Consider the following 144,179-nt stretch of genomic DNA (forward strand, 5'->3'; position numbering starts at 1 on the left):
CCTGCTGCCCTCAATAAATACGACGATACTCCCTCAGCTGCTGCCCCTCCATCTCTGCTGGTCTCCGGCCTGTTCTCCTTCTCTCTCTGTCTCTCTCTCTTGCTCCCTTATTTTCCTGAATTTATCCCCCATGTCCTCAGCACATCTTGGATTCCCTTTCAGCTCTTCGTCTTTATTCTTTGGCCTTCATTTTCAGTGCTTTTCATTCTACTCGAATGGATGCCAGCTTGATCCTGTTGATCCCATTCCAGTTGAACCCAGTGGTCAGTGGGTTCGGCTTCTTTCTTTCTAGACTCTTCATTTTCACTGTGGCTGAATGTTACCAGATTTATTTACTGTGAGCTAAAAGCCACTTGAAGAACTCACCACCACCATGGGAGGAGACAGTTTTTACCGGCCTGGCACGTTCTGGAATCCTTTCTCCAGCCGTCCTCAGCCCAGTGCTCCCGGGGGCCAGGCCAGCAAGCAGGGCTCCTTCTCCTTCCTGGGGATCTTCAAGACCATCACTCCAGGCCTCTCTGCCTTTTGACACATTTGGGGAAGGGTAAACTTCTGAGACGAGCCTCAGGTGTGTCCTTTATCCTCCTGGAAGCAGGTCTGTGTACAGAGTCCAGACTCCCTGTATGTGCTGCCCTCACCCAGGGTCACCTGTGACCTGGCCACGTAAATCAGCTTGGTTTTGCCTGCAGATATAACCCACGCCCTCCGGCCTCTTCTCTCTCAGTAAGTGAAAAAGATATTGTTGTTTTCAGCTTTATTCACTGTTTTCTTTCTCCAGCTTCGTTAGAACCCAAAGAAGAAAAAGAGAGATCCTATTTATTGAGGGCCCCTCAAAGACTCCCATGGTGTTGCAGTGGCTAAGGAGAAGTGCTAAGGAATGGAGGGGACTGTGGCAAACGAGAGACAGTGTACCGTCCAGAGAGGAGAGTGCCAGCTCAGCTCTAACTCCCTGCTGCCTTCTGGGCTTTCAGGCTCATTTTAGCCAGATACTTGCAAAAATTTCAAAGAAAGCCAGAGACCTTGATTTTTACCTGAAATTTCCTCTTTTTTTTATAATTTAATTTTTAAATCAAAAACATTTTTTTTTTTGGCCACATGTGGGATTTTAGTTCCCTGAGCAGGGATCAAACCCATGTCTCCTGCATTGGCAGCTCAGAGACTTAACCACTGGACTGCCAGGGAAGTCTCTATCTCCCCACTTCAAAATGTTGACAACAAAATTAAAATTAAATCCATGAGAGCCAAGTTGGTGTGGAACGAACAAAACCTATCTGTAAGTCAAGGCTGTCCAAAGGCTGTCAGTCATGGACAGCTGCCCAAATCCTGTCCTGGATCCTCAGCATCGCATCCTCCCTGCTCACACTTGCACGTAATTCCAATTCCATCATCCCATCTGGCAAACTTCCTTACAGCCCATCAGCAAAACTTGAACTCCAAAGGCCATGTGACACCTGAAGAGGGGCATTGCTGTAAGTGAATGACTTCTTTTGGAATGGCAAGCTAATCATTTTCATCTGATAACATTTGATTCTCCTTTTGATCTGACTTACTTAAAATGTATCCACTTTTATACTAGTTACACATCAAGTAACATGCCCAGTATGAAAAGCAAATGGCTCCACCCCTTTTCTTGGAATCAGGTTGATAAAACACTGCTAACTCTTCAGCACATTATCTCGAAGGTGCCTAATAAGTGGAATTTGAACTTAAAAACTCTTGCAGTGAGGTGGGCAATAGTTTAGTGTGATGGTTCTGAATCATCACATTGACTCAGCAAATATTTACTTGGTGTATGCATGTGTGTGTGTGCTCAGTCATGTCCGACTCTTTGCGACCCCATGGACTGTAGCCCACTGGGCTCCTCTGTCCATGGGATTTCCCAAGCAAGAATACTGGAGTGGGTTGCCATTTCCTTCTCCAGGTGATCTTCCTGACCCAGGGATTGAACCTGAGTCTCTTGCATCTCCTGCCTCAGCAGGTGGATTCATTACCACTGCACCACCTGGGAAGCTGTGTTTACTCAGCAGTTCTCTAAAAACCACGGCTGTGATGGCAAAACCCACCAGAACACAAGCCTGGAAACTTCTCCTGAAGCTGCCTCTTGTGCTATTGAACAAAAACGTCAGGCTCAGCTGCAGCTGCTATGCAGCTATGAACCAGGGTGACCTCACCGGCAACATGAAACGTCCGAATGCGGCTACTGATGTTGCCCATCCCCTTGGGGCAGAGCTCCTGGCAGTCCTCCTTTTCTCTCTCGGTGAGGTCCTCTGGAAACTTTGACATTCAGAAGCTACAGGATAACCTCAGAAAGATGGTAATGAACACGGTCATGCCAGGGCTCTGAATGTGGTTAACTTTCTGTGGCACCAACGTGAGCTTTGTTCCTTAGGCTTCTCGAATATCCTCGAGACTGTCTCTCTCTGGCTGTGTTCACGTCATCCAGGGCAGTCAGCCTCACCCCGGAGCCACCCAGGGCTCTGTGACTCAGCCAGAGGCGCTGGGTGGCGGTGCCCCAGAACCACCTCTCCTGCGGGGTGAAAGCTGGGGAGTCGGGTCCTTCAGTGGTTCAGTGCCAGGTCTGACTGCTCTTCAGGCTCATCTCCTGGTGCCCACCTCGGGCTCATCTCCTGCCGCCCCCTCCTCAAGTTCATCTCCTGGTGCCCCCTCAGACTCATCTACTGCCCCCCCTCGGGCGCATCTCCTGTTGCCCCTCCTCAAGTTCATCTCCTGGTGCCCCCTCAGACTCATCTACTGCCCTCCTCGGGCTCATCTCCTGCCGCCCCTCCTCAAGTTCATCTCCTGGTGCCCCCTCAGACTCATCTACTGCCCGTCTCGGGCTCATCTCCTGCCGCCCCTCCTCAAGTTCATCTCCTGGCGCCCCCTCAGACTCATCTACTGCCCCCCTCGGGCGCATCTCCTGCCACCCCACTTTGGCTCACAGCTGGTCTTCCTTCCCTCTGGGGGCTTTTGTATCTTCTACTCCCTTGCTTGGAAAGCCTCCCAGCCTCTTTAAGTAGTGGTTTCTTTTTAATCTTTAAAAATTTCCATTTAAATATCACCCCCTTAGAGTTCTCTCCTTCCAGTGAGTTCCCTTACATATTAGTGAAGATGGGCCAGGCATTCGTGAATAAGCTCCAAATCTCTGTGGCTTAATAAGATGATTTATTTCGCGTTCCTGTCACAATCCAGCAGCTCAGGGCTCCAGCTCCTCGTCTGTCTGCCTCCGAGGGCATGAGGATGGGCGAGAAAAGGCTCTTCAGGCAGGGATGCTACGGCCCTCACCCTCATGGCCAGACCCAGCACTCGGCCCCACCTTACCTGAAAGGGGGCTGGGAAAGCAGTCTTCCTTTATAGGCATTATTTCAGTTAAACCCCACAGTAGGCCTCTGAGGTAAATGGGAATAGCTTGCTCATTTTCCAGGTACGACACTGAGGCTGAGAGAGGCTACATGACCCGTCACCCATGACCCAAGGCCATGCAGCTAAATGGTGGAGCCGGGATTCGAACCCAGGGCATCAACCTCCTGAGTCCGCTCAGAACCCAAACTCTGTATTGCCTATGTTGCTTCCCTGTTAAAGATAACATGAAAATTGATAACCTATAAATTATATATTTGTATTTGATGTTAGAAACCCAGAGTTTTACAAGAATTCTTGCTACTTCTTCCCTGAATAAACAGTAGTTTAGATAATAAAGACAGTTTTACCATGAAGGACAAGGAACAGTTTGGATAAATGGTTCTCAAAGTGAGACCTGCAGGGTCTGGGCAACCTGGAGACCTTTCAAGGGGACCCACAACATCAAAACTATTTTCACAATAAGACTGAGATGTTATTCACTTTTTTCACTCTCATTCTCTCATGAATAGATTATGGGGCTTTCCAGAGGCTCCCTACGTATGATAATATCATTGCTGTAACAGTGACATATAATGGTGATGTGGCTGTAACTTTAAAATGAATTAACAAATAGTTTGTTTTACTTTCTTAAAAATGTATCCTTTCTAATATAATATTAATAGATCTAACCCACACAAAGGGCTTTCCCAGTGGCTCAGACAGTAAAAAATATGCCAGGCCTGCAATGCAGGAAACCTACGTTCAATCTCTGGGTAAGGAAGATCCCCTGGAGAAGGGAATGGCTACCCACTCCAGTATTCTTGCCTGGAGAATCCCATGGATAGAGGAGCCTGGTGGGCTACAGTCCATGGGGTTGCATAGAGTCGGACATGACTGAATAACTAACATTTTCACTTTCAACCCACACACAAGTTCTTTGACGGGGGGGTCTTCAATAATTTCAGAAAGTGTAAAGGATCTTGAGACCAAAAAGTTTGAGAACTGCTGCTGGGTTAGAAGTTCAGGACAATGTGTTTTCTAATCACAGCTTAAATGCTAGCGTACAGCAATTAAGAGTCTCAGTTTGAAAAATACCTTTTAAAAATGCCCACATTTTGGGGGTTCCCTGGTGGTCCAGTGCTTAAGACTCTGTGCTTCCACTGCAGAAGTCTTGGGTTCAATCCCTGGTTGGGGAACTAAGAGCCTGCATGCTGCAAGGCATGGCCAAAAGGGGGAAAAACAATGCCCACACATCTCAATTTCTGTATCTTTAAAAAGAGGTTATGGTACAACTATAATATATTACCGGAGAAGGCAATGGCACCCCACTCCAGTACTCTTGCCTGGGAAATCCCATGGACGGAGGAGCCTGGTAGGCTGCAGTCCATGGGGTCACTAAGAGTCAGACATGACTAAGCGACTTCACTTTCACTTTTCACTTTCATGCACTGGAGAAGGAAATGGCAACCCACTCCAGTATTCTTGCCTGGAGAATCCCAGGGACGAGGGAGCCTGGTGGGCTGCCGTCTATGGGGTCGCACAGAGTCAGACACGACTGAAGTGACTTAGCAGCAGTAGCAGCAGCATAATATATTACAGGCTTTCCTGGTGGCTCAGATGGTTAAGAATTCACCTAAAATGTGGCAGACATGGGTTCGATCCCTGGGCTGGCAAGATCCCCTGGAGGAGAGCATGGCAACCCACTGCAGTATTTTTGCCTGGAGAATTCCATGGACTGTATATTCACGGGGTTGCAAAGAGTTGGGCATGACTGAGTGACTAAGCACAGCACATAATATATTACAACCATAATTCAGTACAAATAATCTGTATTACAACATTGAATAAAAGAGTAACTTAAAACATTAATCACAGTAGCTTGGATTAGAATTGAGCATTCTAAAAACTAAGAGAGGAATATTACTATATAATAATAAATTCAAAGAAACTTCCCATATTTTCTATACCTTTTTCTCTCAAGTCCATTCCTTTCAAGATTAGTGGGGAAATGTGGCCAATTTGCTCTTACCATAATATTCAATCAGTGAGGCTTCTACTTTCCAGAGATTGATAGTCTAATCAATTTACCTTGGCCCATATTAATGAACAGTCACTACAGGTAAAATTCATAGTAGCAAAACCCATTTTACCTATGTACTGTGTAAACAGAGAGCTCTTGAACTTGGCGGATGGGTTGTTAGGTTGTCCCATGCTGCTGTCATTACGGGAAAGTCCAGTTTAAATAAAATCAAGTAAGCACTGTCTTCCAGTTCACTGCAGTGGCTATACAATGTCACAATGGCTCAATTTTATAATCTGATTTACCTTCCCATAGAGGGTAGGCCATGTGAGTGGAATGTTCACTGCAATGGAATATGGTGTCTGAATTACTTGATATTTATAATCCCTGCTACTTAATAGAAGGTGAACTGTATGAGCATGGAGGAGCCCATTTACAAAACAACAGCTAAGAACTGCACAAGTGCAAATAATGCCTGATTTAAGGTGCAATAACAATTCCTTTAAGATGTTCTAGCTTTTTGAAAAATTAAGATTCTAAATGACAAATTAAAAAGGAGTAAATTAGAATACATGGTTAAATACTACTATTAGGTCAGGGGTTATACATGGTAATTGACATGTTTATCATGCCATGTTTAGCATGTTAAATTGACATGCTCACCACCTCCCAACAGTTCAGTGACATAGGCATTACTATTTTTGTTGTTATTCAGTCGCCAAGTCATGTCCAACTCTTTGCGATCCCATGGACTACAGCACCCCAGACCTGTCCCTCACTATCTCCTGGAGTTTGCTCAAGTTCATGTCCATTGAGTCTGCCATCCAACCATCTCATTACTATTAACCTATTTCTGAAAAAGGGAAGAAGTTTATCTCTTTAGGATTTAAACTCAGATGTTATGATTCAGTGGGCCAAGCTCTCAACCACTGTCCATACTGGTGTCTACTATAAAATTGTGAATTTTAAGCAAATTTGGAGTTTTTTAAAAAGCTATTTTTCATTAAAATTTTGTTCTCACTTGTCCTAGCTGCTTTGTTGTGGATTGAGTTGTGTCCCCATAAAAGAGATGTTAAGCTCAAGCATCTGGCACCTGAGAATGTGACCTTATTTGGAAAGAGGGTCTTTGCTAAGATGTCATTTAGAAGACATGTTACATTAGAATGGGCCCTAAGTCCAATGACTGGTGTCCTTATAAAGAGTGGGAAATCTGGACATACAGGGAGAAGACTCCCATGTGAAGACGGAGGCAGAAATGGGGTTGTGTTGTCACAGACCAGGGAACACTGAGGGCCACCAGAAACCACATGAGGCAGGGAAGGAGTCTTCCCTGGAACCTTTGGAGGGGGTATAGCCCTGCCTGCCTACACCTTGATCTCGGACTCCCAGCCTCCAGCTCTGTGAGGAATTATCAACACATCTCTGTTTTTATAAGCTACCCAGTTTTGTGCTTTGTTATGGCTGCTTCAGGAAATGGATACACTGACTTCATGGGCTGGAGCCTCAGCTGAAATCACGCTCCTGAGAGCGAGGCCTTGACTACTGATGCACTGCTGTACCAGGCACAGAGTAGATGCCCCTGGAGATAATGTCAGCGAGTGAACGGATGATCTGAACAAATTAAGCTAGTAATTCGGTCTGGATTCTGAGACTGTTTTGAAGGTCTAGTTTTGTAGTGAGATCACTAAGAATCTCAAAAAAGTAAACAAGATACTATCCTAAATATCTTTTGGAACAAAGGAGGATAAAAAAAAAACTTAGGTTTTTTAATTTGATGCAATGAATTGATAGGCGATAGGGAGCTACTGAAATGCATGGCTAGAAAGATGGTGTGCAGGCAGAATGGGCTCTTTAGAAGTGGGCTTTGAGAAAGGGACCAGAAGAGTGAAAGTATTAGTTGCTCAGTTATGTCCAACTCTTTGCGACTCCATAGACTGTAGTCCACCAGACTCCTCTGTCCATGGAAATTCCCAGGCAAGAATGCTGGGGCTTCCCTGGTAGTTGCAATGCGGGAGACCTGGGTTCTATCCCTAGGTTGGGCAAATTCCCTTGAGAAGGGAATAACAATCCACTCCAGGACTCTTGCCTGGAGAATCCCATGGACAGAGGAGCCTGGCAGGCTACAGTCCATGGGGTCACAAAGAGTGGAACATGACGGAGCAACTACCACCTCACTTTGAGAACGGGAGGGTGGCAGAGTGACGACCTGGCGGGACACTGACCCATGGGATGCGAGCAGATCAGCCAGCCAGGAGACCACTCTCGAGCAGCCCGCTCTGGCCCCTCACTCTCAGCAGCTTAGGGTCAGCCAAGGCTCCAGCCCATGAAGTCTGTGTAACCATTTCCTAGAGCTGCCATAACAAAGTACACCAACTGGGTGGCTTATAAAAAACTGAAATGTGGTATAGACAATCTATTTTATTTTACAAAGCAGAACTAGAGACACAGAGGTAGAGAACAGACATATGGATACAAAGGAAAGGAGGGCTAAACGGGGGTGGGATGAACTGGGAGATTGGGGTTGACACATACATACTTGCAGCCAACGTTGGAATGTTTCAACCACCAGCAGGGCTTCCCAGAGTGTTCTGATGTTGGTGGCGGACAGGAGACCAGGAGGCCAGTCTACAGACAAAGGGGTTTGTCTCAGAGAAGGGAAGTGTTTAGGAAGAAACAATAAGAGCCTGCTACACATCTAGTTCAGACAAATAAACCGAAGGATGGCAAATCATATAAAGACTTCACGGTGTCCTCAGGTCAGAGGCAGACCCCACACAAGCAGCCTGGGTAGAGGGGGATGTCAGGATGAGACAGGGGAGACAGAAACCACAGGTTTCTTCCCTGGATGTGCACCACCAGGGCCAGTGCCTTGAACACATCTCGGTCACCAAAGCCACTTGGGATCACGTGAGCACCGACATGTGAAGACTGAAGCACGTGGGCACTGAACGGCGGGAAGGTTACAGATCCTGTGAACTAGGGAACAGCTGGGGAAGCAGATACGGGTAATGAAATAAGTAACAGCAGATGTTTAGTAAACACTTCCTGTGTGCAAGGTACTGGTCAGAGCACTGAGCGTGTGGTCATCACCTTCCTCTTCCCATTAAGAGGGGAAGGGTCATGATAAGACGTCCCTTTTGCAGATAAGGAAAATTCACAAAATGCAAATTCACGAGTCAAGGTCCTACAGTTAGGAAAGGACGTGGCCAGCCGTAAGAAAACGGCCTGTTTTCTTAATTTTTCACTCTAAAGATACTCAATACCATGCATTAAGTGTTTAGCGAGCTCTTCCATACAGTATCCCTCTTGGTGCCTGCAGCAATCCTGTGAGGTGGGTATTATCATCAACCCCATTTCATGGGGTTATTGTTATTATTGTTATTATAGGCTCTTATTGTGATTTCTCATGAAATCACCCTCATTTCAGATGAGGAAACTGAAGCTCAAGGCATGGTAGTAACTTGCCCAAGGTCGTGAGATTCGGGACCAGTGGCAGTGGGGCTCGAGTCCACATGCTGCGGTCCCAGCCCCCCACTCTCCACTGCCCGGCCGAGCTGCTGAGCAGAGAGCACTGCTTGTGTGGAAGTGGTGATGTTGAAAACACTGAACCCTGAAATTGCAGTAAAGAGGCTAAGTAGGCAAGAGCGTAGGGAGAAAGGCCAGCATCCTGAGAAGCTGCAGCAGCCTGGAGGACCCTGGTGGCAGAAGGGTGACACCAGAGACTGGTGCCCTGAGGTCCTAGAGGAAAGAACCTCTTTACGTCCAATGCCCAGAGAAGGCTGGAGCCAGGACAGAGCCAAGGCCTGGCGCTGGACAGAGGCGCTCTGAGAGAACAGAATGCCGAGAACAGTAGGCAGGTTATAGGCAGAGGCAAGCCTGCAGCACTCTTAAAATCCTGAATTTTTAGATAACAGGGGACTCTTAGACTTGTTTGAAGGCAAAAAGGAGCAGCCATTGGTGGAAAAAGTTGGGGAGCAATCCTTCCCAGTTCTGGAGAGGAGACAGAAGTCCTAGGGCTATGTGGGGTGGGGGTGGGGGTGGGGCCTTCTCATCCTAGAGTGGACAAGAAAGATGCAACCAGAGATCACACTTCTGTTTCGCCAACATATTTATTAAGGTGGGAGGGGAGGCTTCCCAGGTGGTGCTAGTGGTAAAGAAACTGCATGCCAATGCAGGAGATGTAAGAGACATGGGTTCAATCCCTGGGTCGGGAAAACCCTTGGAGAAGGGCATGGCAACCCACTCCAGTGTTCTTGCCTGAAGAATCCCATGGACAGAGGAGCCTGGAGGACTACAGTCCATAGGGTCACAAAGAGCTGGACACGACTGAAACAACTTAGCATGCAAGTGTGGACTCCAGTTATCTGCTGACAGTGAGTGTAGAGAGGAGACTTTTTGTCTTTCAAACACAAGTCCATCTATTGGGATCATATTTGTTGTTTGGCAAATACAGTAGCAAGTTATTATACATGTCAAAGTTGCTCAGTAGTGTCTGACTCGTTGTGACGCCACGGACTATGCAGTCTATGGAATTCTCCAGGCCGGAATGCCAGAGTGGGTAGCCATTCCCTTCTCCAACCCAGGGATCGAACCCAGGTCTCCCGCATTGCAGGTGGTTTCTTTACCAGCTGAGCCATAAGGGAAGCCCTCTGATATATGATTATAGAATGTTCATTTTCTGTTTACGTTACTTCCTAAAAAAACACATTAGAAATTACATTTCAGAAAATCGGTTTGCTATTTTCTGAAAGTAAGCCTGAGCTTCACTACCAGGTCACACTGGCGTCCTGTAGACCCTGGGAGCCCAGGTGCAGCAGAACCTGGAGGGCGATCTGGAGGCCTGCTTCTCCACATACAGCACACTGGGTGGCCCTGATGGGCATGGCTTTTTCTCCTTTGTTCAGGGAACCAGCCCAGGCTGAAAGTGTCAGGATTGTTTTTCTTCTGCGGGGGACACAAAAGGGAAAAAGCAGCTCAAACTCATTTAAGCTAATTAGGGAATTTAACGGCTCAAATACCCAGACATTTCTGGCCCACTGGATCCAGGTGGTCCCTCGGCCCCGCGGGAGGCACTTCTCCTTCCACTGGCGCCTGTGAGAGCTCCAGTCTCTCCTGGTTCAGCCCTCTTGGGACCAGATGACTAACAGGACTCGGATTTCTTGTCTTCCTCAAACTTCTGGTTCTCCAAGAGTCTCAGCAAGTCTCAGGATTGGCCACAGGAAAGCCCAGCTTTGGTCACATGCCTACTTCTCACCCACCAGGTGGAACGAAATACTCTTTGGCCAGGCTGGGGCCATGTGCCTGGTCCTGGAGTCAAGGCTGAGGTCAGTCCCACCCCAAACATAGCAGAGTAAGAGCAAATGCGACATGAAGTTCACTGTTTGCTGGGCATGGTTTTAAGTACTTTGGACAACTCATTTTAACCTCACCTTGCATGCTAAATAGTTTCAGTCATGTCCAACTCTTTGCGACACTGTGGACCGTAGCCCACCGGCTCCTCTGTCCATGGGGATCTTCCAGGCAAGAATACAGAGTGGGTTGCTGTGCCCTTCTCCAGGGGATCTTGCCAACCTAGGGACTGAATCTGTATCTTTTATGTCTCCTGCATTGGCAGGCAGGTTCTTTACCACTAGCACCACCTGGGAAGACCCTGTTTACTAATTTAATCAGCACATTATCCCCTCTTTATAGCTGGGGAAATTGAGGCACAGGTGAATGCATCTTAGCTAAGGTCTCACAACTAATTGAAACTAAGTTGCAGAGCTGGGATATGACCCAGATTCTCGGCCCCGGGCTCTTGACCATTAGCAAAAGGGGACTGCTACCAACAAAACAAGAAATAAATATTGAATTAATAAAGATAATAACAAGAGATGTTCAGTAGCCACCATGAATTCTCGATCTACAGAGGAATTATCTGCCCAGACTGAGTTGGGTATCCACCTTGGTCCAGGGCAGGATCACACGGTACCAGGGTGGCTGCCTCTGCGGTGACCTTGTACATGGACCAGTTCCAGAAAACAGGAGGGATAAAAGAATAAGCTCCCTCCTACCATTATTCTCTAATGAGGAGTCATAAGATTGGGGAAAGACAGTTTTAGTCACAGGAATAAAAATAAAAAGCTATAAATTAAAAGGTCCTGGGTATACTTTTTTATATTCTACCTTACCCTGAAGTCTACTCTCCACAACGGATGAGTGGGTATGAGGGTTCAATACACTAAAGGTACATGGGGAACCTTGGACCTGGAAGAGATGTCTCAGCATGGTCCCTTTTGTTTGGGTCCAGGAGATGACCAGGGAATGAAGCCCAGCCACATTGCTATAAGCAAAAAGCACAAAGATTTAGAGATTGTTATATGATGAATGAGCTGCACTTTGGAATTATAAATAATCCAGAAAGTGAATCTACCTTTTTGCACATCTCCCACAAGACTGTCCCAAGTAGGAAAATGGTCTTCAAGCCTTAGAATCACCGTTGGATAAAGGCAGTCGGTAGTCTCAGCTGATGCTGACGCTGACATGGGAGAGTAGGAGGTATGTGAGTGCTCAGTCGTGTCCAGCTCTTTGGGACCCCATGGACTGTAGCCCACCAGGCTCCTCTGTCCATGGGATTTCCCAGGCAAGAACACTGGCGTGGGTTGCCATTTCTTCCTCCAGGAGGTTGAACCCGGGTCTCCCGCATGGGCAGGCAGGTTCTTTACTATTGTGCCACCTGGGAAGCCCCATGCAGAGCTCCCAAAAAGGATCACCTTTGCTGAAACTGAGCCACCCACACTATAAACTTCTCCCTGTTCTGAAATTTCCATCTTTTTCACACTTGTGTTCTGGCAGCTTCGGCTGCATTATACTGTAATAACAACACCCAGTCTCAATGGTGAGCTCAATAAAGGTTTATTTCTCACTCGTGGTTCACGTATTACACAGGTTGGCTCCACCGGGGGATGGGGTTAGGAAGCGCCCCCATCTGAGGTCTGCAGGTCTTTAGGAAAGGGAAAAGGAGCAGGGCTCCAGATGGGGCGGTCCCTAACCCCATCCCCAGGTGGAGCAAAGGCAATACAAGGGAGGAAAAAAACTGTCTTTTCAACAAATGGTGCTGGAATAACTAGACATCCACATGGAAAAAATAATTCTAGATACAGTCTTACACCTTTCACAAGAATTAACTTGATATGGATCACAGACTTAAGTTAAAATGCAAAACTATAAAACTCCTAGAAGATAAAATAGGAGAAAGCCTAGGCGACCTTGAGCATAGTGATGATGTTTTAGGTATAATACCAAAGGCACGATCCATGAAAGAAATAACTGATAAGCCTAACTTGCATTAAAACAAAACATTTCTGTTCTGCAAACGAAACTCAAGAGAATAAAAAGCCAAGCCACAGACTGGAAGAATATTTTCAAAAGACACATCTAATAAAGGAGTATTATCCAAAATATACAAAGAACTCTTAAAATCTAACTATAAGAAAACAATCAGATTTTAAAAAGGTCCAAACAACAGGTTTGTGAAAAGGTGCTCAGCATCATTAATCACCACAGAAATACAAATCAAAGCCACAATCAGCTATTTGTTGAATGCCTATTATCAAAAAGGTAAGAGATAACAAGTGTTGGTGAGAATGTGGGGAGAAGAAACCCTTGTGCACTGTGGGTGGGAATGTAAATCGCTACACTCACTATGGAAAACAGTATGGAGGTTCCTCAAAAAATTAAAAGTAGAACAGAATTACCCTAAAATCCACCTATAGGCTTCCCAGGTGGTGCTAGTGGTAAAGAACCTGCCTGCCAATGCAGGAGACATAAGAGATGCAGGTTTGATCCCTGGATCGGGAAGATCTCCTGGAGGAGGGCATGGCAAGCCACTCCAGTATTCTTGCCTGAGAAATTCCATGGACAGAGGAGCCTGGAGGGCTACAGTCCATGGGGTCACAAAGAATCAGACATGACTGGAACGACTTAAGATAGCAGATCTTAAAAGTTCTCACCACAAGGAAAAAAATTGTAACTATGTGGGATTATGGATATTAACTAAACTTACTGTAATAATCATTTCGCAATATTTACATATATCGTGTTATTATGTTGTATACCGTAAACTAGTACGAAGTTATGTCAATTATATCACAATAAAACTGGAGGAAAAAAAGATGCTCCATGTCACATGTAATTAGGGAATTGCATGTTAAAACAGCACTGAGAGGCCACTACAAGCCCATTAGAATGGCCGACATCCAAACACTGACAGCCCCAAACGCTGGTCAGGGTGTGAAGCAACAGGAACTCTCATTCATTTCTGGTGGGATTGCAAAATCGTACAGTCACTTTGGAAAGCAGTTTGGCAGTTTCTTATAAAACAAAACACACTCTTACCATGTGACTCAGCAGTGATGCTCCTTGGTCTCTACCCAAAGGAGGTGGAAACTTATGACCATAGAGAAGCCTGTCCAAGAATGTTTATAGCAGCTTTATTCATGACTGCCAAAACCTGGAAGCAACCAGGCTGTCTCCTAGTCAGTAAATGGACAAACTGTACTACATCCATACAGGGAATGTGCGTCATCCAGCACTTAGAAGAAATAAACTACCAAACAATGAAAAGACATGAAGGAACCTGAAATGCACACTAAGCAAAAGGCTACATACTGTGCGATTCTAACTATACGACGTCCTGGAAAATGCAAAACTTTTTGGAGTTTTTTTTAAAAAATGGAGAGTTTAAAAAAAAAAACCAGTGGTTGCCAAAGGTTATGGATGGATATGTAGAAGACAGAGGATTTTTAGGAAGTGCAACTACTCTATGTGATACTATAACGGTGGGTACATATCTTCACTTGTCCAAATTCATAAAATGCACAACACCAACATGCTATGGAGATCAGTGGAGAAATAACTCCAGAAAGAATGAAGGGATGGAGCCAAAGCAAAAACAACACCCAGTTGTGGATGTGCCTGGTGATGGAAGCAAAGTCTGATGCTGTAAAGAGAAATATTGCACAGGATTCTGAATGCTAGGTCCATGAATCAAGGCAAATTGGAAGTGGTCAAACTGGAGATGGTAAGAGTGAACGTTGACATTTTAGGAATCAGTGAACTAAAAGGGACTGGAATGGGTGAATTTAACCCAGATGACCATTATATCTACTACTGTGGGCAAGAATCCCTTAGAAGAAATGGAGGAGCCATCATGGTCAACAAAAGAGTCTGAAATGCAGTACTTGGATGCAATCTCAAAAACAAAAGAATAAAAAAACAAAAACAAAAACAGAATAATCTCTATTCATTTCCAGGGCAAACCATTCAATATCATGGTAATCCAAGTCTAGGCCCCGATTAGTAATGCTGAAGAAGCTGAAGTTGAACGGTTCTATGAAGACCTATAAGACCTTTTAGAACTAACAGCCAAAAAAGATGTCCTTTTCATTATAGGGGACTGGAATGCAAAAGTAGGAAGTCAAGAAACACCTGGAGTAACAGGCAAATTTGGCCTTGGAGTACAGAATGAAGCAGGGCAAAGGCTAATACAGTTTTGCCAAGAGAACGCACTGGTCATAGCAAACACCCTCTTCCAACAACACAAGAGAAGACTCTGCACATGGACATCACAAGATGGTCAACACCGAAATCAGACTGATTATATTCTTTGCAGCCAAAGATGGAGAAGCTCTATACAGTCAGCAAAAATAAGACCGGGAACTGACTGTGTCTCAGATCATGAACTCCTTATTGCCAAATTCAGACTTAAACTGAAGAAAGTAGGGAAAACCACTAGACCATTCAGGTATGACCTAAATCAAATCCCTTATGATTATACAGCGGAAGTGAGAAATAGATTTAAGGGACTAGATCTGATAGAGTGCCTGATGAACTATGGATGGAAGTTCATGACATTGTACAGGAGACAGGGATCAAGACCATCCCCAAGAAAAAGAAATGCAAAAAAGCAAAATGGCTGTCTGAGGAGGCCTTACAAGTAGCTGTGAAATGAAGAGAAGTGGAAAGCAAAGTAGAAAAGGCAAGATATACCCATTTGAATGCAGAGTTCTAAAGAATAGCAAGGAGAGATAAGAAGGCCTTCCTCAGTGATCAGTGCAAAGAAATAGAAGAAAACAATAGAAGGGAAAGACTAGAGATCTCTTCAAGAAAATTAGAGCTACCAAAGGAACATTTAATACAAAGATAGGCTTAATAAAGGACAGAAATGGTATGGACCTAACAGAAGCAGAAGATATTAAGAAGAGGTGGCAAGAATACACAGAAGAACTATATAGAAAAGATCTTCATGACCCAGATAATCATGATGGTGTGATCACTCACCTAGAGCCAGACATCCTGGAATGTGAAGTCAAGTGGGCCTTAGGAAGCATCATTACAAACAAAGCTAGTGGAGGTGATGGAATTCTAGCTGAGTTATTTCAAATCCTAAAAGATGATGCTGTGAAAGTGATGCACTCAATATGCCAGCAAATTTGGAAAACCCAGTCATAGGACTGGAAAATGTCAGTTTTCATTCTAATCCCAAAGAAAGGCAATGCCAAAGAATGCTCAAACTACCACACAATTGCACCCATCTCACACGCTAGTAAAGTAATGCTCAAAATTCTCCAAGCCAGGCTTCAACAATATGTGAACCGTGACTTACCAGATGTTCAAGCTGGTTTTAGAAAAGGCAGAGGGATCAGAGATCAAATTGCCAACATCTGCTGGATCATTGAAAAAGCAAGAGAGTTCCAGAAAAACATCTATTTCTGCTTTACTGACTATGCCAAAGCCTTGACTGTGTGAATCACAATGAACTGTGGAAAATTCTGAAAGAGATGGGAATACCCGACCACCTGACTTGCCTCTTGAGAAATCTGTATGCAGGTTAGGAAGCAACAGTTAGAACTGGACATGGAACAACACACTGGTTCCAGATAGGGAAAGGAGTACATCAAGGCTGTATATTGTCACCCTGATTATTTAACTTATATGCAGAGTACATCATGAGAAATGCTGGGCTGGATGAAGCACAAGCTGGAATCAAGATTGTCAGGAGAAATATCAATAACCTCAGATATGCAGATGACACCACCCTTATGGCAGAAAGTGAAGAAGAACTAGAGTCTCTTGATGAAAGTGAAAGAGGAGAGTGGAAAAAGTTGGTTTAAAGCTCAACATTCAGAAAACAAAGATCATGGCATCTGGGCCCATCACTTCATGGCAAATAGATGGGGAAACAGTGGCAGACTTTTATTTTTTGGGCTCCGAAATCACTGCAGATGGTGACTGCAGCCATGAAATTAAAAGACGCTTACTCCTTGGAAGGAAAGTGATGACCAACTTAGACAGCATATTGAAAAGTAGAGACATAACTTTGCCAACAAAGGTCCATCTACTTAAGGCTATTGTTTTTCCAGTAGTCAGGTATGCATGTGAGAGTTGGACTATAAAGAAAGCTGAGCGCAGAAGAATTGATGCTTTTGAGCTGTGGTGTTGGAGAAGACTCTTGAGAGTCCCTTGGACTGCAAGGAGATCTAACTAGTCCATCCTAAAGGAGATCAGTCCTGGGTGTTCATTGGAAGGACTGATGCTGAAGCTGAAACTCCAATGCTTTGGCCACCTCATGCGAAGAGTTGACTCATTGGAAAAGACCCTGATGCTGGGAGGGATTGGGGGCAGGAGGAGAAGAGGACAACAGAAGATGAGATGGTTGGATGGCATCACCAAACGAATGGACATGAGTTTGAGTAAACTCCAGGAGTTGGTGATGGACAGGGAGGCCTGGCATGTTGCAGTCCATGGGGTCACAAAGAGTCAGACACGACTGAGCAACAGAACTGAACTGAACTGACAACACCAACGGTGAAGTCTAATGTGTAAACTCTGGGGTGATAATGTGTTAGGGTAGGTTCATCAGTTGTAATGTACCATTCTGGTGGGAGATGATAAATGGGGGAGGCTACTACAGGGCAGGGAGTGTTTGGGGGCAGGGAGTGTTTGGGGAATCCTTGCACTTTCTTGCCAGTTTTGACATAAAACAGCCAGTTTATGCCACTAACATAAAAAAGTTAGTGATGAATAACTGAGCAAAGCAAAGAAAAGAAAGAAAAAAAGAAAAGATTTTCACTGGTGACCTTCAAAGTTCTTCCAGTCACTTTTGCAGCCCAGGGTCCCAGCTTTCTACGGAAATCTGGACAGAGAGCAGAGCACGCCCCCTGCGGGATGCGAGAGGAATAGGAAGCGGGGACGCGGGGGTGGGGGTGGCTGCCGGAATTCCAGGCTGCCTGCTGGAATCACCCGGGAAGCTCCGAAAAATAGGATTGCTCTGGCCTCACCGCTTACCGGCTGAGACTCTGCAGTGGCAGCGTCCAGCCCTGCAGTGTTGAAAAGCGCTCCAGTTTATTCCAAAGTGCAGGCGGAGCTGAAACTCACTGCGAGAGAGCGGCGGTGGGTGGGTTGCGGAGTCTGGGGGTCAAGATCCAAGAGGAAAAAGAAACCTTCCAGGGAGAAGGAGGGTAGCCCTCATCTCGCCATTTTCGCCCCGCTCCCTCCAAGCCCCAGCGCAGTCACATTCCTGGATGCTCACTCCAACCGTGTCCCTCCCAGGGGCCTGCGGCCAGATGCCACACTCTGAGTAGCTTTCACCTCAAGAACGGGGGCCCCCAGGGCAGATGCGCTGACCTTTTGGCCGGGGGAGGAAGGAGACAGGATCCCGGCTGACCGCGCGTCCCGCCGCTAGCAACAACACCGGCCGGGGAGCCACGTGCAGGTCGCGTTTCCCGCTCCGCAGCCACGGAGCGCGCGAATTCACTAATTCGGACTTCACCTTGGTGAGACGGAGGTGAGACGGTGAGGACGGATGGGTGACCACGTATTCTTAGGTGCGAATTTTCTCCTACACCCGCTAACTGATCACCCTTAATACTAAAAACCAGCAAGCGCACAAATTTTAAAACCACTCACACACAAAAGCGCGAGCGCCAGAACTATCAGATAGACTGGCAGGTGGACCCACCGCCTGTCCAGCGACAGGCGGGTTGGCCTCGCGGTCCCCGGCCGCGGTGGCACCCACGCCCTCCGCGCCTCCGCATCTCCAGCGGTGTATATCCAGTAGTGTAGGAGTGTTAGTCACTTAGTCGTGTCCGACTCTCTGTGACCCCATGAACTGTAGCCCGCCCATGGAATTCTCCAGGCAAGAATCCTGGAGTGGGTTGCCATTTCCTTCTCCCATCCTGATGGCAGTGGACACTGGAAACGTTTAGGCATAAACTGAAGTTTTGGCTAGCATAGCTCATCAGTAGAGTGAGACCACCTGTTTGCTGGCTTTCAGCACCGCCCTCAGTGTGGCGATCTGCTCCCGTTTGGTGCTCAGTAGGGACCTGAGTTCGAGGATCTCTTCCATCAGGTCTTCCTTGTCTTTATCGATTATGGGGGCCAGCTCCTGTGCTGCAGCTCTTTGAAGAGACAGTTGCAAGGACCGGTCCACGGCTTTCTGCAGATGTTTGATTTGGTCCCGGATTATGGCATTAAGGTTGTAGATATTCACTGGCTCTTTGCGAATGTCACTTGTATCTAATACTGGAGATGATGGTGGGGCAGTAATAACAGAGGGTTTCGTAAATATCCAGAGGGTATCGTAAAGCGGGAAAATCATACTGTTAATGCCCAGTTTAACTTCAGGGTCGACTCCGCCCAGTTTAAGTTCAGGATCGAGTCTGCGGTGGTCGCTATAGAACGCACCGCTTTAGACAGCGTGGATCCCCCACGAACTCCACTCTCGGCGGCCAGAGAAACTGACTTGGGGGCGCCGATATCTTGCGGACTCACGCAGCGGGAACCCCGCCCCGCCATCTCCGCTCTGGGTCCCCACACTGCACCCGCCGCTCCGCGTCGCTGGCGCAAGTGGATCGCTTGTTCTGGGAAGGCGGGGGACCGGAAACGGGTGTCCCAGCGCCGGCCGCCCGCCCCCGCCCGGCCCGGCCCGGCGGTCTACCGGCTCTCTGCCCCTTTAAAGCCGGTCATTTCCGCCGCCGACCTCGGGGGCGGGGAAAGCGGCGCGCGCGCCACGCGAGGCCGTCTCTGGAGCCGTAAGTACAGGCAAGGCCGTGCCGCGGGCCCCAGTGTGGGGCCCGCCGGGCGCCGGGGCTGCTGGCCGCGCCCTCGGCGGGGAGGTTCCGGGCTCCCGGGGCGGGGTGAGGCCAGGCCGAGCCGGCGGCCCCTCTCCAGGCTCCCGCCCCTACCCCGCCGCTTCCCGTAGCCCCGGGGCCCGCGGTAATGACGTGTGTCCCTGTCCGCCGCCCCTCTTTGGGGTTGGGGGGCGGGCGACTCCGGGGCGGGCGCCCAGCCGCGGCGGGGGGCCGACTCCATGCCGGACCCAGGGTCCTGCTCCCCGCGAGTGATTCAGAATCCCCGAGTGTCTTTCACTTTCCGTCTGCAGGAAATGGATCTGCGTAGACCGTGTATATCCAGCTGGTATCATAAAGCAGGATAATCACAACGTTAACCCCAGGCTGAAGTTAAGTTTCGAGTCCGTGGTGGTCGCCACTGAACGCTCCGAGGGAGAGGGAGCGAGGGGAGACCGACACAAAACAATAGTGCCCCGCCGACCGCGGCGGGTTGCAAGCCGCAGTCCACGCGGGCCCAGGCTTTTAGAAAGCGCCACTTTCTCAGCGCCCTGAGCTGCCACCTCCACTTCGCTCACTCTTAGCGCGCTGCGAATTCACTGAGTGTATAGGGCATCCAGCACCTTTGGCATGAATTCAGAGCGAAATCTCACTTCCCAGGAGGGCCGTGCAAAAGGGATTAGAGACTTCCCCCCAACTCTTCCTTCTTTTGAACTTGTAACAACTGGCTTTGAGCTTTTGGAGCTACTAAAGAGGTCATGCATTTTCTAGCTAGAGCCTCACTCAGGATTCTTTTGCCCCACAGCTTGGAGGGAGCAGAGAGCTGGGCGGGGGCGAGATGGCCCTGGTGCCCTATGTGGAGACCGCGGAGATGGGACTGCAGAGATTCCACAAGCCTCTGGCCACCTTCTCCTTTGCAAACCACACGATCCAGATCCGGCAGGACTGGAAGCAACTGGGAGTCGCAGCGGTGGTTTGGGACGCGGTAAGTGAGCCCCGGAGGCCTCTGAAAATATCAGCAATTGATGATAAAGACTGCTCTTATTTTTGAAAAGTAACAGCTTTATTGGCTTGTAATTCATATACTGTACCTTTCACTTAAGGTTGTTTTTTTTTAAAGTAAATTCACAGTGGTGCAAGTACCACTACGCTCAGTTTTAAAACATTGCATCACCACACCCCATCCCCAGAAAACTTCTACCCATTAGAATCATTTTCCTGCCCCCCCGCCCCCTCAAATAGATTGCATTTTAAGGGTGAGTAAAGAAAGCTGAGAGAAATTGAATGACTTGCCACCTGAGCCCCTAGCTGCTTTGGACACTTGTTTTTAAGTTTAACATTGCACAAAGAAAATGTCACTGACAAAGCCCCAAATGAAGATCATGTGTTTTCTTTTAAGTTTTCCATAGTTGTCATGATCAAAAAACGATATTGTAATTGCTGCTTTTTCCTCTCCCCAGCCCTGTTCTTTCAGCTGCTTGTGGCAGACTTGCCCTCAGTCTCTAGCCACATCTGGGATTCAGTGGGAACTCAGGATTCAGTGAATACTGGATAAATGATTGGCATAGATACAGTTTTACAATCTTAACATTGTATTAGGGGTGTCAGAAACATTCAGGGATACAAAATATTGATATATCTGTAACCCAGTAGTACTGCTTCTAGGAATGTAGTCCAAGGTAACTACAAGAAAAGTTTTCTCAGAAAGAGTAATAAAGATACAGAATAGTGAGGAATGGGTGAATCTCCTTCATTCTCACCAAGAAGAGGAATTGCTCCGTATACTAATAGTATGTGGCCATGTCCCCTTTGGTTGTGGCCTTGCTGATCTGAACTCGGTTTAGGAACTGGACATTCCTTAAGCCAGATCACAGAGACTGTTCACGTCAGCTCTGCCAGAATGGTTTGTAAACCTCGAGTGTCAGAGTGCTGTGACGGAGAAGTTAACCTTCCCAGGTTCAGCAGGACCTGGTCTCAGGTGGACAGAATGACTGACGGCTGCTTGTCCCCCTGAGGGCCTCTGGAGGGGCTGGGGGCAGCTGGGCGGTGAGACTCAGTATCCAGGCTTGCTTTAGGGGACCCTGCTGGCAGCAGCTGAGCTCCCTGGGTGCCCTTAACCTGGGAGTTGAGCGGAGGGGGTGCGTGGTAACTTCCAAAAGCACAGAGTCTGCTGGAAATCCTCCAGCGCTTGTTGACCTTAACTATCACACTGTGTTTTGACTCAGGCTGTCGTTCTTGCCACGTATCTGGAGATGGGCACTGTGGAGCTCCGGGGCTGCTCTGCTGTGGAGCTGGGTGCTGGCACAGGGCTGGTGGGCATAGTGGCTGCCCTGCTGGGTGAGTGAGACGCAGGGCTCCCTCCGTGGGAGTGGAGGGGTCGCCTTTCCATGACACAGACCCATTGTCAGCTTCCTCCCTACTGGGTTACTGTCCTTCTCCTTGTACTTGTTAGGAGTCATGGGCCACAGCTGCTATGCTCACAACTTCGGGAAGGCTCATTCCTTCTCTCTCTCTCATTCCGTCATTTGTATTCTCATTGGAGACTGCTTTGCCCCCTTCAATTCTGTGATGATCTTAAGGAGACTGAGTTCAAAGAGAGTTATCTTATTCATGGATGGAGGTTTTTTTCTTTCTTTTTTTTTTTTTTTTTTTTTTACAGTTTTAGGTACCGACCTCCTGCATTGCAGAGGATGCAGGTTTGATCTCCGGGTTGGGAAGTTCCCCTGGAGAAGGAAATGGCAACCCACTCCAGTATTCTTGCCTGGGAAATCCCATGGACAGAGGAGCCTGGTGGGCTACAGTCCATGGGGTCTCAAGCGCTGGACATGACTTAGCAACTAAACCACTCTCCCTGTCTCTGTGTTCGGATTTACCCCAAGGAAGTAAAGAGAGCGGAAAATCTTTTACCTTTGTTGCTGAGGAATCTTTGGTGGTTTGTTCCTTTTAGGAAGGGCTGGGCACCCTGCAGTTTGAACTGACATCTATTAAACAGTATGTAGTTCTGACTTGATGTCAAAGTTTGTGTGGTTTTTTTTTGCATACAGACATTAATTTAGGCCTAGAGCATTTTTAAGCTTCATTTCTATTTCATAATTCATTGACTCTTTGTTGACAAAGGGTTGACTGCTGACAAATTTTTTGGTTCTTTTCTACAACTTCTGGCTTGTGCAGTTCAAACTATTCGATGATTGGGTAGAACTGCCTCTAAGATACCATATATACTATTTCTCACTTCAGTATTGTCAGCTGGGACTCTCAGGGCTAGAGGCCCACTAGGCGCTGACCTCTTTTTTTTTTTCAGTTTAATTTTACTGAAGTATAGTTGATTCCCAGTGTCATGCCAACTTCTGTACAGCAAAGCGACCCAGACATGTATACACATTTTCCACTATGCTCTGTCACAGCATACTGAATATAGCTCCCTGTGCTACACCGTGGACTTTGCTGCCATCCATCCCACATACAGCAGTTTGCACCTGCTGATCCCAAACTTCCAATACTCCCTCCTGCCCACTCCCTCACCAGCCCCCAGCTGCAAGTAAGCACTCCACCGCTTCTGACTTCTTTTAACTTTTACTAGCTATGTTACTGGAGAAGGCAGTGGCACCCCACTCCAGTACTCTTGCCTGGAAAATCCCATGGACGGAGGAGCCTGGTAGGCTGCAGTCCATGGGGTCTCTTAAGAGTCCACGACTCAGCGACCGACTCAGATACGACTGAGCGACTTCACTTTCACTTTTCACTTTCATGCATTGGAGAAGGAAGTGGCAACCCACTCCAGTGTTCTTGCCTGGAGAATCCCAGGGACGGGGGAGCCTGGTGGGCTGCCGTCTATGGGGTCGCACAGAGTCGGACACGACTGAAGTGACTTAGCAGCAGCAGCAGCAGCAGCTGTGTTACCTTAGGCAAGTTGCTGAATCTCTAAACCTCTGTTTCCCGATAGAATGGGGATAATGACCGTATTCACTGCCCAGAGAGGATCAAATGAGATCGTGCATAGACATCTATAGGTCATTGACTGGCACAGAGTAAATGCTCAGAATGTGTTCATAGCCCCTCTGCATGTTGTTTCCGATCTGGAAGTCTGAGTTTGTGGGCTTGGCAAAGCCAGGATAAGGTTCTTCAAAGACCATCCCAGAGCCAGGGACTAGTTAGTTGTTGCCACGAAGGATGGGGCCTCTGGGAGGGACCAGAACACAGGATGGCAGACGGTGTGCCCGTGGTTGCCCCGGAAGTACCTGCTGCCTCATTTCTGCAGTGCCCCAGGGCTCGGTGTCCGCTCTGCCCCCCAGCCCTGTCACGTCTGACTCTAGGCTGTGGTTCGGTGTGTCTGTCTCTCCTGGCAGGCTGAGGCTCCTGGGGAAGGGGACAGTGTCTGTGTGTCCCTGGCACTAATATGCAGCTGGCACACAGCAGGTGCCCAGATAGCTTTGGAATGAAAGATGAACTCGAAAATCAGGAAAATTCCTGTTTGTTATAAAAATGATACTACTCTATTACAAAAATAGCCCTAGAAGCAGTCCAAAAAAAAAAAAAAAAATGGAAAAACCCACCAAAGATTCTGGTTGTTAACGACTTTACAACATCATTACCATTAGCATTTTGGTGTGTTTCCTTCTTTTCCTTTTCTCCATCCACATTTTTAAGAATTTATTTTTAATTGAAGAGTAATTACTTCATCATGTGTTGTTTTCTGGCATACAACAATGTGAATTAGCCATAAATATACATATGTCCCTCCTCCGTGAACCTCTCTCCCACCACCCACCCCATCCCACCCTCTAGGCTGAAACACGGCACTGGGTTGAGCTCCCTGTGTTTTGCAGTAGCTCCCCACTGGCTATCTGTGTCACGTATGGTAATGTATACGTTTCAGGACCGGTCTCTACGTATCCCGCCCTGTCCTTCCCCAGCTGTGACCACAAGTCTGTTCTGTGTGTCTGCGTCTCTATTCCTGCCCTGCAAATAGGTTCATCAGTACCACTTTTCTAGATTCCACTGATTTGTTAATATACCATATTTGTTTTTCTCTTTCTGACTGACTGCACTCATAAAACAGGCTCTAGATTCATCCACCTTACTAGAACTGACTGAGATCCACTCCTTTTTGTGGCCAAGTAATATTCCACTGTATTTATGTACCACGACTTCTTTACCCACTCGTCTGTGGACAGATATCTCGGTTGCTTCTGTGTCCGAGCTGTTGTAAACGGTGCCGCTGTGACCACTGGGGGCCATGTGGCTTTTTCAGTCATGGTTTCCTCAGGGTATATGCCCAGTAGTGGGGTCGCTGGGTCATATGGTCGTTTCAGTACTAGTTTTTTAAAGGAATCTCCATCCATATTTTAATCATAGTTAGAATCGTGATTCCATACATGTGCCTATGCATTTGGTTATTCCCCCACCTAAGTTACCTTCTCATTGAGGACTTCCCTTTCAAACCAACTCTCTTACTTCCTGATGTCTTGTATCTCTCTTTCCTGCTTTATTTTTTTCCTTAGTGCATACCTTCGACTAACATACTAGATATCCTACTTTTAAAAACACCCCTTGCTGCCTGTTTCCTCCCTTAAATGTAGATTCTGTGAAGGTAGGGGTCTTTGTCCCATGGCTGATGGCAGCCACTTGGATATTTATGGAATTGGTGGATGTTTTGGGGAATGGTCAGCTGACAGTATGATTCTGCTGAAACTTGGGGCACACTTGGCAGGTCAGAAGTAGCCTCAGAAACCTCTGAGGCAGGCGTTCGAGGAGGTCTCCGTCTAAGAGCTGTTAATGTGAACACTGAGCTGACATGGAAAACCACACCACTCCAGTGCTGACCACAGAGTGCTCTGTAGACTGGTGGGAAGTCCAGGGGGGAAGTCCTGGGTCAAAGTAGGAAGAGGCTTGTTACCCGGAGAGATGGAAAGTATCCCTGAATTCTACTCACCAGGCAGCATTCTGACTAGCAACAGTGATAGGTGCATGCATCTGTCAGCTTGCACATTTTCACAGTATCACACTCAGGACTGAGTCACATGTCCAACTGAATTATATACTGTTACATGTCAAGATAAGAAACCTTCAGTATAAACTGTACTGAAATGGTGCTGCCAACAGCTGTTCTGGGATCCTCTGGGGGATTGCCCATGAAGATTGCAGACTGAAGGATGCAGATGAGAAATAATTTATGAAAGAATGAAATGTACTGTTTATGTTTTAGAATTTACAGGGTTAAAACCAAGCAGGATTGTGTACCATAGTGTTAATGCAAGGTAGATGGGGTGTTTCAGGGCTGACCTTATGTAGTTGCTTCACCTGAAGGGTAACTACCATTTCGGACTTCTCTCCGCCATACTGGTTCAAAAAGTTCAATCTCTTAGTTCATTGTAATCAACCCATAAGAAACAGATGAATACAATACTGCCTCCTTCATTTTACACATTGCTTGTAGAAACTTAGCACATAGAGAACATTATCTCACCTACAGGACTGTTAATACAATCTTGTGATTTTTAACTTTACCATTTTTCCATAATTATATATAAATTGCATGATTACATATAGATTGGCTGCTTCCTGACAGCATAAGTAGAGATAGATTGAAATTTCTTAGTAGCCAGTTAATGTTTTTTCTATGCTTCTTTTTAAAGCTCTAGCCCCAGAAAGGAGCCTTTCTATGTTTAAAAGTATCTTGCTGTCTTCATTTATCATTTGTGCCCAGATTTTTCATCTTTGGCTTTCATTTTGCCCTGAAGCCTACGGACTTGAAGATGGTAACCTAATGAATGAAGTATAATGGTAGACACCTGTGGAGGGTGGGCCACTTCTGCCTGCAGAATTCAGAAGCATAGGCTAGCTTGGGGACTTAGTATTTAATAGGCATAACTTCTGCAAACAGTAAGAAGTCATAGAGGCAAACCGAAGGTTTACATTTACCTGCAGGCAGTAGAGGAGGAGCTTCTGGCCATTGTTCTGACGTGTCAGGTGAAATGTGTAGAGAGGCTCCCCCTGCTGTTTAACTTGACCCCTCTCCTTATTAACTGTACTGATGTGCGCATTACTTTTTGTCCTACATTCTAGGTGCTCACGTGACTATCACGGATCGAAAAGTAGCATTAGAGTTTCTTAAATCAAACGTTCAAGCCAATTTACCACCCCATATCCAGCCCAAAGCTGTTGTTAAGGAGCTGACTTGGGGACAAAATTTGGGGAGTTTTTCACCTGGAGAATTTGACCTGATACTTGGAGCTGATATCATATATTTAGAAGAAACATTCGCAGATCTTCTTCAAACATTGGAGCATCTCTGTAGCAACCACTCAATGGTTCTTTTAGCTTGCCGAATTCGCTATGAACGGGATTACAACTTCTTAGCAATGCTGGAGAGGCAATTTACTGTGAGCAAGGTTCACTATGATTCTGAAAAAGACGTACATATTTACAAAGCACAGAGGAGATGCTTGAGAGAGGACTTGTAATTGGTTCTAATTTATAAGAATGTCGTCACTGAGTGTATCAATTAAGGTCTTACATGGGGAATATAATCATATGTAATAAAGTAGCCCGCTGTACAAGGTTAACCAAAGGTTCTTGAAAGACAAAGCAAATGTACAGTTTTAAAACAAAGCAGCACTTTGTCCCATTGCTGTGACTTCTTTAGTTATATTTTACTAACTCTGAAATTCAATTAACATTAAAGGAAAGTGTGAGATTTTGGTTTTTGTTGTTTCTGTATCCCATATGCTCCCTCTCAATAAACAATTTGCATTGATGCTGTGATGAAGGGTTGGTATAAAGAACTTGTTTTGGTGAGGCTAGGTCATGCAAATCATTTAAAACACATTGTAAGACATATGTTTATCCCAGTTTTCTAATTTTCTGAGTATAAGACAAGAAGTTTAATGTACATTCCCTGAGCCATTAATACTATTGAACTCTTTTGTCTGATGTATTTAGGCCTTAAGTACTTTTGGTTACTAGAGATTAGGATGTGAGTTTTCTGAGGTCTCATATGCGTTTTTGGTGTAATTTCAGATTTAGGTATATAAACAAAAGAGTAAATAAAAATAAAAATTTAGTTATTTTTTGGTAAGCTCCTAAAATGGGGAATAGGTTATCTTCAAATCAAACGCTGTAGTATCTCCCTTCAGCTTCCCCCTTTCTCGAATGTTTTTGTATTTCTCGAGTGTTGTTTTGTAGCCTTTCCCTGCCTCCTCATGATGCACAGGATGACAGTAAAAGAAAAAGTTTTAGCTCTTTCCATGGGAGGTTAACTCCCCAAGTCTCAGTTCCTTCCACATTGCACTTGTAATTGTTTATTCAATGTTTATGTGCCCCAGAAGATTGTACAGTTCCTGGGGGCCAGGAATGCCTCTGCCTCTTTCATTATGGTCTCCCCAGTATCTAGTATATCATAGCCAAGTATTTTTTGAATGAAAAAGATACATTACAGTTAGAGGGTATTGATCTTTGATTGATTGCTACATTGTTTTATGATTACCTTTGATAGACTTTATGAAGTCACACACATACCCTGCCCTTTTGCTTTTTCCCCCACAGTGTAAAAGCTTAAACAACAGCTTAAACATTTAGACCACAAGAATATTATAATCTCAGTATGATGTTTCCTACTAGAGAGAGATTTCTTTGTAAAACATTAGAAACAAGACCTCCTCCCTCTTAACCTTTTAATGACTATTTTGGATGTGTCATATTTTAAATAGAGGTTTAGATAGAGGTTTTACTTTAATAAAGGTGAATTTAAAGTTCTGAGCATTGTCATGTACCAGTTCAACACAATTCTGATAAATGCACATGAAATGGAAATATCCACAGATAACCGAATCCATGAAATGCCAGTACTGTACCACGGGTCTGGAACATCTTTAAAAACAAGTAAAATAAAAGCCCTGCAATATTAACAACACTATAATGAAAGGGCAATCCCATCTAGGTATCTTACTAGGAATGAATATATTAACTGGAGTTCAGCTCCTTTGCTTGAACACCCCTGACTTTGGAGAGAGCTATGAGAATGTCTGTGGGTGTGGATGGGGTGGGGTGGGGGCAGAGCATGCTTGGATGCACTACCAAGTGAAGTGAGCTGTGATTGGGTTCTTTTACATTTCTGTAAAACATTAAGAATCAGAAAAGGTGGAAGGTAATTTTTTCCGCGTGTCCTACAAATAGAAGAAAAGGTGAGAAAAATTCACCAGGAATAGCTTGGTTGTCTAAGTGAAAATCAAGTGGTTTTTTTTTTTTTGGCTTTGGGTTCAAAATGTCACAGGTCCAGTTCCCCAGGGAAATAGACTCAGGGTTGAAGGTTAAGGTTCAGAAAGTTTAAATGAGAATGTTTTCAAGAACAACACCTGAGGGAGTAAAAGTAGCAGGATTGGGAAAGAGGGAGAAATTGGGTTGGGATGCAGGTGGGAAAGCCCTCAGCAGAATTCAGAGCTGGGGTGGCCAGAAAATGGGTGTTGAGGCAAGGGGTGGGACTTACATCCTTGTGTAGCTAGCCATTGGATCCAAGGAGCTTAACCTTGGGGTGGAGACAATTCCTGAGAGACTCAGCGGAGCGCCATCAGCCACTGACATTACCAGAAACTGGGAAATGAGTGCTTCAGGGGTGTGTATAGAGGGAGGGGGTGTAAGAATATGGCCCACTATCAATGTCAACAAAGTTGTGATTTTTTTATTTCTGAGAAAAGGATTAATTTATCCCATAAATATGCATTTTAAGTGTGCTTATTTTGTCCTCAAGGATAGAAATCTAGTCTCCTCTAGACCTACTGTACTAAGCCTTGATTCTCATATTGCTCAGTTTCTTAACTGTTACGTGGTTAACAGCCAGTGGGTATCAGTAACTTTTTTTTCTCAGTTAAAATCAATTGCCAAGTGCTGAGTTAAAATATACATTAGGTTTTTAGAACTAAAACTCTATTAAGTACACTTGTTTTCTAAGATCCCTCTTAAGGGTATCTTGCTTTAGTTCATGACAGAACCATTTGAAGCCATGGTTTCTAAGAGTACATTTATTCTTCGTACTCAAGGATCAGAATTAAAATTGATCAGAAAACTTTATCTAAATGAGATGAACACTAGATTGAAAACTGAGGGCAGAGTAACATTGTCTGAAATGTTTCATCATCTTTCCAAGTACAGTTTATGCCCCAGCAAGGCAAGGACTGTACCTCATATTTTATATTTCAAGTGTTAACAGTGTTCTCTTCATAAAAGTTCGATAAATATATACTCATGAAAAATACATATTCCTTTACATATCAGTTACCTTATTAAATTGCCTATTCTCAGGGATATCAAAATGTAAAGCATATTCTCAGTAACAAAATTTTATGAACATACAAAAGATTCAGTTCCAACATCATTTGTTTAATCTATGCTTTTAGTTTATGGTGGTTGATGGAAGCATTTTCAGTCATTTTTAAAATCAAGAAACAAAAATAACCATTTAGGATACTGTTCTTAAAATTCAAGCCCTTTAATTTTTTAAATTTCTTACTTGTCTGACTGCACTGTGTAGCTTGTGGGATCTTAGTTCCCTGACCAGGGATTGAACCCACACCTTTGACAATGAATGGGCAGAATCTTAACTACTGGACTTGCCAGGAAATTTAAACAATTTATTAATAATTCTTTTAAACATCACTTTTAATGCACTACTATTGGTAAGAGTCCCTTGGACTGCAAGGAGATTCAACCAGTCCATCCTAAAGGAAATCAGTCCTGAATAATTCATTGGAAGGACTGATGCTAAAGCTGAAACTCCCAACGCTTTGGCCACCTGATGTGAAGAACTGACTCATTGGAAGACTCTGATGCTGGGAAAGATTGAAGGCAGGAGGAGAAAGGGATGACAGAGGATGCCGTGGTTGGATGGCATCACTGACTCAATGGACATGAGTTTGAGTAAACTCCGGGAGTTGGGCATGGACAGGGAGGCCTGGCGTGCTGCAGTCCATGGGGTCGCAGAGTCAGACGCAACTGTGACTGAACTGGTAAGAGGTCCTAGATATAGTTGGTGAAATAGACATGTGATTTAGTGTGAGAAAAAGTCACGTTACGGCTCCCACAACCTCTGCTGAGACAGAAGCAGCATTTTCAAGTGCTTTACAAGAATAGGTGAGATGCCATAGTGAGTGTATTTCCGTGTTGTTGGAAACTGGAGACTTGGGTTCTCTCACCATTGACATGAGTTGCCAGGAAAAGCAGGGCAGTCCTCAGGGCTCTTTTTGTCACTTCAAAAATTGAGGACTTGTTAGCTCAGAAGTTTCTGCTTTAAAATCACGTTATGCTTTTCTTCCTACAACCAGAGAAGGGTTAAAATTTAACACTTAAAAAAGATGGCATCACCAGATGCTCCCTAGCTGAGAACAGCTGTTGCTCAGGAAGATCAGAAGGGAAAACAGTATAACAGAAATGAGAAGAGGAAGGACTGCAAACCTTAGGCTAGTCTGCTACTTCTCATTTTTCTTTGAATATTTATGAAAAGAGAGACTGTGAAGTTTGACATAAAAAATACTAATGAATATGACATTTAAAAATTAACTTAGCAGTCTTAATACTGCTTAGCAAACCACCTCCAAATATGAAGAAAACTATACTTAATAAGTTTCCACTTGTCGGTATCTATCCTAGAGATACACTAACTTGTATATACATCTATACTAACTTGTGTATATCTTAACAGTCAGCAGTTTCAAACTAAATGTCCAAAATGAGAGTACTAGTTAAATAAACTGCTATATCTATACAGTGGGATACTTCACACCTGTTAGACTGAGGTAGACAGACATATAATGAAATACAACTATTGCCGAGACACATTCAGAGGAATAAAGCACCATTTATATAAAAAAGGGACAAGGAGAGAAAAGACATTTACATTTGTGTGTACATTTAGTGACAGACTGTCACTAAAGGGATATACAAACTCACCCATTTGTACTGTTCTTTTCCAAATATACATATTTACATATTACTTTAAAAAACTAAGTTAAAAAATTAGAATGAGGACTTCATCAAGAAAATGAGAAGAAAACTTACAGGATATGAGAAAATATTTGCAAAATCCTATTATTTGATAAGGATGTAGTATCCAGAATATATAAAGAACTCAAAACTCAAGAAAAAAAAAGGTGAGCAATGAAGTTGGACACTTCTCCAAAGATATACAAGTGGCCAACAAACACATGAAAAGATGTTCAATATCATTAATCACTAAGGAATTACAAGTCAAAACCCCAGTAAGATACCACTTCCCCATCCATGAGAATGGCTTTACTATTTTTTCTTTTTTCAAAATGTAAACAAGTGTTGGCCAGGATGTAGAGAAAGTGGAACACTTCTGCATCACTGGTGGGAATGGAAAATAATGCAGCCACTGAGGCAGTTCCTCAAAATTTAACTCATAGAATTATCATATGACCCAGCAATTCCACTCCTAGATGTATATACCCCCCCCCAAAAGTTGAAAACAAGCACTCAAACACAAAACTTGCACATGAATGTTCATAGAAGCATTATTTACAATGGCTCCAAAGTGGAAACAAAGGTACAATGGATGAACAAACTGTGGCATATACATACATTGGAATATTACTTGTCCATAAAAAGAAATGAAGTACTGATAAATGCTACAATGTGGAGGAACCTCAAAAACAGTATGCTAACTGAAAGAAGCCAGACACAAAATGTCACATATTGTATGATAATGTGAAATAACCAGAACAGGTAAATCTACAGAAAGATTGGTGGTTGCCAGAGGGCTGAAGGGAGGGGAAAATTGAGTGACTCTTATTTAATGAGTACAGCGTTTCTCTGGAGTGATAAAAATGTTTTGCAACTAGATATAGGTGGTGGTAATACATTATGAATGCACACTTCAAAATGATATTTTGTTACATGAATTTGCACCTCAAACAAGAACACATATCACATTCAAACTCAAATTACTTTCTCTCTTCACTCGTTAGGTCCTCACTAGCATTCTAAGCCCTAGTATAGTCAATGTGCTTAAGTTGTGGAGAAATTAAAATGAAGAGGAAGGACAACCCTGATTAGGGCAGCTTAGTGGATAATAGTATCACCTTCAAGATGGAGAACCAGCTTAGGAGAGAGTAGATTTAGAGAAATTAAAAGTTCAGTTTGGACCTCTATTTTACAGTCGGAGTACAGATGACAATTCTGAGTCTAGAGTTCAGGACTCAAACTGTATAAACGTATTAGAATTGTTTCCTTGGTTGTGTGTCTTAGTTTCTTGAAGACAGGAACTTTTCACTGCCCCAAATTGTGTTCTCAAGTACGTGTTTGTGAAATGAGCAAGTGACAGCAAAGTTGTGGATGGAGAGGACAGGCACTCTGCTTTTACTGGAGGTCCAAGCACCTAAACTCAGCTTATAAGGAGGGTCACCATCAGTCCCAATTTGCTCAGCATAGTCCTGGTTTACACCTCACCTGTTCCCTCTCAAAAATGTCTGTCTTTACAATACATTATGTGGTCACTCTTTGTAGAAGAAAAAAGGAATAAAATTCATGTATTTCTTTCAATACAATGGCAGATATAACAGGCTTAAACATGGCAATTTTTAAAAGTCCTTTAGACTGCAACTGCTAATTTTCAGAAATTGAATCAATAGTATAGGAGAGAATCTTTTATTCTTGTGCTTTAAGCAAAGAGCAGATTAACCACATCTCCTCCCCTTTCCTTCCATTTTACGTGATCACAGAACTTTAGAATTACAAGGAGACCCAAGAAGTCATCTATTCTTATCCTTCCAATGCAAACATGCATTTTGTGACAATAAATACAGCTGGCCACATGTCTCCCATTAGTTGTCTCACCAGGGCAGTAACATGTCTAAATCCTCAAAAAGGCACTGTTGATTAATCTTACTGAAAAAAAATCTTGTGCTAAAAACCAGGAATACAGTAAAATTAAGTAAAGATATGTTAAGTTTGAGTTAGTTTTCTGCTGCTGTGCAACATAAGCTTGTGATATATTCTAGCATTAACTTTTGCCATTTAACAAAATAAACCAAGTCCACAAAATATTGCTTCACACACCTAGGAAAAACCACAATGTAGATGATCCCATCCCAAAAAAGAGACTTAAGGAGTTTTTAAAAGCATGTTTATGTGACAGCACATAAATGTTTGTGTAAAAAGGGCATTATGACAGTTGATACCACAAAGATTACAGTAAGAAAAAGCACTTTATGACAATATTTCACAAATTCACAAGGATTACTTTAATATACAAAGCAATTGCTACCATTCTGAACACAAAGCGGCTAATATGTACATAGTGTTAATAAAATGCATTATAACAGTACATTTTTTTCTCTTTACACAAAGCACAAAAAGATTTAGGTAAAAAAAAAAAAATTAAAACAGGGATGCTTCTAGAATGTAGGGAGTTTTATTAGAAATGCATTTTCCTCACTATATTTACTTATTTAGTATTCAACTCCAATAGGAACATCAGAGTTAAAAGTCAATACCCTGTTTTGTGCTGACAGTTTTTGGGGGAGGTATTCTTGACCCCAGTCCTCAAGGAAAAACAAAACAACAAAACCAAAAACCCAACACTTTTCTCCCTAGAAACTTCCCTGATTATTTTGTTTCTGAAGTTTCAAGTGATACAGCTAGGTTAGAAATAATTCCTTTTTTGGGTGGGGATGACAACTGACATGACAAACCAGTTGGGGACTTTACATGGAAAACTGCGAACTAGCACTCTTCTCTGCCATCCTAATCTATACTCAATGAATTATTCCCCAATTTTAATATAAATAATTTTATTACATACACAAATTGGAGTGGCACCTGGATAAAAATACAATGTCTATAAAGCATATACCAATTCAATTTTAAAAACCTAAGAAAATAAAACCTCCCAAACACAATGACAGATCGTTTCACTTGGCCAGCTGACTAAGGTCATCATCTGCAGGGATTTTCTTCCTTCCCTACCAATTTTTGAACTATGTTAGATTTACTCTCATATCTGAGATGCTCCTCAGACACCAGCTTAGAAATGCCATACTTCTGTAGGCAAGTATTAAATAATGCCTGTATAAAGCAGGTAAAATTTGCATTTCCTATGGTTTGACCCTTTCAAAAGACATTTACTGAAGAATATTCATTTTCCTTTTACTTGCTGGTGAGAATAACTCAAAATGTGTCATGTTTTACCCAACTAGGACCTGTATGCACAGTACCAGAATGCAGACAGGTCAATATTTTCTCTCTGTGCTAAACAACTCAGCCTGTTTATAGTATCAAATTGCTTCACAGGCTTTGTTCTTTTTTTTTTTTTTTCTATTTTTATTTTTTTAAAAAATAAATTTCAAGCTAAAACACCTGAAATATAATCCCTCCATTCAAACGTTATCTGGTCCCTCTTAAAGTTTGTCTGCCCCCTGAGGACACATACAAAGGCTTAAGCTACATTCACTCATCAATAAGAACTTATCATCAGCAGATGAGACAGATGGAACTGCAGCACCCTGTTTGATTGATTTGAAATTCTTCCATACTGACTCAGCTCCATGATATGTTCGACCCCTCAGGGATTAGCGCCTCTCTCAGCCGTTGATTCTAGACAGTCAAGGAAACCAGTTCCTAGTACATACAGTGACTGTGCAGTCAACTTAAAAAAAGTCAACACATCAACATTAGAAGTATTCAAGATGTATGTAGGCCATCCAACAAAAAGTCCTAGTTGTGCTTTGTACAACTGAGCGAACAAATTTATCCCACAATTCTTCACCTACAGGCTTACTATAAGCACACATCACTTTTCCTCTCATCTGAAACCAGTCAAATTTAGACAGTTACTTTTTATGTTAACGAAAACAATTTAAAGTGAAAAAATTAATCAAATTATTACATGTGTTCTCCATGACAACAATAATTAATTACCTTGAAGTCTTTCACTGTTCTGCACAAATTCAAGGATATCTTAGGATCCTATACATAGTATTAATGTTGGGGTAAGGACAGAATCTCATTTAAAATTGGAAATAAATATTTATTCACTTGAGTTGTATTTCCTTCTATCTTTATTCATGATGAAAGAGAATTAGGGTTTGAACCCATTTTTAAATTAATTGAACTAGTCTAATTTCCTTATTTTTCTCTTTTTACAGCTATTTATAAGGCTAGCCTTTAGGTGTTAAATAAAATATTTTAATCAATGAAAAGCTTCCATAAAAAAGACACATGATTTGAAGAGAGGAGAAAGACGTAAAAAGTCAGATGACAATTAATTGATGAGGGAATTTCTCAAGTTTGCTAATACCCCAAACAGGGTCATTTTAAAAGTGCAAGTTACACCAAACATTTACAAAGAATATAATGTAAATATAATCCAAATAAATATACAACTTTTGTATTAAGTCAATGGGAAACAATATACCAACAGTTTTCAGGGTTACAAAGGCAACAAAGCCTCTTGAAAAAAAATGAAATGGTGTGTAACAAGTGTCTTTGGAACCTACTTTAATTCAAAATTTTAACTTCAAGATGTCAGTCTTATTTAATCCTGAAAAATGAAGCAGCCAACCTTCTGATCTTCAAAATAAAGAGACCAATTTATGCTGACAGCTAACTATAGCTGATCACAGAATTAAAAATATTGGAAATGAAAATAAGAAATCTTGATTGAAGTCACTTAAAGTAAGTAAAAGCATCCTGGTTTAAACAAACTTGTATCTTCCTAAGCCTTTGTATGATTCCACATGTCACCCTAAATGGTCAAAAGGATCAGGGATTAGGCCTGAGAGACAGAGATGAACTTCAGCCAGATGACTTCTGATCGGACAGCCTGCCTGACTGGTGTTGTGCTTTCGGGTACTAGCACTGCTGCTTGACTTACCATCTAAGTATATTTTCTGACAAAAATCCCTGCTCAAATGAAAACACCAAAAATTTTCCCCCAGGATGATTTCTGAAAAAATCAGTGGTACCTTTTAGAAGCTATCTTCAAAATGTTCTTACCACTGTTATAGCTGCCAGAGACAAAGCATAAAAACCAAACACTTTTGGGGGTGGTGGTGGTTGTGGTGGTGGTTCAAGTGACTAGTAACATGTTTAAAAGTATCAAGTCAAAGAAAATTAACAATTAAAAAAAAAAAAAGAAAATCAGCAGATAAAAAAATCCGTCATGAGTGCTGGAGTAATGCAGTCCAAGAAATTACCAAAAGGGATGCAATAGATCACGCAAAAATGTAAAATTTCATCTGACCTCAATATACTATAATACTCAGCATTCCTGACTTAAGAGCTCTCAGAGCCTCAGATATATACTGTATGTATATATATATGTACACATATATTATACAAATGCCATCCCCCCAAGAATATCTAAATGAATAGAGCACCTATGACAATATTATGGTTGCCAATATGGTACTTGAATTTGAAAAAGAATGAACTTAAAAATTACATCTGGTATCAATTCTTTTTAATAATGTGAACACATTGGATCTAGCCCTTTCTAAACCACTTTTCCGTTAAACACTATCAAAGCCTAAAAACTCAGAAGAGCAATATATCAAAAATAAACCCCTCCCACTTCATTTTTATTAGAGTTAATCTGTCCTATAGATAAAAGTGCCACATGGCCCTATATTTGCAAAGTGAGCAATACCAAACTTGCTATTTTCTAGGCAAATCAGTAGCATATGTACAGATTCCTATGATGACATTTTTATTCCCTTTTGGCCAATATGAAGAGAAAAAACATTTATAATGTGGCCACATATATTCTTGGCTGTAAGATTTTTAAAAATTATGTTGTTAACAAAGATTCTCAAAGTTGCATGCTTAAAAACAAACACATTTTCCCAATTCTCTTAAAAAAAAAAAAAAGTCTTCACAAAAGATGCTTAATTTCTATCTGTATAAACGAAAATCTTCAAGTCTCTCCAAGGTCTAAACAGATTTAGCAACAGAATATATACTTCTTACCTCATCATTAACTGACTTCAAACCAGAGCAGTCATCCTCAAAAGTAATTTATAAATCCAACCAGCTAATATGGATGTGATTGCCTTGATTTATCAGGGACTAAGAGACCACCAACTTTCTAATTAAACAGAAAGCCTTATTTCTGAAAACATTTGCTAAATATTAAGCAGTGTTCATTTCTAAAGCTTATGACTTAAAATGTTCAGTTTTGACATTCTGACTCATTTAAGAATTCTGGTTTGTGAACAGATTTTTGATTTTGCTTGGTTTCTATCAAACCAGTTTTCGAAAATGGTATATCTAAGTTGGCATACAAATAATTTTGATGCTATAACTTTCACCGTTAGCTCAGCAGGATAAACAACAAAATTTACAGTCGTTTGAAAGCCTTCTTGAGAATCTGGTGAACTGTCCAAAGATAAAGACTACATCACTCAATTCTTAGAATGATGCTGCTTCATAAACTCTGTGCATCCTTAAAAAAAGACAATGCTTTGTTACAAACAAAAAATACCATTTACAAATATTAATTAAAAGTCTTACTTTTCAAAATGGACTCAATAATTAATATCCACATCTGCATATTTTGTTAACACATTAACAAACTTTTAAAAACCCATAACTAAATATAAAACATTAAATCTTAGACTCTCTTAAAAAAAAAAACACCTTCTCAAATGAGAAATTATAATCTAACATGTCGATTTCAAATTTTTCAAATCTATTCCGTCTTATTTTTTTTTAAAAGGGTAGCTTTTAAATTTATCGACTTAGTGAATAAAATGAGTATTAATAATTAAGTCATATTGGAAACAATGTGTGATACATACAAATACAGACGGTTCTAGTCAGGAGTTAAGACAGGTAGGTCCTTTACAGAATAACAAAGGATATACAATATACTGGAAAGCTAAGCATCCCTATCCCTTTTGGAAGAAAACAACAAACAAGGTCTTGCAAGAATGACAAGTCAAATATTGTAGTATAGCAATCATTCAAATAAGTCTGAAAAAATTATTTTCCTTGTGTATATCTAATATTGTACTTTTAAACTATATCTTTGTAACTTCTTTCATTAAAAAATTCACTCAACTGTTAAAGTATGTTAATATGGAAACAATTTAAAATCAGTATTTTTCTACAACACGTAACATTTTATAAACAAATATATCACTTTACTTCAACATCTTGAAGGCTTTCCTGTTGGTGGTATAAGTGCAAAGGGGAGCAGTTTAATTAGAAAAACCCTTTTAAGTAAATGTGTGACAATATAAATATGTTTGAAGGTGATGACAAAAACATCTATTTAAAAACCTTGTTATATAACTCAAGGAACTGGTTTACTAATGAGCATCTTTGTACTAAAAATTTAGTACTACACTGAAGCTTTGTAATTTTACTTACTTTGATTTAATTTAAAATCAAATACCATGCTTTTTCATTCAGTTGGTTACTTCTTTTAATGTATTCATAAATGCTGAACACACACAGAACTGAATTAAGAAGCAACAACTGCCCTATCGAAGAGCTATGGTTAATACAGAGTATTTTTAAGAACCAAGGACAAGTGTTCAGTATTGAAGAGAATGTACATAGAAAGACTCTGAATTCATTCTTAATTTCTTCAACACCATCCTAAAATTCTTTTCTCAGCGCATATTATCTCTTTCACAATTTTACATGATTCACAATGGAAATGGGAAAACATGTCAATTTGGCAATCAACACTTCTTCATTGCACCTTACTTACTTTAAGCATGCGGCCCAAACATTACGTCAACTCAAGAAGCTGGGGTAATTCTGTCCCTAAGGCAATCAAGGAGCTCAGCACAAACCTTGAAATCATTTAAAAAAAGATTTTCTTTTCCTCATTTCCCCCATCAATTTACAAGTAAACAAATTATTACTTCTTGAAGAGGGCAGGGGATAAAAAGCAGAAGTCTCTTCATGATTCCTGGTGCTGAAAATTTCTTGAGGGGAGAAGTGGAGGCAGGTGTTGGAGCATTCACAGTTTAATGCAAAAGCACAAATGAATGAAATTCTGTAGTTGCTTTCAGGCAGTTTTGCGCATAGAAAAAAAGAAATGTTTAGAAAATAAAATGTTTATTTTGTCTTTCTGGTTGTGGCCAAGCCAGTCCTTTTCCCACCATAATAGGTGAAAATTTAAATCCCAAATTAATCTGATTTGTGGCAGTAAAGGTCCTTAAGTGCTTTTAGCTCCTCAATCAGTGTCTTGTTTTGATTTTCAAGCACTGCCACTCTGTTTTCTAGACATTTCACATATTCTTTCTTCTTTCTACGACACTCTCGTGCTGCTTCCCTATAAGCAAAAGACAGGAAAAATTATGCAACATTTCTGCATTCTTTATTTTGTGTTAGATAGAATACATTAAAAAAAGAGATCTGTTTCAAAGCAATAAACGTTTTAACATATTATAGATTAGGCACTTGAAAAAAATAAAGAGAATGACTTGGAAATTGCCTAATGTAAACTTTTCAACATACCATAGAAAACTGATTAAAAAAAAAAAAGAACTGTTCTGAAGCACGAATTTTAATTGATGGGGCAGAAGGGTAGCAAGTGTTCTCACATGAAAATAAAAATTACTGTATTTTGGAGTAGAATACAAAATTCAAATGAGCTTTAAATAAAAAACTTAAAGAACTCTTCAGCTTGGGGAGTGCCTCTTAAGGTGTCTCAAAAATTTCTATCTGAGTATTTTTAAGAACAGAAGAGAATGAAAAGATTCTCCCAATGGACTGGATGGGCAAAAGGGCAGATACACAAAGCAATGGAGTAAGCCAGACACCCCAGAAACAAGCCTATACAAATATGGTCAATTACATTTTGACAAAAGTACAAGGGCAATTCCACAAAGAAAGAATAATCTTTTTTAACAAACGGTGCTAGAATAAACAGTTGATACATAAAGATGAACATGAACACACTTCACACCTTATAAAAATTAATTCAAAAGGGATCAGAGACCTAAATGTAAAATATAGTTATAACACTTGATACAGAGCACTTGGAGCTTTCATACATTGCTGGTAGAAAGGCAAATGGTATAGCCACTCTGAAGAATAGTTTGGCAGTTTCTTATAAAATTAAATATATACTTACCATTCCATCCATCCAGGCCACTCCTAGATATTTCCTCAAGTGAACTGAAAGTTCATATAAAAACCTGTATCTAACTGTTCATTGTAACTTTATTCATAATCCTTTAAAACTAGAAATGAACATAAACTTTAAGGTGAATGGATAAACCACATCCATAGAATACCAAGGATAAAACGAACTGCCTGATTCATACACCACTAACAATGAATCTTGAATGTGTTGTGCTAAGTGAGAGAAATCAGATCCAAAAGGTTACATTTATAGGAGATTGTGGAAAACACAGAAGATGGAAAACAGTTCAGTGGTTTCCAGGAGCTGGGGAAAGGGGTAGAGGCTGACCACCAAGAGTTATCACCAGGAATTCTTTTTAGAATGGTATAAATGTACTGTATGGCACTGTGGTGGCAGACATGTCTGTCAGACGCCATAGAACCATACAGCACAAACAGTAAAGTAATGACAATTTAAAAACAGAAAACAAGACATCAGGTAATCCCAGAATTGAATGAACATGTTGACAAATCTAACTTTACTGTAAATGTATGACATAACCTCACTGAGGGCCTCCCAGGTGGCTCAGGGGTAAAGAACCTGTGAAGCAAGAGATGCAGGTTTGATCCCTAAGTCGGGAAGATCCTCTGGAAGAGGAAATGGCAACCCACTCCAGTATTCTTGCCTGGGAAATACCATGGACAAAGGATCCTGGTGGGCTACATACAGTCCGTCGGGTCGCAAAGAGTCGGACAGAATTTAGCAATTAAACCACCACCACCACCCACCTCACTGAAAGGAGTGGAGAAAAAAGAAGCACAGCTAAGTAACTCTGAAAACAGTACCTTCACTAGTACTTTAAGGTTATAAGCAAAAAAAAAAAAAGAATTGTACATAAATGTTGTATTGTAAATTTGTTTCTGACAGGGGTATAAGTTAGCAATTATAAAACTATTTTATATGATACTAGCATTTAAGAAATACATAAATAAACCATCTTTATTGGGAAGCCAAGTTTCTGTCAGAGAACGAAATTACAAATAAGCAAAGGGGGAAGGGAAGGCTAAAATAAGCCCTGTGGTTACAGATTAGTCAGTGGGGTGAGTAAAACATACTTATTTTAGTAATTACTATAATATATAATAATACATACAACTATAGATGTGTGCATACATGAGCTCGTGTGTATACACACACACACATGTATTTATTAGCTCTGTCCTTTAAGAGGGCCTGTGAAACCTCAATAGCAAAGAGCACTTTGAAAAATTTATAAAAAGAGAAAAATAACTGTAATGGAGGGTCAGTTGGACAGCACTTTAACCAAGTGGTCAAAGTAAACCATTTTTCAATGAAAGAAACTAGGGCTCACTGAAGAAACGGCTGATTTCAAAGCTAAGGCAGAGAAAACCGTAACATGAGAAGTTGAACCTGGATAATGTAGTGTCAGAAAATAAAGATGTGCTTCAAGAAAATTAAGATGCCATCTAAAGGACACAGGGACCAACTTATAAGAACTCCTAATGGCCAAAGCTGGAATAATCTTAACAATATCGTAATTAAGTAATACTGAATTTCAGCCCAAAGAATAAGGTAACTATCTGTAAATTCATACTGATATAAATAATAAATACATGGGGAAGGGACAGATTTTCCTTAAAGAATTCCAGTTAATAATTGCAGAAGGGATGGGGAAACAAAATCCTCATTAGAATATCATAGTAATAGTCACCGCAGGAAAGACCCCCCTGTGAATACTAAAATTAGTGGGGAATAGCTGAAAGAGAAATAAGATATTTGCAGTCTCCAAGTATCTTTGTGAAATTACACCAATTACTGTGTTAGTTTTCACCTAAAACCACAAATTCTTTGATACTCTTGGTTCCAGGAGGTGGCATTTAGTAATCCTCCATTTCAGTGTGGGCTGAATGTAGTAACTTCCTTGTAAGGAATAGGGTGTGAAGAGAAAAACAGATGGAGTGGAGCAGCTGGACAGCGCTTTAACCACGTGATCAAAGTGAACACCGTCAGGAATGAATCATGCTAGTAAGTGCTTCCTGACAAGTGACAAGAAGGGGCAGACTACACCTCTGTGGGATTCTTCCCCCAAATTCATTACCTTCACCTGATCATAAGAAAACATCACACGGGTCCAAAGTGAGGGATATTCTGAAAGAAACTTAATTATTACTCTTCAAAAGTGGCAAGGCCACAAAAGACAAAGAAAAAAACTGTCACAGACTGGAGGAGATGAGGAGCCACAGTGAGTAAATGCAATGTAGTAACCCGGACTGGATTTTGGCAGAGAAAAGTGGAGTAACTGAGGAAATCCAAATAAAATGGATAGTTCAGTTAGCGGTATTATACCATGATAAAAAAGAAAGAAAGTGAAGTCACTCAGTCATGTCTGACTCTTTGCGACCCCATGGACTGTAGCTCGCCAGGCTCCTCTGTCCATGGGATTTTCCGGGCAAGAGTACTGGAGTGGGTTGCCATTTCCTTCTCCAGGAGGTCTTCCCGACCCAAGGATTGAATCCTGGTCTCCCGCATTGTAGGCAGACACTTTATAGTCTTAGCCACCAGGGAAGTCCAAAAATACTATGTTAATTACTATCCATAATATATAACAGAATGTTAATTTCTTTAGTTTTAAGAAACACAGACTGGTTATAGAATACGCTAAAATTGTAAGAAGGCTGAGAAGGTTGATAGAATATCTAGAACTCTGTACTAAAATGTTTTTAACTGTTCCCATAAGCTAAAATTATTTCAAAATAAAAAGTTAAAAACTATACTAAAAATATGTTATTTACCATTGCACATATATACTAGGGGAAAAAATTATACTCCAGAATGTTAACATTTTGGGTGGCACATTAGTGGTGAGTAAATATTTTAGCTTATGTTTTCTAATATGCTTATAATGAGCATGTTTATCTTTTGTAATAAAAATGGATTATATATATATATATACACACACACACACACATATATATATATTGGTAACCTGCTCTTTTCCACTATGAGCATCTTCCCATCTCAGTAAAAACAAATCTTCATTATTAATGGTTGGTTTTATATAGTTGAATGAAAAAGTGAAAGTCACTCAGTCGTGTCTGACTCTTTGCAACCCCATGGTCTGCAGCCTGCCAGGCTGCTCTGTCCATGGAATTCTCCAGGCAAGAATACTGGAGTGAGTAGCTGTTCCCTTCTCCAGGGGATCTTCCAAACCCAGTGACTGAACCCAGGACTCCGGCACTGTGGATGGATTCTTTACAGTCTGAGCCACCTGGGAAAGCCCAAGAATACAGGAGTGGGTAGTCTATCCCTTCTCCAGGGGATTTTCCTGACCCAGAAATTGAACCAGGGCCTCCTGCTTTGCAGGCAGACTCTTTACCAGATGAGCTACCACGGAAGCTGAATGGATGTACCTTCAGTGACATAGCATACACTATACTTGGTTTGAATTTCTAATTTTTTTTTAACCCTATTTCTAATTCATTGTCTTTAAATCTACCTATTACATACCCTTAACTTATCAATCTCCTGACTTTATATGTTAAAAGGTTTCTAGTTTGTTTGCTTTGCTATTTTATCTTTTCCTTGGCTAATCATAGGTGTTGTCATACCTACTTAACCTTTTTCTTTATGACTTCTACTTTTAGGAAACCTGTTCAATTCTTCCTGCATTCTAAAATTACAAGATGGGTTGCATTGCTTCCATACTTTTTCACTCCCCCCTCCCTGTGGGAAGAGCATACATCCCCACCTCACTGATGCTGGGCTTGTCCTCACCTGCTTCCTCGCCAGTGGTACTCGAGTGGACGTGATGTCCACAATCAAGCAGATGCTTCAAAAAGCTCTGCCCCTTTTCCTTTGCTACAAGGACAGGCCTCAAAGAGATGCTCCTCCTTCGGCTGGGAGCATGTGAAGGAAAGCCATAGCATATGACTTGCAGCTGCCAAAATGTAAGTAAGTGAGGAAGAGATTTTTGTTTCTTAGACACTGATTTTTTGTTACTGTAGCAACACAGTTAATGTAACCATCTATACTTTTAGAACATTTACCACTTTATCTTTGAGTATATGGCAATTTGAATGTTACACAATTTGAGGAATCACAACTTTTCCTTATCCAAGTTTAGAGGACAGCCTTTGTGTGAGGTGCATAAGGGGCATCTATTCCTAGTGAGTATGTTCAGGAGAAGACTGATTCTCTAACTTTTCCACCTAAGTAACCATAATACCAGAGAAAACTAAGGATGGGGGCACAATCCAAAGCAACTACTGTTGGTATGAATTTAGTTTTACCTTTAGTTTTGAATCTTTAGTTTTACCTTTAAAATGTTTGTTTCTGTCAAATTTTTGAGCAAAATAAATATTCAAGGAAAGCTCCCATGTTTGCTGCGTGGCCCTACACACCTCCAGCACGCTGCCACCACGTGTTCCAGTTTGAGTGGCAGAGCAGGCGATGACAACTGCATGCTGGAACCTGAGAAGGAGCATGTGCACATGCTTTGGTGCCAGATCCAGGCTCATATCCCGGTTCTACCCATTTCTTAAAAAAGGTGTGACCTCTGGCAAAATATTTACCTGCTTACTGTAAAGTGGAGATAAGCTTCTTTCTTACTGTGGGCAGAACTAATGAAATATATAAAGAAACAAAGTACTGTGTCTAACATATACTGGTACCTAAATAAATAATATCTCAGGGAAGAGGTCAAAACCAGTATGTAATTAAGCTGTATCAACATTAAGGTGATGCCTGAAATACAGGTAGGCATGAAAAGTTTCAAGGGAAAATTTGAAAAGTAGGCAGAAAACCAGGTGAATAAGCCAAAGAAGAGTTTAGAGAAATGAGCAGTTAGAAGTGTCAAATACTCCCATAAAGGTAAAATGAAATGAAAAGAGAATACTAGATGTGCCAAATGGAAGGGTATCTACGTTTTTGTAGACATTAGAGTGGTATGGTGGGCACAGAAGGCAAATTCTAGTGGATGAAAGTTGAAAAAGTAGAAGCAGCAGGAATCTGGAAATAAAGGGAAAAGGGAGCTATAGCAGTCAATGGGAAGTTTCCTTAGAGTGAAATTAAATCCAAGCCAAAGTATTTTATTAACGAGCTCACAGTAAGTTAGGTAGCTTCCCTGAGTATCTCAGGCGAGCAGAGGCTGTTAGGGGCTCTAGCTCTGTGTGCCCTGTCCCTAGCCTGGGGGTGTGTGTGTGTGTGAAATCATAAATCAAATGAATAGAGAAAAAGGAAAATTTGGTATGCCAGTCAAATTAATTTGCTTTTATAAATGGGCAGCTCGCTCTCTGTACACCAGAGCAGACAAGAAGCCATAGTGCTGCCTCCTTACCTAGTTCTTAAGTGTTTCTGTTCTACAGAGCCAGACTACAGAGACACAATCTGAAGTCCTTCTGATGTTTTCATAATCAAGAGATTTATTTTTTACCTGACCACTGTGTCTGTTGAGAACTGGTTTCTTTAGTAAGTACTGTTATCTTAAAATTTTTAACCTAGCCTTTACTTGAGACTTCTAAGCAGACTTGCTTCTAATTTTAAAAAGGGTCAAACATTTCCTTACAAACATTTACAACTCAAAAAGTTTAAACAGAGTTTATATTTTTAAATACATTTAAATATGGACACAGCTTTTATGTTTCTGCTTATTATTCTAACTTAAATACTTACAGAAAATCACAGATTGATGGAGAACAAATAAGCTACCCAGCTTGTTTCCAACTCTTTTCCTAATAACCTGGGAAAAAGCTGTGCCATTTCTCATAGTCTAGATGTAATTTACTAACATTCAGTAATAGCTAAGAATATTTTAGGAATGAAAGAGGCTGATCTGAGTTGAAAAATGAAATTGCAGAAAAACAGATGTTTCAATAAAGGACTGCAGTTACAAAGTGCTTTCAAAGGAATTCTCTTATTTGACCCACAGAACAACCCTCTGGGTGGGTAGTGGGATCCTATTTTACAACAGATCCTTTGTAAAAACACCAGAAAACTCAGGTTTAGGAGGTTATGTTCTAAAGTCACAGCAAAAGGAGTAGATCCAAGATTTGAATCTAGACCCTCTAAATTCAACTTTCATGTTTCCTTCACTTCATCACAGCATGTGAAGAATCTTGGGGTGAAAGGCAGAGGAATATTTTCAATGTTTCAAACTTTTAATATCTTTATTTTCTTTTTCTTTGGTTTGTCTTAGGTAACTTCCATATCTTAAGGTAAATATTTAAATCCTAAGCTAAATACATAAAAATACTACAGTAAATACAAGTAAATAAATTTTTTTACCTGCTTTTGTTTTTTAATGACAAAGCTATTTATAGCTATGAATTTACTTTATGAAAATAACTTTCCCATGTTTAATAAATTTCTGACCTCTAGCATGTTCACTGTTGAAGACTAGCTCGATTTTAAGATTTTTGTCAATAATAAGATATTTTCAGAATTAATCTTTTTTGAAAAATCTTTATTTAGGTGTTTAATATGCGTTAAAACTTGGACTGGTCGTCATACATTTATCTTATTACAAATACATTTAATGTAAATAAAGCTTACCATTTATACACACACACACAACTGTTGATTTTCTTAATGATACTACTCGTGACAAGAAACAATTTTTAAATAACTGAGTCAGCTGGCTGAAGCAATAGTGAAAATATAGCAAAGTTGTGCCTTATCTCTCTCATGGAGAAACTGCATGAAAGAAAACTACTCATCATCAAAGACTGACCATTAGCCATCTCATTAAGTGCAGCTTATTAAATAGAGAAGTTTTAGCAGGATCCATCAATTTTACCAGAGAAAAAAATCCCAATGCAAAGATCCTATTGACATACATCTGGCAGAATCTGAAGTTATACTTGACCTACAACAATCTAAGTAAATGTACCTGTTCTTCATGAGGCGAACCTCTCTCTTCCGTGCCGCTTCTTCAGCAGGCTGTGTAGGAAGTGCTGGGGAAGACGCCATGACGACTCCAGGGGCAATGGTGCTCGTGGGCGCTGTGCGAATCTGGTATGTCTGTACATCTCCAGAGGCAGCTGAAGAGAGAAAGAGTGAGCATGCTGTGAGACACTGAAGTACTGTGACTTGGTACAACTATGGGTTAATCATCAATCTGAACATACATTTTGAATTAAAAGGAAAAAAAGCAACAGATGATTCTGACTAAAATGTTGAGAATCGGCAGCACTCTTTGGGTCATTCACTACTCAGAAGTAATTTCCAATTTAGTGTATTTATTAGTATAGGCACTTGGATGAAAAAGGATCTTCATGACTTATGTCTGCTGGATCTTACATTTATCTTTCATTGGAACGTAGTTCTGTTCTGTTCTTAACGTGTTTACCAGCCTTAAATCTAAAAGGTAAGTAGGGCACAGCTTGGATGATCTTCCTAGACAGAGTATAGTCCTCATGTCTTCCTTTGATATTGGTAAATTCATATTAAAAAATTTCAAGTAGACTCTTGCCACGACATAAAAACGACCATGACTTTTCATAAAACAGCAAAACGTAAGAGAAAATAAAGCATTATGGTCAACTATAAATTCCTAATTGTAATAAAACTGAAAGGATGAAAAAGTGTATCACTTGATACCAATTATATTACCTGTAAACATTGTTTTAATGTAAATGGTAATGGCTAAATAAATTGAAGTTTTATTTTTATAATTAAATGATCCATCATTTGTGAAATAAAAAAGTCTCTTTCTAAAAACAACTTAATAATAAATATGCCCTCCTAGGAATAAGAAACCTAACATTATCTGAGAGAATTTGTAACTCTTTAAAAATCATCCATATTTGTTATTAATATCAATTAAAATGTGTAGTTTGAGTGGAAAAGATGTATATACTAAATGTGTTACCATCTTCAAACTGACGTTCAGAATTCAAATTCACTGACATCCTGCTTTACAATTTTTGAGTACCTGCGTGTAAAGTGAAAAGGTGTTTTACTCCCATTAATAAGCAAAATATTCTCTTCTTCAAATATTATTTGTTTAGTAACAAAATATTCTGTAAGTACATTAGGGCCCTTTAAATAAATTGATTCTTTAGCTGGTTTTAGAATCATAGAAAATTAATCATCCATGGTGAAGGGGCATATCTGTCATTACCTAATAGAGACAAAACATACTATTAATGAAAATATTTTTAGAAACAGATTCATTATTTCTTTAATATGCAAATTTTAAATCTGGCATAAATCATTCTTAAAATATGCAATGAATTCAAAGAAAAATGATCCACTATTCATAAATATTTCTGAAGCAAATAGGAAGAAAACAACAAGAAAATAAAACAAAAAAGAAAAAATTTTTGTAATTTTTGAATTTTTGTAATTCACCATGGATTTAACTACTCTTGCTCATAGAGCAGTGGACTTGCACACTGGCAAAAGATTTTTCAGAACATAAAGCTTTCCTTTGAAATAAAACATGATGACCATAGAAATGAACATATAAACTACTTCTGACTAAAAGCAGAGAAACAGAATTTGAACCTCCAAAGATTCTTATCAGTGATTTAGTACAACTTTTCATTTGACACATTGGGAAAAAAAAAAGGTTAGGGGAGGCTGGCTCTTGCTCAAGGTCACAAAGCAAATCTATATACTTAGATTTAGAAACAAGCTTTTTAAACTCCCAATTTTATTGTCTTTCCCTCTAGCCTACCCCATTTCTCCTACATCCAAATGTTAAAGGTGTTAAATATAGAAGTTATATTTTTAAAACTGAAAGTAGTTGTTTTTATGCCATGACATTTTGGTCCAGTTGGAGTAACGGAAGAAGAGTTTATGAAGAATATTATCTATGATGCAGAAAATAAGCTATATTTTAACAGTGCTTTGCAATACCATACTTACTTTTTTCTGTGTCTATACAATTCTAACCTTTTAAAGAGTTTACCACACCTGTGAGCTCTGAATTCTCTTACCCTGAACGACGACTTGGTTGCTGGGCACCAGGATCTGCTGCCCATCCGTGGTCTGCGCGTACTGCAGGATGGTGGTGCCCGGCTGGGTGGCAGCCGCGTTGGTCATGGTTAGTGTCTGCAGGCCCTGCACCCCGTCAGTGCCATTGTTGGCCAGCTGTATTGCTCCTCCCTGGGTAATGGCAACTAAAATCCAACAGATTTTATTGTTACAAGTCTAATCAATGCCATATAAGACATACACACACTAAATTCAAAGAATAATTTGCAAGACATATCTAGGAGAAATTATTACAGCAGATAACATCACCAAGAAAGATTCTGTATAGTCAAGTAACTTTCTGCTCAGGAAAACTTATATCCAATTTCTAGAATACAAGTATACTCTATGAACCACATTATAATTTATAATAATGTCAGTTAACAATTAAAAAAATAGAACGAGAAAATGCTAAATTCCATCTGAAGTTACTTGGTTGAGAAGAGGCACCACTCTGTGACCCACTTCCTTTATTCTGGTGTTAACTGTGTACTATATTTCTTCTCTACATTCATGTACTTATTAGCGCAGACATGGGTATGTAATAGGCACCCAATAAATGATTATTTTAATGCATAATTAATAAAGCAGTTCAGTAGTGCATTCTGTTGTCTTACTCAGTTAGCAGTACATAAAGTATAACAGAAATCCACTCAATGAGACAACTGAAATGTCCTATGGAACTTAATTATCACAGACCTCTCACAGAGTTTAAAACTGGAGCCCAAGATGATCATTTAGAAAAAAGTATCTTACTGCTATTTCTAAGTTACATATTCAAGCCTTCTCATGTAGAATCCATTGATTATTCACATGTGTCATTCATCTGCTCCAAAGGAAATAAATTTTGGCTCATACAAGACATTTCACTTCATTAAAAAAAACTGAATTAACCTTTGGTACATGGAAAAAGTCAGTAAGACACTTTTCCCTGTTAAGAGTTCAAGTATTCCAGAAAGAGAAGGACTAAAAAAATCACAATGTTACATATAAAACTGCATAATGGATTTTAACAGCCAACATGTCTGACTTGAGCATGTTACTGTGTGTCTCTTAGAAGGAAATTACTGATAGTTTGCGATCAACTGTCAGCTAGCTCTGCATGACTAATATCCTGAGTCATCTGTGTATTAAAAATTATATTTACTGTTTAATCAAGAAATAATAACTGTTAATGGCTACGATTTAGTTTAGTAAATAATACCAGTGAAAATTCAGATACTGGCATATACAATCCATCCACTTTAGCTAATTCCATAAATTTTACTTATCTTAGACAAGTGGGAAAAAAGAAATATGTAAAAAGTATTCTGAGATTAACACTGCTGGATAACTTGAAAGAATCAGAAGGTTAACAGAATCAAACCACAATTTCTCAATTAGAGTTAATGAGCAAATTCCACTGTATTCAACACACACAGCTTTCTTCTTGACTATATACCAATGAACTCAAGGTGGAAAGAAAGAAGGAAACTAGAAATCAGGAGATTTGGGTTTAGTCCAAGTTCCATCACTAAACTGTTATTTGAATCTGTTATCTCTTCTGTAAAAATAACAATATCTGTTTCTAGCCTGTAAGTACAGTTTTTACAAAACTCAAATGAGCCCATGTATATAGGAAAGTACTCTGAAAACTGAAGTCTGATCCTATCAAACATTGTTTTTCTCTTAATATTTATTTCTGCATGTCATATTTTAAAAGGACTTAAGATTGCTTTCAAAAAAACTAAACTAAAACAAGAAGAAAAAGAAGTCAAGTTACTAATGTGTATTTAGATGTATATTTAGATGTACATAATGATTCTATCACAAAATAAGGAAAGAATACAATTAAACAAACTTAGCTGAGAGTTTGAGTAGCCAAAGTGATGAGAAAAACAATTTTATTTAGTGAAACATTTTTTTCTACCTAAGAATAACATCTTTCAACACTTATTATCAGGGATTGTGAACCACGTAATGGACAAAACTAATACTAGTGTTAATAAAAAAAACACAACAAACAATTTACTGACTACAAATTGATGTAGTCACTGGGAAGGGTAACTGGGCAGGCTGACTAGGATTCAACAGTTCCACTCATTAGATGCCACCCCACTGACAGGACGGGACACTATATACTAAAAGAATGTTTATGTAGCATTATTTGAAACAGTATAAAAGTCCTAAATATTCATCAGTGTATGCGATTTTTAAATAAATGTTATATGTATACAGTGAAACACAATGTAGCTATTAAAAGAAACCACTTACATAACTATATATGCATATATTTGTCTGCAGTATATAAATAATGTAGGTCTCACATGTATAAAAATACATTTTACATGTGTATGCATAAACAGAATGAAAAAGAATGAAGGATATATACCACCAAACTCTTACTACTGGGGAGGGGTAGGAAGGGTCTTTACTTTTTATTAATACTATAAACCTCTACCATTTGAATTTTCCCAATCATATACTTGTTTTATAAGAAATATATAGTATTGTTACATATGTAAGTGGTAATTATATTGATTGTTAATAATAATCAAGAACATAATGTTAAATCAGTTCCATCAAAGTCATATATGCATATACAGAGAGAATAAGGCATAAACATTAATGCATAAAGCCTTTAAAATCTCAAAGTATTAACCTTTAAAACAAGCAACTGTTTAACTGCTGGATGGAAGGGGTGTGCCAAATGAAACATCTGTTTTCTGAGCTTTACCTCCCTCAACTTCACTTCCCTATTTGAGATTCTGATGTGCCTCTGTCTGGAGAGCAGGCCTTCTATTTCTAGTTCAAATGAGAACTGCTGTGGTAAATGAATCTCTGTTACTAATAGGACTATGCTGTATTCCTCAAGTGTACTAAAGTTGGAGAAAAATAAGTTCATGTATCAATGTGTTAGAACACATACCTTGAATAGCTCAAATTATTTTGATAAAAAATACACACATACACCTATTTCTGCCAATGAAGAAGGAAGAGGATAAGTGAACTCTAATAAGCTTACAGAATGAACAAGAAGCTTAGTCAAAAATGCCTGCCTTCTACTTACTATTAAAAGTTTCAGCTTTGGTACAGCTAAAAATTCTGCTACTTGTTTTTAATATGGCTGGAATGCAAATTAGTTATGCAAACGAAGGCCAAGGTATAACTGGAAAATTATGAACTTGGGAGTCAAACTTTTATACATATTTCTGACACAGACTACCTCAGGACATTAGAAAACCAATGTAGTAAAAGAGTTTCAATGTGTACATTTGATGTGTTATTAAGGAAAGAGAGGGAGGGCAACTATATAGTGGGCAGCATTGTATTTAATAAACAAATAAAAATGAAGACATCAATGTGTGAGACACTGTGGAAGGCAAAAAGATATTGGGGGAAAAAAGAGAGGAAAAAGGTACCATTCACACAAATGCCTTTGATCAAACAAAGGTAGAACTCAAAAAAGTACTTTTATAACAGATTGAGATGAAAGATAAGAAGAGAGACCCAAGTATCAGAGACATCAGAGAAATGGGAACTTTGATAATTTTTCAAAAGAAATCTTTGCTTTCTGTGAGACAAAAATTGGCCTTAAACATAATCAAAGAATAATTATCTGAAAAACTCATGTTTTCTATTAACATAATATGTTATATGAGGACCGAAATACATTTTTATGTAGTGGTTTGAAAATCTTCTGAGACTTTCCATGCACCAGAACATGCACGCCACTTAAAGGTCTTACATACCTGGGCAATCCTAACTAAACCCTGAAGAAAAGCAAATACTTCTGTTACAAAACTTTGCATATAAGTAAAGGAAATATAACAGTGACAATCAAGATTTAGCAAAGCTCACACTGCTTTTATATGATTACTTTGAGGAGAATGCAGCCATTAGTTTTCATCTCACTTTCCACAACAGAAATATCAATTACTCACTATACTGTCCACTGCTAGTCTGGTAAATCGGAGTTGGCACCGTGACAGTGGTGATGGCAGGTGCTGAAGTCTCCTCTTCAGATTTCTCTTCTTCAATCCTTGGTACTCCTGGTGCATCAGAAGATAAGTCATTCAAAATTTTCCTAGAAAAACAGAGAACTGTATCAGTTAAAATAAAAGTAACATTTACTGGCCAAATACAAAGAAGAGGAAAAGACCAGGAAACTGACAGAAAGTTGACAGCGCTTAGGAGAGAATTTAAAAATTTTATAGTTTAAAATGTAAAAACTTACAATAATAAACAATAAAATGTTTAATTAGTTTAATGTAACATTAAACTAAAAATGAATCAGGGCATCTACATGTCAAAACCATATGAAAAGTAGAAAAAACACAGATGTATTTCTCCTTACAGTGAACCGAAAAAAAGACTGATTCAAAATCCAGGTGCAATTAAAGAAGAGATGAATAGAAAAATTGACTACAGGGAAAAAAACCCTTTTGCATGGCAAAAACGCTTCCCTGGTGGCTCAGCTGGAAAAGAATCCACCTGCAATATGGGAGACCTGGGCTCAATCACTGGTTTGGGAAGATCCCCTGGAGGAGGGAACAGCTCCCACTCCAGTATTCTGGTCTGAAGAATTCCATGGATGGTATAGTCCATGGGGTAAAAGAGCTGGACACGACTGGGCGACTTTCCCTTTAATCTAGACACTAGGTTATTTTTTCCTTTTAAACCGATACAGTCTTATGGTATATTGGCTTTCTTTGGAAACCACATTTAATCAGTGATAATTAAAGAACATTAATTATCTTTTTTAGATGACTTCTTAATCCAGAATCCTGGATGGGAATAACTGACTTTATTCTAAACTCAAGTTCAGAAATGTTACCATTATCCTCAACATTTCATCCTATTCATTTCACTCTGTTTCCCCTGGCTGCTATGACCTTTCAAGGTTTTTATTCTACCATCTATTAGGGTACTTTGCCCTTAAGTTTCTGTTATTTGTGAATCTGATCAACATGGCTTTTATGTTTTCAGCTCAATTACTGATAAAAATACTAAGCCAGCTGAAACTAAGTGAGAATTCTTCAAGGACTTCCTCCGGGTAAAAACTGATCACCATAAAGCTGGGCTGTTCCAGTAAAAACCCAGCATGTATTATTTAATTCCCATTTCTCCAACTTCACAAAAATATCCTAAGAATTTTGATACAGATCTTGTTATAATCAAATTAAGACATACAGGCTAGGTTTTGAGAGTTCATAAACTAAAAGCAAAATAATGGCATACTCCACTATGGAGGTTTGATTATAAGGGAAGAGACCCTTCTTTACACATGTGTGGTGCCAATAAGGCAAAAAAAAAAAAAGATTTTTTCCCAACATAAAACTCATGTATCATTAAGGTTACAGCTAGGGTTTGCCTAGAACTTATACAGAGAAGCCATGTAGCTTGTTTCTTACTATCAAGTTGAATTTGCTTCAGGATCAAATGTCTTACATAGTAACACTAGATATATTTCAAAGTTAAAAGATAAAACTAGCTAGATTTTGAGAATTCTGAGTATAAATAAATACAACACATACTTGGTAACACAGAATTCTTAATTCTCAATTTAATGGTATGTCTTTAGAATCCCTAATTTAATTGTGAGGATAGAGAAAAGGGCTAGCTTAGTAGCCAAGAAAATGGAAAAAAAAATTATAACATTCCTTTAAAAAATAGTATATATAAATAGAAATAACGTAGGCTAAAGAAGGGAAGAATAAGCTTGAAGTTTATTAAACTATGAATTAAGCTTAAAGATTTGTGGAATTGCTCTTCCTGGAGATATTTAATATGGCTCCAAATTCTATGTAGTACTAAAAACAGTTTTGGTCCATCTTGGAAGCAAGGTATGGATTAGGAAGCTTTTGTAGTTGAACATAAAACTGTAGTAAGGTGCCCCTAAAATTAGTGAATATCACCAAACATCACCCTAAGCAACTATTAAATTAACAAGCAGTTATCATGCTAAGTACCATGGAATAAGAAATATGTTATGAAGTACGTGGTACAGTCTCAGAACTGACTTATAACCAGAAAATGCTATAACCTTATCAAATGTATTTCAATCTTTTAAACAGAAAAGCAGCATGTAGCACAGTCTACAAAAACAGAAGAAAAAAAAAATCATCAGTCTTTATCCAGGACTGTTCAGAGTAAGGCTTCCCTGGTGGCTCAGATGGTAAAGAATCTGCCTGCAATGCAGGAGACCTGGTTCGATCCCTGGGTCAGGAGGATCCCTGGGAAAAGGAAATGGCTATACATTCCAATATTCTTGCTTGGAAAATCCCATGGACAGAGGAGACTGGCGGGCTATAGTCGATGGGGTCATGAAGAGTCAGACACAACATGTTCAGATTAAGAAGTGCTCTTATTCTGTATGACAAGCTTCAACTTATTTGAGAGAAGCAACTCAAGATGAAAAGACATGCTTTGTATGGTCCTGAATTGAGTATCTAATTGGCCTTCTGACATCTCTTCATCTGTAACTACATAGGGGTACTCTTTTATACTTCTGATCCTAAATTCTTTTAACTATTCAATTCCATACCTGTAGGAAGGCCTCCTTGAAAGAATTTCTCTTCGTTTTTGGGAATCGGTTACACTATCCACTGACTCCTGTGAATCTTCACTTTCTGCAATAGTTGAAATCTGAAAATAAAGAAGAACTTTATCATGATAATCAAATTTAGTTCCCATAAAATTTTTATGAATTTTAAGAAAAGATCAAATACAAAAGGGCATGTATCAACGTTATACATGCTTTAGTAGAAAATCAGTTTTTATGGGAGACAATCACACCATCCCTTTCCTCTCCCTTTTTTCCCCATCCTACAGAATTCAGAGAACTTAAAATTTCTTTGTCAAAACCAAACTTTTGTGGTATCCAAATTCAGCCTACTCTCTTTCAGGACTTCTTATAATCAACACTGAGTGTATCAGTATCACTTGTCAGTTGTTTTCTTACAGTTAGAACAAAACTACCAAATAAAATAAAGTTCTGACATGAAGGAAAGAATAAGTGACTAAAAATCTAGCTATCAGTCTACTGATTGTACAAATATTTTCCTTTAACTAATGTGGAAATACTTTTGAGTATATTTACAATTGTACAAATAAGATCGGTGATCTTTCAACCACGTTCCAGATGGCTGTTTCTAGCAATTCTGGAAGAAGTCCTCTGCTACATACAGACATGTTTCAAAGCTGGCAATCCACAATTTTTATTAAGCAAAACTTCAAGGTAAAGAACTGTGTATTTCTGGAAAGTATGCTTGGATTGAGAAGGAACAAAGGTAAAGTGAATACAGATTTTATGTGGGATAATAATAACAGCAACTAGCATTTACTGAGAACTTACTATGTGGCAGATGCTATGTTAAAGCACATACATATATTACATTACTCAGTACTCACTAAAATACACTAACTTTAGGTGCTAGATAAGTACCATTAATATGTCCAATTTATAGATGGAATAACTGAGGCACAAAGAATTTAAGTAAATCACCCAAGTCACAAAGCTATGAGGTAGTGAAGCCACTGTCAACAGTTGACACCTCAAATTTAGACGTCCATACTAGCATCAAAATCCTGCTGGTTCCAATCTCAAACCAATTTTGTCAGAAGCAGCAACCCAGAAGCATTTTCAGACCATTTTTAGACTAGAACTTTAGTCATTTAGGTAAGCTAGTCTGTCAGATTTACACTGCCAACTTTCCCTAGGCTAAACAGCAGAAGCCTCCTGCTCTCTCCTAACCTAGGTGAGCATGCTGCTGTCGGAGTGAGAATTAAATTTAACCAAGGCAAAAGGGTGTATGTGGGATAGCGCCTTATCAAAATTTATGGCAAAGGCAGTAAGAACGAACACATTTAAGAGAAACTTGAGAAATCAAGTACGTGGTCCGAGCCTAAGGGTTCTGGAGAGCAGGCAGTTGTATTCAGAGGGCTTTGTGATACACACTCACTTTAAAATGAAGTTTGTTTAATCTAGTAATGTTTCACAAAATAGATCTACAATAAAGTAATGTATGTGCCCCTTAAAACATTTTAAAGTAAACCAAGTATAGTCCTATAGGCCTCTGATTCATGGTAGAGTAACAACACTATAGTTACTGCCAAAGGCGCACCCAGAACACTTCCCCACTCATCTGTAGCTGCTGTTCTCTAGCTCACTCAGTAGAGTCTCTACACAGACCTTCTCAAAGACGTAGAGCTAATGAGGAGCTGTAAAAAGGCCTTAGCAGAGAATCAGAATTTCAAGGGATAACAAGATTGAACTCAAAGTGAATAACCTGACAAATGTTTACCCTCATTAATGTTTTTCAGGACCTTAGTTTCTCTATCATTCTGTCTTTTTTTGCTTAACTCTCATTCTTACAACCTTCTTTCAAGGATAATGACTTAAGCACACTCTTCCAAGTTGGAAGTCATTAAAATAACAATTTTAAAGCATGCTACATAAACCACCCATAGGACAATTTTGAAATGAAACAAATTAATATTGCTTTTTAAATATATGGCCTTTAATTTTTCCCCCAAACTCAATGCATCTATTGCTCCCAGTAAAACAAAGTCTCCCATTCCTCTTACCCGAAACAATTTGTCAGTTCACACAAAAGGAACTAACTTATACTCTACGACTGCAATTTAAAAAAAAAATTGAAGTATGCTGTCAATCTAATTTATAGGTATACAGAATAGTGAGTCACAATTTTTAAAGGCTATATTCCATTTACAGTTATAAATATTGGCTATATTCCCTGTGTTGCAAAATAAATTCTTATAGCTTATTTTATACATAATAGTTTGTACCTCTTAGTCCCCTACTCCTATATTGCCGCTTTCCTCATCCCTATTCCCACAGGTAACCACTAATTTGTTCTCTGTATCTGTGAAATCTGTTTCTTTTTTAATATATTCACTAGTTTGTTGTATTTTTAAGATTCCATGTATAAGTGACATGTACTGCAATTTTTTAAATGTAAAAGGAATTCAGAACTATTAAATACTACTTAACAAATGTAGTATTTCCTCTTTGGTGGAACACTATCCAGACAGAACTTAGAATTATGAATATGAAGCCAATTCCTATGGACTATCTACCAAAAACCAAACAACCCCCCAACCCCCAACACCATACCCCACCAAACCAAAACCAAACAAAAAACCAAAACCCCCCAAACCACTAAACCCTCATTTCTAAGACCATTAAAATCCTTTTTAATAACAACAGTTCAACACATATTTAATAGGTTATTAAAAATAACATGAAAAACTATATCCCACTTGTAAGTATCAAAGACTACCATCACATTCCAATTGCAGAGCCCCTTCCTCTGGTCTCCACCTCTATTATTAATCCCTTCCTGAGTTCCTTAAATAGGACTTTAATCATGGCCACTTATAGGTCAAGAAATTTTTAAAAAGCCAAACCCATCACTGAACCTGTGAAGTTTTAGATCTGTATTTCTCAATATTCTTTTTATTTGTTAAAACAAAGTTTGTTAAAAACTCATACCTCCTGTTTATGAGAAGGAAAAAACTCCCTATTTTGATGTTATTTGAAATGTCAAAATAAAATATATGGTGACTAGCACAAAATTTTAAAAATGGTTGTATTAGATGTTTTCTCAAACTAGACATGGTCCCCTGAAAACTTGAGCACTTTCCTGGAGTACAGTCCAGGCTCAGGTTTAGGTATAGTTAGTTGTTTATTCACTGGGTCAAGGAGTTTAACAAGAGTCTAGGGCAGCACTCTCCAAACTGTTTTGATCTGCAGATCTCCCTTATAAATAAAAAAAATTTGACATAAACACATACATTTATTTGCAAGTTTTAAGTGTTATCTGTATCATAAAACAAATTAATTTTTAGAAAGTCAAGTATTAAAATACATCTGTAAATTTCTTAATATTTCATAGCAACAAGAGTGATGTGCTTTAATGAGGTTCATTAAGAAACCATTTACTATTTTATAACAGTGACTCAAAAATCTGATTCTAAGCCTGGACTTTCTGAAATGTGATCTGACACCTGCAACTGCTGAAAAAAGCTCATGACATGTGGATATAGGAGTAAGTGCTGTGTGGCCAGGCTTACTAAGTAAACCAATCTTTTTTTTTTTTTACTTTCATCTATCAATTGCACAAACTTTTGATGAGATTTACTAGTATATTTTCATCTCCCTGACTCTTGGTCAGTTATTACATGCTAATACAAGCTTTTATATTTTAACAAATAAGTTCAACACCTACTGAAACTCTGGAACACTTCTGAACAGTTTGGAAAACTCTATTTCCAGAGTTTTAAAAGTATATATATTTGAGTTTCTAGGTGACAAATTTATACTGTTTTCAGTTAAAAAACAGTATGGGAACATTTCCAAACTTCTATATTCAAAATATTCTGTCCAAAGCACAATTTCCTTTCAAAATGCAGGTATTCTCTCATACACTGTTAAAATGTCACCTTCTCTCAGAAAAGATAGTTGAAAATAATTTCTTTTTTTCAAAAATGTCTGTTACTTAACATATCCTTTATCGGTCATCTCTTGCTTGCCATCATTACAAAGATCAGCAACTTTGGAACACTTGTCTTATGTAAAAACAAACAAGTAACATCCTTATGTTTGTTCAGCAACTCAAATATTTGCTATATGATAACTATTGGATATCTTGCACAAAAGATTTTTATTGTTGTTCCCATCACACTATAAAGTATTGTAAAGGCTATATCAAAAATTTCAGTGCCAACTACAATCCCTCTTGCTCACTCTAATCAGGCCATGTTGTGTTGCCATTCTCTGGTATGTAAAGCATACTCTCACTTTTGGGCATCTGGACTTGCTTTTATTTGTATGGCTTAGCCTCCTTCACTGCTTTCTAGTTTGCTGCTGTTTGTGTTCCCTGACCACTCTACATAAAATAAAATACCCTTCCCTCCACATCATTCTCTATCCCTTTCCCCTGCTTTAATTATCTTCCCAGCACTTATCCTCACCTGACATATTTTATTTTTTCATTGTCTCTCTTCGCTCAAATGTGATCTTCATGAGAATAGAGAAGTATTATTTGTTCACTGCTGTCTTTCACAGCACCTAGAACAGTGACTGGCACATAGCATGTGATCAATAAAAATTCGTTGAAGGAATGAATGTAATAATTTAAGGTAACATAATCCATAAATCCTATGAAATGTTTTAACTGCATTGTATTAAAAATGCATCCAAAATTAACAAATGAAAAGTGAGGATGATACTGTTAACTTCTATACATTTGTGTGACTCCCAGTATTTTTGTGGGAATTTTTATATAATCTGTGAGATCTGACTTACACATATACATAAGGGGTAAGTTAGGGCACTGATGAATATGAAATATTAGTAAAGCTTAGCTTCTAATCCTCTGAGATGAAAAAAGATAAATAGAAATCTTAATATCTTATTCTCACATCAAGAGAAATGCACCTTATATATTTCAGAAATGCTGCTCTAGGATACTAATATTCTTCCATCAAGAGTTTGAGGAATCAGTTCTCCCCCTGTTTGATCACCTCTTCTGTTATAAACCATTCTCTAATGATTAACTCTAATCACTGTTAACCAGCTGAAATGACCACTGAAGTTTAATAGCTTCTCCATGGTTTAGGGCCTTTAAAATAAAAATACTGTTTGTGTTTCTGTTTGTAGAATTCAGGTTTCTAATTATAAGCACAGCTCACACATTTCTACAAGTTAATGGTCATTATTATTACTTTTACCACAAAGTAAAGGTTAAAATTAAGAATACAATCAACAATTAAACATCATTTATTAAAACCGATGTTTATAATGTTAGCAAATTTTGTGGTAATTTTTGTGTGTTCTTTATAGAAAGACCTCCTACCGTAAGTGAAAAAGAAAAAGTAAAGGTTAATGTGAGATCTGGAATCTAGGTCTCCTGACTAGGAGGTCAGGTTCTTTCCACTATCATCAAGAGGAAGGTACGAGCAGGGAATTAGTAATGGCATACATCATATGAACAACAGTTAGGGAGCATTCAATGAAATAAAAACTGAGATAAAAGATAGGAGACTATTGTTCAGTCAGTGTGGTTCTATAGAAATCTCAAATTCTTCAGTCTTTACCTGGACTATACCATCTATTTAGTAACAACAAATTCCTTTTCAATATTATAACTTGATGATTTTACTTATATAAACACATTCATTCTTCTTTCTCCCTCTAGCCCTGCCCTAAATGTCCAAGCAAACGAAAAGCACAGAGATCAAATGAAGCTGAGGTGGAGTTAACATCTAGTATATTCTTTGATGACATTAATAGAAGACAAGGGACTTCTCCCCTCTACAAGTATCAATCAATTTGGCTACTGTACTCAAGGAAAAAAAGAGAGAAAACAGCTCTCACCCACAAGATGACGACATGGATGGTGAAGAGGAAACAAAACAATGCCAATTATAGAAGAAACACAGGCATTTACTTGGTCTGGACGTTTTTTTTAATGGGAAGGATGTGGGAGATAGGGAAAGGGAAGCAGTCCAATAGGAAAAGGAGTTAAGTTTGCTTAACTTGTTTCTGAGGATAGAATTGGGACCACTAGGTAACACTTTTAGAAAGGTATTCTGGTTCACCTCAGGGAAGAATATTTTAGCAATTATCCCTGATTATAAACTGGTTACCTCTGGAGATTGCCTCCTTTCTCTCAAAGAGTTGAAGTAATGACAGACTGCCATTTGGAGGAGGGGAGAAGGATGTAAATAGGGAAACTAAGTAACAGATAAAGGGCTGGATAGGTAACAAGTTTGGCCTAGACCTAGAAGATATCTAAGATTTTTATTCAAACTTGAGATCCATGTTTAGAGAGAAGGGAAAAAGATATAAAGAATAATTTCTCACCTTCCTTTCTAAAAATAGGACCTAGGACTCACCTGAGTTCCGGAGAAAAGTCTTTTTAAGTCCTTACAGGAAGACTGTGAAGCAAAAAATATGAAATGGGAGGCTGGGGTTATGGCCTACTTGAATGAACGTTCAAGTCTTTCTTTTTTTCCTTCCCCAATAAGCTCATTGCAAAGATGTATACTGCCCTAGGTTCTCTACAGTTAAGTAGAGGTTTATATGCCTTTATTCCCCTTGGATCCAAATTAAAGGAACAATCTCTTCAAAGAATAAGATAACATGCATGGAAAAATCCCTGATTCTTAAGGTACACTTTCTGAAGGTATCATTTTGAAGTTGTATATACTCTAACTTAAGACTCCTAAACATACTTGTTTTTCTTTAAATTCAAATAATACCTTAGGTAAGGTTATTAATTTTTGACAAGGGTTATTTTTTCCAACAGCATGTTTAGAAAATAATTACAAAGTTATTATTTTGCATCTTATTTCCCTGAGGTACCCTTATAGTCTCTTCCAACATTTCCACTTTATCCCATATAGTTTATGATTTTCCCAATCAATTCATTTTTCCTCCAGTTTACGAAACAGTTTTTTATTGTCTGTTCTGTGTATATATGTTCCTATACTTAAGGTGACTATACAGATGCAGCATATTCCATAATTACTATAAAATAAAACTCTAAACTAGACATGTTCCTATTTTCATAATGAAAGGAAGAGAAATATGGCTATAAACGACAGTTATGAAAGTAGATGCAGAACTTTTCATACACATACCTGAACTGTCTGGACTTGTGGAGACTGAATAACTGATGGCTGGGCCGCCTGAATAACTCCATGGACTTGCACTGTCTGCCCGTTGGGCAGCTGCACTAAAGTTACGGTGGGAGCAGATGATGTTGCGTGAGCTGCTGGCATAGATACCTATGGTGTTGAACATGGAAACAAATTACCATCACAGATGCCTCCTTGGGAGTATTCATGTTTAATATGAAGCAACTTTCTAGCAGCAAAAGGATGACCCTTCTGCTAGGTTAAGTATTCCAATGGTGTGGAAGGAACTAACATTAAACTTAATATTCTTTTTGGAAATAAAAAAAAAAAACACACTACAAATACTTCCCATGCCCCCCACTTTTAAACTCCCCCCAAATGAAGAAAATCAAAAATTTTTTTTGTTTTTTTTTTTTTGCTTTAATGTAATATCAAAATATGTAACACAGACTTTTTATGAACACTAAATACCACTTTATTTGTATGGTGCTTTACATTTTCCCACCTGCTTTCATATTCAATTTCTCATTTGCTCTTTGAAGAAATCAGACTGGGTTAGAGTAAGAGTTATCCCCATATTCTCTCCCCACTGAGAGACAGAAACATGAAGTGCTCAAAGAGATTAAGCAACTTACCCAAGGTCAAGAGATAAGCTAGCTTTGAAGGAATGTAAAATTCTTCAGAGTATCATGTGTTAAATTAAGCCATGTTCTAAAGAATAATTGTTCCCAAACTTGGGTGAAGCTTAGCTACTAAGTCTAAAACAAATACACATCTTACAGTATAAAGCATATTTTTCTCTTATAAACTTATTACAAGTATGCCTTTCATTCATGAGGAAGTACAAACTGAAAATTTCTATCCCCTTGCAGCACTTAACTGGTAATAGTTGATATTTTAAGGATTTATCTTCCTCTTGGGGCAGAATTGAGAGAATCTGAGAAACCAGTTTTCTCCTAGGCACAAAGAAGGCAATTTTAATAAGTCAACACCCAGGTTAAAAGGGCTCTTAAGTCATACATATCTATCAAATAGTATAGTATTTATGGTTCCTGAGCTTGAATGTGTTTGGGGGTAGCAATTTTATTTGTCCATTTGGTAAACAGTTAAATGGGGAATTTAATGAAGGTCATGTGATCATACTCTTTCCTTGAATTGCAAGGAGATCAAACTAGTTAGTCCTAAAGGAGATCAGTCCTGAATATTCATTGGAAGGACTGACGCTGAAGCACCAATACTTTGGCCACCTGATGTGAAGGGCTGACTCATTGGAAAAGACCCTGATGCTGGGAAAGATGGAAGGTAGGAGGAGAAGGGGACAACAGAGGATGAGATGGTTGGATGGCATCACCGACTCGATAGACATGCCTTTGAGCAAACTCCGGGAGTTGGTGATGGACAGGGAGGCCTGGTGTGCTACAGTCCATGAGGTCGACTCAGTCCATGAGTCATTCAACTGAGTGACTTAACTCAACTACTGGGGATATGTGTGCCAGAACAACACTAGAACTGAAACTACAGAAATGAGAAAGACATAGGTTTCTGCCCTTAAAAGAAATTACTGAGGCATGTGTATGAAGGAATGGGGAAAAGACCACAAATAAATATACTTCAATGAAGTAATGAAGCCTGCAAAGAGAACAATGGACACAGTGAGGAGAGTCACCCTGCCCAAAGCAGGAGGAGGGGAGGCCGCCAGGGAAGGATGTGAGTGTGAAACAAAGCATGTGAGTTAAAAAAAAAAAAAGAACGAGAAAGGTATGTTCTTATCAATTGCAGAGGGGAGGCACAGAGCTTCACACACAGGGTGACACTGGCAAAAGCAAAGAGAAACAGCAATGTCTGTATGTGGTAGAGAGGGATGACCAGCAGTTAGTACTACTATATAAAAGTGTGTTACTATAGGAAGTAGGAAGTGTGGAGAGATGGAATAACAGGCAGGGGCCAGATGGGCTAGTCATGAAATCTTATACAAGTTACATTAAAGAATTTGCATTTTATTGTGAGACTGGAGAAAACACTGAAGGGCTTTTGAACTCCTGAATATCATAGTGAGGCTTGCATTTTAGACAGGTCACTTTACTTGAATGGTAGTGTGAAAGATACTTATTTCAGAGGAAGAAAAAAGTAGAGGTGAGACCACCTGAGAAAGTCTATATATAGTAGTAAAAGTGAAGGCCAGCAATTAGGCACTAGTTGTATTAGGGATGGAAATAATATAAGTGACTTAATGAAAATTCAGGAGGCAGACCAGAAAGGGATTTATGAATGACTGATGGAAGGAAGTGAGAGAGAAATCAAAGACGACCCACGTAGTTCACATGTGGGTGGAAATGGGTGACCTGTGCCAAATAGAGAACACAAACAGCAGCTTATAGGCGGAAGCAGCTGGGGCAGCAGTGGAAAACGATGGAACGGATGTGACGTCTGAATCTGCAGAGCTGTCTACAAGGCAATTAGATGTCTGACTATAAAGCTTGGGGGAAAGATACCTACTAAAGGCAGAGGCTAAAGTCACGAGCTTCCCCTTCGGACAGTGAGGAAGTCCTTCCTTATCAATCGTTTTTTGGCCACTATACATCTTACTTAGTTTTACTTGGTTCTCAAAATGTGGTCCACAGATTACCTCCAATGGAATTACATAGGGTGCCTGTTTATAAAGTCAGAACCTCTGATGGACCCAAGGACATGTTCCCCGACACCAAGGTTGGAGAACCAAAACTGTAAATTATTCAGAATATCTTGTATCAATGGAAAGCTCTTCTAATATTTGAAACAATTAGTATGTCCTCTTCTCTGAGTATTCTATAAGGTAAATATAACAAACTAACCTAACAAATAATCCTCTTTCTATGCTAATCATTCCACATAATGGTTCCTCTCACTGTAAATTTAGAAAATTCAGATACACCAATATAGAAAAAAATCACTTATATTCCTACCACTCAGAGCTAATCACTTAATATTTTTGCAGTAGATCCATGTGTTTTTAAAGATGCATATATACACTCAATTTTTATAGCACTATTACAGAATCTTTCAAATCCATTCTAAATATCTCTTCATATCATTAATAGTACTTTAATGGTTTTAATGACTGTATAATGGTAAAAATTACATAATTTAATAAATTCCTTATTACTATTTAGGTTTTCAAATTTGCCTGTTACAAGAAAGTTAATTTACAACAATACTGCCAACAATCATCCTTTCACCCAGCTCTTTACTTAAAACCCTCCATAAAAATTAACATTCTCATAGTCAAAACCAACATGTTTTTTCCACTTTAAAAGAAATACTTGTAAATTCCAAATCTTAAGACATTTCATTATTATTTTAGATTGATTTTCCTCCTTCATTAGTTAGACTGAATTTGTTTTTTTTTTTTACGTTCAATGGTCAAATCACAATGGTCTTGACAATTTTATTAAGAATGTCTAGTTTACTACTAGACAACAAAAATAGGTATCAGAATTCTGAGAAATTATGTCAAAATGCATGTGTTAAGGACTTGGATGAGCAAGTGAAAAAAAAAAAACCCTCTGTAATTAGGTATTAAAAGAACAACAACAAAATTTACAAAAGTGAACAGACATTACTTCTCCTAAAACTCAAGTATCATGTCATTCCACTTATCAATGATTATATGCTAACTGAACATGTACATATAATTTTGTTCCTTCCCGAATTTCCAACTAAGCTTCATGAAACTGATTTTGTTTTTATAGGCATAATCACACCAGCAGAGAAGAATGGGAAAGGAAGTAATAGTAAGAGTTTTGGAGGCTGGAAACAGGTGGGTGAAAGGTAAGGAACCTGGAAGACCTCAGAAGGCCAACTCATGAGGTGGAGGCAGGGACAGCTTGATTCATGCCACAAGGTCCTTAAGAGGCTCAGAATCTAAAGCACCCTAGAAGGAAGAGGGAAAGGAGGGGCTGAAGATAAGGAAGGCTGACTGAAGGCTCTTTGAAAAGCAAGTAGATCCCCTCCTCACTCTGTGAATGGACACTAATCTCCCCTACGAGGACAGAAAAACGTTGGTTTATTTTCTGATAGAGGGTTTCTTGACTGCTCGACACCAGGCATTGCTGAGGTGAGGTACTAAACTCCAGTCTCCTTCCGTTGGTTGGCTCACAGGTCTTTACTTATATGCAGGAGATAGTAAAGCTTTTCTCTGGGGAACCTGACCAACAAACACGAAGTTAAGAAGAAAGACTTAACAACACTGGGATGCCACCCTATCATGAAGCTCACAACTCACAGACGTCAGGCCCCAAACATATACACACACATCCAACATAGGTTTTTGGTCACCTACTTTTAAATGTAGGCCAACAGCCACAAGTTATCAAATATCTGAGGAAAGCTTCTAATATGAAAGGTGGTGACCAAAAAAAGAGAAGAGGAAAACTGTATACAGAAGAAAATCTATGTAGAGAGGAGAAAACTTAATATTATCAGAGTAGAGAAAATACTGCCTGCATGAAACTTTAAAAAAAAAATGTCAAAATGGTTGTTGCTCAGTCATGTCTGACTCTGCGATCCCATGAACTGTAGCCCACCAGGCTCCTCTGTCCATGGAATTCTCCAGGCAAGAATACTGGAATGGGTAGCCATTTCCTTCTCCTGGGTATCTTCCCAACCCAAGGACTGAACTGGGTCTCCTGCATTGCAGGCAGATTCTTTACTGTATGAGCCACCAGGGAAGCATAAAACAAACAGAGGATACTATTAAAATACAGAAGGACTGTTCAGAAACAAAAGGAACTCTTGGAAACATGATAGGAGAAATAAAAAAAACCGACAGATGGGGTGAAATGTGAAGCTGAAGAAATCTCTGAGGGCAGAGCAAAAAGACAGACTGAAAACAGGAGAGAAAAGATGAGAAAATTAGAGAAACAGTCCTCAAGGTAGTAACATCTGGATCACAAGAATTCAAGAGATAAAAGGGAAAGAAGAGGGAGAGAAAAAATCATCAACCAAATAACTTAAGGAAATTGCCCAGAAGTGAAGACCTGAGTTTCTACTAAAAAAAAAGGCCCACTGAACACTGCACAATGAATGGTAACGATTCAAGGCCTTGATAATGAAATGGTGAAGCACTGTGAACAGAGGTTTTTACAAGATAACAAGAGACAGAAAGTAAGAAATAGGTTTAGTCTTTTGAAACATAAATACTAAAAATTGAGTGTGCCTTAAAAATTTGAAAAACATTTTCTTTACCAAGAATTCTTTACCCAGTCAACCTTGCTCAAGGAACCACTGGGAACAAAATTCCACAAGAGAAAGACAGTAGGAAGGCAATCTCCAGAGTGACGTTACACAGCAGAGGTGGAGGACACCCAGCCCAGAAGAATGGCGTCCCGAGAGATAGGTATGTTGGGGACTGTCATCACCAAGACCCCTGCCGTTACTGTATCTTCTTTTTACCAGAGGGCTGAGTGCTTGGATGAGTCCCAATTCCTATCTGCCCACACTTGCCCTGACATGTACTGATGAGGCCCTGATGCTTTCACCTTTGTTCCTGCACCTGCTTCATCTTGAGTACGTTTACTTCATCCCTAGATATATTCTGCTTTGCCTTACTCCTCAGGGCTGGAGGTGGGCCCCGGTGATCTTAGGAGAAAACACAAAACATCCCACTGCTCGGACTACCAGAAGACCTAGTATTTGGCCCTGGTATTCCTGCTAGAGACCTAGTATTTGACCCGCATTTTAGCTCAGTGTGGTGACCATATGTGATTAGTCCTCCATTTCCCAAAATCCATTCTTGCTCATGACTCCTGTAGGAGAGCTTTTAAACTCTCTGGGAAGCAGAAGCTCCACATCCCAGCGCCTCAGCTAGGATTATTTTCTCTTGGGAGCTTTCATCTGTAAGAGGCAACATCCCACTCTTCTTACCTAGCAGGTTATTTGTTTGCTATTTGGTGTTTAGATTAACCACTTTTCTCACTCATATATAACATAATGCCAATAAATGTTAATAAAACATTTGAGGAAAAATACGTAAGAACAAAAAATAAAGATGAGAATATAACCTTAGAATGTTTAAGACAAAGACAAAATGAAAGAACTATGAATCATACTTTAAGAAATACAAGGACAAAAACTATCATCCTTGATATTGGTATTTACTTGTGTGTCAGTTTATTTGTTTATTCTATCTTTTTCATTTAAGCACATGTAAATTTAGCTTTTAAGATTATGTGTCCACATGCCCCCAAATAAATCTATATGATATGAAAAAAAAAAACAACCCAGTTATCATATTAGGTTTTATTCAAGAGACCATCTACCCATCAGTTTAAATGTAACTATCCTGAATCATGTCACTACTACAAATAATGTGTTAGTATTTAACAATACATTTTTCTATGTTACTGAATACTGTCATTTCTAAAATTAGGCTGATACTAAATAAATAGGAATTTTGATATTCTAAGAATGTTACCACTCATTCTATGTATATCTCTAATAAAAACTAAGTTCTCTTGTATTTAAAACGTATTCCTCTTAGAAGAGACAACTTGGAATCTCTCCATGTTTTTATACCTGGGCTAATGTGGCAATCTGTGGCTGGGCTTGAACTGTCATTTGCTGGCTTTCAGCTTCTGTTACAGCTGCATCTCCACTCTGCTGGTTCTCTGCTCCAGATTCCATGGTCATTTAGTTACCTACAATAATATGGAAGAGTGTTACAAGCACTACAGTGCTTTGTGCTTTTGTGGTTTTAAAGGCAATTTTCAAGTTATAAAAAGGTATATGTGTTGGTTAGGTTAGCAGATGCACTCAGAAATCTAGTTTAGCTACAATGTAGTTGGATTATTGTCAGATTTGTCCAAATATGCTGAGCTGTAAAAGTACTAGTTTTTTCAAAAAAAGAAAAAAGCTTTTTCCTTTTACTTCCCAATATTACTCCATCTGTTATAGAAAGATGGGATTCCCCTCTTCCATGAATCTGTCCTGATAAGGAGAGGAAGGGCAGCAGCAAAGTTTTAATTTTTTAAAAATGTATCAATCAGGTAAGGAGGGAGGGCAGAGAGCAGAAGTGAGCTGATAATAGGGTCTATGAGATACCGGCTTCAAGGTACCTCCTATAAAGGTATTCCCTCTGTCATAGGGAAGAAACAGAAAAATTATAACCTACTTCCTCCAGAAATGGCTGGTGGTTAAGACAAAATAGCCCAAGTTTCAAGAGCTCAACTTATGGCTCTTGATAGCGTCAAATTAGAGACCTCAAACACAGAAAAGATTCTTTTGCGTTCTCCTTACCCTATGTAATGTGCAACACTCCACACATGTGTATGTATACACACAAACAACACACACACAATAAAACACTTAAAAATTTTAACTGAGAGATTCTGGATGAATTAATCAAGGCTGATCCTTTTAGATCCTGCTTTGCTACAAGTTTAGTATGTTTGTTCAATCTGGCACTGGGTGACAGCAAAAGTGGAGAGCAATTCGCAGCAGCGACACGACTTTGAGTTAAAAAAGCTGACTATACAGCAGATGTAACTGGGGAGGGACTGTTCTCAAGGAGTCACAATAAAAGGGATTATTTCTTACTTGTGTACCGTTATCATTCAGTCCCTAACATACTACCTGTCAAAAATAAATTTAACAGTAAGGACTACCTATGGTGATTTGATAAACAACACAAAAACTCCAATGCTTTTCCAGAATTTATTACATTTATTTTATAACTCTGAAATTGATAATCAAAATAGTCATTAATCCTTATGTGATTATTACATGCCATCAAAATGTATCACATACTAACATTCTGCCACCATTCACAGGAGTCTATAAAATGTTTTTACAAGTGACAGTTAAAAATGAAAATATCTCCGTGGAAATGAATAATTTAGAAATAAAGAAGCCACAAAACAAACGACAAAGGAGATCAACAGATTTGACTACAAAATTATTTAAAATATTAACAAGACAAAAGCCACTAAGACAAGTACACAAGGAGAAAATATCTCATACATACAATCAACACAATAACATCTAGAATACAGAGAAACTACTACTCAGTAAGAAACTCTTATTATTGACTAGTTTACAAAGATAAAATTTTTTTTTGGAATAGTAAAAAACTAGAAACAAGTATCCATCATTAGGAGGACCATTAAAAAATTAAAGCAATGAAAAACAATGAAGTCTAACTATAATAGAATGACAAATAAAGCTTTCCAAGACAGTGAAATGGCAAGTTATAGAACGTATTATAACGTAGAACCCCATTTACATTAAAAACAAAACAGAACAAAACATGTAAAACAAATTGTTATAAAGGTATATGCATGGAAAAGGTGTAGAAATTATAACTGAACCCTAAGAAGTGGTAGCTCTGAAAAGAGAAAGATTTGGTAGAATTGTATATGATGATTTGCACCTTTTACTTTTATATATTTCAGTACTTTTTTTTTTCTTCTTTCTATGAGCATGGATTCAGGATTATGTGTGCAATTAAAGAAATTCTAATACCAGAAATGATGGATAACATTTTGAAAATATGAACCAAAAGCTTTATTTCGGTCATGATTTTGAGATATCCACTGATAAAAAGTTTTTAATCTGATACTTATAATATGAAATTAGTATTTGTTCAAAATTTACCTGAACTGTTTACCTCAATTTCTGAAGAGTAAAAATAACTTTTAAAAAAAGAATTGTAAAATAACTTTACTATCCCCTGTGATAATTCATTGAGTTGTACACTTAAAATTGATGTTCTTTTAAACTAAAAAATTTCAGACAGACTTAAAAATAACAGAGAGCAACATCAAAAAATAGTTTGTGAATACTAAATATGATCCATACTGTTGCTCCGAAAGAAAACATGAAAGCAAAAAAATCTAATCTTAATAACAATAAATGATCCATTTGAGGACAGCACTGAGTCAAGCTAAATAACAGCTGAAACCCACAAACTTTTCTCTATCTTCTCCCCCACATCATCAACTTAATGAGAACAAAGATAAATGCAAATTTACCATCATAATACCTTTTTGTAGACAGAGAACACACAACCATTTTGGAAAGACTTCAGTCCAAGTCACATTTGTTTTTTAATTTTCTGGCAGCACCATGCCACATGCGGAATCTTTCCCACCAGGGATCAAACACACACCCCCCTAGCATTGGAAACATGGGAGTCTTAACTACTGGGCCACCAGGGAAGTTCGCCACATTTTTTTTTTTAACCTACACTGTCATCCAAATAGTTTCACCCTACCATCTGATTAAAAGCACAGATCATACTTTCTTCTGTTTACTTTTCAATATGTTAGAGCCAATTAATTTTCTTTCAACATTTAAGGTGTGTGCGTGCTAAATCACTTCAGTCGTGTCCGACTTTTTGTGACCCTGTGGGCTGCAGCCCACCAGGCTCCTCTGTCCATGGGATTCTCCAGGCAAGGATACTGGAATGAGCTGCCATGCCCTTCCCCAGGGGGTCTTCCTGACCCAGGGACTGAATCCACATCTCCTGTATCTCCTGCATTGGCAGGCCGGTTCTTTACCACTAGTGCCACCTGGGAAGGGTATCATTGCAACTTGCTTCAGAAAATAAAATATTTATGATTCTATAACAAAAGAATAAAACCATTAGTTAACATAAGAAATTATAGTTACAAGGTCACATTCAAAGAAAGAACGTGATTTGCATCTTCTTCCCTACCCAACTAGATATTATTATTTTACTTACTTTTAATTTTCTTCTAAAGACAAAGTGTGGTGTTTCCAATGGTTAGGATCCCCCATGTAAATAAACTGCCAGTGTTTCATTACCATTTCATTCTGGAAGACAACCAAGCCTTTTTCAAAGTCAGGGACAGCCATATTAATTAGCTTGAGTAGATATCAACCACTTGAGCAACAGTACAATTGTTGTCTTTCATCAGTTAATTCAGGCCTTTCTCAAAGAACAAGTGAGAATCATTTAAGGAAAAACAATTTGTTTCAGGTAAGAAATTCAAGAGTCAACTAAACCAGAAACTATTCTGGTTTTCACCTTGAAGGTGCTGAAACAGCAGTCTCCAACTAAACTAAACTAGCATTTAATGTGAGCACATTAATTATGCCTTTGAAAGCTTTTACTCCTTTGTGTTTGTATCTTCAGGTGGAGAGAAAAGAGATAGTAAGGTATGATGTGTACAGTCTTCAATTTTTCTCTTAACCCAGGAACGGTCTTAGTAAGCAGAGCAGTATTCAGACACAGGATCATTTAACAGAGCCAATATATGGGTTTCCAAAATTACTTGAAGGAAGGAGATTCCTAATTGATTATACAAATGAAATGCATTTTGGGAGTGCAAAAACAAGCAAAAAACCGAATAAGCAAAGATCAGGTACATATGAATTCAGATAGAATGTTGTAAAAATACTGGATTTGGAACATTAGAAACAATAGATCTTTAGAAATCATGGAAAATCTAGTATTAGCTTGACAGTTTGTCAAGAATTCTTGAGTCCTTCCAATAATTCTGAATTCCAAAATTTATTTGGGAATGTTATTTAAGATTTAGGTATTTTCATGATTTTCCCCTAAAAATAGAGTATAATTCTTTGAAAACTATGAACTTAAAAATGAATTTCAAAATAGTGTCATGCCTAAAATTAAAAAAAATAAATAAATTCATTCACAAAGACAAGTCATTTTGCTATAAGGGTCTTCAGAGTTCTATCTCTTAATATGAAAAACAAAAAGGGAATGATTCTGCAGTATTATGCACCTCACCTTGAGCGAAACAAAGAATGCTGTTCTGAATAGTTGGGAAATAGCCTAACATTTGATAGAAAGCTGGAGCTGTCATCAAGTGGTCACAGGACAAATTAGGTTTTTTGGGTTCTAGTTTCCTCATCTGAAAACAAGAGATGGGTAAAAAGATCTCTCTCAGTTTTAAATGCTTTGATTTTAGGAAGTGACAACACAAGATGCATGCACACACACATAATTACGCAGGCCACAATATTTATTATCTCCTTTTACTATATGGTTCATCGTAAAAACGATGGACTAAAAATACATCACCTAGCCTCTTAATCTTGGGCAAATATAAAAATATTACCATTCAGATACATTATGATATGTAAAATTTATCAGTTTAACAGTCCTTTTCTTAATTTTCAAAGACGATAAAGCAGCTTTTTTCTTTTTTAGAAAGTTTCAAGAAATTTATCTGACTAGGATTGTATCACTTTTCTACCTTTATACAGTCAAGACAATTGATATTCAAAAATTTCAATACAGTTAGGGTAAACATTCCAGTAAAGTGTCAAATGACTGCTTCCATGATATTTAAGAAGAGAGTATGGTGCAATAGTCAAGAATGGTGGAATGCCAAACACTGAGGATAAATACAGTATTAATAAATTTGGGGATTTATTTTCTGACAAGAAAAATGGTATAAGCAAAGACTTTAATTACAGTAGGCCTTTAGAGAAATGAGTGAGTCAGTGGTTGGTGTCTGATTTTGTATAAAGGATAAAAGATAAAGCATGGTCATTCCTAATCAATCTGCAGCTACTAGGGCAAAATGAGAATATTAGAATGATGTCTCAAAGTTAAGTTAATGGGTTTAGAATTTTTATGTTGCAATATATTTTACTCTGTAAAGCAATATATCCTGAGGTAACTCACCAGAAGTGAATAATTCACTGTTCTTAAACCAACAGGATCTTCAATTTTAATAACTTACATTACATACAGTATACTTGTATTGTATCTGAGTACTTACATGTCGGGCACTGTTCAAGTTACTGGAGATGAAGAAATAAATTTTTTTAAAACTTTGTGGAATTTATATTCTAGTGTGTGGAAATAGAAGAGAGAAAGTATAACAAGTAAAATGTGTAACAAATCAGAACACAGTAAGTGTTGGGTAAAATATAAGGGTGGGAAGGATGCTTAGGGATTTTCAATACTATAAAAGTGGATCAGTATAAAGCCCTCATGGATAAGGTAGCATTCAAATTCACCTACCCAGCACCTATACAGAACTATACCAAATCAGGGAGAAATTTCTGGCAGTACCAAATTCTGTAATCAAGGTCACTGAACAAGAAAGCAAGCATGTATCATCATTTTCGCTAACAACCATTAAGTGAAAGGAAAGAATGCTGTAAATCTTCACCTTGTTCTTTATCCTAAAATACTTTTGAATTTTTAAGAAGCGCCCAGGTCCTTAAGATCCTAAACATTCTAGCTCAAGTTTATGAAAAATAAATCCATCTCCCTCACAAGTTTACTTTTTAATCCCTTAAATCTATGACAAATGTAATCCAGTTTAGAATGAGCGGATCAGTATTCATAGAAATGAACTGTGAATTTTGACTCTGAAAAAGAAATAATACATTCATAACTAATAGAACATATGAACATAGGCCATGGTTTTTAAAATGCAAATAACCTTTATTATAAACGAGGGAAAAAAAAACACAAACTGCTCCTGTATCTAGCAAGTGGGTCTTTCACCAAGTCCAGGGATTTAAGGAAATCACAAAAGCAGACTTAAAGTCTCCAAAATAATCACAGCAAAAAGTCACATTTGGGCACATGATTTTAAAACTAAATGACCAGTCTGTTGTCACAGTCAAATGTATTACTAAAAATACTTTGCAGAAAACCTGAAAACATCTAGCGCTCATGTACAATACTTTTTACATAGTTGTTTTGTACTTGCTAATTTTTTAGTATATTACAGCTGTTTGAAAGCCTTGGTAGCATACTCGTACACCTTTAATATGTCTTGACTAAGATTAATATTCTGAGTGTTATGATTAATTTGAGCTTCCCTTGTACCTCAGTTGGTAAAGAATCTGCCTACAATTCAGGAGACCAGGGCTTGATTCCTGGGTTGGGAAGATCCCCCAGAGAAGGAAATGGCAACCCATTCCAGTATTCTTGCCTTGAGAATCCCAAGGACAAAGGAGCCTGGTGGGCTATAGTCCATGTGGTTCCAAGAGTTGGACACAACTTAGCAACTAAACCACCACCAGGTGATTAATTTATTAAAGAGAGTAGCAAAATGTTCAGCTGCTACATAAAGGACTCTAGGTTCCAGGAGTCAATGATCATGGTGCACTGCTTCTTTCTCTTTTTCCCTCCTGTATGCTTTTTGGTTGTTAACCTTGAGACACTTCATTTATCTTCATTGTATGCCCTATTAAGCAGAACTGAGATGTATGCAATCAATACTGGAAATTTAATGCTTCAGGTTTCTGATGCTAATAACAGTCATTTGGTATTAAATACAGCATACTTTCACTGAAACCAGATAGGAAAACAGCGTATCTGGATGTTGTAATGTGTATGTAAACATGTGTGTAGGTATGTACGTATGTACACAACAAGCACACTCCACGCTCAACACACTTATCAACTCCAGCGATAAGAACCTTATTAGAGACTGATTACACCCTAACAAACTAAGGTTAGGTTTTTAGTGAAAGAACCAGAATAGGCAATGTGAAAAACTAAAATCACCTGGCAACTTTACCAAGCTAAGTAAATTCTGACATAATTTTCAGAAACAGTTTTCTCTATGATCCTACCAAGATCTTTCTCCCTTAACTGGAATACAAATCCATACTTTAGCCTATAGTCTAGTATTAGAGAAGGGGAAGAAAAGCTGTATCTGAAACTAATTCTATGTGATCTGAATTTGATGAGATTTAATCATTCATGAGACAAAAGTAAAAACCTGAAAATGTGTTTATATGTTTTAATAAGTTATTAATAGTAACGCCAGTACTCAACTACCACTACCTAAAAAACACCACATACAACAAAAACGAATCTTTTCAATGTTATTAAAACTAATTCCCTAATTTATTTGTTTATTGGGCTGAACTAAGTTCAAAATTTACATGTTATGATGTATTGCAGTTTTCTGATTACCAAGTATTTGAATGCTATTTTTAATGTTATTTTAAAATATGTATTATGCTCTGTAAGAAACTGTCCTCAAAAGAAGTACTTAACAGAAATGAATTAGGAAAGTTATTATTTGATTTACATAAACCATCCTCATATTCTATTGTGACTAATTCTATACTATCTTTCAATAAGAAAGCTTTAGTACTTTCTTAGATCAGTCACTGTTATTTTTTAAGTACTGCACAATGTATCTGCCTTGTTTTCCTTCAGGTAAGACTACCCATGGCTCTGAAACAAGCCTTCACAGATCTGGTCACCAAGAGACAAGCAATGCTGTTTAGCAGAGCAGCAGCTATGACTATGCATATTGTAGACAACAACAATCAACGGAACTCTTACCATTCTTCTTTCTATCCAAACACCCATCTGATACCCTTTTCACAGCTTTTTCCACCTTGAGCCTTTCAAAGAAGTGACCTTATATAAGATTCTATATATGAAGTTTCTACTAATTAAGATTTTTGAAGCTGCCTTTTTTTTTTTTTTTAAAGAGAAAAGAGCATTATGCACCTCCTACATGTAATTCCTTTTAGAAGAGCAATTTCCGTGTTGAGTAAAGAGTGAAGCTGTCTTCAAATTTCAAGTTCTGCCTCATAAACTAGCTCAAGGCTAACACTGTTAAGGACCTACAAAAGTTATGCCTGAAGGTTAAATATTTATAGCCCATTACTCCATTTACTCAACAAAGCCTGAGTGACTATGTGAAAATCACTATATTGAAAGGAAAAATGAATGTCCAAGTGTTTAATATAAAGTTAACGATTGTAACAGTTCTGCTTTGAACTAAATTTTAAAATGCTATTCTTTGTGAATTATTTACATACTAGACAACAAGGAGCGAAAATCAGTTTTCCTGAAGTAACACTGTACATGTTATATGGCAGAACTCATATATAAGAGCAATTCTGGCTTTAGCTCTGACTTCACAGATGGAGAACTAAAGATGTTAAGAGATTTCTAAGAACTTTACAAGACTGTTTAGGGCTATGCACATCTAGCTTCCGATATTATAAAAAGTGGAGAAATATCTGGCAGTAGAACTGCATAAACTATTAAGCAACATGCTAATCATTTTAATTATATTTGGCTTACTAGAAAAATCTCAAGCACTCAAAGTACCAAGGGTATATTGAACTATATCTTAAAAACTAGCCATGGTTAATCTACAAAGATGAAAAATGACATGTAGACCACAGTAGACTTTATGTACAGTTTTGATAAGGACTCACTTCACTTCATATTTAGGTATCTTTTATCTCTAATTCTGAAAGAATCAAGTCCAGCATTTCAGGTAAATGTACTTTTATTTATCAACCTGGTAGTGACTTCTGGTGATCACTTTGATTAATAGTCTCATGCTATTTTTCCTGTTTCAGAGGTGAAAAGTGTTAGTAAACCATCAGAATTAATTTAGACTCCAGGGAGAAAATTTTCTTTTTAAGCTATGAAAAAACGAATCTAATTTCCTTGGCTTTTAAAAAATAAATCTGTAACCTGTCTAAGCAATTACAAGTGTCCAACTATTTGTGATCCCATGGACGGTGGCCCACCAAGCTTCTCATCCATGGAATTCTCCAGGCAAGAATACTGGAGTGGGTTGCCATTCCTTTCCTTCTCCAGGGGATCTTCTCTACCCAGGGATGGAACCCAGGTTCTCTCGAATTGCAGGCAGATTCTTTACCGTCAGAGCCCCAGGGAAGCCCCTAATTGTCTAAGCATATGCATATATGTCAGCTTCCTCTAACCTCAAGAAGGATTGGTTTTAATCCCCCTTGGTGCAAAACCTCAAGGGGGACTGGTTTTAATCCTGCTTTTCAAATTTGTGACCCTCCAAGAGGAATTCATTCATTATAAGTTTTCGTGCACATTACATAATTAAGTGTTCTGCCAAAAACTATGGGGACTATAGTGTAAAGCAGCCAAGAACCCTTTCTCTCAAAGAGCTCACAAACTCACCAAAGAGCTAGGCAAGTATAAACTAATCCCTACCATCAGTTTACATATAAATTCCCTCCAAACAAGTATTTAGTTAATAATCATTTCAAACCATAAACTGTTTCGAAACAATAGAAAAACAATGAATTATGGAAAAAAGGAAAGCAAGAGCTGGCTACTTATGGTAACCTTTCTGTTGATGCAGACTTGATTAATAAAATAACAAAATCAGTATTTTTACAAGACTTTGGCTACAATACTTCCTTCAAGTAAATGAACTTTTATAAACCAAAACTATTGATGAGGAACAACAAATTTTAGTAATCATCAATCAAGCTAAACTTTCAAAACTTTCTTCACAAAGAGATAATGCTATTAATATTCAGAGTGACGAAGACTATGCTTTACTGTTATTTCTTGCCCAGGGAAAATGTTCTACTAGTATGTAAATTTAAATTCTCCAGAGGTCAGTTTAGTCAGCTGCAAAAAACGAAGGAGTTAGTACTGCCTCCATGGTGTGTGTGTTAGTCACTCAGTGGTGTCCAATTCTCTGCGACCCCATGGATTGTAGACCGCCAGGCTCCTCTGTCCATGGGATTATCCAGGCAACAGTACTGGAGTGGGTAGTCATTCTCTCCTCCAGATCTTCTGGACCTAGGAATGGAATCCATGTCTTCTACACTGTAGGCGGACTGCTTATGCCTAAGATACCAGGGATGCCTCCATGGTAAAAGTCTGCTAAGTGTGAATTCCCCTAATACAGGAGAATTTAAATTTATGAGTGATACACTACATCCACACAACATAATAAATTCTCTAGTAACAAATAATTCTCAAAAATTTGAATTAAACTTAGTTTCAAAGTTGCTATTTCTTGATATTTACCTTTGCTTCTTTTGGTCAGTACTCAAAACTAAGGAATCTGGACACAGGATAAAAGAGAAGACCAGAGCAAGTGGGGTGTAATTTCAAATATGTATTAGTAGATGTAGTCATATTTTTCATTAAATAGTGGTGTCCTTTTTGTCGTGGCTTTCAGAGATATTTAGAAAATGTCTATAGTAATTAAGAATTTATGATGTCCAAGATATGACAACAAAAAGCGCAAGCAATGAAAGAAAGAAAGAAAAAGATGAATTGGAAATTGTCAAAATTAAAAACTTTCGTGCCAAGAAGTGAAGACAATCCATAGAAGAAAATTTCATAAATCATATATATCTGTTAAGAAACTTGTATCTAGAATAACAAAGAACTATTACAACTCAATAATAAGACAAATAACCCAATATAAAAATGGGCAAAGGATCTGAACAGACACTTCTTCCAAGATATACAAATGGCCAATAAGTACACAAAAAGATGCTTGACAGCATTAGTCATTAGGGAAATGCAAGTCTACACCACAATGAGATACTACTACTTCTTACCCACTAAAATGGCTACAGTGAAAAATAAAAACAAGTGTTCAGGATACAGAGAAATCTGAACCCTTATACACTACCAGTGGGAATGTAAAAGGGTACCACTCTTAAGTCTGGCAGTTCCTCTAAATGGTTAAACAGTTACCATATAAGCCAGCAATTCCACTCCTAGGTATAAACCCAAGAGAAACGACAAGATGTGTTATAAATGAATGTTCATGGCAGCATTATTCACAATGGCCCAAAGGTCCAAATGTCCATGAATTCATGAATACTGCATATCTATAATGGAATATTATTTAGCAACAGAAAGTAATGAAGTCCTGATAAATTCAACATGGATAAACCCTAACAGTTTTACTGTGTTAAGTAAAAGAAGCTCATCACAACGGAATCCATTTATATGCAATGTTCAGAACAGGCTTCCCTAATGGTTTAGCAGGTAAAGAATCCACCTGCAATGCAAGAGACACAGGAAAGGTGAGTTCGATCCCTGGGTTGGGAAGATCCCCCTGGAAAAGGAAATGGCAACCCGCTCTGGTATTCTTGCCTGGGAAATCCCATGGACAGAGCACCCTGGCAGGCTACAGTTCACGGGGCCACAAGGAGTCAAACACAACTAAGCACTGGAAGAATTCAGCACTGGAGACAAAAAGCGGCCACGGGGACTTCAGCAGTTGCCTGGGACGGGTGGTGTGGAGCCCGGTTACCTACACTCTAGCTTGTTCTCACACACCAGCCCTCTGTTTATGTTGTTCCTCCTCTTACATGACATTTAAAGCTTCCCTCTTCACACTTAGGGCTCCTCATACTGTGGATTTACATTTAACACGACACTTTCACCACCTCAAGAAAGGTGAATGTCAAGTTCACTCTGCTCCCAGTCTTCACTTTCTTATCCATGCCACTGCCCACAATATACCTCCATCGTTTTTACCTCCCAAGTTCTTCCGTGTGCAATTTGAGTGCTGTCTTTCTCACAGAAGTTTCCTCACTGAACACCTTTTCTTCTAAACTCAACAGTCCTTCAAGACAGTGAAAACTGACATTCTGCCACATATAAACCGTTTTTTTCTTATACTCGTTTCTATCATCTCCATTATACTGTAAATTCCTTGAGGGCAGTAAAGCCACATACTCAGGCTTCTATAGCAACTAGAACAATGGTTTATTTAATATCTCTAAAAATACCTGATTAAATTTTCTTATGACTATTTCACCAACTATGAGAAAGATGATGGTCAATAAATGTTCGCTGAAAAATGCCTAGATAGATAAATGGCAGTAACTGCAAACAATAAGTATTTTAAGAATATGATGCCCGTTTAAGAGCACAGAGTTCAGAACAAGCAATAAATTTCAATTCAACGATGACAAACAAGGTATGCATGAATCTCCTACTGCTAATGGCTTACACAAAAAGGGATAACCACCCTCAAAATTGTTACTCAGCTTTGTTTAGACTACAAACATTTTTAGTTACATCTATACTGTCATACTCTTGCCTGGAGAATCCCATGGACAGAGGAGCCTGGTGGGCTACAGTCCATAGGGTCACGATAAGTCAGACACGACTGAAGCAAATTAACAGAGACACTGTCATATAATAATAACCAGAAATTCAAACCCAGATAACCAGTTCATTAGAGAAAGACTTAAAATTAAAGAAAGAAATCTTAGTTTCCAAGATTTACTAATCTTTGGTAAAGACATTTTCTAATACCACGGGTATAAACTCTCAGACCCATCCTCCACTCAGACAGACACCAAGGCCATTACTTAGCTATTTTAACGTCTCACTTAATTCTCTTCCCCAAATAAATGTATCTACTTTTCTCCTTTAGGAAAAACCTTGGCATCAATGCCTCAGACCTCTTACTCTCTAAACCTTGAGGAGTGATAGATTATTCAGAGACTCTAGATAAATCCAACCAGGAAGAATTTGTTCAGACAGCCCATTTCACTTATGGTAAACTAAATTTTAATAATCTTACCTCAACCCTGAGGAAAAGCAACTCAGGTATTTAAAAGTTTAACAAGCGGTACTATTCTTAAGCTGTGATTCATGTAATTGATTAAATACCTAAAGGTAATTTTTCATCACTGGTTATGTAAAATACTGTCTTCTACTTATCTTCTGGAATTAACACCAGAAATCTTTGCCCATCTTCTTACTGGTAAGAGGAGACATGTAAGCAAAACTAGGTAAAACAATGAAACATATCGTACAGGATCAGGATTGGCAGAGCTAAGAAAGGAGAAAAATGCAAAGCAAAACAACACAAGACAGAGTTTGTAGATACTAAGTGAGCATACTGAGTCAGAAGAGAAACAAATGTTTCAAATATGTCTCAAAAATCTACATTTACAGATTTGATAGTGTAAATTTAGAACCACACTTTCTTCTTATAACTTCAAAAAGTTGACCAAGACTAACCACATATAATGACTGAATAAATAGCATATTTATTAAATTGGCAGAGGAAAACAAGTAACCATTTTCACAGTATCAGTTTGTTGTTTTAGTTCTTGATCTTTACCTCCAACCCAAAAGGCAATTCACTGATACAATGAGACTGTGAGGAATCATTTAATTCCCTGGTAGCCCCCAGATATACAGATTTCAGTTATCCACTCCCAACCCCTACCAATCTATAAGTGCTTTGTAAACATTTTAGTCATTGAGTGGGTAAAAATAGCATGTTTAGTATTTTATATAAAATACTAGTAAATCCTCAAAATAACTGTAAGACAATATTCTTATATTAAAAGCTTTAATATATCTGTCAAGTTAAGCATACAAAGAATGAGATCACCAAAACAGCTTCATTTAATGATTTGTTTCTTTGAAAGATAAGGGAGTTTTTTGAGTCCCTGCTGCTAGATTATTAGTTATCATTTTCTAAGTTTAATCAACTTAAAGACCTTATAGCATGTGTATTTTAAAGATAAATATACTAACAGATGTATATTTAAAATATATTAATAGTTAAATGCTGCTTAGAAGGTCGAAAAAAAGAAAAAGAGAGCATTGAAACTTTTCTTTTGTGCTCTAGTTGGAAGGAGTTATTACTTGGGCCAAGTAGTAACTTGGCCAAGGACTTCCACGGTAAAAGGAAAAAAAAATTCATCTAAGAAGTAAAGTCTCAGTAAACAATCATATAGGTGAAACTATTTAGGTATCAAATATAAAACTCACTGATAACTACACTAAGAAAAATTAGAAAATCATCAAAAAAATAAGTTAATCAGTGTGTAAAAAATTACCTCCGAGAAAGCCAGTACAGTAATCAAGATTACTGGGTAATCGCATCCCATGAGAATGGTCTACTTAAAAAAAGGTCTGGACTACATAAGATGTTCTTTCTCATTTAAAGAGAAAACTATAGACTTTTATTGGCTGAAATAATAAAAGAGAGGCTGTTTAGGGCTGTAAGAACCACAACAAAGGAGTTAAATACAGACTAAATTTACTTTGAGAGTTAACTCTTATACAGCTTGCTTCCCTATTCATGTACATCTCGAACATTTTACTAAAACTTAAAACTGAAACTAAAGATAATCGAGGGAGTTTCAATAACTTCCTATCACAAACTGCTCTCATTCATATGAAATCTTTCATTTAAAGAAATAAAGGCATAATGACAAATTTCCTTACTTGAAAAAGCCATGAGAGCTAAAAATAAAATCAACACACCAACTGGTCAATAAACAAAGGTATATTCAGATGATGAAGTGCCTGATAATGAAAAGAATGAAGGTCTTTATGTACTTACACAACCCAAATGCTAAGCCGTGTTAAGTGAAAACTGGAAGATATAGGAGTGTACACAGTATACTACCATTCGTATATAAAGGGGGATGGGGCAGAGAGCACATACATACTGGTTTGTATATGGATAGAGTACCTCTGAAAAGACAAAAGAGAAATTGGTAACACTTGGGTGATTGGAGGGTGGGGGCAAAAAACATGACCTTCTGCTGCATTACATTTTATGTGTTTTGAATTATGGACTATCTAAAATAATTACTTATTAAAAAATAAAATTAGAAATAAAAAATATAATCCTCTTTTCTTCCATCTTCATCAAGTGTGATCTCTCTTTCCTTTTGACTGCTTTCTTATGGCATATACTGCCTTATTAGTCATCATGTCCCCAATAGTTCCTTGAGGGTAGAGAGATATGACAGTGTAATCCATCTTTGGATTTGCTGCAGCTTCTGGCCTAGTGAATTAAAACACAGTAACAATAATAATGATGAATAATTTAAAACATAATAGGAAACATTTGTTGACCACTTGTGACATGCCTAGTGTTTAATATGTACTAACTCATTTAATTCCCACATGTGTCTGAGTTAGATACTGTATACTTAAGATCAAGGAAAATGAGTATAGAGAAGAAATCTGCCCAAGGTTCCACAGCTAGAAGTTAAAATAAAACTTAAAAATAAATTGAATCCCCAAGGAAGTATTTTATAATTACCTGACAACACTAAAAGTAGCTGGCATTATTCTAACAGATAAAGAAACAAAGACTGAGAAAGATCAAGAAACTTCTTGTAGGTGACAAAATTCCTTGAGGGTAGGCACAGAATAATAGTGGCAACAGCAGGATTCAAATTGGCCCGTGATTCCCAAACCCAATGCTTTCCATTAACTAGATTCTCTACCACAGTAAATGCTAACTGTTATTTGAAGTACCATAAAGTGTGCCTCAAATGATAATGTAGAAATGTGTTCATACCTGAGTAAGAAGAACAAAAAAACCCTTTCATTTTCTTTTTCCCATTCTCTGACTACTATAATCCTTAAACTCAGATTTGAGCTCTAGTCAATAAAGAAGCCATCTCTTGAAGTGACACTATGTATCAAGAAAGATATGCTTTTAAGATTATGTCACAGTTTGGCTATAAACAAGTCCACATAACCATGCCTGATAAGACATTTATAGAATAAATGAAATTACAAATTTCACTGATAAACTGTAAGCGTTAAGATTGTAAGAATTTTTTTCTACTGTGTAAATAAAGGAAAATAATTTTTAAAATGAGGTGAAGCAAGGGATATATACCTGGTTTTACTGTAGTCATATTATATCCCCCAAAATAAAACTCGGTGTCTTAGAATGAAAAATAAAGGTACGCCTCTATGAAGAAACAATAATGTCTATTAATCAGATCTAATCATGAAAATGAATTTCAGAAAGCAGAAAAAGGAGCCATTTTATGAATAAGTTTCCTTAGGCTCTTTTGTGGGGGAGAAAAAGAAAATGATTCAAAAGGAGTTACACTGGAGTTTTATATTTCATAAGAAATGCTTTTTAATAGTTTTCAGTTAATTTCTATCAAAGACTCACTGGCTTTCTGAATACACATTCATTAAAAAAAGGTTCAAGCAGATTTAACTGTAATTTCTGCTGATCCCTGGGAGGGGGTAGAAGTATAACTTAGTAACATGTTACAAATGAATATTCAAATATTAATAATTACAGAAGTTTACAAAGTTTCACCTGAGACTGGTAAGAATTAGATTATGAATTTATAATTAAAAAATTAAAAAGACCTTTTGAATAAAAGAAAAAAACTATCACAACTTCTTAAAAAAAAATCAACAAAGGAAGAGTCACTGTCAGATAGTATCTGTAAGGGAAAAGAATTCTATTCAACTTATGCTGGTCTGCAGAAAATCCTTAAGGAAAAACAGTAATCTATGGCAACATCAAGACCATAATTTCCTCAGTTTTTGGAAATAAAACCATCTTCCCAACTCTTAACGGAAAAATACTCTTTAGTTCATCTTCTTAATTAAATTTCTTGGCAATGAAAAATGGCTAATGTGTGTTTGTTTTTTTTTAATATTAGTAATGCAGTAAGGAGGTTTTGGAAAAGTGACTTGGATAAAGAAAATCAGAAGATAGTGCTTCTACTATTTATTCCTAACAAGAAACCTTGTATCAATCACCATTCTATCATACCATGAGACAGGGAAGTATTTTAAAAACAACCTTTTGCATCACCTAAAATAACCGTTTTGGCTTTATTTTTAAATCAGGAAATGAATGTAAAAGATTTCAACAACTGGCAACCAAAAGTATTTTATACTAAACCTTTACAAGGCAGAACTGATGAAAGCTAACGCTTGCATGAAATTTTAACTTCTGAAGAAGGTAAGACAAACTTAAATAGGTCACATCCCATGGTCCTTTAAAAATTGTCTTTTAATTTTTGATGTGTCAATGATTTTTCTGCTGTCCCTCTTCCCCAACAGGAAAACAAAAAATAAACTTTGTGACTTAAATTATTGTGGGTCTGGGGCTAGGGTTGCCTACTACGGGCGAGGAAAATAATGGATACTTTTAAATGGCTATTTTTAGATTTAGGGTTAACCAATCTCGTATTTAAGATGTGAGAAATATGGTCGGGGTGCGAGGGGAGAGCCAAAGGACCCAACACCACGGCTGCCCCCCGCCAAGGTGATGTGAAACAAAAGTACGTCGCTAATACTCGTTTCAACGAAGTGTTTCAGAATGATCGCTCTCAAGTGATTACCTTATTGAAAAGGGTTAAAACCGAAACTGTTTTCAAACATCAGCTTCCCTTTTACAAGATCCCAATAGGTTTTTTTTTTTAATTACAAATATATTTTTCTTAGCACCCCTTTCCTTCCCCGAAGAATGCATTTCCATGACTACTGATTTAGAAGAAAAAAAAAAAGAGGGTGAGGGGAGAGTCAAAAAATTATTTTAAAAAGCGCGAGTTCTCATTACCTCATGTAAGCAGAAAAGCACAGAAAACAGCATTTTCCCAATGGGGCGGGAGCGGGGGGAAAGGGCGTGAATAAAATACAGGACGAGAGGAAAACCTTGGGTTTCGAACTTTATTGCACAAAGAGAGGAGAGGAGAGTAGGTCAGACGGAGCACCGCTTCCCCTCGCTAGGCGGGCATGGCAGACACGGAGGCTACCGGGAAGGCAGGCACCTTCACCTCCTCTGCCCTCAACTGTCGCCTTCTTCCTCCTCCACCCCCCGCGGGCACCCCGGCGGCGCTACACCGACGGACTGCGGGCCGGGTCGGGGGGCGAGACTGTCGGCGGGGGCCGGGCAGGCGGCGCAGGGGGTAGAGCCGGCCGGGCCGGCGGGCGGCCTCCCCCGGGGCGGCTCCGGGCTCCCGGCTCCGCGCCCGGCCCGGCCCGGCGGCGGCGGGAACGCGGGCGCCAGCTCGCCGCGGCCGGCCGCCCGCCCGCACACACCCCCGGCCGCCGGCTCCCACCCCGCCCGCCGCCCCGCCGCCCCCCGCCATGAGCGCCGCCGCTGGCTGCAGGCAGAGTCGCTGCCGCCCCGGCCGCCGCTGGCTCCAGTCCGCCGCCATTATTCTTTGTTCGCTGCGAGCGGCGGCGATGGTGTGGGGCTCGGGCGGAGGCTCCATCTTTACCGCGGCCCCTCCTGCGAGGGGAAGGCCCCGAGCGCGGGTGTCCGGCGCCTCCCCGTCCCCCCTCCGTCCCCCCGGCTCTCTCCGGCTCCTGCCTCCTCCTCCTGCTCCTCTTACCGGTGGTACAAGCTCCTCCGTCACTGCTTTCGTTCGCGGCCCGGATCTCGCTGGAGTTTTATTCTCTCCCCCACGTAACACACCGCGTCAAACTACACCTCCGCCGCGTCACTCACCAACACTCCGCTTCTCCCAGCCGCCCGGGCCACAGGCAGCAGCAGCCGCCGCCGACTGAGGACTCGCAGCCAGGGAGCCAGCCAGCGCCGCCCAGTGCCGAGTGCGCAGCGGCCGCGCACGGAAACAGCCGAGCTCAGTCGGGAGGAGCTCGAGCTGCCCCGCCCTCCGCGCTGAAGGCGGAAGTTGCCGAAGACCTTCGAGTTCCTTCGGGCGCGGCGGAGGGGTTCCTCCGGGAGAGGGAAAGCGGCGGTGGGCTGGGACCCGGGGGTGGGGAGGTGGGGAGCTATAAGCACCCCCGCTGCTCTGGCCGAGTATCGACGGTTTAAAACCGGCGCGGAAATTTGCAGGAAGAATTGGGGTTTGTGTGTGGCGTGGTGGGGAATTCCCGAGGGGTGTGGACGGTTCGATGGAAACCCCCGGTGCGGGCTGCCCTTGCGGCTGTAAGCGGCGGGCTCTAGGGCGGCTGCAGCGTCACGGGCCTGGGCCCCAGAGCGCCGCCCGCCCCGGGAACTTTCAAAAGCTGCCGGGACCAGAAAGACGCGCCACCGGGTCGGGGCCCCGGCTGAGCGCGGAAGCCCGGCGGAGCCGGGGAGGAAGGCTTGCTGCAGCTCTGCGGTTTCCCGAGGCCTGGGCGGGACGCTGGGACGCTAGGCCTCGGCGCGGCGCCGGCGCGGCCCGGGGGGCGTCGTGGGCCACTGTGGGAAGGGTTTTCCGCCTTTTTGGGCAGGCCGGGAGGCTTCGCTCCGAGAATTCGCAGAGAAACCTGGCGGCCGCCGGTGGGACCATTCAATTTCGGGGGACGGAGGCCTTGGGACTCCGGGTAGCTGGCGGAGTTTAGCCGGGCAGCGAGGACGGCCAGATCCGTGGGGCACACCTTGGGCCTCCGAGCCCTGCCCTGCCCTGACCGAGGTTGCTTTTTTGCACTTTAGAAATGTCTTCCCCTAATCGCCCCCTACCTGCCCGCCTTTTGGGGGGTGGGGGTGGGGGAACCATCCTGTATTGCTTTCTTTTTCACAGCCAGGTTTCTACTGCAGCTGCTGCCCCCTTTTCTTCATCTACTTCCCCATCCGAACCCTCAGTGCGACATCCGTTGCCTGGAAGCAGCTGGTCTTGCCCCCTCAGAGGTCACCCGAGAGTCAATGCTGACTTTATCATTATCCGTTTTATTTAACTCGGCAGTGCTCTCTCCCGGGCTTTCAGGTCTGTTGTAATTCACTTTCAGTCGCTTAAAGCTCTGAAGAAGGAAATGGCAACCCACTCCAATATTCTTGCCTGGAGAATCCCATGGATAGAGGAGCCTGGTGGGCAACGAGTCCATGGGCTTGCAAAGAGTCGGACTCGAGTGAAGCAACTTAGCAGGCACACTTAACCGCAATTGTGTCTTATGAAGCGGAGAGGGTCCAAGTCAGCTCCGCCTCATACTGACTTCCTGTTGAAAGAGTTCCCTCGTCCCGTGCTCTAGCCTAGTACTGTAGATGTCCTCCTGCTTTCTCTTTCGGCTGAAGAATAACCTCCTTTCCTTCCGTTATTTTCAACTTTCTTCCGCTACCGGCGTTTCTGTCTAGTATTTGAACAGCCTTAAGTCTGTCTCCTCTGGAAAAGGAAATGGCAGCCCGCTCCAGTACTCTTGCCTGGATAATCCCATGGACAGAAACCCGGCAGGCTACAGTCCATGGGGTCACAAGAGTAGGTTGCGACTTAGGAACTAAACCACCATCAAGTCTCTCACGTCTAGATTTCTGTCTTTAAGTCCCTCTCCATCTCTTACCACGTAGACATTCTCTCATGACTCACCCCTCAGCCCTCTCTAGTCTAGTTTCTGTTCTTACCACGCACCTGGAGCAGCTCTGAATTGTCACAGACAGGCTTCAGGCCTCTGCTTACAAGACCTTGTTCTGGCATCTTACACTATTGCCCACACCCTTATCCACATATGCTCTTGTCTTCCGCTCTTGTTTTCCTCTTAACTCTCTGGTTGTTCTTTAACAACCCGCTTCTCCTTCTTTAGCCAACTGTTAAATACTGGAATCCTGTTGAGCTTCACCCGCTTCTGGAGTCCCAGCTATGCGCTTTCCTAGGTGGTCTCATCCTCTTCTGTTCCTTTCAGATACCATACGCCAAAGACTCCAGCTCAAAGCTCAAGCCTAGATCTTGCTCTTGAACTCTAGATTCATATTTCCAAGTGCCTTTGCTACACTTTCATCTGGATGACTTGGGTGTGCCAAACCCCTCTCATATATAGCCCTTGGTTCAGTAAAGGAAATGCTATCCATCTACTCAGTTCAGAAACCTAAGACACCTCCAACACACATCAGAATCCCCTAGACCTGCCTTGAAAAAATAGGATTTGTGGCTTCTCTCTGTTCTTAATGACCACTTTTCCATCCCAATGGAAGCTAACTTCACCTCTTGCTGGAAGTTCTGCAGTAACTGCCAGCTAGGTCCTACAAAACTAGTCTTGGCTCCTTCCAATCCATTTGCCATACTGCAGCCAGAGTAATTTTTTTTTTTTTTTTTCTACTCTTCTGTGCTGCCCCTCCCTCCAGCCAGAGTAATTTTTAACAAATACAAATCTGATCAAGTTGCTACCCTGATTGAATTCCTTAAGTCCTTCCCTTTGTTTACTGAACACAATCTGAGTCCTTATCATAAAGGCCAGGCCCTCTGTTATCCAGGCTTGTGTTCTCAGCCTCCCCAGTGAGTTCTCTAGCTATCTGCACTCCAGCCATGTTAGTCTTTTATTTTTCAAGGCTCTTTTCTCTTGTTCTCTACTGTAGGTTCTCACCTCAAGGTATTTATACATGCTATTCCCTTTCCTTGAAATTCTTCGCTGTCACCCACTTCTCCTACCTAACTGTAACTTAGCACTTTCCTGATTCATGATTCTTGGAATTATTTGTTTACTGTTCTTATAAGTCTGTGCAGGTAGTGACCAAGTGCGCCTTGTTTACCACCAGAATTTCTCTCCTCCCATCCTCAGCACAATGCAGTGGTGTTCGTTATTTATTGAACAAATAATATCTCTGTGGTCATGGCAAAATTTCTAAATGTTTTAGGGTTCAAACCCTGGTTCAGCTGTGTGACTTTGGGCATGGTCTTCCCTTGTGCACCTCAGTTTTCCCATCTGTGAAGTGAAGATGATAGTAGCTACTACATCATAGTGTTCTTATGATAATTAAATGAGATCATTCATGGAAAGTTGTGCTTGGCACAATGACATGTAACAAGTGTCAGTTAAAATGTTTCCCATTATTAGATTTATTTATATATCTCATCTTTGTGTCAAATACACTTTCAAAATGTAGCTTATCTCCTTGCTCTTCTTACCCTGGTCCTATACATGATACCAGAATATTGGAATTATTTGGGAATTCCCAGGTGGCTCAGATGGTAAAGTATCTGCCTGCAATGCAGGAGACCTGGGTTCAATCCCTGGGTCCAGAAGATCCCTTGGAGAAAGGAATGGCAACCCACTCCAGTATTCTTGCCTGGAGAAGCCCAAGGACAGAGAAGCCTGGCAGGCTACAGTCCATGGGATCATAAAGAGTTACTCATAGCCTATACTTAGCACTCACCAAATATGGTAATTTTTAATTTTAAAATTTCTCTACATTCTCCTTTTCTGTTTGCACTGTGAGCTCACTTAGGCCCTACCTCTTCATGTCTTAGTTGCTTTGCTAGCTTCCTCGGTGCTTTTTAACTGCAGGCCCACTTGCCTGATCCATCTTTGCCCTATGGTCAGATCAGTGAGCCTCCAACAGTCATTTAGTCATATTTTGTCCTTGATGTTGGCTCCCCTGACCTCTGTTCTTACCTGACCTCATTAATTCACTTATTCATTCAGTCATCCAGTCATTCAAATGCATGTTATTTTGCTAAACACTTTGGATATGCTTCAGATTTGAAATGTAGTCTTCTAATTTCATGTATTTGCATATCCATAAACCATAGAAATGAACTAGAATCATCCAACTTTAGCATTCATTTTTATCTCTGGGACTTAAAAGCTACCCCTGTTTTTTACTTAATTTTTCAATTGGAAAACAGGGTTAATGTTGGGAAGGTGAAAGAAGAGTACATGGGTGCAAGTGGACTTAGTATAAAGTAGATGAGATGGAAAAGGGGAAAAGTCTCATGAGATGATTGTAAAAGGCTTCAAGGAGAAAGTGGTATCTGAGCACTTTTTTTCTAACCACCACTTCCTTTTCCTGTTATTTTACTCTGTTGCTTCCGCTGTTGAACCTAATTTTTACCCTCACTGTGAACTCAAGTTCCATGAACCCTGCCTGTTTTAGTTCATCATCTCTCGTGACTTAGTTTTTCTACCTAACCCAAGGGCCATGGTGACCTATTTTGTTTATTCTAAAAATACCTGTTGAGCACCTACTTTGTGCCCTGTACTACAAAACTGGAGCTATAGCCATGAAGAAAAGGTTGTTTCTGCTCTCAAAGATACTGCTTTCAAAGATACTAGAATAAAATCTTCAACTTCTCCAACATCTGTTATTTATCTTTTTTGTTCACTCCTTTATGCCCTCATCCTGCCTTGTGATTGTAAATACAATGCCCATGCTGATTAACTCTCAAAATTATATCTTTTCCCCAAATCACTCTCCCAAACTCCAGACTCATTTAAACAGCTATCCATTCATGCCTTCACTGTTGTCTTAGCATTTGTCTTAGCCTTGGTTCTCCCAGAAATAGAGGCTTCTGTGCTCTTATCTTACTAGGGATTACAGTCCTGGGGAAATGAGGGTAGCAAAAAGAAGGGAATCAGGAGAGAAGGTTAAGATTCAGTCAGAAGATGCTAACACTACCCTCCTCTGGAACATGTGCACACTTAGGTTTTGTGTGGGCACCAGGCAGACCTTTGTGTGAGATGTGTGGCGTGAGCATGAGGCAAAGCACTATTGGGTGGTTACTGCCTGAGGTTGGGTGGCCATGGCAATAGGGACAAAATAAGTTGCAAATTGTCCCACAAGCAAGAAGGCCAAGAGGATTCTAGGTCCTATAGAGGTGTCTAATAGACATCTCAAGCTCAATCTGTCCAACACTGAGCTGATTTCCCCCATCACATCTGCACCTGCAGCATTTTCCATCTTAGTTGCTGAGATTAGAAATCTTGGGATGATTCTTAACACCTTCTTTTCTCTCTTATTCCACATCTATTCTTGTAGGTAATTCTATTGCTGTACCTTCAAAATACATCCAAAAACTGACTGCTACCTCCTCTGCAGGTGCAGGTGACGTGGATCTGCAATACCTTCATCTCTTGCCTGGATTACTGCAATTGCTTCTGAAGAAGTTTCCCTGCTTCTCCCACTGCCGCACACCAGCTACGCTTCTACCTTAGCACCTTGGGTCTGTTTCAGTACTTAAAGTGTTTTTTCCAAATTTGAAGATAGCTGACTCCTTCACCTCCTTCACTTTCTCACTGAGGCCCTTGCTCATACTATTTAAAATTGCAATTTGACACCTACCTCAGCCGCCCCTATTTTTCCCTATAGCAGTCATTATCTTCAGATATACTGTGTGTTTTACTACTTTTTATGTTCACTGTTTACTGGTTCCCCTGCTAATATGCACATTCTAAATAGGAGTCGCTTTGTTTTGTTCACTGATGTATCTCAAACACTTGAACCATTGTTGTGGTTTAGTCTGACTCTTTTGTGGCCATTTGAACTACAGTCCTCCAGGCTCCTCTGTCCATGGAATTTCCCAGGCAAGAATACTGGAGTGAGTTGCCATTGCCTTCTCCAGAAGATCTTCCTGACCCAGAGATTGAACCCATGTCTCCTGCATTGGTAGGTGGATTTGTGAGCCACCAGGGAAGCCCATCTATAACAGAAAAAAGAAATGACCTAGATGTCCCCATACTAAGCTGTTAACTATTTTAATTCAAATTTTGTCTCGTATGTACACATACCTCTTTTACCATTATATGAGAACTGTTTATTTGCTTGGGGTTCAGTCACTAAATGGTTCTAACATATCTAAACATCTAACATTACATATCTAACCATCTTATCCTCTGCCACCTCTTCTCCTTTGGCCTTCAGTCTTTCCAGGCATCAGGATCTTTTCCTGTGAGTTGACTCTTGGAATCAGGTGCCAAAGTATTGGAGCTTCAGCATCAATCCTTCCAATGACTATTCAGAGTTAATTTCCTTCAGGATTGACTGGTTTGATTTCCTTGCTTGTCTGTATCCTTTATTGAACCATGAACTTCCTAAAGGCAATGTTATGTTTTGCTGGACTTGTATCCCTAGTAATTGGCATATAATAGGCCCTCAGTAATGTTTCTTGAATGAAGGAATGAATGAATGGTTAGAGTTTCTCCAGCACTGGTCACAGGAGAGGTACCCTGCTCAGCTGATTAAAGCATCTGATCTACTTAGCAGTTCATAATTGGAAACAGTGTAAGGTGGAGCTATTGTCTGTGCCCATGAATTAGTCTTATGACTTTAATTGGACTTTCCCAATAGTTTTCCAACAGAGAGGAGAAAGCACTGATCAGTTACATCTATTTGTGTTCCGTTTACTAGTTATAGTGCCCTGCATAAGTTAGATATGGTAGATTGGAAGGACTGATGCTGAAGCTGAAGCTCCAGTACTTTGGCCACCTAATTCCAAGAGCTGACTCATTCATTGATAAAGACCCTGATGCTGGGAAAAATTGAGGGCAAGTGGAGAAGAGGGTAACAGAGGATGAGACGGTTGGATGGCATCACTGACTCAATGGGCATGAGTTTGAAGAAAGTCAGGGAGATAGTGATGGACAGAGAAGCCTGGCATGCTGCAGTTTATGAGGTCACAAAAAGTCAGACTTGGCTTAGCAACTGAAAAACAATGTAAATTAATATTTTGCTTCTTAAAATTAATCTTCAACAATAACAACAACAAAACTCTCTATTTCTACTTTCTCCTCTAGCTACTGTCCCCGGCCCCCCTTTTTTTTGCCTCTTTACAATGAATATCCCTGAAAGAGTTCTGCATTTACCATCCCCATTCCTTTCTCACATTTTCTGTTAAATCCACTCCAACTAACTCTTGCCCCCAGAATTCCACCAAAACTGCTCTCCATGTTACTTAATCCAATGGCCTGTTCTCAGTCTTTTCATTTGACTTATCAACAACGTTTGACACAGTTGATCACAACCTCCCATGTAGCTTCACTTGTTACACTTGTTTCTTCAGTGTTACAGGGCACTTTACCCTCCTGATATTCATAATCCACTGCTAGTCATTGTTCTCAATCTCTTTTGCTCACTGACCTCTTACTGTTGGAGTGTCCCGGGTCTCTGACTTTGCACCTCTTCTGTTTCATGCTCTTTCCCTCAGTACCTCATTCAGTCTTACGGCATCAGATATTATAAATATGCTCACAACTCCCTAGGCTCAGATTAGGCCTTGTATATCCTAGGATATTTAATAGACCTCTGAAAAGTGAGAGTCGCTCAGTCATGTCTGACTCTTTGCAACCCCATGGGCTGTCTATACAGTCCATGGAATTCTCCAGGCCAGAATGCTGGAATAGGTAGCCTATCCTCTCTCCAGTGGATCTTCCTGACCCAGGAATCAAACTGGGATCTCCTGCATTGCAGGTAGATTCTTTACCAGCTGAGCTACCAGGGAAGCCTTGGATGTTTAATAGACCTCTCCATTTTATTATATCTAAAACTAAACTCCTGATCTCTCCTCTGCTCAAAAACCTCCTATACTTACAACTTTCTCTGTCTCAGTCCATGGCAACTCCATCATTTCCACTGCTGAGGCCAACTCAGCAACTCTTTTACACCCCACATCCAATCTGTCATCAAATCCTACTGCTGTCTCTTGAAAATATGTGACTAATTCTCCCATCTCCACTGATACCACCTTGGTCCAAGCTGCTGTTACCTCCATTAGCCTTCATTCTCTTCTCAGCCCAGCAGCCAGGGTGATCCTTTTAAGCTATGATTCTGTTCAAAGCTATCTAGTAGCTCCCACGTTGCTCAGAAAAGGCTGTGATTCTTACAGTTAGGCCTACAAGACCCCATTTCCTTTCTGATCCACTTCCTGCTCTTTTCCCACTACCTTTCACTGCTCAGGCCCATTGACCACCTTGCTATTACTCAGCAGTTTGGACACACTCTCCTCAGGGACTCAAATTTGCTGTTCTTTCTGGTCAGGATGCTCCTTTGAGACGTTTCCATGTCCTTCTCACCTCCTCAGGTCTTTGCTTAAACATCCCCATTTCCGTGAGGCCTTCCCTTATTACCCTGATGAAAATTGTTCACCCCACACCCCACCTCCCTCTTTGCTCTTTTGCTCTCTCTGTCTCCTTTTGATACTTTATTATTCTCCATGGCACCTGTCACTTTCTGGCATGACATATACTTAGCTCATTTAATACGTTTGCAGGGACTTTTGTCTCTTTTTTTGATTGCTATATTCTTAACATTTAGAACAGTATTTTATACGTAGCTGGCACTCAAATGTTTGATGAGTGGATGCAGTTGAAATTCTGGACTTAATCTCCTGGCATTGGTTTGCATAAACAGGTCTCCCTTAGCTTGATAATCTCTAAATGCATCTATAAATATTGTTTCTGTATTACAGCCTGAATCATAGGAATCCACCAAAGTACTGCCTTCTTGTGGGACCTGATTTCAGCATGGTCACACTCCCTGCCATCTCTGTCTTAGTTCTATATAACCTGAAAGAGATGAAGACCTCTTTGAAGCTTTCTGATCTTCCCACGTTCAGAGTCAGAACTGAAGAACTGATCAGCAAGATTCTGGTTGCTTCTTATTTCTATTTTGAGGACCAGTTGGTAAGCTAGTAGTCCTGCTGCATTCTTGTCTTCCTTGTGACTGAAAGCAATGCCATGTAAACAAAATCAACTGACCTCTTATCCTCCTGGAAATTACAAAAGGCCAGTGGTTGGCAAATAAAACTGGTAGCAGCAATAAGTGAAGATAAGTTCTTACTTTGTGCCGGGCACTGTTTTAAACACTTTTGACTTATTAACTAACCTAATCCTCATAATAACTTAATGAGGAAAATTGTAACATTAGGAGCATTTTGTACATAAGTAAGCTGAAGCATGAAGGGATGAAGAAAATAGCGTCTCCAAGGTCTTAGAGCTAGCAAGTGGCAAGAGTGAGAATGTGAACCCAAGCTGGCAACCTGATTCCAGAGCCGCTGTTCTCCCCTGCCTGGTTGTAGGATGAGAAGTAGGGGAGGGAATTTACTTTGAGAAGAAAGCAAAGTAATTATTATTCCATGAGTGTGAGTCTATCATTCCGATAGCATCATAGTAATACAAGCACTTTCCTCTCGTATCGGTCCTGTCACCATTTCATACATGACACAAGAATTAGGCTAAAAAACTTCCAAAATACCTTGTCAGCCTTCCTAGGTGAAGGAGTAGGCTCCCTGGCACCCTCTGCCTAACCGTCCCCTTTCATCTTTGCTTTGCTCATTCCTGCTGTGTAGCTGAGCTCTGAAGGGTATGTCATGAACTCTGAGCATGGTGCTTAACCCCCTACCTCAGACTTGCACCCTAGTCTGATTTCACTACCTGAATTCCATGTTTTGGTTCCCATTAAATCACCTATCACACTTACTTGCCATTTTTTGTTTAACTGTCTGGTTCCTTGCTAGACTGTAACCTCTGTGAGGGCAGTGATTGCATCTGCCTTATTCACAGGTATATACTTTATACCTAGCATGGTGTTTGGCACATTGAAGGAGTTCAGTAAAAAAAATAATGAGTAAAAGTGGTATTTCTATAGAATATCTGCAATGATACCCATGCATTAAGGTGAATTTTCTTATGGCTAGACTAGTCCATCTTTTTCTTTATTTCTTTTTTTAAGTCCATTGTTTTAGAAATAGGAAAGAAAATTTTCTTTTAGTCTGCCTTCCAGCTGTTGGGTTCTTATGTTATCATTGCTTTGCCATAATGATAGTTTTCAATTCGTGCCAATTTCTGCTTTAGATTCAACTAACATCCAACTGCAATGTGATGGATGGCTCCCTGAAGTCTTTCATATATGTCTGTTAATTTAAATTGATATAACTTTTTTGGATTTCAGCTTCAGCTGTACAACCAAGACACCTGATTGACTTGCAGAAGATCAGACTGTAAGTTTGAGAATTGGGGTTTGAATTTAGAAATTCCAATTCTAAATTTAGCTTTCTTTTTTTCATATGTGACCTTTCTGTTCTCATCTTTGATTCTTGTCTGTTAGTCTGTGGTTAGCACCCATATTACTGAGTGTCAAGCATATTTCATAATCTTGTAAGCACCTCCTTCAAAAAAATTTTTTCCCCACTCATTTGTTCTGTTTTCCACTTTTATTCATTTTCTTCCCATTTCTACTCTGCCAGATTCTCTTCCAAACAGTGACACTCATGTTTCATGAAAAATTTCTGAAGGCTGTTCTAATCTCATGTATAGATTAAAGGCTTCAATGATATTTGGTTATTTCTATTATTATTCCTATCTGTTATTTTTATCTATTTGAAAAAAGATTTGAGAAGAATCCCAGGGATTGGAAACAGTATGCATACTATTTGGGCTCCTGATCAAACAAGGTGATTGAACACATACTCTTTGCTTTGCTCATTTCTGACACTCCACACTAAAGGAGTAAGAAAAGTGTAAACTTTTACGACAGACAGAATAGTAGTCCCTTCATAAATACTCCTGTCTTAATTCCTGGGACCTGTGATTGTCTTATTTGAAAAAAAAAAGGACTTTGCAGATGTGATTAAGTTAAGAATTTTGAGATATGGTGATTATCTTAGATTGTTTGAGTGGGCCCAGTGTAACCCCTGAGGGCTTCCAGGGTGGATCAGATGATAAAGAATCCTCCTGCAATGCAGGAGACCTGAGTTCAACCCCTGGGTCAGGAAGATCCCCTAGAGAAGGAAATGGCTGCCCACTCCAGTATTTTTGCCTGAAGAATTCCATGGACAGAGGAGCCTGGCGGGCTATAGTCCATGGGGTCGCAAAGAGTTGGACACGACTGAGTGACCAACACTTTCTCTTTCAATGTAATCACAAAGCTTTTTATAAGGGAAAGAAGGAGGCAGGAGAGTTAGAGAGAGAGAATGGAAGAGGCTCAGCAGCTGGCTTTGAGCATAGACGATGAGGTCACTAGCCAACAAATGCAGACACCCTGTAGGAACTTGAAATGGCAAAGAAACAGATTCTCCCTCACAGTTTCCTAACGGGATGCCACCTGCCAACACCTTGATTTTAGCCATCTGAGACTGATTACGGACTTCCGACCTCCAGCATTTTAAGATAATAAACCTGTGTTGTTTGAAGACATTTAGTTTGTGATAATTTGTCACAGCAGCAATAGGATACTTCTACAACCCCTCAAGGACAAAAGGAACAGAAAAGCTGACAACAGCAGTTGAGAGAATTCAGCACATACTTAGAAGATAGGATGGATGGAGGAAGGGTAACTGACTTAGAGGTGGAGAAGCTGATACCTAAGCCTGCAGAAGGGGTATTGATGAGAAGGAAGCAAATTTGCCCGACAGGAACCCAGAGTTCGGGGATTAGTGGCCATGTCTTCTTTATGCCATTTGTAGAGCCTGGGAAAAGAGAATAAAAAGAGGCCTATGGAACATTTGTCCAAATATTTTAAAGTTATAAACCCAGCTAACAAACTGCTAACTAAAGTATATTCAATCCTTCTTTCTTGAGAAATGAGGAGAAAGGATCTCCATTTGGGAGTACTCCAGAGAATTTAAGGGAATTGTCCATCCTGAAAGAGAGAAACCAACAAACTATCCAACCAACTTACCAACCTACCAGAAAGTCTGACATCTAAAAATGTCAGAATGAGAATTTAAATGAGTGGTAGAGAGTTTTGAATTGGCAATATATGCTTAGGAAACTAAGTAAGTGAAAAGAACAATACAGTTATTAACTCCAGGGAAAACAAAAAAGTTTGGTAGGAGAGGAAAAGTAATCATAGTTATTACATGACTCAAATCTAACTGGAATACAAGGTCCCAGTAATGTAAAAAAGTTGGCTTAAAGCTCAATATTCAGAAAACTAAGATCATGGCATCTGGTCCCATCACTTCATGGGAAGTAGATGGGGAGACAGTGGAAACAGTGTCAGACTTTATTTTTGGGGGCTCCAAAATCACTGCAGATGGTGATTGCAGCCATGAAATTAAAAGACGCTTATTCCTTGGAAGGAAAGTTATGACCCAACCTACATAGCATATTAAAAAGCAGAGACATTACTTTGCGAACAAAGGTCCATCTAGTCAAGGCTATGGTTTTTCCAGTGGTCATCTATGGATGTGAGTTGGACTGTGGAGAAAGCTGAGTGCTGAAAAATTGATGCTTTTGAACTGTAGTGTTGGAGAAGACTCTTGAGAGTCCCTTGGACTGCAAGAAGATCCAACCAGTCCATTCTAAAGGAGATCAGTCCTGGGTGTTTATTGGAAGGACTGATGCTGAAGCTGAAACTCCAGTACTTTGGCCACCTCATGTGAAGAGTTGACTCATTGGAAAAGACCCTGATGCTGGGAGGGATTGGGGGCAGGAGGAGAAGGGGACGACAGAGGATGAGATGGCTGGATGGTGTCACCAACTCGATGGACATGAGTTTGAGTAAATTCCATGAGTTGGTGATGGACAGGGAGGCCTGGCATGCTGCGATTCATGGGGTCACAAAGAGTTGGACACAGCTGAGGGACTGAACTGAACTGAACTGAATAATGTAAATACTCATGATTAATCTAATTAAAGTTATGATATATAGTGAAAGCAGCATGTATGTTGTGGCTGTGCAGAGAAGGAGGAGAATAAATCCTCATTTCCATAATGAAAATAAATAATGCCTGAAACAGAAATATCATGTTACCACAATTAAATACGTGTGTAGAGATATGGAGGTCAATACCAAAGAACTAGCTAAAAAAAAAAAAAAAACAGAGTGGCTGTCCCTGGGGAACAGTAAATATTCAGTGAGAAAGTTGTTGACTCTGCAAACTTTGAGCATGTTTAACTTTGATGAAACTAAAATTTTTATTTTAAAAAAAGATGATTTTAAGAGAATATTGAAGATTCTGTCCTAGATTTGAAAAACATGAGCATTAAGATTGAAAGAGATACTGAAATGTCTTGAAAAAGGCCCATAACAAAGCACATGACCACGAAATTTTAGAACAGCCATTAAAAGCCTCTGGGAGCAGGTGAAGATACACACAAAGGACTAGAAAAAACAACAGTGGTCTTCTCAACAGCATCATTGGAAACTAGAAGACAATGTCTCAATGCTTTCTGATTCTGAGAGAAAAATTATTTCAAATTCAGTATTCTATTATTTTCAGACATATTAGGTCTTTGCCTGTTATAGACACTTTCTCAGGAAGCTACTGGAAGATAAATTGCCAAATTTAGAGCATAAAGCCAACAAAGGAGATCTAGGAAATACAGATATATTCATCAACTCAGGCTATGATGCAGTCACAAACAATACCAAACTCTCTGGTTTACAATGTAGGGTTATTTCTTTTCACCCAGTGTGTCCATTGTGTAGTTCTGCTCCTTTTCATCATCATAATTGGACTCAGGCTGGTGGAGCATCCTTTACCTGTGAAATTGCCAGACTTGTGGCAGAGGGAAAAGAGATGATAGAACTCTCTGTTAAGTTTCCACCTTGGAATGTCACATGTCATTGGCCAAATCAAGTCACACGGTCACTTCTGAGTTTAACAAGGCAGAGATGGAAAATCCTCCCATCGGATGGGACATCACATCTCGTAACCAAGCCTGACATCAATGGGGTGAGTGTAATCAACCCCAAGGCAGGAGCCACAAATATTTTGAACAGTATTATAGTTTTTCTCAAAGGGTACCCCTGCGCAGAAGAGAGGCAGAGGGAATACCCAGGTCAGCAGCTGTGAAAAGAAGAGAGCCCCAGGAGGAAAGTCAGGCTGGGGGAAGGGAGGCTGGCAATGACCGCTCCCCTGACAGGTGTGATTGTTAGTCAGCTGCCACTTTGGGCAGGTGCTGAAGGGGGGAGGTGGGGTAGGAGACTGCCGCTTTCTCATCAACTTTTTTGGTATAAAGTGGATTTTAAAGAAATATGTAAAACAATTATTTTCTATATATTTAAATTATTTTTAAAATGGATAGAAATTTATCTTTGATGCGTTTGTGTGTGCTTCTGTGATGTATATGTGTCCCATGTTTGTGGATATGTGTGTGGTTAGGACAATTCTTTTCAGACTGTAGTTCAGAATAGTTTGTTATCCATTTGCCACAAGGTAAGTACAGAAGCTGAGAGTAAGCTTTTATAAACTTTAATAGCAATTTGACAGAGTTATTTTATGCCCGTTGAAATCACTAATACAAAATTTGGGGGCTTATATTTTGTATATTTTTAAAAATTTACTTTTCTAGTAACTCATTTCTACTGTAATTTATAAAAGCTTGCAGTAGATGGAAATTTTAAAATTTGGTCCTTTACCACAGAATGTTTTAGAAGCTCTGATTTAGACTAAAGAATGAATATATTTGAGAATTATTGTGCTAGAACAATCAGCAAATGACCAATCAGCAAATCAGCCGTATTTTCTGATCATCCTTCTTCCTCCGCAATTACGCATATGAGAATTTTATACAGAAAGAACAGAAGTACCTTCCATAGTGAGGTTGTTTACGGTATTTTCCTCTTCCTCCATTTTACTCTCTCAATAAAGCACCTGGAAAGAGCCCAGAGAAAACAGCGATATTTTCCAAGAAGCTGTGGGAAAACAGCATTAGTAACCCTGGGAAGGTGGAAACATTTGACTTTCTAAGGATAAGAGCTTTCTTTTTTGCAGTCCTGTCCAAATACTGCATTTTTGGCTACACTACTCTCTTACTAGTGTTAGCAGTCAAATATCTACGGCATTCACTTCAGTTCAATTCAATCGCTCAGTCGTGTCCGACTCTGTGACCCCATGGACCTCAGCACTCCAGGCCTCGCTGTCCATCACCAACTCCCGGAGTCCACTCAAACTTATGTCCATTGGATCGGTGATGCCATCCAACCATCTCATCCTCTGTCATCCCCTTCTCCTCCTGCCCTCAATCTTTCCCAGCATCAGGGTCTTTTCAAATGAGTCAGCTCTTCACATCAGGTGGCCAAAGTATTGGAATTTCAGCTTCAACATCAGTCCAAAAAGATAGGTTTCTCTTACCTTTTTAACTGTCTTACTGGATTCTTAACTCCTTTCCCTTTAGGTTTTATGCCTTTGCTCCCTAATGCTTATTCAAAGAAAGCAAAGCATCCACACAAAATGTCTTCTGGGGCTTAAAAACTGATGCTTTACTGTGCTGAAGTGAAATATAATTTATCATAGGATGTACTTCAGAAGTATCAGAGCACATTTCTTCTCTAGAAGAGTTAACATTTCTTTCAATATATGAATAAAAAGGGTGAAGTGGTCATTAATTGCATCAGTCTTCATGCTGATGTTCACATGCATCTTGATAAAACTTTTCTGATCTCTGTGTTAGTTGTGGTTTAGTCAAGTATGTAGTCTTGGTGACACTGGAAAGCAACACAGCTGACTCACGCCCTCACAGGAATTGTTGCTACCTAAACCCAGGTACAGGGTACAGAGGCTTAATCCACACCCTAGGAGGCATCCCGTCTCTGTAGAGTGGAATGCTACTGGAGGTGAGCTTAATGGTAGCAGTTACTGTATCTCCTGAAAGTATCTGTATCAAGGTATCTGGTTGTGTGTTCAGATATTTCAGATGAGTGGTTCTCAGGTTTTCTCTTTTTCACACATAGACTGTTTCCATCAGTAACATCAAAAGATGGAGTGGGGAAGAGACGCTATTTTCAAAAGTTCCTCCCACCTAGGCTTTTACCCCTTTCCTCTACAAGGAATTTAGATGAAGTTACTTGCTTGAGTTTGTAAGAATGATGGGGAAGGAGAGAATACATCTTTTCGTCTGTACACATCCCAAGGCTGCAGATGAGAATAAGAACCCTTAAAAATTTTCAGTGTCATGATTGCCAGTGTTGCTTCTGTGTAGACAGCTTTTAGCAAGGAATCTAGTCCTGTCAGCTAAAATCTTATATTTTAGTATTTGACACACTTTTTTTTTTCCCCTAAGGGACCTGTCAAAAATGACAGTGATTTGGTATAGGTTTCTGTATATTGCATTAACAACAGTGTTGCTTCTTCTAGGAAATATCTTCTTGCTAGCTGAACTTAGAGGACATTCTTGCCCATCCCTCCCCTGCACAAGCAGATTTTATACCATTAGGGCCTTGTAGTTGCAGATCAGGAAAAAAACTTCATTTCCTCTTAATCCATTGGTTTGAGCAGATATTGTCACAGTTCTGAGATGCTGTTAAAAAAAGAGGTCCCTTAGTGCACATGTCTCAAACTATGAATGAGGGTTACAAACATCAGTAAAATGGGATTGAATTTACTAGAATTTGGTGTGTTTATAACCCTGGTTTTTATTCTAGGTTCACAGAGTCTCCCTAACCAGATTGATCCTTTTCCAAGGATTGTCCTTTTTTTCCCCCACCCCCTAACCCCAGTACAAGTACCTTGTGTAGGTTCATGTAATTAATCTGTAAATGTTACTGTTTAATATATTATTGACTAATACTCTGTAAATGTCAATTAACATCTATTCTACAGTACATTGCTAAATAGTTTTTGTAACTGTGGTTTTTGAGCCCAGCCAGTATCATGCTTTTGTAATTGTGTGTCAGAGTTTCTTTTTTTTTTTTTTCTGGGAAGTTTGGAACTGAATCATTTTCAGGACTTCCATAGAACCTAGTCTGTCATCTTTAGTCCAATATTAAACAAACAGTGTATGCTCTTGTGGCCTACGTGATACAAGGTATGAAAGAACTATAATCAAAACAGCCCCTGAGTGGCTCACTGCAGCCCAGGAATGTTTACCGGAATGACCCGTAATCCAGCGTGAAGCTGAAGGAGTTGAGAAAACACCCACTTTTTCTTTCCATTAGGGCCTGCCCTAAGCTGTCTCTGCGCTGTCAGAGCTTGCTGCACGCAGACGCAAAGCACCTGGCATGTGAGAGGGAGTAGATTACCCGTTCCTGCGCTGTCTCACCCATTAGACTGTAAGTGCCTCAAGGCAGGGGCAACGTGTTACTCATCCCTTGAGCCCTGCACCTCCTTCTGTGCTTTTCTCTTTTTAAAAATTTATTTGTTTATTTGGCTGTGTTAGGTCCCAGTTGTGGCACATGGGATCTTTAGTTGTCGCACTTGAGATCCAATTCCCTGACCAGGGAACTTCCCTCATAGCTCAGTTCCTAAAGAACCCGCCTGCAACGCAGGAGACCCTGTTTCAATTCCTGGATTGGGAAGATCCGCTGAAGAAGGGATCGGCTACCCACTCCAGTGTTCTTGGGCTTCCCTTGTGGCTCAGCTGGTAAAGAATCTACCCACAGTACGGGAGACCTGGGTTCGATTCCTGGGTTGGGAAGATCCCCTGGAGGAGGGAAAGGCTACCCACTCAAGTATTCTGGCCTGGAGAATTCCATGGACTGTATGTCCATGGGGTCACAAGAGATGGACATGACTGAGTGACTTTCACTTTGGAACTCCCTGCATTGGGACTATGGAGTCCCAACCACTGGACCACCAGGGAAGTCCCCCATGCCTATTTTTTTATTTGAAAAAGGGAACCAAACAAAACCCCAAACCCACACAAAAGACTGGAATTAGAAGTCTATGTGTAGCAGAGGGAGCAGCTGGACTTGGGATAATAAATGCAGCAGGCATCTAAGACTCATGCTAAAGATTTCCTTCTTAAAATTCTTAAAGGTGAGAAATTATAGGAGGCTGATGATTTTATTCCAAGGGGAAAAAGTAGCAAAGCACAAAGATTGTATGGGACATACAAAAGGCACATAAGTTTTCTTCACTATTTGGGCATTCTCTTAAAAGGAGGGAAATTGGTTACTACTTCATAGGATGGTTGTGAGATTCCATGTATATATAAATTCCATGTATAGCACTTAGCACTGTCCCTGGCTCATTGTGGCTAGTAAGTATTAGTTATTTTTAATCATTATTATCTCGTATCCAATTTAAAAATATTTTTTGTGTCACTAAGAAAAGCATTGCCCATTAAACTATTAAATGGTGATTTCTTACCACTGAAGTTATTTTCTATTTTTTGAAAATTTAGTCCCATCTAGTGGATTTTTAAAATCATATTTTATTCTCAAGTCATGTATAAAGAGGTAAATGTAGATAAATCATTTGAGGTATTTTTAGGTTTTTTTCATGTTCAGAGTCTAATTCTTCACAATCATTTTTAGATTCAAAGACATTGATTTCTGTGTTTTTCCTCACAATGTTGTCTCTGATATCAAGTGTTGGGAATTTGAAATGGAGCACTTCTAAAATGTGCTGCCCAGCTGAATCCCAGATTTTCTTTCAGACGGCTGACACCCACTCTCCTTGTATTTATTCCATCTTACCAGAAAGTGTCAACAGAACATTTTCAGACAACAACTAAATTCATGTTCTTTCATGAATTCCTGCTCTTCACATCCTAACCTGCCTCTTCCATGATCTTCCCATATTGGTTCATGATACCTCCATCGAAGCAGTTGCTCAGGACAAAATCCCTAGAGACGTCTTTGGCTCTCCTGTTTGTTATCGGGGCTTCCCTGGCGGTCAGAGGGTAAAGAATCTGTCTGCAGTGCAGGAGACCCAGGTTCAATCCCTGGGTTGGGAAGATCCCCTGGAGAAGGAAATGGCAACCCACTCCAGTATTCTTGAGTGGAGAATTCCATGGACAGAGGAGCCTGGCAGGCTACAGTCTGTGGAGCAGCAAAGAGTCAGACATGACTGAGCGACTAACACAAGGATTACACCCCATGTCCTTCCCCCGTGATGCTAAATCCAAAATCTGGCCCACTTTATGCTACTTCTCTTGCCTGAGGCAGCCTCCTCTCTCATAATTACCTCCTAACAGGTTTTTCTGCTTCTGTCTTGGCCCCGCTACAATTTTATTCTCCACATAATGACCTGAGTGAATCTTGCAGAAGTAAGATCATGTCTCTCCACTGCTCAAAACCCATCAACAGTTCCCCATTTCACACAGAATAAAAGCCAGTGTTTGTAATGGCCCACAAGCTGCCATCACTGATGTTCCCTGCTTTACCTCTCTCTTCCCCTCCTATTCCCTTCTGAGGCATTTTACTCCAGACTCACTGGCCTCCAAGCTTCTTCTCAAACTCACCAAGCATATTCCTGTGTGAGGCTGTTTGCTCTTGTTCTTTCCACTATCCGGAAGCCTCTTCTTCTGGGATCTGCAAAGACTTGAAGGAAGTGAGTTAATTCCCTCACGTCCTTCAAATCTTTGCTCAAATCCCGTTCTCACAGAAGAAGATATATATATATCTTATATATAGTTCAAGTACTATAACTTGAACCTTTTTCTGTACCCTAGTCCATTCCAGCCCTCTTAACCCACTCCGTGTTTTCTTTTTCCATATGTTTTTGTTGGTCAGTTGCTAAGTCATGTCCAGCTCTTTTGCAATCCCATGGACTACAGTCCGCCAGGCTCCTCTGTCCCTGGGATTTCCCAGGCAAAAATACTAGAGTGGGTTGCCATTTTCTTCTGCAGGGGATCTTCCTAGACCAGGGATTGAACCCACATCTGCATTGGCAGGTAGATTCTTTTACCACAGAGCCACCAGGGAAACCCTTTACTTTTCTATAGCACTTATCATTATAACATACTATAAAATTTACTTATTATAGTTTGTTTATTGTATATTTTTCCTCACAAGGTTAGGCATCTTTGATTTGTTCACTGATGTTTCCCAGATGACCAGAATGGTACCTCATCTTCATTCATTAATTACTTGTTAAAATATACTGAATTGTGGTAAATACCATGACTGAGGTCTGTACAAGGTGCCATGGCTCACACTGAGCAGGCTAAAACTTTGTGAGGGACCAAATGCCTCAGCTGAACTTTTAAGAAGCTAAATACAGTGAGGCAGCTAAAGGAATCACAAGAAGCAGTGAAGTTACATGCACAAAGTGCTCCCTTGGGTATTGTTTCAGGTGGATATTTAGATTGGAGTCTACCTGTTGATTACAGTTCCAGGTATGAAAGTCAAGAAGCCCCAGAGGTAATACACTTTGCAAAAAAAAAAAAAAGCTTATTTTTGTCTTAGTGTACCATGTTATAGTGAGCATGTATAACATTTCATGGTCAGACTGGCATGGGCCAGGAATTTCTGCTTGATCAGCCAAGGTGCCAAACCTTTGTTTTGATCAGTGGAGTAATCAATAATGAAAATGTTAAGGTTGTACCAGCCAAAATAACAGTGAAGGAAGTTTACACTGAATATCTTCAGAAAAGAATGCAACGACACAGGAAGTTTTCGCCTTTGAGGTGTCCTTTCAGTATAGACTGGGGATTGTCCTCAGAGATAGAGCCTTCCTGATTTTAGTAGCTGGGATAAGATACAAATTCATTCTTAAACAGCCTTGTAACTTCTGATACATGACTTATGTGTTCTTAAAAATTTATGCCACCTGGTGGCTTCATATTTAAATAATTATTCTTGATAATTAGATGTCAAGCTCAGTTGTTTCTAGCTATTGAAGGAGTGTATGTGCTGTCACCATGTAAAATACATTTTAGAATTGTGCACACTTTATTAATAAAATGTTTGCTCGTGCCCTTAATTTCAGTAGGTAGATACAAAGCTCTTTCTGCCTTCCTCATTGTGCCTCTCTTCATAGAATTGCCTAAGCTCAGTCTGTGACTGGCAGACAGTAATCAATACATATTATTTAAATGAATCAAATACATTTTGGTGCAGAAGAGACGTATATTCTAAGTCTCAAAGACTTGGGGAAACTGAACTTAAGGTACTCTTTTATCTGTAAAATAGGGCTCATCATGGTTCCCATCTCAGTTTTCATGAGAATTAATATATGTCTTTTTTAAAAAGTAGACTTCATTTTTTTAGAACAGTTTTAGATTTACAGGAATGAGCAGACAGTACAGAGAATATATACCTACATCCCCTTCCCTTCTCTCATCCCATGCCCAGTTTCCCTACTGTTAATATCTTGTATTAGTGTGGTACATTTGTTACAATTACTAAGCCAATATTGACATATTATTAATAGCTAAAGTCTTTAATTTATTCAGATTTCCTTCGTCTCTACCTAATGCCCTTTTCTGTTCCCATAATTCTATCCAGAATACTAGGTTACATTTTCTAGCCATGTCTGCTTAAGTTCCCTGTGACGGTTTCACAGACTTTCCTGTTTTTGATGATTTTGACAGGTTTAAGGAATAGTGAAGAGGTATATTACAGTATGTGCCTCTTTTGGAACTTGTTATGGTATAATGCAGGAGACCCCGGTTTGCTTCCTAAGTCAGGAAGATCTGCTGGAGAAGGCATAGGCTACCCACCCCAGTATTCTTGGGCTGCCCTGGTGGGAAAGAATCTGCCTGCAATGTGTTAGACCTGGGTCCAATCCCTGGGTTGGGAAGATTCCCTGGAGAAGAGAATGGCTACCCACTCCAGTATTCTGACCTGGAGAATTCCATGGACAGAGGAGCCTCGGAGGCTACAGTCCATGGGGTCAGAAAGAGCCAGACACGACTGAGTGGCTTTCACACAAGATGTATAAAAGTGTTAGTTACTATTATTGCTTCATGTTTGTATTACAATGTGGAACAGATAATATGTTGTAGGGAGACAGTTTTACTGGATGTAAAAAGATTTATTTAAGGCTTGATCATTTTATCAGTGCTTAAAGATCTCAGGAAAAGTGTTCCTTTCCTACATCTCTCCTTTCATCTGTCCATTTGATTCAGTAAATATTCTCCAAGTCCTTGTTTGAAGGGTAAAAGTGTTGGATGCTGGGGATTTAATGATGAATAAAACTGCCCCCATGAGCTTCCAGTCAAATAGGGAGACAGTTAATAGGCAAATGAAAATAGAAACAACCTAAAGAATAGCTTGTGACAAGTGAAGAAAATAAAATATTCTTATATTAAAGAATATTTCAGCTGGCGAAGGGAAGGGGTACTACTTAGAATGATATATTAGTTAGGATTTAATTGTGAGGGGCAGAAAACTTTAAAAACAGAACTGAAAATAGGAATTCCTCATATTCAGGAAGTCAGGGAATGTGGCATCTCCATAATATCAGGGGCCTGGGCTCCTTCTATCTTATTGCTCTGCTGTACATGGATTCCTTTCCCAGGATCATCTCATGATCAAAGACAGCTTCCAGGGCTCCACCCATCATATCTGAATTCCAGCCAGCATGAAGGTGAATGAGAGAAGAGAACACCCCTTTTCCCATTTCTGCTTACTTTTTGTTTGTCAGAACTTAGCCGTAGCCTTACCTAGCCACCTAACCTGGTTTTTATCCAGGTGGCCAGGTATACCAGTTAAACATCAGAAGTGTTATTGCTATAGAACAGTGGTTCTCACACTTCAGCATGCATCAGACTCACCTGCAAGGCTTATTGAAATATAGATTTCTGGGCCCCATTCTCAGAGTTTCTGTCTCAATAGAAGGTCAAGAATCTGCATTTCTAACAAGTTCTCATGTGCTGCTGATACTGCTCCTCCAGGACCACACTTTGAGGGCTGCTGCCATAGAAGGGAAGCAGGGGTATGGGGGAAGTGGTCTCTGATTTGGAGCATAATTTGAACTTCGATCATTTACATTTTTATATTTAGACAGATGATGCTTTCTGAGGTTAAGTATTTCATCTTTGATGTACCAAATCTGGGTAGCTGTACACAATTTAGTCATTTTGTGTAAGGTCAGTAGTTTGGTTATCTACTGCTAGGTAACAAAGTACCCCAAAACACAGTGGCTTAAAGCAGTAATTTGCTTATGATTCTAGACCTGCGATCTGAGCGGACTCAGTGGAAAAGATATGCATCTGCTCTACGTGTGTGGGCTGGTCATGGCTCGGCTGGAGATGCAGCACGGTCCCACTCACATGTCTGGGCACCTTGGGGCTCCTTCCTCTAGGAGACTTGTCTAGCAGGACAGCCTGGGCTTCCTTACATGGAGGCTTGGGGCTCCACAAGGGTGCCTGGAACTCACACCTGCCCAGTTCTGTGAGTCAAGAAAGTCACAAAGGCAACCCAGGTTCAAGGGGAGAGGAAATGGACTCCACTCACTGATGGAAGTATTCTTGCCTGGAGAATTCCATGGACAGAGGAGCCTGGTGGGCTACAGTCCATGGGGTCCCAAAGAGTCGGACACGACTGAGTGACTAATGCTTTCACTCTAGCTGATGGAAGGAGTAGCAGAGTCACACTGAAAAAGCATGCAATTGAGGGGGGTTATTGTGTCTGTCCCTGGCAGTAGTCTACTGTAGTGAGAACTGAGAGTGTCAATATTATAGTAGGAATCCCTAACAGTTGTAAATATGGACATAGACTTGTCAATTGTGTTTTATCCCTACCAGGACTAGAGTATCATATGGGTAAAACACTTCCAAAAGTGCACTAGTAGAAAAGAAATACAACAAGATTAAATAGGATTTTAGAAAGTTTTTTTTTGTTGTTGTTATTGAAGACACTTTCCCATATCTTTACTGATAACAAAGTTCACATACGAGGAAGAGAAGACAAGTTGGAAATAACATCATAAATATTTTTCTGGTCTGCTTTAGATTTTAATTGAAAGTAGTGATCTCAACTTTTGAAAATCAGTATTTAAAAAATAATGTTCTCATTCCCATAAAACAGGATCTCATGCCCTAAAAAAGGTCAAGTTTATAACATATTTTTAATGTGGTACCATTTAGGATGTGGGTAAGAGACATTCCTCCCTGCATGAAATATCTACAAGTTCCTGAAATTTTACAAGGAGTGATTCATTATTTGTCCCAAGCATTGTTCATTTTCACTGGATTATTACATAGCAGATACTTCTTGGAAGGGGAGGATAGGAAGCTGGTAGAACTGTCCTATGAATAATTTAGAGGAACACTCTTCTCAGAGAATTCTGAGTCTGGCTGCCTTTGGAGGAAAGGGTTGTCAAAGGCAGGAGCCAGGTGAGATGAGGAAAGGCTGAGGTGGCATGCACTGGGCTTATGTGATGTGAAAACAGCTAATACCATACCTGCTCTTTATTTTGGAGAGAACGTTTTTCTTCCTCTGATATGATATTCATGCACTATTTGTGCTTTTTTCCTAAACGCTTCTCCACCAAGAATATTTCTTTACCCTTAAAATAGCTCCTGCCACCTGCTGTGAGATCCTTGTCTTATAATAACTTTTAGCTGTTGTGCTTTTCCTTTGGAATGAAGTTATCTCTTTCAGCCCTTCCTTTCCACTCTGTTTTCCCAGGTGGGAGAGATGTCCCTGGCAGTCTGCTGGACCTCTGAAGCTGCCGGTCCACTGTGGGGAAAGTCCAGCTGGGGCAGACACAACGCTGTCTGTTCACCAGGTGCAGAATCCACCAATGGGCAGAGCTGCCTGCAGCCTGCATTTTCCTTGTGTGAACAGCAAGCTTATTTACTCCTTTGATTTTCTTAAGGGTACGCAGTCTTTCCTTTTACTGTATTCTTTTACCCAGTGAAAACCAAATCCAACCCAGAAGCCCTGAGGAGTTACAGTCTAGGGAGCTGCTTCTTGTTTGAGGAGCTAGTATAGTGCGGGCCTGGGATTTTATTATTCCCACAGAAAGCAAGAGCCTGTTCTGTGGTTAGGGTGAAAAGCTCTGTGACTAAAGGATTCTTTCTTCCTTCCTTTCTTTTTTTGGGTTACATTTCTCCCACTAGCTTCCAGGTCCTTTCGCGACACTTCTTCCAGCTGAAGTGATCTATCACGTAGAGAGTGAAGGAGAAGTGGGCGCTGTCTGGTTTCTCTCCCCCCTAGACAGCGGGACTTCTACTCTTGCAATCAGGACACGCCAACAGCCTGTCACTTAGGAGGTGGGAGCTGAGGAAAGGAGACTCGGAAGTATTGCATCTCTGGAGAAGTCCCCAGATACAGGGCGGTGAGCCAGTGCGTGCAGTCTGCCTCCTGGTGTTCCCTCTCTTGGAAGCCAAGACTTAGTTTTGCAGCCAAACTAGAGATGGGGTTCCTTCTGTGGTAGTCCTGGGAATCTACTCAATATGGATTTTACAGTTAGTTACAGCTTGACGTAAATTGGAACTAGAGCAGACCAGGCATTGTGCCTCTTTTAAACCTCTGCAAAGGTTTCTCCCCCACCCCACCCCAGCTGGTTGGCAGGATCCAAGGGGATACCCACAGGCTGTTGAAGGTTTCTCAGTGTTGGAGTATCCAATTTTGCACTCCAAAGTCACTATTTTCTCCCCAACCACTTCATAGAGACATGTACTTTTTTGGGGAAAATATGTGGCAGTTTGACAAGTCCAATTAGTAGCATAGTGTCATGACAGTAGCTAAAGAACCATGTGATAAAAGCATCTCTAGTTTCGACACCTGAAAAACAGGTGAGCCACGGGCAACAACTGAATTGGAGGAAAGTGCTAATTTGCTAACAAGATAGACCAGCAAGTTGTCAACTGTCAAGAACAAAAGCATAATCTCTGGTATTCTCTTGGAGAAATCTCTGCTGATGAGTCCTCCATCTTCCGGCGTCTGTGCATGGGCGCCATCCAAAGCCTAGAACTGCCCCAGTTTCTGAGGGGCCGTAGCAGTGTACTATAAAAGCATAGCCAGGAGAAGAGAAACCATGCTGAGTGTCTGAATCTGCTAAATACAATGCAGGTAACTGTTGGTATAGGAGATGGAAGAGCGGAGAAGCCAAGCAATGGGTGGCGGGATGACTCAGAGGCTAGCAACAGCAGGAAGTCGCTGATTCTTCTGAACTGGAACTCAGCAGGGAGGAAGTGCTTCTTTATCAAAGTAGAGGAGGCACAAGGGTCATCTGGTGGAAACCACTGTGGGACTATTTGGTAGGAGCTGGAACCACAGAGAAGATGCCAGGGGCAGTGCCTTACACAGAGAGGGAGGGTCAGTCTGCTGGAATCCAGAGCAGCAGAGGGTGAGGACTGGCCAGGCAGGGAGCCCCATGCGGATGTGGGTGTGTGTAGAAGGGAGTTCATGATCCAGTCTTGCTGCTCATGGACCTTGTGTATTCAGTGCCAGAGATGACTCCGGGCTGCCGTGAAATCTACCAGTAGCATCACCTCCTGTCATCAGATAGTCTGGTAGAGGGAGTCTCAAGGTTAAGATCTACTGTATAGTTCTTGCTAGGACTGTGGGTTATTTGAATGTATATGCATTTATTCAAGACTCGTTGAACTATAATCTTTTAAGTTACACCTCAATAATATATAAATATCCAAAAAGAGTATTAGGCTCTGAAGTCACACTGTCTGTATTTACTACTAATTAGCTCTTTTGCACTGATCTGTGTCTTTTCCCCACTCCCCTACCCATTCTGTCTCCTCCAGATTCACATGTTGTAGCCCGAAAGCCCAATGTGACTATATTTAGAGATAAGGGCCTCTAAGAAGGTAATTAAGGTTAAATGAAGTCATAGGGTGGGTCCCTTACCCATCAGGACTGGTGTCTTCATAAGAAGAGGAGGATAAATCAGAGATCTCTCTCTCTACATGTGTACCAAATTAAAGGCCATGTGAGGACACAGCAGAAGGCAACCATCTGCGAACCAGGAAAAGAGACTTCACTAGAAACCAACCTTGCCAGCACCTTGATCTTGGACTTTGAAATTCCAGAAGGCTGAGAAAACAAATTTCTGTTCTTTACATCACCTGATCTGTGGTATTCTATTACAATAGCCCAAGCTGACCAATATACTAGCATGTGACTGAGCAAACCAGTATCTCCTATCAACGTTAATTTCTTCTTTTCAAAAATGGAGATGGTTAAAAAGTTCTCCTTCACAAGAAATTTGGAAGAATTAAGTGCACTGTGAGTTTAAAGCACTTAGTATGTAGTAAGTATGCATATGTAGCTCTTACTCCTCATATCCCTGGATTTCTGCTTCAGTATCCCCGCCTGGAATCCCAGGTCTTGGCTCTCATCAATTGCTGCCTCGCAGCCTCACACTGGTTCTTGCTGGTCCCCACCGTGTTCTGTTCCTGGTGCCTCCTGCCTCTGCTCTGGATCTGCCGGCATCAGTCCTGCTGGTCCTGATTTTCTTTCCCCTGTCAGTGCTCCAGTTGCCGGCACCATTTCAACCCTGAGAGTGTCGTGTCCCTGTTATTTTCTGTGTTGGTCCATCTATCAGCTGGCTTGTGTGGCTGAGCCAGTGTATCCCTTTCCCACGACCCCATCCCCTCTGGACCTGGCTGCATCCTGTCAGCCCACTTGCTTAGATTAGCATACCTCTCATTTCTTTAGTGCTCCAGGCTGTTGACACTGACTCTGGAAGCTTTGGCTGCTCTAGGTTTTTCTGTCTAGGCAGCAAATGAGCTTGCTTTAAAGCTGTATTTGCATGGCAGGCACAATTTTATGTTTGTTTGTTTTTAACTTAGATTGTGGGCTTATTGGGTTGGGTTTTAGAAGTAATGGAAATTATATGTTTGGGAGGGTAGGGGGCCATAGTCACAGGCCGATTGGATACGAGTTCCTGGCATCAGTTCCTTACTCAGCACTTATTTCTGCTTTTATTCGGGTCTTGGGATTTGTGGTTGTCTGCCTGAGGTTTGTTGGGTGGTTTGTAAGCAGTGATTCTCAGGTTTGTGATGACTCATGTGTATTAGTTTTCAATTGCCACACATCTCAAACTAAGCAGCCTCAAAACAACACACACATTATCGCAGGATTTCTGCAGTTTTTAGTCTTTTAAAAAAAGTACAAAAGCGATAAAGTTGGTTATAACAAGTTTGAACATTAAAAGTTCATAAAGTGAAAATTATACATATGACCTTCTTGCGTGCTAAGTTGCTTCAGTTATGTCTGACTCTTTGTAACCCTGTGGACTGTAGCCCTCCAGGCTCCTCTGTGATTAAGTACTAGAGTGGATTGCCCTGCTCTCCTTCAGGGGATCTTCCCAACCCAGGGATCGAAACTGCATCTCCTTTGTTTCCTGCATTGACAGGTGGGTTCTTTACCACTAGCACCACCTGGGAAGCCTATGTCCTTCTTACTTCCCTCTATTCCAGTTCTCAGAAACAACTGCTGGTAGCCATTCAGTACATCCATTCATGTTTTTCCATGCTTCAATGAACATACGCTCACACACACATGCCCACTTTTTTTTTTTGTAGAACAAGAATAAACTCAGACTTAAATGACGGAGGACTTTTGTTTGCAAGTGATAGAAACTCTACACTAACTATCTTAGGCAAAAAGAATTCACTGGCAGAAGAATGTAAACCACAGGACTCATTCCCTCTGTCTTTGTCTCCGCCTGCATTCTCCACAAGGCAGAACTCTGGTTACCAACACCCCCAGGCTTCCCACATGAGCGTTGATCCTTCTGCCTTCAGCTCTAAGTGAGACACTCCCAAGAAGTACTTTGGCTGCAAACAACACAAAACCCAACTGTCAACAACTTAATACAGGATTCTTCTTTTCATGGAACAAGATGTCTAGAGTTAGATGGTTCTGTAGCAGATTGGTGCCACGGTTCTGGATCAGTTTCTTGCATTCTCTTAGTCTTCCCCTCATGGTTGTAAGTGGGTGCAGCAGCTCATCATATTCTCTCCTTTGACAATGTTTTTTTTTTTTTAAACCTGGCTTCTCTCAAAACCAAAGCCCAAGACAAAGGCTGTGTGCAATGACTTGCAGTGATGATTGAAGGGAGCAGAGTAAGGACTGGAGGAGTGAAGCCGGGAATGAGGGGCAACTAATATCAGGATGCATTACTGAGTGGGACAGGCCTGTGGGTGCTGCTTAGTGCTAGAGTCCGCTGGCACCTCCAAGGGGCCTTCTGAAATAGATCTCAGCACTGTCCCCTGGGGAACCAAAGAGAGGAGCATTTTTCTATCAGTGGAGAAACTAAATATTATGACAATGAGCATATTTTCCAGTCAATGTACGTACATGTGGTATACACAGCTCACATCTCATAGTATTTTGCTATACAGATGAGTCACCTTTTGCGTTTTCTCCTATTAATTCACGTTTAAGTTGCATCTCTGGTTTTGTATCCATTTGCCATGAGCATTCAAAGGGATACGGCTTTTCTTTTTTCATTCCCAGGAAATTCCCGTTTCATGGTTTTGACACATTGAAAAATATAACAATATTCCATCTTGCCAAAACACAACTATTTCACACTAACCTATTCAGAGCAAAAATAGGGAAGAGGTAAAAACAGCTCCTAAGAAGCCAGATAGACGTCAAACAGCCCTGAAATCCAGTGCACACAGGTGGTGCCCTGTGCAGCGTCACTCTAGTTTTGTCTTAAATTTCACACATTTTACTTGTAAGAGAGGGTTTTACTGGGAGCCTGCCTAACCTCCTTTTACTTATAATTCTAACCAGCTTGGTATCCTAGTTACTATTTCCACAGCAAATAAAAAAGGAAAGAAAGCTGCTAAGGAAGCCACACTGACAAACTTAAAATCAAAAAGTGACCACTGACAAGCAACAGAGGTGGCAAAAAACCCAAACAGCGATGATGAAAAAAAACTTTAAAAAAATGTCATAAACGTGCAAAAGAATATTGGTGTTTTATCTACTCTATGGAACAGTAAATGGACTGAGGTTCACAGCCAAAAAGGATAGTTAAAATTGCATTCAGAGTGCTCTTTACAAGGCAAGGCAATGAATAATTTATTTTATGCCGTTATATTCTTTCATGCAGTATTGACTCAGTATGATTATTTCTTATGTGTAATATATTTTAGAGAGATTTCCCAATAAGTAGGCTTAAAACGATGAAAAGAGTTGATTCTAAAAGCTCTGGGGAATTTCACTCTCCAAACAGCCATTTTCCATGGAGCTTCAGCCAAGAAATTTCCTGCAACATGCCGATTGGGTAGCCAGAGGGAGTGATGTCTCTGCCTCTCTGCACAAGGGGGCGATATTGACCAGCCTTTGCTTCTAATTCAGGCCAGCAGTGCTCGTCTCCAGAGTACACTTGCACAGTCACCATCCATCCTGGCGCTGTGATGGATTAAGCTGGGAGGGAAACGCTAAGGCTTTTATCCATCCTCCTAGAACTTTCCTGGAAATGTTAGAGGTGAGCTGGAATGGAAGCGGTAAGAAAAAAAATCCTTTTCCAGGAAGAAAGGCATTTAGGAACTTTTTCTACAAAAGTATAATAACTAGCAAACATGTTGTTCATTTTTTATTTAATTTGTCTAATTAATAAACAGTAATATCCCAGCTGTGGCATCAGCTAACCAAGCTATTACTCTGTGTATATGTGTGTGTGTGCGCTCTTGAGTAAACTAATAGTATTAAGCTGTTTTTTTTTTTTTGCTTTGTTCCAGATGCTTATAGTCTAATGCACTAATTCTTATCTATTTGTAATTTTATTACTGTTGTAAATGTTACTACTCCGTTTTAAAAATTCACTGTCATTTCTTCCTCTGTTCTTGTTTTTTTGTTTTTTTTTCTTTTTAGTCTTATGTACTGTGGTAAACAGAATAATGCCTTCTGAAAGATGCTCATGTTTTAATCCACAGAACCTATGAATATATCATGTTGCATGGAAAGGGGAATTAAGTTTGTAGATAGAATTAAAGTTGCTCACCAGCTGACTTTAAAATAAGGAGATTATCCTGGATTATCTGGTGGGCCAAATGTGATCACAGGAATCCTTAAGTGGGCGAGGCAGAGGCAAAAACGTTAGAAAAAGAGAATTGGCATTGTGAGAAAGACCTGCTGTTGATGGCTTTGCAAATGGAAGGGAGCCACAAGTTAAGGAATGTGGCAGCCTCTGGAATCTGGAAAAGGCCAGAGAATACGTTCTCTCCTGAAGCCTCCAGAAATGGATGCAGCCGTGCCAACACTGAACTTCTGACTACTAGGACTCTAAGATGTTAAATTTGTGTTGTTTTAGGTCACCAAGTCTGTGGTGATTTTCTCCAGCAGCAACGTGAAACTAATACACATGCTCATAAATTACATTTAAGACATTTTATGAAGATTTCACTGAATGCTCAAGATTTTACATAGAGACAAGATGCAAAAGTAATGTGAATGTCACAGCTTCTCACAAGCCATTGACGTTTTAGAAGATGAACTAGGGTTTTATTTCTGTTATGCAGATCTTTAGCTGTCATGTGATGCTCATAGTTGCATGTGTGTATGCTAGGTCACTTCAGTCGTGTCCGACTCTGTGTGATCCTGTGGACCACAGCCTGCGATGCTCCTCTCTCCATGAGATTCTCCAGGCAAAAATACTGAAGTAGGTTGCCATGGCCTTCTCCAGGGGATCTTCTGAACCCAGGGATTGAACCCTCATCTGTAACATCTCCTACATTGGCAGGCAGGTTCTTGCAAGCCCCTCTAATCATTTACATGCTCTGTGCCAGGCATTGTGTTTATAAAGATAAGTGAGACACAAAGTTGAATAAGATAAAGTTACTTAATGTAACCAAGCAGAATTCTGCATCTCTACCAACCATCTAATCTATACTTCCTGCAGTCTTTCCCCAATCTCAACTCATCAAATTCCAAAACTACAGAATGGTGGGAGTAGAGGTTTTCACCAGTGGTATATGTGAGAGTCATTGCTGTGTTGGATATGAATAGGCAGGAAAAATACAACGCCTGTACCTGCCCCTGGAAATTATGACTTATAGTCTGGACAAAGTGAAGAAGAATTAAAGAGCCTCTCGAAGAGGGTGAAAGAGGAGAGTGAACAAACTGGCTTAAACCTCTACATTCAAAAAACTAAGATCACGGCATCTGGTCCCATCATTTTGTGGCAAATAGAAGAAGAAAAAGTGGAAGCAGTGACAGATTTTATTTTCTTGAGCTCCAAAATCACTGCAGTTGGTGACTGTAGCCACTAAATTAAATTAAAAGATGCCTGCTCCTTGGAAGGAAAGCTATGGTAAACCTAGACAGCGTATTAAGAGCAAAGACATCACTTTGCCGACAAAGGTCCAAGTAGTCAAAGCTATGTTTTTTCCAGTAGCCATGTATGGATGTGAGATTTGGACCATAAAGAAGGCTGAGCACCAAAGAATTGACGCCTTAGAATTGTGGTATTGGAGAAGACTCTTGAGAGTCCCTTGGACTCCAGAGAGATCAACCCAGTCAATCCTTAAGGAAATCAGTCCTGAATATTCATTGGAAGGACTGATGCTGAAACTGAAGCTTCAATACTTTGACCACCTGATGTGAAGAGCTGATTCATTGGAAAAGACTCTGATGCTGGGAAAGACTGAAGGCAGCGGGAGAGAGAGGGTGGCAGAGGATGATATGGTTTGGTAGCATCACCGACTCAATGGACATGTGTTTGTGTAAACTTCATTCTGGGAGATAGTGAAGGACAAGGAAGCCTGGCATGCTTCAGTCCATGGGATTGCAAAGAGTTGGACATGACTTAGCAACTGAACAACAAGAGTCAGGAGAATGTTTTGGCTATCTTATAAAAACCCTCTAGGTAATTCTTTACCTTATTTTAGAGAATGAGATAAACATAGTAAAACAGAAACAAAACAGGCCAAAGAAATGTCAACAAGTTAAGCATTTGCTGCCATATGGGTGGAACCATGCTGGTTGATCACAATGTAATACAATTATAAGTTAACAATAACAACAGTAGAAGAGAGCTACCTGGGAATTCCTTGGCAGTCCAGTGGTTAGGACATGGCACTTTCACTGCAGTGACCCAGGTTCAATCCCTAGTCAGGGAACTAAGATCCTGCAAGCAGTAAGGAGAGAAAATCTATACATTTGGAAATTAACAAGACATTTTCCTAAATAGTTAATTTTCTGGATGAAGAGATAGAATAAAATTGTATAATATTCAGAAGGAAACCACAATGAGAATAGAACTATCAGAATTATAAAAAGTAGACAAAGTGTCATTTGGAGGGAAATTTATAACCTTAAGTTTTTATTAGAAAATAAATCACATTGAACATAAAATACCCAGCTCAAGAAAATACAAAAAGAACAAAAAGAAATCCCAAAGAGTAGAAATATTTATGTCAGGTTAAAGATAAAAAAAATAATAAATGAAGCAACATAACCTCAGTGGAATTGACTAATAAAATGAAAAGTTTGTTCCTTGATAAAGATAAATAACAGAAACAAACTTCAGTTGTGATAAATACATGGTTTTATTATTAGTTGTAGTGTTAGTATTAGTAGTGGCAGTAATAGTATTAAGAAAACATGAATACAGTGACCTATATCAGAGACATTTATTATCTACCAAGTATGCACATACTTGCTACTTTTCCAAGTCCTCTTAGTCATGAGCCTGTAAGCAGATGGCCACTGAATTGTAAGTAGAACGACAGGTAGTATTTCTCAACCAAAGCATTTAAGACCTGTATATGATCCTTCAGCTTCCCTCTCCCTCTCTTCCCCTGTGATCTTGAAGGCCATGTCCTGAGATAGCAAAGCCATTCAGTGGAAGCAGCTTAGATTACTGAGTCCCCAGATAAAGGATAGATGCCCTGGGGAGCTGCCTAATTGACGGAGCACCCTGTGTGAGCAGGAGATTAACCTTTGCTGAGTCACTGGCTCGCGTTTTAATCTAGCATAGTCTATGTTATCCTGACTAATGCATGTTTTATAAAAGGTGTTTTTCTAGTGTACTTCTCAGTTGTTAGATAAATACCTATAACTTAACCAGTTTACTATGAAAGTTAAAGTATAGGAAGAGAGTGGAAGAGGAGAGATTAGCTGAACTCGTCAAAGTTCATCTTCCCTGTCTGTTGTCAGACAAATATACCTATTAGTTTCCAGGACCTAATAGCCCTGGTATGCATCTACAAATATGCATATACCTGAAAGCCTGTAGAAGAAAGCAGTTTCCCGTCACATCCTTTACTGTTCAGAATATTTTTCTTAATTTGTTAATTCACTGTTGCTTTTGAAAGATAGTAAGACTAAGCATCTTTTGTTTCTAACTCCAATAAACTATTAATGTGATTTATTACAGTTAACTCATTACGGCATATTTCTATCAAAATGAGAAAACAAAAATAATACACAATCAACAGGTCTCTGCATTAAATGACCTATAACTGAATTTGTCCCGATTTTCATGCTAATTCTCACATTCAGAGTGCAGAGCAAGCCATTTACTAACATTTATTATAAAACTAGTTCTGTATTATTTGTAGAGGAGTGTTTTCATTTGTTAGTCGTATTTCTGAAATGCACAGAACACTGAAGCATGCTCTAGTTTACTGTATGGAGTCAGCTTGTCTGCATTTCTATTTCAGTTTCACCACCTTACTAGCTAGGTGTGCGCTGTGCTTAGTCGCTCAGTCATGTCTGACCTTTGTGACCCCATGAACTTGTAGCCCACCAGGCTCCTCTGTCCATGGGGATTCTCCAGGAAAGAATACTGGAGTGGATTGCCATGCTTTCCTCCAGGGGACCTTCCCAGCCCAGGGATTGAACCTAGGTCTACTGTGTTGTAGGTGGATTCTTTACCATCTGCGCCATCAGGAATCCTAAGAATACTGGAGTGGGTAGACTGTCCCTTCTCCAGGGGTTCTTCCCAACCCAGAAATTGAACCAGGGTCTCCTGCATTGCAGGCAGATTCTTTACCAGCTGAGCTACCAGGGGAGCCCACTAGCTAGGTGGCCTTGGGTATTATTTAACCTCTTCGAGCCTCAGTTTCTCTTCCTGTAAATTGGGAGTAACAGTGATTGAAGTGGGGATCAGAAATGGTGCTCTGTGTAAACTGCCCAGAAGTGCTGCTGTCGGCAGCGGTGATGATGCTTACGACGGAGCAGTTCTGAGAGTAGTGCTCGTCACACGGAACTGGCACTGGTGAGCAGCTCTGCCTCTTCCTGGGCCTCTTTGAGCAAATTGTTCTTTAGTTGCTCAGTTGTGTCTGATTCTTTGTGACCCCATGGACTGCAGCACGTTAGGCTTCCCTGTCCTACACCATCTCCCGGAACTTTCTCAAACTCATGTCCACTGAGTCGGTGATGCCATCCAACCATCTCATCCTCTGTTGTCCCCTTCTCCTCCTGCCTTCCATCTTTCCCAGAATCAGGGTCTTTTCTAATGAATCAGCTCTTCACGTCAGGTGGCCAAAGTATTGGAGCCTCAGTTTCAGCATCAATCCTTCCAATGAATATTCAGGATTGATTTCCTTCAGGATGGACTGATTTGATCTCCTTGTGGTCCAAGGGATCTCAAGAATCTTCTCCAACACCACAGTTCAAAAGCATCAGTTATTTGGCACTCAGACTTCTTTATGGTCCAGCTTTCACATCCATACATGACTACTGAAAAAAACCATAGTTTTGACTAGATGGATCTTTGTCAGCAAAGTAATATCTCTGCTTTTTAATACACTGTCTAGGTTTGTCACAGCTTTTCTTCCAAGGAGCAAGTGTCTTTTAATTTCATGGCTGCTGTCATCATCTGCAGTGATTTTGGAGCCCAAGAAAATAAAGTCTGTCACTGTTTCCATTGTTTCCCCATCTATTTGCCATGAAGTGATAAGACCGGATACCATAATCTTAGTTTTTTGAATGTTGAGTTTTAAGTCAGTGTTTTCACTCCTCTTTTGTACTCCTCAAGAGGCTCTTTTAGTTCCTCTTCACTTTCTGCCATATGGGTGGTGTTATCTGCATATCTGAGGTTATTGATATTTCTCCTGGCAGTCTTGATTCCAGCTTGTGCTTCATCCAGCCCAGCATTTTGCATGATTTACTCTGCATATACCCCTGGAGAAAGAAATGGCAAACCATTCCAGTATTCCTGCCTGGGAAATCCCATGGACAGAGGAGCCTGGTGGGCTACAGTTCATGCGGTTGCAAGAGTCAGACATGACTTAGTGACTAAACCACCGTCACTCTGCATATAAGTTAAACAAGCAGGGTGACAATATACAGCCTTGACGTACTCCTTTCTCAATTTTGAACCAGTCCGTTCCATGTCCAGTTCTAACTGTTGCCTCATGACCTGCATACAGATTTCTTAGGAGGCAGGTAAGGTGGTCTGGTATTCCCATCTCTTGAAGAATTTTCCACAGCTTGTTGTGATCTACAGAGTCAAAGGCTTTGGCATAATCAATAAAGCAGACATAGATGTCTTTCTGCAATTCTCTTGTTTTTTCTATGATCCAATGCATGTTGACAATTTGATCTCTGGCTCCTCTGCCTTTTCTAAAACCAGCTTGAACATATGGAAGTTCTCAGTTCACATGCTGTTGAAGCCTGGCTTGGAGAATTTTGAGTATTACTTCGCTAGCATGTGAGATGAGTGCAATTGTGTGGTAGTCTGAACATTCTTTGGCATTGCCTTTCTTTGGGTTTGGAATGAAAACAGAGCTTTTCCAGTCCTGTGGCCACTGCTGAGTTTTCCAAATTTGCTGGCATATTGAGTGTAGCACTTTTACAGCATCATCTTTCAGGATTTGAAATAGCTCAACTGGAATTCCATCACCTCCATTAGCTTTGTTCATAGTGATGATTTCAAAAGGCCCACTTCACTTCGCACTCCAAGACGTCTGGCTCTAGGTGAGTGATCACACCATCATGGTTATATGGGTCATTAAGATCTTTTTAATATGGTTCTTCTGTGTATTCTTGCCACTTCTTCTTAATATCTTCTGCTTCTTTTAGGTCCATACCATTTCTGTCTTTTGTTGTGTCCATCTTTGCATGAAATGTTCCCTGGAATCTCTAATTTTCTTGAAGAGATCTCTAGTCTTTCCCATTCTTTTGTTTTCCTCTATTTATTTGCATTGTTCACTTAAACAGGCTTTCTTATCTCACCTTGCTATTCTTTGGAGCTCTGCATTCAGATGAATATATCTTTCCTTTTCTACTTTTCCTTTCACTTCTTTTCACAGCTATTTGTAAGGCCTCTTCAGACAACCATTTTGCCTTTTTGCATTTCTTTTTCTTGGGGATGATTTTGATCACTGCCTCTTATACAATATTATGAACCTCTGTCCATAGTTCCTCAGGCACTCTGTCTATCAGATCTAATGCCTTGAATCTATTTGTCACTTCCACTGAATAATCGTGATTTGATTTAGGTCATTCCTTAATGACCTAGAGGTTTCCCCCTACTTTCTTCAATTTAAGTGTGAATTTGGCAATAAGGAGTTCATGATCTGAGACACAGTCAGCTCCCAGTCTTGTTTTTGTTGACTGTATAGAGTTTCTCCATCTTCAGCTGCAAAGAACATAATCTGATTTCGGTATTGACCACCTGATGATGTCCATGTGTAGAGTCTTCTCTTGTGTTGTTGGAAGAGGGTGTTTGCTAGGACCAGTGCATTCTCTTGGCAAAACTCTATCAGTCTTTTTTGCCTTGCTTCGTTTTGTGCTCCAAGGCCAAATTTGCCTGTTACTCCAGGTATCTCTTGACTTCCTACTTTTGCATTCTAGTCCCCTATGATGAAAAAGACAAAAGGACATTTTTTTTTTTTTTTTGGCATTAGTTCTAGAAGGTCTTGTAGGTCTTCACAGAACCATTCAACTTCAGCTTCTTTGGTATTCGGTGGTTGGGGCATAGACTTGGATTACTGTGATATTGAATGGTTTACTTTGGAAACAAACCGAGGTCATTCTGTCATTTTTTGAGATTGCACCCAAGTACTTCATTTTGGACTCTTTCATCTCAAATGCAGTACTCTTTTTTTGCTCCTTTTTGAGCAACTCACCCTCCCTCATTTTCAGTTTTCTCATGTACAAATGAGGGTAATTATAGTTATCTGGTAGATCTGTTGGGAATATCAAATCAAATAGAGTATTACCAATAGTGTTTAGCACAGAGTTGGGTACACAAGGCACTCAGTAAATAATAGCTCTTACTATGAAAACCAAAAATTGGAAAACTTCTACATGGTTTACATATGTAGTACAAATATCCAAAATAATATTCTGTTACCATGTTCTTCTACTCCCTCCTGTGGCCCTAAATACTGGTATTTTCTGAACTACAGGCCAAGTTCTGATACCAAAAATTTCAATATAAAAATAACAATTTTTTTTTTTTGCCATGTGGCTTGTAGCATTTCAGTTCCCTGATCAGGGGTTGAACCTGGGCCATGGCAGTGAAAGCCTGGAATCCTAACCTCCAGGCCACCAGGGAATTCCCTCCTTTGCATTTTTTAATATGCAGATTTCATGAGGCTTTACATCTGGAAACTTGAAAATCTTTGTTGTTATGCTGATTTTATTTGCCCATGTTGGATTTAACTCAGAGTCCGCATTTTTGTTTTAATTTTTTTCTCCTTTTTTTTACCTCCTCTTATTCTACTCTTCTGATTTGCCTTCTTCCCTTCCTTCTTTATAATTAAGTATACCTCCAAACTGCCTTCCATGCAGCTGTCTATAGCATGAAGGATTAGACTGTTTAATGGAAGAGCAGCTCTAAGAATGCAACACAGAAGCCAGCACTGACCTTTCTTGGCTCCTGTGTGTGCTTCTAAATGATCACCTCTTCTGCCACACAGAGGCTAGCATTGCTCTAATTATTGCTTTCACTCTCATTTCTGCTTAAACTTTACATTCTCCCAGTGCACTGAATATTAATTTCAGGTTGCAAACATTTGCTCATTTTTAACCCATGCTTTTTTCTTCAAGGCTACTGTAAACATAATTAGCTTACAGTAAAACATTACATAAAACATTCTTTATTGCTTACAAATTTAAAATATTAATAAAATTAATATTTTATTTCTAGAGAAGAAAAAATACCAATGATGTTGATGCTTATGTTAAGATTAATAGGTCTTCTGTGGGCTTATTATCTCTTCTCTAAGAGGGAAGGGTCATTGTAAATCCCTCCTTCAGGCATGTTTGGTGACCATGAAAAACATTTAGCACAGTGCCAGGTACAGGGTAAAGGCAGTAAATGTTTGTATTGTGATGGCTGTTTTATTACTATAAGTAATTTCTATAATTTAATGATTTAGTTTAGTTCTAGAAGGAAACTTTTTTACTCCTCTGATCAGTCATGAGGTCCTTGACTTCAACCCTTGGCTTTAAAATGAGTTGTTATGAGAATTTTTTTTTATGTTTGTTAGACTAGGAGGAGAATAAATCATCTTGTTCCTTTTCTCTTCACTTTTTTCTAGTGCATTTAAATCTAATAAAACTCTGCCTGGTGTAGGCTTCACTCTAAGCCATGTAGACATTGAAAGAAGATGGTTGCTTGCTTCTGCCATTTGAAATATGGATCCAGATGCAACGGAGCCCTGCTGGATGAGACAGAGTGCTAGAACTCTCAGGGGCTTGACTGCTTGGGTTTGAAGGACTGAGCAAGCTCAGTCTCACTAAGAGTGGTTTTGTTTTTGGAGCCTGGGGAGTTTGATGGGGCTGTTTTAGCTCTGGTGTGGGGGGACTCCCCAGACATCTGTTTGACCTTCCTGGAGGCGTCTTCCTCGTTAGTCACATGTTGGAATGTCAAAGGACTGTCATCTCAGTCCCTCCCTGGTCCTCGTCGGCCTCATTGGAGCTGGGACAAGAGAACGTGTCAGCCTCTGGCTGAAACTGAGAGGTGGAAACGAAAGGGAAGCCTGACAGCGGACTTGGGCAAGATCACTGCTGAAGCTGCAGGCCTGAAAAAAGAATGCGTGCGCCAGAATCTTTTTGGCTTAAATTATCTGTGATTACCTCATCACTTCTATTTTTGTGAATATATTTTTTACTTCCAGAGTGCTTTCACTTTAAGTAGAAAAGCCCAGTCTTTCTCTCCTTATGTTTTTCCTTTACTCTCACGAGACTATCACATTCACAACACTTCTGACACTTCTGGCCACCAAATGTGCGGATTTTTTCCCCTGCCCTAAGCAGTGCTCAGATACTACCTGGGTGTTCTACAATTTAACTTGTTCTGATAGTGACTACCTGGAGGCAGTGTCAGATCCCACAGATAAAGAGCTCAGTCCCACAAGATTGCCCCACCCTTAGACGCCAATCACAAGTAGTAGGTCCCTAGGTCACCCGCAGCTTCTGTCTGGGACATTTGGCTGTAACCAGAATTTTCCACAACCCCTTCTTTGGGTTCCTCTTACTTGTTCGAGCTGCCCACAGAACTCAGGAAATCACTTATAATTCAGTCAGTTCAGTTGCTCAGTCGTGTCCAACTCTTTGTGACCCCATGAACTGCAGCACGCCAGGCCTCCCTGTCTATCACCAACTCCTGGAGTCCACCCAAACCCATATCCATTGAGTTGGTGATGCCATCCAACCGTCTTATCTTCTGTCATCACCTTCTCCTCCTGCCCTCAATCTTTCCCAGCATCAGCGTCTTTTCAAATGAGTCAGCTCTTCACATCAGGTAGCCAAAGTATTGGAGTTTCAGCTTCAGCATCAGTCCTTCCAATGAACACCCAGGATTGATCTCCTTTATTAAAAGATATGATAAAGGCTACAGATGTACAGGCAGATGAAGAGATATTTAGAATGAGATCCTAGTGGGTCCCAAGCACAGGGACTTCTGGCCTGTGGAGTTGGGGTATGTCACCAACTTGGAAGCTCTCTGAACGCCATACAATTTTGGTTTTGGTGGAGGCTTCATTACACAGGCATGATCAATTATTAACTGCATTTCCTCTCCTTCATTCTACTCAAGAGAATGAGGGGTGGGGCTGAAAATTCCAAGCTTCTAATCATGGCTTGTTCATTCCAGTGGCCAGTGCTCATCCAGAAGACCAGCCAGAGTCACCTCATTAGAACAAAAGATACTCCTATCACCCAGGAAATTATGAAGGTTTCAGGAGCTCTGTCCCAGTAACTGGGGGTAGAGACATACATATTTCCTGTGATCTCACACACATATGCCAACTGGCCTAATCCTCGCAGTAGTCTCTTGAGGCAGGCAGGGTAGGTCTCACCACTATTTGACAGAAAAGAAAACTAAAGCTTTCTCCAATAAATCTTTCTAATAAGTGGCAATGCAGTTTTTGGCTCCTGGTCCCATTGTTTAGAGTGTTTTTGGCTGGGCTGATTGCATTCCGAGGTAAGCACTATGGTATGCCTTGAGGCCCACTGGGACAATCTCCAGGCACCAAATGGCTCCTACTTTTCTGCATCATTTTCTGTAATTCTATCATTTTGAGTCAGTCATATACTTGATTTAGCCAGTACCTTTCTAAGCCCTCTCTTAAAAAATGCTAAGGGGTAGGGAAGTAATAAATGGTAAATCAGTTTGCCAGGTTACTTTCTCTCTTGACAGTCAGCTGAGATCAGAGCCGTTAGGGATGGAAATGTTGATGGCAGAGGGAGTTTGAAGGGCTCTCTGAGAAGGACAGGCCTAGAAGGGTATGTTGGTTTTCTGTTGCTGTATAAGAAATGGCCACAATTGTAGTAGCTTAAAACAGCACACATTTATCTCACAGTTTCTGTAGGTCAGGAGCCTGGGCTTGCCTTAGCTCGGTCCTCTAGTCAAGGTTATGAATCTGCAATAAAAATGCTGGTGGGGCTGCATTCCTTTCCAGAACTTGGTATCTTTTTCCAAGGTCCCAAGTTTTCTGGCAGAATTCAGTTCCTTGTAGTTGTTGGACTGAAGCCCTCTGCACCCTGAGGCTGTCTTCAGCTCTCTGACATGTGACCCTCTTCACAGGCAGTTCATATCATAGCACCTTGCTTCTTCAAGGGCAGCCATAGATTTGCTCTCTGAAATCTCTAAGTGAAAGTGTTAGCTGCTCAGTCGTGTCCAACTCTTTGTGATCCCATGGACTGTAGCACATCAGGCTCATCTGTCCTTGGAATTCTCCAAGCAAGAATACTAGAGTGGGTTGCCATTCCCTTTTTGAGGGGATCTTCCCACAATGGAGTATTACATAGTGTGGTATGAGTCTGTGGTTGATAATTTGAGATTTCACCTTAAAATCTGGATCTTCCAGTGAATCAGGGTCCACATTCTCACTGGCAAATAGCTGGTAGGCGCTGAGTAGCCACTAGTGTTAATAGCTTGGACATGAAAGGGCTGAAGTTTTCTTTAGGGTAGCCTCCTTCCATGTATGCTGCACTGCCCCAGCCTGCTTCAGTCATTCACTGTGCCCTTCTGCCTGTTGTGAGTATTGACTTCTGTGACATGAGATCACGTTTTTGAAGAGACTGAGAAAGGGTATGACTCCAGGAAATGGAGTAAGGAGGCTGTGATTGAAGAAAGGGGATGGGACTGAAGCAATAGTCTCTCACATGTCTAACTGTAACACAAAGAAAGGTGAGACGGAATAGATCTGGCTTTACTTGTGGCTCCACACTTGCATGTGTAGATTTAGGCCTATAATTTCACCTCTCTGAGCCTCAGTTTTCTCATCTAGAAAACCTCCCTTCCCCCAGAGTTTCTGAATCAAACAGATTGGGGTCAGGGACTAGGAATCTGTAGTTTTGAAAAATGCTCAAGGTGACTCTTCATGGTCGGGCAAGATGACGAGTCCATTCACAACTGGGCATTGGCCAGCAGCTCTGCCTCAGGAAGTAAGAGCCACTTCTCGGTATTGATGATTGTGGCTCATCTAAGCAGGCTAGACTTGATGGAAATATTTTAGCTCCAGAAGGGGTAGGAAACCAAGTCAAAAACCAAACCATATAGACTGAGCCATCATGGTGGAGAGGGAGAAGCAAGGATGTAGTACGTGGGGTCCCCCACCCACTACCACCTCCTTCTCACTCCCCAGCGGCTGGCTTCCTTCCATTAAGTGCCGCTGCCCGGTGGGTCAGTACAGGGGCTGAACCGTTGTGTCTTACATCTCAAAATACTTTGTAAACTGCTGATGGGGCAAAGCTATGTAGTCCAGTGAAAATTAGGGGCTTAATAAATGTTGGTTGAATAAGAGAATCAATAAAAAATAGATACTTTCCAAGGTCTGGTACTTGGTACCACTTTGATGCACTCTTTCACTCTTAACCTCTCTGAATTTCTCTGAGAACATGGAGAGAAGTTCTTCTCTGTCTCTCCACTCTTTCTACTGACCTGAGTGCAATCTATAGCAAGATTGTAGATAATGAGAGACTTAATTTAGAAAAAATCTTTTTTTTCTAGCTCAAAGCAAATGCCCACAGTATCCTGGTTTAAAAAATGCAAAGTTATCATTTTCATTGAAAAAGAAATCTTCTAGCTTGTTGAGCACATTTTTCCCAAATAAGGAAAATTTCTAGTAACTTACAGGTGTGGAAAGCCCTGTAGGCAAACTTGATTTTATCATTACACTGTCATGTTTGAAAATAAAAGAAAATTTTAAGTAACCTAACACGAAAGCTGACTCCTATAAAGTTTTGTGGTTAAAAAGACATGAGATTTATCAATGTTGTGCAGTCTTTTTTTTCGAATCACACCTCAATCAGAAGACAGGAATCATGGAAGGACACATGTGCTTTATGAACTCCTGCTTAGGATAAGACTTTGCTTCCCCTAAAATATATTTTGGTCAATTTGTTCGTATATTTTTGGTCTTATCTCTTTTTAACATACAGCATTGGTTTGGTTTAACAGCCCATGAGAGCCTTTAAATATTTCATAGCTGATAGTGCTGATGAAAACTTAACTTGCACCAAAGTTATTTTTTATTTATGGGCTTCTGGGGGCATCCATAGTGCTCCACGAAGCATAGGAAGGACAAGTTTATGCTCTGGGCCTTCTGTGAGTGCTTAGCATTTAGATAGCAGTGACAGGCAGGAGCATGAGTGGCTGTCTGAGTTATTTGGAATGATAGCCTTCTGGTTGGAGTGACAGGCTGTCCTGCTTGGGGGAAAATGATTATACAGGATATGGTTGCTGGTCACTGCATTTGGAGTAATTTTTCTGGAAGTGGTGATGAGCATTTAAGGGACAGAGGATTGGGAGGATAGATGGGAAAAAGAAAGGCATTTGAAATGAGGGAAACAGCATGACCAAGGCACAGAGGTGCTGTATCTGGTATATTTGGTGAATATATTTGGGGGAATAGCATTAGATGAGACTTAGTGGTGTGGTGGGCCTGGATTATGAAGGATCTGGAGAGGCAGGCTTTGGTATTCCAGCAAATGAAAATAGAATACTTTCTATGGAAGATTTCTTTTTTTTTAAGTTAAAATATAGTTGATTTACAATGCTATTTTAGTTTCAGGTGCATAGCACAGTGATTCAACATTTTTATAGATTATAATTCATTAAAAGTTATTACAAAATAAAGGCCATCATTCCCTGTGCCATTCAATATATTTTTGTTGCTTGTCTACTTTATACATAGTAGTTTATATATCCTAATCCCATATCCCTATCTTGTCTCCTCTACTATGAAAGGTTTCTGAGTAGGAGAAATGTCATAATAGTAATTAAATTTTTATTGAAGGATTACCATACACAGGTGGGCTTCCCTTGTAGATCAGTTGGTAAGGACTCTGACTGCAATGTAGGAGACCCAGGTTTGATTCTTGGGTCAGGAAGATCCCCTGAAGAAGGAAATGGCAACCCACTCCAGTATTCTTGCCTGGGAAATCCCATGGACACAGGAGCCTGGCAAGCTACCATCCATGAAGTCACAAGAGTCCGACATGACTTATCGACAATAGGTCAGACCATACACAAGTAATGATACAAGTTCTTTCATATACATTGACTCACCTCAACCCTGGGAAGTAAACACCATTTCTAGGATCTCAGTTTTCAGATGAGGAACCTGGGCGTAGTGAAGTGGTTGAGGTGGAATTTGAACCCAAGCTGTTTGGCTGTGCTGCCAATGCACTTAAGCCGTGGACTCTATTCCTCAACGGGATAAGTGGTATCTGCATGCGTGCTAAGTCGCTTCAGTTGTGTCTGGCTCTTTGTGACCTTATGGACTGTGGCCCACCAAGCTCCCCTGTCCATGGTATTCTCCAGGCAAGAATACTGGAGTGGGTAGCTATTCCCTCCTCCAGGGGATCTTCCCCGATCAAACCTGTCTCCTGCATCTCCTGCACTGCAGGCGGATTATTCACCACTGAGCCACTCGGGAAGCCTAAGTGGTATCTAAGGAAGGTTAATCTCAGGGTTGGTTGGAAGCGGGAAAAAAAGCCTGGTGATGAGAAACCAGGTTATGTGGCTACAGTAGTAATTCTAGGCATATGAGAAACAGTTCCCATCTTTGCCTCCTGCCTCTTCATCACTGATTTCATCCATCCCTACTAGTCCGATAATAAGTTCCAGGCCCCACTATGTTCTGCCTCCTGCCTTGCTCCCCCAGCAATCCATTCTCCACTCTGCAGCCAGAGGATCTTTGTAAAAGCAAATCTAAGCATGTCGCTCCCTTTATTAAACCTTCAATGTTAAATCCAACTCTTCACGAGATGGCTCTCCTTTTTCTCCACAGTCCCATTTCTAAGCACCTACATAATTTCACACCAATAAATGTCAGCTGTTATTATCAACCCAATAAACCCACTTATCACACTACTGTATATTTGCTGAATGAAGAAAACCAGTGAGTGGGAACAGAGCATAAGAGATAGACACGGTTAATAGGCAGAAGTCTGATTTTAATAATTTCTCTCCACCTGTGGGCTTGAGGCAAAGAAACACAGAGGAAAAAAGATCTACCCTTCTATTTTAGGGCCTCTGCAACCTCTGCTTCTATCTGTATCTGTATCTCTGTAGCAAATATTTTCCCACTTAGTGCAGCCCTTTTGGAAGTTCTGTTTCCAGGTCTCCATGCTGCATATCTGCCTCAACGCCTGGCTCTGCTGCCTGGAAGCCTCGGGCTTGGCCCTGTTTTACTGCTCCTCCATCTTCAGGAAGCTGGCCTCAGAGTCTCTCACCCCTCTGCTGCCTTGGGGAGGGGATTTGGATCATTTCAAAGGAAACGGAGAGGATGATTCAAAGATGAGTCGATAGTTTCAAGATGGCTGACTCAGAGAATGACTAAGAAGGAAGTGGGAGGGAGTAAGAAGGGAAGACAGAGTTGTGAAGGCAAGGAGGCCTGTGGAAGCAGCAAGGCTGGACTTCAGTCCCATTCCTGCCCTCAGGGATACCCCCGACCTGGCCCAAGTCTCAGCTTCCTCCCCCTCAAGTGGGGCCAATCTGCTTTATAAGAGTATCTTGAAGGTTAAAGGGAAGGTGACCCTCAGGAACTCAGCGTGATGGTTCTCCACAGGAAGTGCCCTCTAAAAGTCAACTGTCATCACTTTAAGTGGGAAGTGACAGTTAAACTGTCTGGCCTAAAGCAGCGACTTTCAAACTTTTGGTATCTGGAGGGCCCCCTAAGCTTGTAAATATTACTGAGGACTTCAAAGAGCTATTGTTTACCTTTTACCTAGTAATACCACATTCGAAATTAAAACTGAAATATTTTAAAGTATTTATTAATTATACGAGAGATATAATAAACCCATCATCTGTTAACATATTGTAAAAAATGGGAGTAGTAAGTTTTTCCAAGACAAAAACGACTAGAAGAGAGGCATTGCTTTACATTTGTGTAAATCTCCTTAATGTTGGGCTTAATAGAAGACAGCTGGATGATCATATGCTTTGGGGCAGCACCACATCCAGATACCTCTGCATAACTCCACTATACTCCTGTGAAAGAATGAGCCTTTAAAAAGCAAATAGCATTTGATGCTGTTATGAAATAGTTGTGACCTCAGTGTCTGCCTGAAGGAGTTTCAGGCTTCTTCCAGGGGTCCCCAGACCAAACTCTGAGAACCACTGACCTATAAGATCATTCTGAAAAAATATTTTTCAATCTGTGAATAAAGATAATGCCAGAAATGAGGTCATATATCACCTCCATCATGTGGACAAAAATTAAAGAGTCTGCCAATATCAAGTGTTTCTGAGGATGTGAAATAGAGGAAGCTCTCAACCTGGGTATGAATTGGCTCGACTGCTTTATTAGGCATTACCAAACTTCTCTTTAAAGTTAAAAATGCTCATACTCTACTATCCAGCTATTCTACTCTTCAGTAGAATTAAGAAACAAGTGATGGTGTCTTTACATAACAGAATACTAAAATGAAATACTGTAATGAACACTAATGGTAATAGAATAATAATAGTAATATGGTATATTCACATAATAGAACATTGCAATTAGAAATGAATTCACTAGAGCCACATTAATATGAGTAAACCTCAAAAGCAATATTGAGCAAAAACTGAGTGAAAGAGATGCCAGTCCAGAGTAACATATTTGTAAAGACTGAAAGTATGCCAAACAAAAGTACATGTTGCTGATGGACACCTACATACCCAGTGAAAATATACCATCGTGCATGGAATGAGAAGCACCAAATTCAAGACAATGGTTGCCCCTGAAGAATGACATGCAGCGAAATCAGGGAGGAGTTTGGGAAGGCTTTAAAGATATCTGTAATGTTTTATTTATCTATTTAAAAAATCTGAATTTAAAAAGTTTTAAGTGTTGATTTAGCTGGGAAAGAGAATATGGCAAGGAAACAAATCCATGACAATAAAAAATGAAATCTCTCTGCAAAGGGCGTGTGGGCAATGATCTCCCCTGCAACTCCTTCAGTCAGTTGACTGTGCGGTTGGGGTCACGCTGGAGCAGCGGGGTTTCAAAGATTCTTTTGTAACTGATTCCTTGGTGTTTGCCATGGGTTTTCCCATAGATACAGTCAAGGCAGTTGCCTAGACTAGGTTCATCTGCCCAACCCACAGAAACCTATTAATTTCACAGACTGCTTGACCAATAGAAAGGGATCAGCAGGGTTGAGAGAGTTTCCTGGTCAAGCTTGTTCTGACTCTGAGAGCCAGGAACAGATTCTCTCCCGGGCATTCTCGCTTGATCTACCTCCCTTCCTAGTCAGGTTCTGGGAGAGGGGATTCTCATATTTCTGAGTCAGTCAAGCTTGGCAGGGAGGGGCAGGACAGTCTGGGGTGTGTGGTTCTGTGGGTGGATGGTCTGGGAATCTGGGGCCAAGAGATGGAGGGGGGCAAATTTATCAGCCCATATCTCTGAGTTGGAATCACTCTTGATCTTTGGTCAGTTTTAGAGTTATCTCTCACTGATTTTCTGCTAGGACTTCTTTTACTTTCTCTTTTACTGACAATCTGGTTGTTTACTCACTGATTCTGTCCAATCCTGGACAAGGATCCTACCTAGACCTCACTCTGTCCAGTGTTACTGAGATATAACTGATACATAGCTTTCTATAAGTTTAAGATGTGCAGCATAATGATTTGATATACGTGCATACTGAGAAATGATTACCACGGTAAGTCTAGTTAACATCTATCACCACACAGTTACAATTTTTTGTGTGTGATGAGAATTTTTAAGACCTACTCTCTTAACAGCTTTCAAATACACAATGCAGTGTATATATATGTGTGTGTGTGCGCGCGTATGTATATACATGTGTAAGGAAATGGCAACCTACTCCAGTACTCTTGCCTGGAGAATCCCATGGACAGAGGAGCCTGGTGGGCTACAGTCCAAGGGGTCGCAAAGAGTCGGACACGACTGAGTGACTTAACCTTCACTTTCATATATAAATAAACATATATATACACATACACATCTATCTATGGGCTTCCCTGGTGGCTCAGACGGTAAAGCGTCTGCCTACAATGCGGGAAACCCGGGTTTGATCCCTGGGTTGGGAAGATCTCCTAGAGAAGGAAATGGCAACCCACTCCAGTATGCTTGCCTGGAAAATTCCATGGATGGAGGAGCCTGGTAGGCTACAGTCCATGGGGTCGCAAAAAGTCAGACACGACTGAGTGACTTCAATGTCATGTCACATCTATCTATATGTAGATGTGTACATATACATCTAGTCTATGCATACACACATACACATCTAGTCACCAAGTTGTACATTACATCTCCAGGACTTACTTATCTTATAACTGGAAGTTGGTATCTTTTGACACCTTTCACCCTTTTTGCCCACCCACCCAACCCCTGCCTATTCTCCGTTTTGATGAGTTTGGTTTTTTCAGATTCCACATATATATACATATTTTTAAAAGGCCTGGTAATATCCTGTTGAATGGATATTAGTGGACTAGAGAAAGTTTCTGCATCCTAACTCAGGGAGAACAAGACCTCCTGGGGCTGATTCAAGAATGAAAGATTACAGTAGATGTAGTGTATTTACAATAGAGTCTAGACAGGATAACGGCTGAGTAAATGTTGACCATTATTGTGTATAACCATGTCTTCACCTTTGTTCTTTTAAAAAGCCCCACCCATTTAATGAAAGTGTGGGTCTCTCCACTGACAACCTGCCACTCTATTTATTTTTTCCATTTAGAGACAAAGCTACATATAGTTGATAATGATGGATCTCAGGCTAGCAAAGAGACCTAAGTAGCATTGTTTCCACTTCAGGAGAGCCAGCTCAGTTAATTTAAAATAGTTTTAAACTTTATATTGGAGCATAGTTGATAAGCTCAGTTAAATTTATCTTCCTTCTTTATCAAGGAAGAGTAACTTCTGGTGGGAGAAGGTAGAGCAGGGCCTCTGGGATGAAGCATTTGGAAAAGTTCTGGGGTCACTCATACATACTCCAACAAATATTTTTTGAGCACCATTGATGTTTTTGAACCAGTCACTGACTAAGGCTGCTAAGCCCTGAAAATACAGATGAAAGACATTTTCTGCTCCCAAGTTGCTCACTGTGTAGAGAAGAGGATGTTAAGTGGGAAAGGGTACACAGGAAGAACGAACATCCTGAGAGTTCAGGAAGGAGCCTAACCCACACCAGACTGATACTCAAACCGAGCTGGATAGGGTTCCTCCTGGGAATGAGTCTATTGAAGTCATTACATTACATTAAAAAAAAAAAAAAGGCCAACACCAGATCATAAAGGATCTTTTGTGCTGTCACAGAAGGGTTCCGCAAACCCCCTTGCTCCCAGAAGGCAATGTAAGATGTCACAGAGTGCAGAAGGGACAGAAGGAATGGGAGATGAAGTCATGCTCTTTCTTCCTCCCTCAGATTTTCCTTTTCTTCCTCCTTCACTGTCCCTCCATATTTGTCCTGCAATATCAAAAGGTTATAGTTGGGAAGGAGTGGGGGGTGGGGTGGAGAGGAGAGACAGAAGGAGAAAGAAATCCCAAATAATGGCAGTGTAGAGGAAAGGAAGTGTTGGAGCCACCTGGCTGGTGCAGTCATTTGTATTGAAGAGAAGTACCTAATTCAGGCATCTGAAACCTAGAGACTGTCCTAGAAAATAAATTTCCCAGGCTGTGCAGCGATTCATCAGCCCCAAACCTCATCTCCTTGTTATTTATGAGTTTTTAGAACTTGAATAAATGCCAGGCAACGTTTTCTAAGTTGGATTCTTCATTTAGTACGTTTATTTTGAAATGCTTTTTTCCTATGACCGAGTTAAGAGTTAGGTTCACACACTAAAAGGTGAAGAATAGTGGTATAGGGGATAAATAAAGCAGGCATCCTGATAGCTCTTAATCCCAAATCAACTTTTCTCTCAATATTGAGGGAATGAGAGAAAATGAAATCATGTTTTTACTTGAGATATATGAATAACTGTAGGTTTAGCAGAATATGTATTGACATATCAACTTTTCCTAAGGTTTTTTTTTTTTAAGTTGTTTAATTTTTTTAACCTCTGTGAAGTTAAAAAAATATATAAACTTTTAAAAAATATTAGGCTGGATTTAAATATTTTTGTTTCTGCTACATGAGTCTAAGGCTAACAAAGTGATGCCTAAGATACTATTTGAACATCTCAAAGAATGTGTTGATTCCTTTAACAATTTTTAAGCAGTCATTTCAGTGAACTCCTTAGAAGTTATATGAAAACTTTTTAGTGGATTTAGCTGTGAGTTAGAAGTGATAACGATTTCAGCTCTAAGAAAATTTATATAATGTTTCAGATCTATTATAGTCTTGAGGATCCTAGATACCATGGTAGTTTAGTGTTGGAGCAAGAAATAGTTATTAAAATCGACTGGAAAAGTCTAGTGGGAGATCTTTCAAAAGCTTCATATCGAAAAAACTTGAAGAGGAAAATAACATCTTGATTTCATCAAGATGAGGTGTAAAAATCAAACAGATGGGAGGACATTGCAGGAAAAAAAATGTAATAACAAATCTACTGCTTTCCTTCCAAATAATTTCCCAAAATAATAAAACCTGTAAAAATTACATAATATGCAATTAGTGATGTTTTATTGTATCTCTTTTAGTTTTTCTTTTTTTTTTCCCTCTCCTATCTCTGCCTGTGGCCATATAGGCAGAAATTATAAGACACGTGCTCCTCAAAACCAGTGAGGGGAGAGGACAAAGGAACACAATGAGCAATTACCATCGGCCGGGATAGTGTTCAGCTGCAGGGAAGAAAGCCCTGGCTTCCCTGGCTTAGACAAGGATGCGTGTGATGAGGAATCTGGGTGGGGCAGTCCAGCGCAGATGCTGGTGCCCAAGGAGGTCACTGAGGACGTGGGCTCCTTCCCAGGCCCTGCGGTCACCTTTCCTCCAGCACCAGGCACTGTATTCATGCTCCAGGCAAGATAAAGGGGCAGGATGAGAACGGTGGAGATACTACTGCAGAAGGTTCCCCTTGAGTTTAGCACCTGTTTACAATCAGCCAGCACGGATGTATTCCCATGGCTACCTCTAACCATAAGGCAATCTGGACGAGGGGAGGATTTCTAACTGGCTATTTGTCACCTCAAATAGAGATAAGGTCTTTCAAAAAGGAAGAAGGGAGAATGTTTTCATTCTTGATCTTTGAAGTATTTAGTTTATCCCATTTACCATTAAATGAAGACAGGTTTAATCTATTTCTCTTATTACTTATTGTCTCCTGCTGCACCTAATAATACACATTCAACAAATGGAAGTTGATTGACAGACTGATGACTCATCAAGCTGTCAAGCATACTTCATGTCAATATACTAGGGAATTGTTGCAGTTTCAGACATTCATACACATAGAATAATTAGAGAACAACCCAACTGACATAAAGGCAGATTATCTCCATTTGTATTTTGTTTTCTATTAATTCATAATGCTAAAGTACTTGTTGAACTAGACTTGGTTCCAAGCATGTTTTTGTCAAATTATTTGGTTAAATGTCAGTTCAGTTCAGTTCAGTCACTCAGTCATGTCCGACTCTTTGCAACCCCATGAACTGCAGCACGCCAGGCCTCCCTGTCCATCACCAACTCCTGGAATCTACCCAAACCCATGTCCATCAAGTCGGTGATGCCATCCAGCCATCTCATCCTCTGTCATCCCCTTATCCTCCTGCCCCCAATCCTTCCCAGCGTTAGGGTCTTTTCCAATGAGTCAGCTCTTGGCAACAGGTGGCCAAAGTGTTGGAGTTTCAGCTTCAACGTCAGTCCTTCCAATGAACACCCAGGACTGATCTCCTTTAGGATGGACTGGTTGGATCTCCTTGCAGTTCAAGGGACTCTCAAGAGTCTTCTCCAACACCACAGTTCAAAAGCATCACTTCTTCGGCGCTCAGCTTTCTTCACCATCCAACTCTCACATCCATACATGACCACTGGAAAAATCATAGCCTTGACTAGATGGACCTTTGTTGGCAAAGTAATGTCTCTGCTTTTTAATATGCTATCTAGGTTGGTCATAACTTTCCTTTCAAGGAGTAAGTGCCTTTTAATTTCATGGCTGCAATCACCATCTGAAGTGATTTTGGAGCTCCCCAAAATAAAGTCTAACACTGTTTCCACTGTTTCCCCATCTATTTCCCATGAAGTGATGGGACCAGATGCCATGATCTTAGTTTTCTGAATGTTCAGCTTTAAGCCAACTTTTTCGCTCTTCTCTTTCACTTTCATCAGGAGGCTTTTTAGTTCCTCTTCACTTTCTGCCATAGGGGTGGTGTTGTCTGCATATCTGAGGTTATTGATATTTCTCCCGGAAATCTTGATTCCAGCTTGTGCTTCCTCCAGCCCAGCGTTTCTCATGATGTACTCTACATATATGTTAAATAAGCAGGGTGACAATATACAGCCTTGACGTACTCCTTTTCCTATTTGGAACCAGTCTGTTGTTCCATGTCCAGTTCTAACTGTTGCGTCCTGACCTGCACACAGGTTTCTCAAGAGGGTCAGATGGTCTGGTATGCCCATCTCTTTCAGAATTTTCCACAGTTTATTGTGATCCACACAGTCAAGGCTTTGGCATAGTCAATAAAGCAGAAATAGATGTTTTTCTGGAAGCTATCTTGCTTTTTCGATGATCCATCAGATGTTGGCAATTTGATCTCTGGTTCCTCTGCTTTTCTAAAACCAGCTTGAACATATGGAGTTCCAGTTCATGTTTGCTGAGCCTGGACTGGAGAATTTAGAGCATTACTTTACTAGTGTGTGAGATGAGTGGCAATTGTGTGGTAGTTTGAGCATTCTTTGGCATTGGCCTTTCTTCGATTGAATGAAAACTGACCTTTTCCAGTCCTGTGGCCACTGCTGAGTTTTCCAAATTTGCTGGCATATTGAGTGCAGCACTTTCACAGCATCATCTTTCAGGATTTGAAATAGCTCAACTGGAATTCCATCACCTCCACAAGCTTTGTTCTTAGTGATGCTTTCTAAGGCCCACTTGACTTCACATTCCAGGATGTCTGGCTCTAGGTGAGTGATCACACCATCGTGATTATCTGGGTTTGAAGATTTTTTGTACCGTTCTTCTGTGTACTCTTGCCACCTCTTCTTAGTATCTTCTGCTTCTGTTAGGTCCATACCATTTCTGTCCTTTATTGAGCCCATCTTTGCATGAAATGTTCCCTTGGTATCTCTAATTTTCTTGAAGAGATCTCTAGTCTTTCCCATTCTGTTATTTTCCTCTATTTCTTTGCATTGATTGCTGAGGAACGCTTTTTTATCTCTCCTTGCTATTCTTTGGAACTCTGCATTCAGATGGGAATATCTTTCCTTTTCTCCTTTGCTTTTCACTTCTCTTCTTTTTACAGCTATTTGTAAGGCCTCCTCAGACAGCCATTTTGCCTTTTTGCATTTCTTTTCCCTGAGGATGGTCTTAATCCTTGTTTCCTGTACAATGTCATGAACCTCCGTCCATAGTTCATCAGGCACTCTGTCTATCAGATCTAGTCCCTTAAATCTATTTCTCACTTCCACTGTATAATCATAAGGGATTTGATTAGGTCACACCTGAATGGTTTAGTGGTTTTCCCTACTTTCTTCAATTTAAGTCTGAATTTGGCAATAAGGAGTTCATGATCTGAGCCACAGTCAGCTCCTCGTCTTGTTTTTGCTGACTGTATAGAGCTTCTCCATCTTTGGCTGCAAAGAATATAATCAATCTGATTTCAGTGTTGACTATCTGGTGATGTCCATGTGTAGAGTCTTATCTTGTGTTGTTGGAAGAGGGTGTTTGCTGTGACCAGTGCGTTCTCTTGTCAAAATTCTATTAGCCTTTGCCCTGCTTCATTCTTTACTCCAAGGCCAAATTTGCCTGTTATTCCAGGTGTTTCCTGACTTCCTGCTTTTGCATTCCAGTCCCCTATAATGAAAAGGACATCTCTTTGGGGTGTTAGTTCTAAAAGGTCTTGTAGGTCTTCATAGAACCATTCAACTTCAGCTTCTTCAGCATTACTGGTTGGGCCATAGGCTTGGATTACCGTGATATTGAATGGTTTCCCTTGGAAACAAACAGAGATCATTCTGTCATTTTTGAGATTGCATCCAAGTACTGCATTTCAGGCTCTTTTGTTGACCATGATGGCTACTCCATTTCTTCTAAGGGATTCTTGCCCACAGTAGTAGATATAATGGTCATCTAAGTTAAATTCACCCATTCCAGTCCATCTTCGTTAGCTGATTCCTAGAATGTCAACATTCACTCTTGCCATCTCCTGTTTGACCACTTCCAATGTGCCTTGATTCATGGACCTAACATTCCAGGTTCCTATGCAATATTGCTCTTTATAGCATTGGACCTTGCTTCTATCACCAGTCACATCCACAACTGGGTATTGTTTTTGCTTTGGCTCCATCCCTTCATTCTTTCTGGAGTTATTTCTCCACTGATCTCCAGTAGCATATTGGGCACCTACCGACCTGGGGAGTTCCTTTTTCAGTGTCCTGTCTTTTTGTCTTTTCATACTGTTCATGGGGTTCTCAAGGCAAAATACTGATGTGGTTTGCCATTCCCTTCTCCAGTGGACCACATTCTGTGGTCAGAGGGGCAGAAAAATATAATGAGGGCACATGATGGGAACAAATGATTCTCATTGCATCATGGTTTGTGGGATGATATATCACATAGCCTTTCTGTTTCTTCGTTTCTCCCTATAAAATACAGGCTGTGGCAATGACCATCCCTCATAGATACTGGGAAGGTGAGATAATGTAAGACAGTAAAGAGCATGCACGGGCTCGGAAATCAGACCATCTGGATTCCTTTTTCAAATCTGTCATTTACTAGCTGTGTAACTAGGGAAATGTATCTCAGTTTCTCTATCTATAAAATGAAGTAATAGAGGTAAAAATGACAGAGGGCTGACGTAGAGATTAAGTGGGTCAATACATGCAAAGTGTTTAGAAAGAACTTGGGACATAGTAAACACTCAAAAAATATTAGCCATGATTATAGTGTTTCTAAAGGTTTCTCTAGAAGGAAAGAAGCGTGGGTTTGTTTTTTCTCCCATGTTCTTTTCCTGAGTGCTTCCCTCCCCTTCTCTCTCTCTTCCCTCCCCCTACCCCTGCTTTCCCCTTCTCCTCCTCCTCCTCACATATCTTGCCTGTGTCTGCTTGGACATCTTTGGGGCCAGAGGGGACAAAGGGAGCAGGTAAGATGTCTTCAGAGACGGGGAGAAGCAGCCCCGTGGACCAACTGCCATAAGCCAGCGTGATGGGCTCTCGGGCTGATGCCAGTCAAAGCAGGGCAACCGGACCTGTCAGGAGAGATGTTGATTTCAGCTGTCACACGCGGCCCTTTTGGACTCGCTGCAGGACTCCTGACCCTCCTCTGCAGTGGTTTGAAATGGACTTTATGAGGCTTTCATTCGTCCTTGTATCTA

At 40.2% G+C, this 144,179-nt stretch overlaps 3 protein-coding genes and 1 long non-coding RNA gene across 15 annotated transcripts; 3 read left to right on the forward strand and 1 right to left on the reverse strand.

The window, feature by feature from the left end:
• Positions 1-19,299: 19,299 nt before the first annotated feature.
• On the forward strand, positions 19,300-28,221 carry METTL21A (methyltransferase 21A, HSPA lysine). Of its 5 annotated transcripts, none has more exons than XM_043446038.1 (5): positions 19,313-19,431; positions 19,782-19,860; positions 20,273-20,452; positions 21,693-21,804; positions 26,533-28,221. In XM_043446038.1, the coding sequence occupies exons 3-5, from the start codon at positions 20,306-20,308 to the stop codon at positions 26,928-26,930; spliced, it is 657 nt and encodes a 218-aa protein (XP_043301973.1). In that variant the 5' UTR covers positions 19,313-19,431; positions 19,782-19,860; positions 20,273-20,305; the 3' UTR covers positions 26,931-28,221. The 5 variants fall into 5 exon arrangements, with proteins under 5 accessions (XP_043301971.1, XP_043301973.1, XP_043301972.1 ...); XM_043446037.1 differs by lacking the exon at positions 19,313-19,431 and adding an exon at positions 19,442-19,615; XM_043446036.1 differs by lacking the exon at positions 19,782-19,860 and having other exon boundaries at positions 19,300-19,431.
• A 5,363-nt stretch (positions 28,222-33,584) lies between these two features.
• CREB1 (cAMP responsive element binding protein 1) lies at positions 33,585-88,464 on the reverse strand. Of its 8 annotated transcripts, none has more exons than XM_043446029.1 (9): positions 88,174-88,386; positions 69,755-69,876; positions 63,206-63,352; positions 62,459-62,500; positions 56,082-56,182; positions 53,479-53,621; positions 49,519-49,701; positions 47,466-47,616; positions 33,585-39,763 (listed from the first exon to the last, which is right to left on the reverse strand). In XM_043446029.1, the coding sequence occupies exons 2-9, from the start codon at positions 69,866-69,868 to the stop codon at positions 39,619-39,621; spliced, it is 1,026 nt and encodes a 341-aa protein (XP_043301964.1). In that variant the 5' UTR covers positions 69,869-69,876; positions 88,174-88,386; the 3' UTR covers positions 33,585-39,618. The 8 variants fall into 8 exon arrangements, with proteins under 8 accessions (XP_043301964.1, XP_043301963.1, XP_043301966.1 ...); XM_043446028.1 differs by having other exon boundaries at positions 88,058-88,355; XM_043446031.1 differs by lacking the exon at positions 62,459-62,500 and having other exon boundaries at positions 88,174-88,464.
• LOC122426136 (basic salivary proline-rich protein 2-like) lies at positions 86,927-88,500 on the forward strand. The gene is made up of 3 exons (XM_043444779.1): positions 86,927-86,985; positions 87,403-88,131; positions 88,194-88,500. The coding sequence occupies exons 1-3, from the start codon at positions 86,927-86,929 to the stop codon at positions 88,498-88,500; spliced, it is 1,095 nt and encodes a 364-aa protein (XP_043300714.1).
• Positions 88,501-94,977: 6,477 nt separating this feature from the next.
• Positions 94,978-116,200, forward strand: LOC122426836. Its single transcript, XR_006265241.1, has 4 exons — positions 94,978-96,989; positions 98,257-98,305; positions 112,555-112,745; positions 114,633-116,200. It is a non-coding gene; the product is annotated as an uncharacterized LOC122426836 (long non-coding RNA).
• The last annotated feature ends 27,979 nt before the right edge of the window (positions 116,201-144,179 follow it).

The sequence above is a fragment of the Cervus canadensis genome, chromosome 24, assembly GCF_019320065.1.
Source record: "Cervus canadensis isolate Bull #8, Minnesota chromosome 24, ASM1932006v1, whole genome shotgun sequence".
NCBI classification, from domain to species: Eukaryota; Metazoa; Chordata; class Mammalia; order Artiodactyla; family Cervidae; genus Cervus; species Cervus canadensis.

What these genes read in the sequence shown, in the direction of transcription:
- METTL21A (XM_043446036.1), top strand. Translation starts at nt 20,306, where the DNA reads ATGGCCCTGGTGCCCTATGTGGAGACCGCGGAGATGGGACTGCAGAGA. An exon ending in CAGCGGTGGTTTGGGACGCG is followed by an intron (nt 20,453 to 21,692) that starts GTAAGTGAGCCC and finishes GTTTTGACTCAG; the next exon opens with GCTGTCGTTCTTGCCACGTA. An exon ending in CATAGTGGCTGCCCTGCTGG is followed by an intron (nt 21,805 to 26,532) that starts GTGAGTGAGACG and finishes CCTACATTCTAG; the next exon opens with GTGCTCACGTGACTATCACG.
- CREB1 (XM_043446029.1), bottom strand. Translation starts at nt 69,868, where the DNA reads ATGACCATGGAATCTGGAGCAGAGAACCAGCAGAGTGGAGATGCAGCT. An exon ending in TCAAGGAGGCCTTCCTACAG is followed by an intron (nt 53,622 to 56,081) that starts GTATGGAATTGA and finishes CTGTTTTTCTAG; the next exon opens with GAAAATTTTGAATGACTTAT. An exon ending in GTTCGCCTCATGAAGAACAG is followed by an intron (nt 39,764 to 47,465) that starts GTACATTTACTT and finishes TTTTGCTTATAG; the next exon opens with GGAAGCAGCACGAGAGTGTC.
- LOC122426136 (XM_043444779.1), top strand. Translation starts at nt 86,927, where the DNA reads ATGGTCGGGGTGCGAGGGGAGAGCCAAAGGACCCAACACCACGGCTGC. An exon ending in CACGGCTGCCCCCCGCCAAG is followed by an intron (nt 86,986 to 87,402) that starts GTGATGTGAAAC and finishes TATTGCACAAAG; the next exon opens with AGAGGAGAGGAGAGTAGGTC. An exon ending in AGTTTTATTCTCTCCCCCAC is followed by an intron (nt 88,132 to 88,193) that starts GTAACACACCGC and finishes CGCTTCTCCCAG; the next exon opens with CCGCCCGGGCCACAGGCAGC.